Below are 143,401 nucleotides of genomic sequence, written 5' to 3' on the forward strand. Positions count from 1 at the left end.
GGGTGGGGGGGGGGGGGGGTGGGGGGGGGGGGGGGTGGGGGGGGGGGGGGGTGGGGGGGGGGGGGGGTGGGGGGGGGGGGGGGTGGGGGGGGGGGGGGGTGGGGGGGGGGGGGGGTGGGGGGGGGGGGGGGTGGGGGGGGGGGGGGGTGGGGGGGGGGGGGGGTGGGGGGGGGGGGGGGTGGGGGGGGGGGGGGGTGGGGGGGGGGGGGGGTGGGGGGGGGGGGGGGTGGGGGGGGGGGGGGGTGGGGGGGGGGGGGGGTGGGGGGGGGGGGGGGTGGGGGGGGGGGGGGGTGGGGGGGGGGGGGGGTGGGGGGGGGGGGGGGTGGGGGGGGGGGGGGGTGGGGGGGGGGGGGGGTGGGGGGGGGGGGGGGTGGGGGGGGGGGGGGGTGGGGGGGGGGGGGGGTGGGGGGGGGGGGGGGTGGGGGGGGGGGGGGGTGGGGGGGGGGGGGGGTGGGGGGGGGGGGGGGTGGGGGGGGGGGGGGGTGGGGGGGGGGGGGGGTGGGGGGGGGGGGGGGTGGGGGGGGGGGGGGGTGGGGGGGGGGGGGGGTGGGGGGGGGGGGGGGTGGGGGGGGGGGGGGGTGGGGGGGGGGGGGGGTGGGGGGGGGGGGGGGTGGGGGGGGGGGGGGGTGGGGGGGGGGGGGGGTGGGGGGGGGGGGGGGTGGGGGGGGGGGGGGGTGGGGGGGGGGGGGGGTGGGGGGGGGGGGGGGTGGGGGGGGGGGGGGGTGGGGGGGGGGGGGGGTGGGGGGGGGGGGGGGTGGGGGGGGGGGGGGGTGGGGGGGGGGGGGGGTGGGGGGGGGGGGGGGTGGGGGGGGGGGGGGGTGGGGGGGGGGGGGGGTGGGGGGGGGGGGGGGTGGGGGGGGGGGGGGGTGGGGGGGGGGGGGGGTGGGGGGGGGGGGGGGTGGGGGGGGGGGGGGGTGGGGGGGGGGGGGGGTGGGGGGGGGGGGGGGTGGGGGGGGGGGGGGGTGGGGGGGGGGGGGGGTGGGGGGGGGGGGGGGTGGGGGGGGGGGGGGGTGGGGGGGGGGGGGGGTGGGGGGGGGGGGGGGTGGGGGGGGGGGGGGGTGGGGGGGGGGGGGGGTGGGGGGGGGGGGGGGTGGGGGGGGGGGGGGGTGGGGGGGGGGGGGGGTGGGGGGGGGGGGGGGTGGGGGGGGGGGGGGGTGGGGGGGGGGGGGGGTGGGGGGGGGGGGGGGTGGGGGGGGGGGGGGGTGGGGGGGGGGGGGGGTGGGGGGGGGGGGGGGTGGGGGGGGGGGGGGGTGGGGGGGGGGGGGGGTGGGGGGGGGGGGGGGTGGGGGGGGGGGGGGGTGGGGGGGGGGGGGGGTGGGGGGGGGGGGGGGTGGGGGGGGGGGGGGGTGGGGGGGGGGGGGGGTGGGGGGGGGGGGGGGTGGGGGGGGGGGGGGGTGGGGGGGGGGGGGGGTGGGGGGGGGGGGGGGTGGGGGGGGGGGGGGGTGGGGGGGGGGGGGGGTGGGGGGGGGGGGGGGTGGGGGGGGGGGGGGGTGGGGGGGGGGGGGGGTGGGGGGGGGGGGGGGTGGGGGGGGGGGGGGGTGGGGGGGGGGGGGGGTGGGGGGGGGGGGGGGTGGGGGGGGGGGGGGGTGGGGGGGGGGGGGGGTGGGGGGGGGGGGGGGTGGGGGGGGGGGGGGGTGGGGGGGGGGGGGGGTGGGGGGGGGGGGGGGTGGGGGGGGGGGGGGGTGGGGGGGGGGGGGGGTGGGGGGGGGGGGGGGTGGGGGGGGGGGGGGGTGGGGGGGGGGGGGGGTGGGGGGGGGGGGGGGTGGGGGGGGGGGGGGGTGGGGGGGGGGGGGGGTGGGGGGGGGGGGGGGTGGGGGGGGGGGGGGGTGGGGGGGGGGGGGGGTGGGGGGGGGGGGGGGTGGGGGGGGGGGGGGGTGGGGGGGGGGGGGGGTGGGGGGGGGGGGGGGTGGGGGGGGGGGGGGGTGGGGGGGGGGGGGGGTGGGGGGGGGGGGGGGTGGGGGGGGGGGGGGGTGGGGGGGGGGGGGGGTGGGGGGGGGGGGGGGTGGGGGGGGGGGGGGGTGGGGGGGGGGGGGGGTGGGGGGGGGGGGGGGTGGGGGGGGGGGGGGGTGGGGGGGGGGGGGGGTGGGGGGGGGGGGGGGTGGGGGGGGGGGGGGGTGGGGGGGGGGGGGGGTGGGGGGGGGGGGGGGTGGGGGGGGGGGGGGGTGGGGGGGGGGGGGGGTGGGGGGGGGGGGGGGTGGGGGGGGGGGGGGGTGGGGGGGGGGGGGGGTGGGGGGGGGGGGGGGTGGGGGGGGGGGGGGGTGGGGGGGGGGGGGGGTGGGGGGGGGGGGGGGTGGGGGGGGGGGGGGGTGGGGGGGGGGGGGGGTGGGGGGGGGGGGGGGTGGGGGGGGGGGGGGGTGGGGGGGGGGGGGGGTGGGGGGGGGGGGGGGTGGGGGGGGGGGGGGGTGGGGGGGGGGGGGGGTGGGGGGGGGGGGGGGTGGGGGGGGGGGGGGGTGGGGGGGGGGGGGGGTGGGGGGGGGGGGGGGTGGGGGGGGGGGGGGGTGGGGGGGGGGGGGGGTGGGGGGGGGGGGGGGTGGGGGGGGGGGGGGGTGGGGGGGGGGGGGGGTGGGGGGGGGGGGGGGTGGGGGGGGGGGGGGGTGGGGGGGGGGGGGGGTGGGGGGGGGGGGGGGTGGGGGGGGGGGGGGGTGGGGGGGGGGGGGGGTGGGGGGGGGGGGGGGTGGGGGGGGGGGGGGGTGGGGGGGGGGGGGGGTGGGGGGGGGGGGGGGTGGGGGGGGGGGGGGGTGGGGGGGGGGGGGGGTGGGGGGGGGGGGGGGTGGGGGGGGGGGGGGGTGGGGGGGGGGGGGGGTGGGGGGGGGGGGGGGTGGGGGGGGGGGGGGGTGGGGGGGGGGGGGGGTGGGGGGGGGGGGGGGTGGGGGGGGGGGGGGGTGGGGGGGGGGGGGGGTGGGGGGGGGGGGGGGTGGGGGGGGGGGGGGGTGGGGGGGGGGGGGGGTGGGGGGGGGGGGGGGTGGGGGGGGGGGGGGGTGGGGGGGGGGGGGGGTGGGGGGGGGGGGGGGTGGGGGGGGGGGGGGGTGGGGGGGGGGGGGGGTGGGGGGGGGGGGGGGTGGGGGGGGGGGGGGGTGGGGGGGGGGGGGGGTGGGGGGGGGGGGGGGTGGGGGGGGGGGGGGGTGGGGGGGGGGGGGGGTGGGGGGGGGGGGGGGTGGGGGGGGGGGGGGGTGGGGGGGGGGGGGGGTGGGGGGGGGGGGGGGTGGGGGGGGGGGGGGGTGGGGGGGGGGGGGGGTGGGGGGGGGGGGGGGTGGGGGGGGGGGGGGGTGGGGGGGGGGGGGGGTGGGGGGGGGGGGGGGTGGGGGGGGGGGGGGGTGGGGGGGGGGGGGGGTGGAGGGGAGAGGGGGGGGGGGGGGGGGGGGGTGGGAGAGGGGGGGGGGGGGGGGGGGGGGGGGTGGGGGGGTGCGTGGGTGGGGGGGGGGGGGGGGGGGGGGGGGGGGGGGTGGGGGGGGGGGGGGGTGGGGGGGGGGGGGGGTGGTTGGGGGGGTGGGGGGGGGGGGGGTGGGGGTGGGGGGGGGGGGGGGGGGGGGGGGGGGGGGGGGGGGGGGGGTGGGGGGGGTGGGGGGGGGGCCCCCCCCCCCCCCCCCCCCCCACATCTAGGCTGGCCTGGGCCACTGGGCTCAATCTCTATTAGCATTAAAACCTAAGGACCTAGTTTTGGGAAGCAGTGTGGAAGCCAGTAACCCTTGTTAAGCCAGCTTGTTAAACACAATTTCACTTCGGATTTTTTTCATGTGAAGAACTAAGGTGTGATCCTTTACCTGGGAGTAAGCTCAGTTGCTGGCAATGGGGCTTGCTTCTGAGTAAACCCTCCTAGGGTCGTGATTCACCCGTTGGAAGAGTTGCATGATTGCTTCAAAGCAAAGCCAACGACTACCACTAAGCTTACTCCCAAGTAACGCCAACCGTTTAAAACCTCAGTATTCAAGTTAAATTGCTGTGTTGGCACTTTGCAATTAATAAGTGGGTCGTGGTTCACCCACTGCTTCCCCAAAACTAGGTCTTAGGTTTAATGCTAATAATTGAGCCCAGCAGCCCAGGTCAGCCTAGATGTGTGTGGGGGGGGGGGGCACTCTGTTTGCGCGTGCCCACAGAGAGGGCTCTAAGTGCCATCTCTGGCACCCGTGCCATAGGTTCACCACAACTGGCCTATACTTTCCAGAGGTGCACCAGGGGAAAATGGTGCTGGAGGCAAAACCTGGACGTGGGTAATGCTTGTCCCCATTAGCCGTTCGCCACTGAGACTTTCCATTGTGCCCATGAGCCATTAAGTGTTTTTAGAAAGTGGGCAAAGCCGAGTGAAACTTTTGCCCAATAAGACCGTTGAAGGTTTGATCATTCCTACGAATTTTGACAAACGTTGCTTTGGCAGTAGCTTCCACCACATTGCAAGGTTCTTCACCACGTGCCTGATGGTAAGCTGCAGCGGCCATTTTGTGGCAGGTTCCGCCATTTTGTGACCGCACCCTCCACTCTGTTAGGATTCCCTATGTGTCTGCAGGCTCAACAATAGGAAGGATCTCTGCCTTAATATTTGTACAGGGTTTTCCTGAAGCAATCAAAACACTTGCTTGGCTTCTTTCCTGCCTTTCCAACTACCAGTTTGTTTGGGAGCCCGCACTCCCAGATGCCATCACTTTTCTGTCTGCAGAAAGTCAATTATCTAGATTCAGATGCAAGAAAAGATACAAAATAATCGTCTGCGTCAGAGAAACGCCAATCTCCATGATCCATCTAGTCTTCCATTTTGTAAACAGTGATAGAATTAACACAGTGGTGGGATCCAAAAATTTTAGTAACAGGTTCCCATGGTGGTGGGATTCAAACAGTGGCGTAGCGCCAATGGGTCTGGGCAGGGCACAACGGGGGCGTGGCCGGGCATTCCAGGGGCGGGGCATTAATATTTTCTCTGTTACTGTAAAAAACTCTTACTGTAAAAAAAAGTTCCTCATTTCCAGCTGGTATCTTTCTGTCCATCATTTAAACTCATTATAGCAAGTCCTATCGTCTACTGCCAACAGAAACAACTGCTTCTCCTCTAATTGACTGCCTGTCAAATACTTAATACTTTCAAATACTTCATTTTGTTTCTAGAAATCAAAAGAGGGAGACTTTCCTTAAACAAGGAACTTTACCATATTTCTAAAACATGTTTTTAAAACAGCCCAACAGAGAGAATTATCCCGTTTTCTACCTTTGCTAACCAGCCACATAGGAAACAACAGGACTTTATGATTTTTGGACTTAATGGAATTTCTAACGGAAAAGCAGACCCAATTAGTAACCCCCTCTCGGCACACACAAACAATTAGTAACCCACTCTCGGGAACTGGTGAGAACCTGCTGGATCCCACCTCTGAATTAACACCATATAGCCATGGTGGCGAACCTTTGGCACTCCAGATGTTATGGACTACAATTCCCATCAGCCCCTTCCAGCATGGCCAATTGGCCATACTGGAAGGGGCTGATGGCAATTGTAGTCCATAACATCTGGAGTGCCAAAGGTTCGCCACCACTGCCATATAGCAAGAGTAGAACCATGACAGCCCTGAGCCGTGGTGGGGAGGGGGGCGAATCATTAGCAAAGACGTGAATTACCCCCCAGGAGTGTTTCAGAGGACTGTGCAGCACCAAAGTGAAGTCTTTATTTACGGTCAATGACCAAATATGGCACCAAAAAAGGCTGGATACTGGGAGGAATTTAGATCGCAGGGGAGTTAACTCCTGCAGAAACAGTTTTTACGAGGCAATAACTTCTTGAGCAGCCTCAAGTCCAGTGGTTATAGTGGCATTAAGTGGGAACTAAGGTGCTCTGAGAGCTGTTGTGGAGGGGAAGCCGTTCTGAGAAATGAGTTCTGAAAAAAAAAGGAAAGAAAGCAACTATTTTGCTGTTGAACACCTGCTAGCTGAAAGAAAACACTTCTGTTTTTCATCCGCCATGTGTCACCCAGGGCACTGTTAGTCACGCTAACCTTTCACTTCTGTTACCTCATGTAACCTCTCATATATTTAGTGCCATTTTAAAACCTGGGGATGTTTTAACTTCCCCTCCATCTGTTCTCCCCTCCCCACTTTCAAAAACCCATCTTCTCCTTCAATTATTTCACTGCTGTTTGATTGCTTGTCCAAAGGTAGGGAGGGATACTTTTTACATCTTTTTAAAAATAATCTAATCTAAAAATCTCACAATTATCAAGAGGCGTTTTGTTTTCCCAGCATAATTTTTGATTTGAGTGAAGAACACCGTGTCATACCAAAGGTTAATCAGATTCACTTTTGCAAATTCTCCTCTTTTTTAAAAAAATATTGAGAATAGGGGAGTCTAATCCAGATTAAACTATTGGACTGCATGTGTGTTAAGAGACTCATATGCTGATTAGATTTTTTAGATGGAGCAGAGGCATATTATGGATAAACAGCTATTTTCTATATGGCACATTAAGACCTCAAGAACTAAAACAGAGGACGGGTCATGTTGAGATAAACCAGTATGAAGGATCATCTGGTTCTGTGTGAACCAGCGCATGCACTGGGATCTTCTAAAAAGGCTGTTCTCCGGACTTTATTAATTTATATCGAAATTTTCTTTGTTGCCTGTTCAGAAAACCTACTCGAAGACGACTTAAAAGAAAGTCAGTGTGATGTAGTGGTTAGGAGCGGTGGCCTCTAATCTGGAGAAATTGGTTTGATCCTCCACTCTTCCACATGAGCAGCAGACTCTTATCTGGTGAACTGAATTTGTTTCCCCATTCCTACGCATGAAGCCTCACATAATGATGGCCAAGGATCATTTTGAAGGCTGAGTGTGGACATACGTCATGACAAAAGGAGGGGACTGAAAATATTGTCAGAACGTTTTCAGTGATTTGCAGGGTAGGAGTAAGGGGGAATGGCGCCCGAGCACACGGGCGCCCAACACCCCTACCATGCCCCGGAACGCCCCCACACTGGCGCGCGCCTGGTGCATCATGCCCCCTGTCCCCTTGGCGCTACGCCACTGGTGATTTGTGCAGAAAGGGCTACAATGGCTCACTTTTCAAAGAATTGTGCAGGTGGTTTCTGAAGCCCATTGTATCTTTTCACACAACAGGCTTTATTGCAAGTATTTATATAATCTCTGATATCTACAGGACAGGCGTCCCCTGTTGCCACCCCCACCCTACTGTCCGTCGCCCCCCATCGAAAAATTCGCTCCCTTTATAGATGCATCGTGGCTACCTCTTTGTGGTGTTGCAAACACGTGCTATGGTTCTTCTGTGGCCTACAGTAGAGTCGCTAAATCTTCCTATGTTTCTGCAATGATTCAGGACATAAAGTCATACATTTCATACAGTTTTTAAAAGCACTGTTAAACAGCAGATGGAAAGCTACGTTTACTTTAGGGGAAGGAAAAGTGTCTCTTATCCATCACCAAGGTACCGAAAACTAAACTTGGAAACGCAGATGATGTTCAGGCATTCTTCAGACAGAAACTGTGGCTGCTGAATTATCACATGCGAGGTAACTGGGGGGTGATTTAAGGACAACGTCTCTGCCGGCCCATTTCCTCCTTGAAGCCGAGTAGCTTTGCGTTGGGATTCAATGTCGTTTTCAACACAAGGTGGATTTTAGCTGGAGGAAGCTCAGAGTACATGATCCCCGCTGGCTCTCAGTTGTCATATCCCCGTTCGTAAAGAACCTCACTGCTGGGGTGTCGTTGGAACAGCGCCGTACATGCACTGTTGTCTGGAGGTCAGTTGTAATTCCAGGAGATCTCCGGGTCACACTTGGGGGCTCATAATATTACGGCTGAGCCAGGTGGGGTGGGGGGGGGAAGAGTATGGGTTAGAAAAGAGGAGAGTTATTTTTGCCACTTCCAGTTCAGGCTGGAAAAGCGGCCTGTTCAGTTCAGGCTGAAAAAGAGCCCTGCTGGGAACTACACTACCCTTGCGAGCCCAAGGTCTCCTGGGAAGTGTAGTTCCCACCAGGATGCTTTTTCAGCCTGAAGTGAACAGGCCGCTTTTCCAGCCTGAACTAAGGTAAGTGGGAGGGGGAGGGGGCACTGTGTGGGGGGGGCACGGGGGAAAGAAAACCCAGAGTCCGCCCTGGGCACAGTTTGGCCCAGCTATGCCTCTTGTCGAGGGCTTACAAATATGGAGAAAAGCTTGGAAAGGGAATGGGTGGCACCTTGCGTTACCTGCTCTGGGTGGGGAAATACCTGGAGATTTTGAGAAAGGGGCGGGGGTGGGGTGGCACATCTGCTGAAACTGCCCCCAAAGTGGAGCAGTTAGTCCTGTTGAGGGTAAGGAGCAGCAGTGGCGTAGGAGGTTAAGAGCTCGTGTATCTAATCTGGAGGAACCGGGTTTGATTCCCAGCTCTGCCGCCTGAGCTGTGGAGGCTTATCTGGGGAATTCAGATTAGCCTGGGCACTCCCACACACACCAGTTGGGTGACCTTGGAGGCTGATCCAGGGGTCTGCAACCTGCGGCTCTCCAGATCAGTTCATGAACTACAGATTCCCATCCCAGCCCCCTGCCATGCACGACCCAATTGGCCATGCTGACGGAGGCTGATAGTGGATTCATGAGCTGCTCGGAAAACAGATTCTAGCCGCGTTCAGAACCCTGAGTCACAGCTTCTCGGAGCTCTCTCAGCCCCACCTACCTCACAGGGTGTCTGTTGTGAGGGGGGAAGGGCAAGGAGATTGTCAGCCCCTTTGAGTCTCCTGCAGGATATAAAAGGGGGGATATAAATCCAAACTCTTCTTCTTCTTCCTCAGGAAAGGAGGGCTTTGTGGTTAAGTTTGCCAGGTCTCGAGGACTGACTTTATTACCTTTTGGGAAGAAGAGCAAAATATTGGGGGGGAAGGGCGAGTATCTAGGGCAGGGGTCCCCAAACTACGGCCCGGGGGCCAAATGTGGCCCCCTGAAGGCATTTATCTGGCCCACCAGGCATGGCGGCAATGGCTCCATTCATGTGCAGTGGGGGCTCGAGGAAGAGGAGGAACCGGCCCCAACGGCTGTTGATTGCAGTTACATGATGGCACCCCCAAATCTCCATGAATTTTCTGACCCAGAGTTGGAAACCTTACGTGTGGCAACGCCTGCTCCGCCCTTCCCTCTCGGCTACTCCATGTGTTGCTCTCAGGCTTTCTGTTCCACCTCACTCCCATTGGCATCAGCCAGGCTGGCAAATCGCTCGCTGCTAGGGAGGAAGATACCTGATCCTGGGTTAGATGGAATGCTTCATTGGGAAAGTTCTGCTTTTTTTTTTACAGGGGAAGGTATTCCACAGCCTCCCCAACAATATTTGGAACCCACTCTGTACTTGACATACTTTGGTCACTGTTCTAAAAATAGACCATGACAGAAAGGCTGAAAGGTGAAATCAAACATTTTACAATCATTTGTGCATAGGAATTTGTTCATAGTTTTTTTTAGTCCGGCCCTCCAACAGTCTGAGGGACAGTGAACTGGCCCCCTGTTTAAAAAGTTTGGGGACCCCTGATCTAGGGGATCGCATGCCATGCCTACATCGACCAGACCCCATCCCTGAGAAGGCCAAAATAGTCTCTTTGCCACCTAACAACGACATGACGCTCCAACTAGCCACACTTTGGGGCCACCCCATTTTTGTATAATAAATTTTAATTGAAGTTTCGGATAGTATATTTACAATAAACAATCTGTATGGTTTACATTAGTAAAACATACAAAAGACAAACTGGAAGACAAACCAGGACAGATCGGACAAAACATATGCACCAACATAAAAGACCAATAGCGGTTGCGTTGACCTAACTATTAGTCTGTATAATGGGTGTATATCCACCCTTCTATATTCTCTTTCCAAAATCCTAAAGTAGACTTCTTCACCTATAATCAGTCAAAAAATGTTTGACAGAAAGGAATAGTTCACATTCTGATAAGATAGCTGACTTTGAAGTTGTTACATTCTGACTCTGCTTGCATTTAAATATCTATTTACCTCCTTATCTATAGTTGTCACACATTATAAAATGATTTTCTATTGTGGGGCCACCCCATTTCACCAGACTCCTCCCCCAATCATTTAGGCACCGCCCCTTCTCTCTCAAGCTCCACCCCTTTGCATCTTAGCCTGGGGGGTGTTTGTGTGACAGCTCATTTTCCTGCCTTCCCGTCTCCCTGTTTCTTTCCTGGCTTCTTTCTTCCCTTAATTCAGAGTCACTGCTGTTTCTGTCCTTTGCTGTGGCTAGCCCAGTTCCAGGAAGGAGAATCGAATTAAACCAGCTGGGCAGAACGGGTGACCTTCAGATCCAAATGCCACCAGCTGGCAGCCCAAAGACCTTTCTTTTTCAGCTGCTTTCAAAAAAAAGGAGAAGGGGAGAGATTTCAGCCTGGCAGGTCCCAATCTTTAGCCACTGTTACACATTCAGCTTCTTCCAAATTATTTGGCCATTCAGTCCACACATCTGTGCTCCGCCGTGCCATCTGTTTAGTGGTACTTTGGTGGGGGAAGACAGAGGGAATTCTGGGCTTGCATCAGTTCCATAACAGACCCCAGCTTTCTAGCAACTTTCCTGGAAGTAAAAGAGTCTCAAGCTTTTCAACAAGTCCCCCCCAGATTTCTTCCTCGTAGGGTGCTTTAAAAGACACAGAAATGCCATCTGTTGAAAAGGTGTGTGCATGTGAAGTGTCATCAAGCAGCTTCGAACTCACGGCAACCCCATGAATCAATCTCCTCCAAAAATGTCCTCTCCTTAACAGACTTGCTCCAGTGTTGCAAAAGGAAGGCCGTGACTTCTTTTATAGAGTCCATCCATCGCATGTTGGGCGTTCCTCCTTTTCTGCTGTCTTCAACTTTTCCTTGCATTATTGTCTTTTCCAGTGACTCTTGTCTTCTCATTATGTGACCAAAGGACCATCGCCTCGGTTTAGCCATTTTAGTTTCTAGAGAGTGTTCAGGCTTGATTTGATCTAGGAGCTACTGATTTGTCTATCTGGTGGTCCGTGGCAACCAGAAAACTCTCCTCTGGCACCACATTTTGAAGAAATAACTTTTCTTCACTGTTCAATTTTCACACCCATACATAGTAACAGGGAAGAAGAAGAAGAACAAGAAGAGAAGGAGGGAGGAGGAGAGTTTGGATTTATACCCCACCTTATGGAGACTCAAGGTGGCTTGCAAGCTCCTTTCCCTTACCTTCCCCCCAGCAAACTTCTTGTGAAGTAGGTGGGGTTGAGAGAGTTCTGAGAGAACTGTGACTGAGAGAACTGTGAGAGAATGCTGCTAGAACACGGCCATACAGCCCGGAAACCACATAGCACCCCAGTGATTCTGGCCGTGAAAGCCTTCGACAATACAATCCCATCTTCTCCTTCTTGGAAACGACGGCCTTCATCTGCGTTGGCATTATCCTGGAACTGCGATTGTTATCAGTTCCTCCTCAAAATCTAATAATCTCTGGACACTCCCTGGGCTAGAGCCTCATGTTCTCTGGAGGACAAGGGCCACCTTTGTCCAGGAAGATTTAGCTCTCTTAATGTTGCTGGAGGGCCAAATTGTCTTATATATTAGCTGCCCGCTTTGCAGTCAGCATTCAGTACTGTTTCAGGCAACTGTCTAGTTTCGTCATTCTGTTCCATTCAGGGTTGTCTGGGCTGATTCTCTGGTCTAGGCACACTGCTCTGCCCAATGCTTTCTGGATTAACCTTTTGCTTCTGTTGTGTTGACTGCCATCTGCTTTCTACCCCATCTCCTTGGAGCTCAGTGTGGGGGCTGAATTCTGCTTCTCAGAACCATTCTGCTTCTAGAACAGGTTATTATCATCTCCCCTCCCCCCGCCAAACCCTGACCTATTCTAAATCTACAACTCTACCTATAGCCTGTGTGGAGTCTTGATGTACTTTGTATTTGTATCCTTGTGCTTTTATTATTTTATTCCCAAATAAGGCTTGTTAAACTTTTACTTCTGGCTCCTGCAGATTACTAAGGAGAAAGACCTACTGTAAACACTGGTACAAAAGATCTCGTGGTTACCCACCTCTTGCAACCCAGGTCTGCCCACCTTGCTAATCTCTCCTATCTAAAAGGGGACAGACCAGAGCATTTCGGATAACAAAAGCGAGTTTAAAGAGCACAGATGAAAAGAACTTATGTGTACATGCAAATATTGCTGCCTGGTCTTTAGAACCCTAAAGGCGCTATTACAATATGGTCATCAGGCCTTGTTCTTTGGGGATTTACTTATTGGTTGTGGTCAAATTGCAGCTGACATGGTTTTCAAGGCAAGGGGTAAACAGGGGGGTTTGCCCTCACCTCCTTCTGTGTAGCAACCCTGCACTTCTTTGGTGGTCTCTCATCCAACTGTTGACTAGGACTAAACCCTGCTTAGCTTCCAAGACCTAATGAGCTCGAGCTGGCCTCGGCCATCCGGGTCAGGGCCAGAGTTTTATGCAACCTATAAATCTTGCTCTCAGCTGGGTTTGCTGCAGCAAACATGGCAAAAAAGTTTGAAAACCACTGCCCCCATAGACCATTCTAATGTATACGTAGGGCCAGGGTGTCTCTGTGAGGACGTGCGCCTTGTCTCTCCCTGCGTATCCGCAAAACTCTCTGGACCTTTTCATGTGACATCTTTCCTGTCCCTGCAAACAAGCCTAGCCAGGCAGGCATTTGGCAACCCTACAGGAATGTCCGGGTGCGAGCCCCAGCACAGCGCCCGGACTTGTTCCGAGGTTGCGCAAGGCCGCGCCCGCTATCGAGGAGAGGACAGCGCGTCGCCTGGCTGATTCGCCGCCTCCCCACCCTGGAGATCCGCCGGCTCCCTGCCCCGACGGGCCGCCGCCGCCGCTGCCCCGACATGGTGACTCACCAACACCAGAAACAGACGCCATGTCGATATATCGACCCCCGACCCTTCGGCCAGGCGGCCAGCTGATCCGCCGGCTCGAACGCGCCATGTCGAGGGAGTGTGGGGGCGGGGCTCTGAGCCCGGCCGGGCTTGCCTAGCCTCAGCTGAGCCTGATCAGGAGAGGCAACAGCTGGGACGAGGCAGGGAGTTGAGAGAGGGGAAAGGGATATAAGGGGGTGGGAAAGGAAGCTCAGGGGCGTTGGCTGTGAGAAGAGGGTGGAAGGGAGTCCTGCGAGGAGGCAGGGAAAGAGAGCTGCTTAGCAGGGAAAGAGAGCTGGTTAGCCCAGGAGGGCATGGACGGGAAGGGTCCTGCAGCCCAGCTGTGCCAGAGAACAAGCTGGGGGACTGGTGCTGAGCCCCCACCCTGTGAGGGTACAACAGGGGAGTGGGAGTGGTGGGAAGCCTGGGAGGCAGACCCACCCGCGCTCAGTGAGGTAACTGAGCGAGGGGAAGAGTGCAGGAAGGGAGCAGAAAGGGCGTCAGGGCACACCACATGCTGAGGCGCCCTGTGAGCGGGGTTATTTAAGTCATGGTCTGGGGAGGACAACCCCAGGTAAAGGGAGGTGGGACGGCACACTCGCCCCAGGGGGACGGGCGGTCAGGGGAGGCGCCACAAGGAACCAACTTCCTGTCAACCCTATGAAATTCTTGCATGCAACCTTCCTTTGGGCACAGATCTATCATGCACCTTCTAAAGGAGCCTTGCTGACAAGGTTGGGAAATACCTGGGGAAAAAAGGGGGGGAGATGGAGCCTGGGGGACGGGAGGCCCCTCAGCATTCTCCGAAACAGCCATTTCCTGAGGGCTCTGCAACCTTCGGCTCTCCAGATGTTCATGGACTTCAAATCCCATCAGCCCCTGCCAGCATGGGAGGGGCTGATGGGAATTGTAGTCCATGAACTACAATTGGCCATGCTGGCAGGGGCTGATGGGAATTGTAGTCCACGGACATCTGGAGAGCCGCAGGTTGCAGACCCCAAGAACTGAAACAGCGGCGATCTCCAGCTGCCCCCTGGAGATTGGCATCCCCGGGCTGTGCCCCCCTTCATCGCACAGGTGCGTGCGCTTGCATCCACGGCCCGCGTCCGCGGGAGCGCGCCGCCCTCTGTCGGCGTGCGCGCGCCAGTGCGCCTCCCTCTCCCCTCCCGCCTGGCGCATGTGGCTGCAGCCCCTCCCCGGCCGGCCGCCCCCTGGCTCCTGATTGGCCCTCCACCGCCTCCTGCGGGAGATAATCCAGGGGCGGGGCCAGGCAGGGGCGAGAGGCAGCCAGGCAGGCAGCGAGGCGAAGCCCGGGCGCCCCGCGACCCCCATTGGCTGCGCTGCCCCCTTTGTGCGCCCGGGCAGCTGCGAGGCTCCGGCTGGCCCTTTGAATGTCTGGAGGCGTGGGGAGAGGGAGCCTGTCCATGGGCCATCTGGCCGCCCGCAGCCCCCCGCAGCAGCAGCGCCAGCAGCAGCAGCAGCCGCCCCCACCCGCGCCGCTCGACCGCCTGCCGCCCTCCGGGGGCGCCACCCAGGGGTAGCGCCCGCCAACCGGGGGGACCCTCCTCGCCCGCCGCCGGCCAGGATGGTTTTGGTGCACGTCGGCTATCTTGTTCTTCCAGTGTTTGGCTCTGTGCGAAACAGAGGTATCGCTTTCTCCGGGCATTTTTTTTTCCTTGCTGTGGGGGCGGGAAGAGGAAGGGAGGGGGGAGAAAGGGGCAGAGAGAGCACCCCCGCCCCGCCCCGCCCCAATATTTGATTCTGCTTTGGGTCGGGGATCCCCTTTGGACTGCGTTGGGGGACTGTTTGGATAGGACCCCCCCCCCCCACCCACCACCACCTTTTTGTGTTTTGGACCCCTTTGTAGGATCAGAGGAGGCGTGGATGGGAGGTTGGGGGGGGGGAGGGGGTAGCATAGGGCATGCAGAGAAATGTAGCCAGTAAAGGAAAGGGCATTGGCCAAGCTTGCCAGGGGGGGGCTCTCTTGGGAGGAGGGCAGAAGGAAGCCCCCCCCCCTTTGGATTGAATTTGAGGATGGTGTAGATAGGACCCCTCCCCTTTGAAGTTTTTGGACCCCTTTGTGGGATTAGAGAGGAGGCGTGGATGGGAGCGGGGGCGGGCACAGAGCACGCAGTGGAAGAAAGGGCACGGGCCAAGCTTGCTCAAGGGGGGCTCTGTTGGGAGGAGGGCAGATGGAAGACCCCCCCCCCCTCAAAGGAGAGATTGCAAAGAGAGCAAGCCTCGAGCCCTTCGGGGGTGAGGCGGCTTATAAATCTCATAATTAATTAATAAATAAATAAATAAATAAATAAATAAATAAATAAATAAATAAATAAATAAATAAGCAAGCAGGCGTGGAGGCAGATGGGGATAGGGGGAAGAGGGTCCGGGGGGGGGGGCTGTGGGAGAAAAGGGGGGGAATCTGGGGTGAATTGGGAAGAAATGCCAAACAGGGAAGATGGGCGAACCCCAGGAGAGATTAAAACCAGAGAATCTCAGGGATCTCTTGTGGGAATGGAAGGAAGCGTGAAAACTCAAGGCGGAAGGTCTTGGGATTATATTGTAAAGGGTGCCCCCCGGAGAGCTGTTTTCCGCCCTTTTAAAAACGTAGAATAAATGCCTTGCTTGGAAGGAAAAAAACCCCTAAGCTGCCCGTGAAGCTCCATTTTAGGGGTTTTTTTGGGCCGGCCCCTCCCCCTTTCCTTTCCACCTGACATGTATGGACCCCCTGCTAGAAGGGAAAGGTTGCCTCTCTCTGCTCCTTTCAAAATGGGGACGCTCAGTGCGAATCTTGGTTCAAGGGACTGGATTCAGGATTTCTTGTGAGGGTTAGGTTGGCATGCACAGTGTTCCTATGTGAATTGTTAGCCCCCCCTTCCCAAAAAACACACAAATATGATCCGTTCCCACAGCTTCTCCCTTTTAAACCTCTTATCTCCCTCCCTGTGACCCCCTTTTATAATAACTTCTCCAGCTAGTTTTAATCATGTCGAGGGGTTTAGGGGAAATGCTGCTTTTGTTGGCTAGTTTGGGATATTGACGTCCAAGATGGGGTGCATTCCCCCCCCCCGTCCCTCTCCACCCCATTCACCTCTAGAGGGATTGCAACTCTTTACCGCGTCCAGTCCTGATAATCTCCCATTTGCAGCATCTTTTTGAGGCCAAACGGAACCACGAGGGCTCTAGAGAAATCCAAAAGAAATGCCAGTTTTAGCGTGATTTTTTTTGTCCTGAACAATATGGGATGTGTATGGCCATTGCATATTTTTTCTCACATTGCCCTGTTCCCATCCACCCCATCTGCTGCCACAAACAATGGACTCGAACCTACGTGTCTTTCTTTCTTTGATTTTTTTTTTTAGTTTGCCTTTCTCTCATTTCCTTCTCTTTTCTTTCTGTCAGATTTGGGGTGTTATTTAGGTCTCGTGGTTTGCCTTTTTGTGTAGGAATACCCTCCTCGCTTCCCCTCTCCGGGGCCCACGGTCAAAAAATTGCAGTTTGAAAATATTTCTAGGTAAATTTTAGGGGAGATGGGGACCGTTTTGGACTTTGATAAAAAAACAAAAACCTGGGATCTAGGGCGAGAGTCTTAAGTGCTTTGACATACCCAGGATCGAGCCTCCTGGGTTTCAAGCGGGACCCCTCCCCTGGGTAAACAGGTTGCATAATTACATTGGAGAGGGGGCCATGTTTTCATTTTGTCACACACAGGTGAGAAAGGTGGAATTTCTTCAGCATCTGAAGAACTTCCAAGGCTCCCGGGCAAAGCTGTCCCCAGAATACATTTCTGCTTGTCTCGCTTTGATATTCTCCCCCCCCCCCGCCCGCCCCCCCATTCGAGAGCTCTGACTTTTTTTTCCTTTGCCCATATTTTCAGCTCTTCTCCTCTCTCCCTCCCCACCGTACATGTGTAACACACAGCTTAGCTGGCACAGTTGTGGCAGTCTCTTTTCTTCGTTTGCAACCTTTTCTAGTGCATTGATGGGATGACGGACATTTTTTTTTGCATTGTTCGGAAAACCTGTCGATGATCCCCCCCCTGATTTTTTTATTTTGTTAACTCATCTGTGTAGATCGGTGAGTAGCCCCCTCTGCTGCCCCACCCGGTGGCTTCTAGCTCTCTGCCTCTGCATATGGCTCTCATGTTGATACCCCACCCCTCTCTTTAACCATTTCCTGTATCCATCGGAGGAAGGCAGAGACATTTTAAGCCAAGCATCCTCTTTGTGGGGGCGGGGGGGGGGGAGAGGGCGAGGAGTCTTTCTTCTAGCTGAAAGATTTGCTCTGTCTTCACCTGCTCAGGTGTTTTGGCGTGGGTTGAAAAGGCAGAAAACTTTGCTTTTTCAAAAAAATGTGAAAGAAAGTAACAGCCGTACCATTAAAAAGGGGGCCTGGTGAAAATTGACAGTATTGGCGAAGTCATCTTCTCCTTCATCAGGCTTTTAAAGTGTAATCACAGGTGGCATTAAGAAAGGTGAAGGAAGGTGTGGGGGGAACGGGACACCAGGACAATAGACCTTTATGTACGTTCTCTTTGGCTCTGGAACACACCCACTAAGCAGGTCTGGTGCCAAGCAGGTGGCATTTGAGCGATTAAAGGGAGGACTTGAAAGCCCTCCGAGACGTTGCCAGAGAGGATGCTGGTGCTTAAAACTGAAGTCCTAAATCACCAGTCTTTTCATGGAAAGGGGGAGGGGGAAGACCCCCCCCAGAACGGTAGACAGACTGTACACTCAAACCTGTTTTCTCTTTAGCCTTCATTGTAGTAGCTTAGAATAAAAAAAGGGCCATTTTCCAAAATAGTTCTAGTTTTATAACGCCATTTTTGTACCTTCATCCTGTGTAGCTAAGTACATTTGCACTGTAAATCCCTGTTAAGTGGATTCATTTTGCTTTCGTTTTTTTGGCGGATGCAGTATCCTACATTTGACATTTCTCTTTACCAAATCTCCACCCAAGCCCTACAGAGGGGGTCTTGGTTTCCCATGCAAATTGCCTTGGGTGTTAATATTATTTGTTTAAAAAAAATGGCAATTTAAGATTATTTGCCAGAAGGGTGTTGATAATAGTCACCGTATTTCATTGGGGGGCATTAAAGTAATTGGGTCGATGTAATGCCCCCAAACCACCTTGGCTCTTCAAAATTGTGCCAAGGCTTTGCAAGTATGTAAAAAAAAAAAGGATACCGCATCTTTGTGCATTGCATCCATACACACACACACACACACACACACACACACACACACACACATTGTGCCTACACAGATTTTCTCTCTCCTGGCCAAAATTACACCCTTCCCCACAATGGACTCCCATCTGTTTTCATTGAAAACTGAACCAAACCAACATTTACAGTGGCCTGATTTTTAAAAACAAAACAAAAGGCAATTTGAAGCTTCCCTTTTGAATTTGATACACACACACACACACACACACACACACACACACAAATTAAAGCAATTGGTTCTTAAATCCTTCCGGGTGGGGGAAACACACACAAAAAATTAAAAATGACGCGGAAGCGGACGCGTCCTGGCAAAATGGTTTTCCATTCAACAGGGATAACATTTTCCTTCTGCTATGCTGGATTTTTTACTTCCTGTTCTTATTTTGTGGGTAAATTTTTTTCTGTATCGAATATCCTTTGGTTGTGTATTTCTTCACCTTTTTCTTGTACTAAAACTGAAGCATGGTCTGTATTTTTTTACATTACTTAGTTTTTTCTGATGTAAATCTCTCTGTAGAGACATTATCTTGCCAAAATGTAACGTGCTGTAGCTCTTTATACATCTAGCCATTGTATGCCGCTTCCGTTCTGTTTTGCCCTTCCACGGCATGGTGGGCCTTTTTTTTGTATTGTGTGCATGACAACATTGTTACAACACAGTCCCTCTAACACTAATTTTACAATCTCTCAATAAAGAAACTAGATTTCCTATATTAACCTAGTGTGCTTTTTCTATTGCTGTCCCCCCCATTATATTGTTGTATTCCCCGCTGTTTTAGATTAATTTCCCCCTGCTTTCCCCCCCACCCCCATTTTGAATGAATGGATTTTTTTTTGGTGTCACTGATATGGGGGGGGGGGGAGGGATGTTTCAATGTTCTCTATCCCACATCTGCCTGCAAGCATAATGCCTGTGAATGACCGCTCTCTTAGATACACATCCTATATTATCTTTGCTATGCCTAGGTGGAGTGGGCCGCTCTCTTCCCCAGAGTCCTGTTTTGACTGTCGAGAAAGAAAGATAATTTCCAAAATGCATCCTGATATATACACACACTGACAAATGTTCCGAAAACGTTAACTAGAGAACGAAGCTGCAATTTATTCCTACCCCGCCCCGTGCTAAGGTTACATGTCGGTCATCATTCCGGTTTGCTAAAGATGGATGGAGATAGAAAGGAATTTTTGTCCCTTTTCTGTTAAATTGGCTGATTTAGAGCCACGGATTCTTATAAGACTCTCCGATTTCACAGACCCTCCCGTTTGACTGGCCTGAATGTTCTCACACAGTCCTGTAGGTAAACATCCTTTGGTCTTTGTAGCAAACAATGACCTTGGGGAAAAATTGGGGTGGGTACAGTATATGTTGGGCGAGCAGCAACTCGGTCGGATGAGATGCTAAATGTTTCCCTTTCTCTGGGGCCAGTATCCAAAGGCCTGTGACCTTCGAGTATCTGGTAGGTAAAAGGGTTAACCAGGTAAAATAGTTAATCTGGTAGGTAAAAGAGTTAAATTTTATATTCACGTGGTCTTCTCTTGCCAACCCTTTAACCTTAATCAGCTGGGTTTGGCTCTTCGTTTTTATTTGTACAGATTTAGATAGATCTCGAATCTCTCTGCAAAGCTCATTTACAAAACCAGATCTAAGCATGCATTGGAAAAAAAGGGGGTCGTTATATAACACTTTGAGCCCGGCTTGCCTACGTGCAGGAAGAGAGTTAAGAATCCTCTAGGAGGGGGTAGACGCTCCCCCCCCCCCAAAAAAAGAGCACCTTAATAACATTAAAAAATAGGTTAAGCCAAATGGGGAGGGAAAAGGGCAAGGATTTTCTCTCCCTGCATCCTTCAAGGGGGCGAGGGGTGAGATGGCAGAATATGTCAAAATACGGTTGGATCTATAGTCGTTTGGGGGACGAAGAAAGAGAGAGACACACCAATGGGATAAAGGGAAGAGCTTTGTAGGTCGGAGGAGGCGCCCCGTTAAGCAAAGGCACGGGGCTTTGCCCCCCCTTCCCCTCCCCCAGACACATGCTCAGTTATCATCCCCGCTTCATCTATCTTTTCCATGTATCCCGAGTCGATCTGGCCGCTGCCACCCTTCCTTGTTTGACCATGACGCAAAGAAACATGCCTCTTCTTCCTCTTCCTCCTCTTTTGAATGTGGCGAATGCTCTCCAGCCCTTTGTTCTGTGCGCTGTCTTCTGCCGGGGCCCGGCAGCTAAGCTGTTTGCCGTGACACACGCTTATGCCCACACATATGAAAGAGCCAGGCTGTGTTGTCATTAGCTTGCATGGAAGCGGGGAGGGGAAGCTGCATGCCCTGTTTCGAAGGGGCGGGGGGGGGGAGGAGCAGGAAGAGGGCTGAGCCGTCATTTGATGATATGATTTTTTTTCTTTTACCAAATCTCCCCTCCCTCTCTCTGCCCGCCACCCCTCCCATGATAACCATTTTGATTTATTTTTTTCCCTTGGGGGGGGGGCAATGATAAACCATGCTGCAAAGAACCCACCCCCGGACAGGGGGAGCATTTTATTCCCTCTGCCCAAAGGGAAGTATACAACAGGGGGGTTTGGGGGGGTACGGGAGCCTCACCGCTTTTGTTCCGGGGGGTGCATTTGCCACGTCGACGGATAACCATCCACCGGGTCTTGTCCGGCAGTTTGCCGCCCGCATGAATCAAGGCCGTTCATTTGCTGTGCCTCGGAGGTGGCTGCGTGCTCTAATAAGACCCTCCGAAGCTCCTGGGTTAATAGGAACTCATGCGAAACCATTCGTCATCCGGCTACTTGCTTAAGAGCGCATCCTCATGGGGATTGCAGGTTTATCTCTTGCCACGACCATGGGTCTCCATTGCACATAACTCATTCAGTGTTGGCTGCAGACTAGTTTAAGGCGTTCCACTTTGGCAAGCCCCTCTGCATAAAAAGGAGTCCCTCCTCTTATTTTTCTTTTTGGTTGTTGTTTCATTGACATGGGACTGTTCACGGTTTGACACATGCAAACGCCTGTTCGCGCTCAGGGTGGGAACAGTCGCCCAGGGGCGGCAGGGTGGGTGGGTGGGAATAATATGTATTACTGGACTCGACCACCCGTGGGTACAACTGGTGTTGTTGAATATAACGCTGCTGCTTTCCAGGGGAGGACCGAGAGCAATTTGAGAACAAAAGCTGGGTGCCAGCTACAGAATTATGGAATCCTGAAATTTCGTTTTTGAAAATGTACCGGTCCTCTTGGTTCGAGGGCGAAACACGTTAGGCCGCGCCTGGTGGCAGCTCAGAAACCAGTACAAAACTAGAATGGTTGTCCGCTGTCTCTGGACAGGCTGCTTTCTCCCTTGTCGACAAGTCCCTCATCGTCTCGATCCCACCAGAAACCTTTGGGCTCTTTCCAGCAACCAAGTCCTTGCAAAGGTATTCTAAATTCTTCCGCCCACCTGTCCACAGAAAGCTAAACTAATGATGCTAAATGAGTCAGGACAGATTGGTGCAACTGGTTCCCAAGAGAGCTGTCTGGATTTCCCATGTACAAGACTTAGATTCTTAATTCAAATATATATATATGTATATAAATATTGGTGCAGCAATCATCCAATCCTGGGCTAAGGTAAGCTCTGCATGTGTTGTGTTTGGATTCTCTCTCACACACACACAGTTGAAAAGACACGCGAAACAACGTATGTGTCGAGAGTGTGCTTGTAGAAGTGATATTCCTGGTGAACTGTGTCTTGAATTTATTTTTTTTTAAAGGGAATATTTCATGTCATCGGAGTGCCTCCTTTAAAGGGCTAAGAGCCGGAGTGTTCTTAAGTAAAGGGTTGTATTTGACAGAACTGCTAGGTTAACTGGGGGTCTGCATAAAGTGTTTTTTTTGGGGGGGAGGGGGCTTCTGACTTAAGATGTTGCAGGGACATTTCAATGACTTCTTTCCACTCCCAAGATGCGGTATGGTTTTCAGTATATTCAGCGCTGTGAGCAGGATTTCACGGTGTTTTTGTTTTAAAGCAAGCTTTCTAGTCCTTAAGAACGTGACAATAGACCTGGATGGGCAATACTTGGTGACATCATGAAAACGGCAGGGTTGGAAAAGGTTTCGGTGGATTAAGGGGCAGATTCAGTCTATGCGAAACCTCTCCGAATCGCTAGAGGAAAGGTATTTTAAGCAATTGGGTGCTCTTCTCCACCCCTGCAGCTGGACATCTTGTAAAATTATATAGGCAGTGTTTTCTAGGTGTGGAATTTGGGTTATCTTTCTGCAGGTGTGTTGAATCTCCCCCTACCCCCAAGAACAGACCACAAGCTTGGCTGGGGGTTGCATTAAATGCACACATACAGTTTCCTGCAGACTTCTTTGTACTGCCAATGCAGCGTTCCTAACTGTCCTTGCAAACAAAAACCAGGAACAGTACATTTTAACTCCGCTGGGCCATACAGAGTAGCTGATGTGAATTTGATGATCTCATTTCAGTCGTTGCTGATCGTTTTAGTGGCATAAATCATATGCGCTTGTTTGCGGCCTGCATGTAAATGATACAATAACCAGATAGGTGGCAGGTGGCTTCCTTTGAAAGAATGTAGGGGTTAGGGTTGCCAACTCTGGGTTGGGAAATTTGGGGGTGGAGCCTGAGAAGAGCAGTGTATAGGGAAAGGCTTCAGCGGCATATAATGCTGTAGACCCCACCCTCCAAAGCGCCCATTTTTCTTCAGGAGAACCGATCTCTGTCATCTGGGGATCAGTAGTGATTCTCCAGGCACTACCTGGAAATTGGCAAGCCTATCGAAGCATTATCGGAAACACTAGGCCCAGAGGTTCAGGGGGAAATGGGGCAGAAAATGCCCACTCAGGGAAACTGATTTCCAGAATGAGTTGCCAACGTTATGCTGGCGCTTGGCTTCTGAGGGCGATTCCGCACATGAGTAAAATAGGTTCGACCCAGTTCCCTGAGAAGGGTACTGACCTAGGTTGAAGCCATTGTTGTTCCCCACTGCAACCAGCTTGATCCCAGCTCGGAGGGCGGAATCATCCTGTGCCTCTTCGCTGCTCCGTTCCGATTGGCTACTGTTCTACGGGCATGTTCCATCTATCCCCACACACATTATTTAAAAAACTGCCACAGGAATGGAGGGATGAAGGTGGCGTTTTTTGATTGGCCAGCTGTACGCATGCCCGAAACACTCAGCTGTGATTGGCTGAATGGGGGACTCCTGGCACCAGAGATTCCGCACTTTACTGGAATCGAGCTGAGTTCGAGCGTGGTTCCCTGAAAAAGTAGTAGTTCCCAACTGGAGTTGGAAATGTGACCATTACACGGGGCGAAGCTGGTACAAAACCACGTCGATCCCAGTGGTTGTGCGGAGCACTTAGGTCGAACGCAGCTCGAACTTAGGTCGATAACGCAAGTGCGGAATCGTCCTGAGATGACCAGCAGCAATGAACTCTGGGAATGGCTGCCGTAGCCATGGTGACGACTTGGGCCCATTCTGGGTGCAAAGGTGTTCCCGTAAACTGCTTTTGGAGCCTCACCTGGTATTAAAGTCACCAGAAAGAAAAGCAATGCAAAAAAAAAAACCGCTTAGGAAGTCCAGTGCGCATTAACAAAGGACGGAGCTCTGGCAACTGTGTATTTACTTGGAGGGGACATGAGCTCTAGAGAGGGGCTTTAGTTGGGCAGAAGTAGCTGAGGGCTGGCCCCAGATTTTAGAATATTATTTTTATGTAGGGCATTTCCCCCCTCTGTTTTTCACAATAGCACACGCTTTCCTCCACTTTTGTCTCACAACAACCCTGTGTGGTAGGCCAAGAGTGACTTGGCCCTGAGTCTCCCAATCAGCTTTGTGGCCAGGTGAGAGGTGGAACCTGGCCCCTCAGGTCCTAGTCGGCCAGGCGGTTCTTTCATGTTCCTCAGAAACATAGAGCTGGAAGGAACCTAAAGGGCCATCTAGTCCAACCCCTTGCACTATACAGGAAATCCACATCTCCCTTTCCCCCATATGATGCCTGCTGCATGGCCAGAGGCAGGTAAAACAGCTCCAGGATTCCTGACCAATCTAAAGCGACTTACAATGTTCCTCTTTCCTCCAACATATCCTCACAACAACCCAGCAAGGAAGGCTAGCCTGAAAGAGAACGACTTCTCCAAGGTCACCCAGCAAGCTGCCAGGGCGGGGGGGGGGGGGGGGCAATTTGAAACTGGGTGTCCCAAACCCTAGTCAGACACACAAACACATGAAGCTGCCTTGTACGAATCAGACCCTTGGCCCATGAAAGTCAGTATTGTTCACTTTGACCGGCAGCTGTCTCCAGAGTCTCAGGTGGAGATCTTTCAAATCACCTACTACTTGGCCTTTTCAACTGGAGATGCCTGGGGATTGAACTCAGCACATTCTGCTGCTGAGCTCTCCCACATTTCCGCACTACAGAAGGGAGCTAAGGTCAACTCGGTTCCCTTCAGTGGGGGGCGATTCCAGGCTGTCCGCATAGCTACTTGGCCCCCTGGAACCGAGCTAAGTGGCCGGGATCATCTTGGCGCCTGTTTCGCTCCTCGATCGTGATTGGCGCTTGTGTTACCACGGGAAACGGGAGCGTTCTTTTTTTTTTTTTACAGTTTTTACAGTTTACAGTTACATGTGCTTTCTGCCCGCCATGACTCTCCCGTTCTGCGCATGCCACAAAAGCGGCTCCTGATTGGTTGAACGGATGAGGTGACGTTTCGATGAGTCCGCGCTTCGAAGCGGTATCGACCTTGTTCCAGCAGAAAGGTGCAGTTCATAACTGCGACAGGGATGTCGCAGTTCTGAGGGGGGGGGGGGAACTGAGACAAAACAACGTTGAGCTCGGTTGCAGTGCGGATTCACTGAGGCGAACCTAGGTAGAAACCAGTTCAACTCTGTCAGTGCGGAAAGCCCCATAGTGTCTCTCCTTCACCGCTTGCCTTACTACACCGGGGAGGTAATAGAGCAACTCCCGCTCCACCACCTGTCTAAGCCATACCTCACACACTCGCTCCGGACACGTTTCTCCATCAAACCACTGGTATTTTTAGCTTCTTTTTTTTACCACTTATGTTTATTTCCAGGAACAAAGTCCTGCCTAGCAAAAAAACATAACTAAGATGGTGATCTCCAGCCATAGAAGAAAGAGACAGAGCAGAGAACATTTCTGAGATTTCCCTGTGAGATTGGGGGAGAGTGAACGGAGCATCCCACCCACCCCGTGCATATATCTCAGGTTCCCAGTGCTAGGAAGTACCAGGGAGATCTCTCTCTCTTCTTCCCACCCCCTTCCGGAAAAATTCCAGCCATCTGTTTAAGAGCAAGGGCAGATTTCAAGTGTTTTGAATGCAAACGAAGGGGGAAACGCACTCTGAATTTACTCGGTGTAAACGTGTAGATTGAGGACCTCATCAAACCCTTGTGCCAGGGGCTCTGTTGTTGCTGGATTCCGTCAATTTCATTTATTTGTTTGTTGGGGAGATTTCTATGCTTCCTCATCAGGGAGGTTGAGGCGGCTGACAAAGTAATAAGTTATCAGTATAAGAACAAGACTGGATGGCCCTTGTGGTCTCTTCCAACTCTGATTCTATGATTCTAAAGCAGTGATGGCGAACCTATGGCACGGGTGCCAGAGGTGGCACTCAGAGCCCTCTCTGTGGGCACGCACAAACAGAATCACCCCCCCCCCACATCTAGGCTGGCCTGTGTCGCTGGGCTCGATTATTAGCATTAAACCTAAGACCTAGTTTTGGGGAAGCAGTGTAGGTAAGCTCTGTGAAGCGCTGTTAAACCCCACAGATTTTCATGCGAACTAAAGCGCGATTCTTTACCTGGGAGTAAGCTCGGTTCTGGCAACGGAGCTTGCTTCTGAGTAAACCCTCCTAGGGTTGTAATTCACTCGTTGGAAGAGTTGCACGGTTGCTTCAAAGCAAAGCCACCAACAACCGCCAAGCTTACTCCTGAGTCACGCACGCCTCGGAGCCAACCGGTTTTTCTAAACTAAAACCTCAGTATTCAGGTTAAATTGCCGTGTTGGCACTTTGCGATAAATAAATGGGTTTTTGGGTTGCAGTTTGGGCGCTCGGTCTCGAAAAGGTTTGCTATCACTGTTCTAAGGCATTGGAAACAAGGTAAATTATCTCTTAAAAGGCGGAGGCATCCCATAGTACTCCTCTGAATCTGGCAATTTTTTTTCCCACCAGCATTCTCCTGATGCCTTTGGTTCATTCCTGTGTTCCCTAGCCCCTCCCTTTGGGCTCTTCCATTTGCAGACAATAAGGAAATGGGACCAAAGTGCTGTTTGGTAGGGATGCTCTATCTGACACTTTATGTCCTGGAGGTCAGAGGCTGTTACAACAAATCTTTGAACCACCTGAAAGGTAAAGGCATCCCCCTGTCAAATCACTGGATTATTACTGACCCATGGGGCGATATCACATCCTGATGTTTACCCGGCAGACAATATTTCCAGATGGTTTGCCGTTGCCTTCCCCGGTCATCTACACTTTATCCCCAGCAAGCTGGGTATTCATTTTACAGACCTCAGGAGGGTGGAAGGCTGACTAAACCATCCAGCTACCGGAAATTGACTTCCACCGGGATCGAACTCATATTGTGAGCAGAGCTTTTGACTGCAGTACTGCAGCTAACCACTTTGCGCCACGAGGCATCTACGCTAGATTTTTCTTGCCACACTTGGGGTGGACAGGATGAAGTGGGAATCAAAATCGATCTGGCCAATATTACTTAGAAACCGCCTTTATGTATGCCTCTGCTCGACGGTTCTTGGACTGCCAGTTTTTCAGCCGTCCATTGTAGTTGTGTCTTTGGTAGCAGTTTGAGGCACAGATGCTAACCGCTTCAGAAGTAGCTGTGTTGATCTGCATAGTAGAACAGTTAGATTCAAATCCAGGAACGTCTTAAGAGGCCGACAATATTTTCAGGGGATAGTCTTCCAAGAGTCAAAACTCCCTTAGTCAGGTACTAGATTAATCAGGTATCTGATTAAGGGAATGCTGCCTCTTGAAAACATATCCAGAAAATCTTGTTGCTCACTAAAAAGTTACTGAAGAAGAAGAAGAAGAGTTTGGATTTGCAGGAGACTCAAAGGGGCTTACAATCTCCTTGCCCTTCCCCCCTCACAACAAACACCCTGTGAGGTAGGTGGGGCTGAGAGAGCTCCGAGAAGCTGTGACTAGCCCAAGGTCACCCAGCTGGCGTGTGTGGGAGTGCACAGGCTAATCTGAATTCCCCAGATAAGCCTCCACAGCTCAGGCGGCAGAGCGGGGAATCAAACCCGGTTCCTCCAGATTAGATACATGAGCTCTTAACCTCCTACACCACTGCTGCTCCTCCAATGATATAAAATTACTGGACTCAAATGTAGACATTCACAGATGACCGCGATTGCTACCCCACGGTCTGCTCAGTTTGAAGCTGACGTCGTTCAATCGCTCGCTTTTAATGTAATTCACATGATGCTGTCGACAACACACTACATTCCAGTGGTTTCCCTGTGGTCCTCTTGTCTTCCCTCAGATCTGACACGTGGCCATTTTTAAAAAATTGGAATGCGTTCGCAACACTAGCTGACTGGTACACACAACGGTGTTATTTTAGTGATTTTTTTAAAAAAATTCTGATCACTTTGGCCCCTTCCGCACATGCAGAATAATGCACTTTCAATCCACTTTCATCATTGTTTGCACGTGGATTTTGCTATTCCGCACAGTGAAATCCAACTGCAAAGTGGATTGAAAGTGCATTATTCTGCATCTGCGGAAGGGGCCCCTGACTGCAAACAGAAACATATTACTTAACGTCCGTAAGTACCTGCTGATATCTACAGTCTGATTTGAAACGGGCACAGTCATAATCATGATAAATTGTTTCTTTGCTTTGGTTCATAACAGTAAAAAGTAATTTAAAAACGAAATGGCCCACTCATGTAAAAACACGGTAAAACAAAGGGGCAGCGGGAAAATTGTAGAAGGAAGCAGGACGTTTGGTGAGTAAGACTCCAAAGTATACATATAGTAGGCTTTCACCTACCCTGTTTCCCCAAATATAAGACATCCCCGGAAAATAAGACGTAGTAGAGGTTTTGCTGAAGTGTGAAATATAAGGCATCCCCCAAAAGTAAGACGTAGCAAAGTTTTTGTTTGGAAGCATGCCCGACGAACAGAACACAGAAATATAAGACATCCCCTGAAAATAAGACATAGCGCATCTTTGGGAGCAAAAATTAATATAAGACACTGTCTTATATTCGGGGAAACACGGCACTACGGTATTGGATATTGCTGGATTTTTATGGCTAATATTACATTAAGTTGCAATTTCACCTGCAGCTGATGGTAAGAACAGAAATGGCTGAGCAGCGCAGGGTAGAACCCCCGTTCTTTATTTCCGTGTTGTGAAAGTTCCAGATGTCGATTTCTCAGATTGACCTGCTGTTGAAGGCACAGCCGAGACATTTGTCTCCTGACCCGTCAGCAGCTCAACGATGCTCAGTTATACAACAGGACAAAGTTCTTGTGGTTTGACAGTTGCACAAAATGAGGATTTGGTCTCTGCTCTCCCTGGGATGACAAGCTGTACCTGCCGTATTTCACTCTTCCGGGCAGCTATTCATTTCATTCCTTTATTTATTAGCCGTACACGGGCTTAGGGCAGCTTACAACAACCACCAGATTTTAAAACTGGGTAATCACAGTACAAAAATCCTAATGCCTTAGTTTTTTTTCATAAAATCAACCAAAGGGGGGGGGGGGATAAATAACAATGATATAAAATTAATAACAACAAGAAAAGGGAGGGACCAAAAAGGAAGGAGAAAGGGACATGGAAAGGAGGGCACACGGAGGGGATACCGTGAAGGGCAGCATGGTGTAGTGGCTAAGAATGGTGGACTTTCATCTGGAGAACTGTGTTCGATTCCCCACTCCTCCACATAAACGGTGAACGCTTCTCTAGTGGGCTTAATTTGTTTCCCTGCTCTTGCGTGTGAAGCCTGCTTGGGCGTGTCACAGTTTTCTCATAAGAACATAAGAACTAGCCTGCTGGATCAGACCAGAGTCCATCTAGTCCAGCACTCTGCTACTCATAAGCATAAGCATTTTATTGTCATTGTGCACGCACAACGAAATTTACAGCAGCATTCCTCGATGCACACTATTTCAGACTCATACCCCATCCTCACTTTCCCCTTCCTCCACCCATCCCTACACAGCCCCAAACACATCAACACAAAGCCACGGAGTTCAGCATAGCCACAGCTCTAGAGCAGAAGCTGTCTCTAAGCCTCTTTGTCCTAGTTTTGATAGACCTGTATCGTCTGCCGGATGGTAACCGTTCAAAAAGAGAGTGTGCTGGATGAGACGGGTCTCTCAGAATATTTTGGGCTTTCTTTAGGCTTCGGGAATTATAGAGTTCTTCCAAGGAGGGGAGAGGGCAGCCGATAATCCTCTGTGCAGTAGTGATCACCCTTTGGAGCGCCTTCCTATCTGCCACTGTGCAACTGGAGAACCACACACAGATGCAGTAGGTTAAGACACTCTCTATAGCACAGCGGTAAAAGGACACCAGGAGTTTTCCATTCAGTTGTTGTTTCTCACAGTGGCCCACCAGGTGCCATTGGGAGCAATGTGAAAGCAGGATGTGAAAGCAATGGCCTTCTGCTGCTGCTGCTGCTGCTCCTGAGCACCTGGTCTGCTAAGGCATTTGCAATCTCAGATCAAGGACTCTCTCGGTCCCATCAGCCTCACAAGGTGTCTGTTGTGGGAAGGAGAAGGGAAAGGAGTTTGTAAGCTGCCTTGAGTCTCCTTCTGGGAGAGAAAGGAGGTATAAATCCAAACTCTTCTGCTTCCTTCAACCGTATGTTGGTGGGACAGCTCCATGTTACGGGCCCTGTGCAATTATAATAGGTCCCGAAGGGCCCGGGTCTCGCTTGAAAGGGCGTTCCGCAAGGCCGTTGGACTCTCCTGCTTGACTTGCTGTGTTGCAACCTGAAGACTGAATCTGCCCCCGTAAATAACAAGAAATCAGGAGCTGGAGCAGATGCAGTTTCTGATGTGCGTATCTGACCTTTCCTTAATGTCTGCCTCTTCCTCACCTGCTGTAGCAAAGAGTGGAAATGCGTGGGCGGGGGATTCAGCGAATTCTGGAAAGATTCCCGTGGCTCTCGACGCGCTGCTCCTTCGTCGCAGGATAAGAGTATTCCCACAATACTAGAACCAGGGGGCATTCATTGAAAATGCTGGGGGGAAGAATTATTTATATATTTATTTATTTTATTGGTTGCATTTTTATACCGCCCTCCCCCGAGGGGCTCAGGGCGGTGAACAAACAGAATAGGGCACATAAATCAAGCTAAAATCCAATAAATATTTAGATAATTAAAACGCAGCAGTGTTAAAAATCAGCATAAAGATGGCGCCTACTATCAAGTCCCCTAAAACAAAACAAAAGGGGGAAGGGGGACGGCAGAACCCACTGATGTTCTGGGGGGGAGGGGCCCATCAGCAGCCAGCCTCCCCAAAGGCCCAGCAGAACAGCTTGGTCTTAGAGGCCCTGCGGAACTCGTTAAAGTCCCGCAGGACCCTGACAGCTGGAGGGAGAGCGTTCCACCCAGGCCGGGGGCAGGGCTGTAAAGGCTCTGGCCCAGGTGGAGGCTAGCCGCATCATTGAGGGGCCAGGGATCACCAGTAAGTTGGTTAGGACTAATAAAAGGAAACACTTCTTCACGCAACGTGTGATTGGAGTTTGGAATATGCTGCCACAGGAGGTGGTGATGGCCACTAACCCGGATAGCTTTAAAAGGGGCTTGGACAGATTTATGAAGTCGATTTATGGCTAGCAATCTTGATCCTCCTTGATCTGAGACTGCAAATGCCTTAACAGACCAGGTGCTCGGGAGCAGCAGCAGCAGAAGGCCCTTGCTTTCACATCCTGCATGTGAGCTCCCAAAGGCACCTGGTGGGCCACTGCGAGTAGCAGAGAGCTGGACTAGATGGACTCAGGTCTGATCCAGCTGGCTTGTTCTTAGGTTCTTATAAGAGCGTTCATACTTTTTCGGTTTACTGGTAAACCCAAGCTCTTTTAAGGTTTTTTCTTATTTTAAAAACACCAAGGGAACGGCTGATCTTGCCAAATTGATCTTTTGCAAACACGTTACCAAGCAAGCACGATCGTCAGAAAGAGAGAACCACCCGCACTTTCCAGCCTACCCGGCAGCAAACTTGGGTTTATATCCACATGGGAAACTGCACTGAATGGTCCTAGAACCAACCTATGGTTGCCAACATATGTCTGGCCCCATATGTCCCACGTCGGTCTCTGCGTTCGGCAGAGGCCAATTTACTGGAGGTCCCCGCCCCCTCTATGATGCGGCTGGCCTCCACCAGGGCCAGGGCTTTTACGGCCCTGGCCCCTGCCTGGTGGAATGCTCTTCCGCCAGCTGTCCGGGCCCTGCGGGACCTCAGTGAATTCCGCAGGGCCTGTAAGACTGAGTTATTCCGCCGGGCTTTTGGGGAGGCCGGCTGCTGATAGGTGCCCAGTAACAACTGAGATCCGCTGTTCCCCTCTCAGAGTCAGAGGAGTGAAAGGTTGAACGCCATCTGTTTTAAATATTTATGAACTTGGAGCACTGCATTTTAACTGGCATAAATTTTAGCATTTTATTCTATTTATCCACTTGTATGTATTATGTTGTAAACCGCCCTGAGCCCCTTGGGGGAGGGCGGTATAAAAGTGGAACAAACAAACAAACAAACAAACAAACAAACAAACAAACAAACAAACAAACAAACATCCAACAGTGGCCAGGAGGTCTCCAGAAATATGACTGACTTCCAGACATCAGTTCCCTGGGAGACAATGGCCCCTTTGGCAGGTGAACTCCACAGCATTATACCCCCCCCCCTCCTGAGGTCCCTCCCTACGCAGTGGCGTAGTGGTGAAGAGCAGGTGCATTCTAATCTGGAGAACTGGGTTTGATTCCCCGCTCTGCCGCTTGAGCTGCGGAGGCTTATCTGGGGAATTCAGATTAGCCTGTGCACTCCCACACACGCCAGCTGGGTGACCTTGGGCTACTCACGGTTCTTTGGAGCTCTCTCAGCCCCACCCACCTCACAGGGTGTTTGTTGTGGGGGGGGGGGAAGGAGTTTGTAAGCCCCTCTGAGTCTCTTACAGGAGAGAAGGGGGATATAAATCCAACTCTTCTTCTTGTTCTTGTTCTTCTTCTTGTTCTTCTTCTTCTTGTTCTTGTTCTTCTTGTTGTTCTTGTTCTTGTTGTTCTTGTTCTTGTTGTTCTTGTTGTTCTTGTTCTTGTTGTTCTTGTTCTTGTTCTTCTTGTTGTTCTTGTTCTTGTTCTTGTTCTTGTTATTCTTGTTCTTGTTCTTCTTGTTCTTGTTCTTGTTCTTGTTCTTCTTCTTCTTCTTCTTCTTCTTCTTCTTCTTCTTCTTCTTCTTCTTCTTCTTCTTCTTCTTCTTCTGTCTTAGCCAAACAAAACAGGGGACTTTGAGGCCGGTTCTGTCCTTTCGCATTCAGATCTGTCTCATTACACAAAAAGTGGGAAATTTTAGAATCTCCGGGGGAGATCGGCTAAATTTGCCCCTAGGTTACTTGCTGGCCTACTAGGAAGGTGATTTTTGCTTAGAGAAGAAGAAGAAGAGTTTGGATTTACACCCCACCTTTCTCGCCTGTAAGGAGACCCTTTCCCTTACATGCTCCTTTCCCTTCCCCTCCCCACAATGGGCAATCCAGCCCAGTGGTCCACAGTTGCAGCTAACAAATAGGGCATAAAGCTTTCCAAGGGTTGCCAACTGCCAGGCGTGGCCTGGAACTCTGGATTTACGACCGGTCGCTAGACTACCGAGAAAATGGCAGCTTCAGGAGACGAGCTTTATGACATCATTTCCCTCCCGCCGTCCCCAGGTGTCATCTCTGAATCATCAGGAATTTCCCAAGCTCATATTGGCAGCCTAGGTCTCGTCCCAGGTTGGGGAACCAATCAGTAAGTGTTTGGGTGGAACTTGCTGATTGGTTCCCCACCCTGGGACATGGACAATATAAACTCCACGAAACATTCCCTTCTCACTGGAGACAGCTTGTAACACACTTCTCTCTGTGATACACCTCTGAATATGCCAGCCACAGATGCAGGCGAAAGGTTAGGAACAAGATCCACCAGACCACGGCCACACAGCCTAGAAAGCCCACCACAACCAGTTGAATCTAGCCGTGAAAGCCTTCGACAATGCAACACAAATAAACAACAAAACAATCCAGGGGTTCCCACGTTGCCACCAGCTCCCGGCCCATTCCATAGTCTTGTGGCAAGGGCCAGGAAAGAGCTGAAATTGTAACAAGTCTTGACAGGGGCTTAACCCTGCCTTGTGGAAGACCCGGTTACCTTTAAGGTGGGACACTCAGTTATGATCCTGAGCTGGTAACACACGGACACAATGGAACTGATTCATACTATAGGATCTGTCTGAATGGTACATGACCTAGCTTAAGGTTGCCAGGTTTGGGTTGGGAAAGTTTTGGGGGTGTAGTTTGAGGAAGGGTGGATTTGGGGAAGGGAGGGACTTGTTGGGGTAACACCAGAGGTGGGATCCAGCAGGTTCTCACAGGTTCCCGAGAGTAGGTTACTAATTATTTATGTGTGCCGAGAGGGGGTTACTCATTGGTGATTTTGCCACGTGATTTTTGCCTTAGTTACGCCCCTCATCTCAGCAGTAGCGCGCAGAACTTGAAGCAGTCTAGCAGGAGGTGCACCAGTGTGCGTGGCAGCCTGCGCCTGCGTGCATTCGTTTCCCGCCCAAGGACCGGCGCAGCGGCTGCGTCCTTGCCACAGCCCCACCCAGGAATGCCCGGCCACGCCCCCAATGTGCCCCGCCCAGCCCCATTGGCGCTACGCCACAGTTTGAATCCCACCACCATGGGAACCTGTGACTAAAATTTTTGGATCCCACCACTGGGTAACATCTTAGAGTCCATCTTCCAAAGTGGTCGTTTTCTCCAGAGGGACTGCTCTGTGTTGCTTAGAAATCTCTGCAATCGCAGGAGATCGCCAACCAGAAGCAGCAGTGGCATAGTGGTTAAGAGCAGGTGCATTCTAATCAGGAGAACTGGGTTTGATTCCCCCCTCTGCCATGTGAGCTGTGCAGGCGTATCTGGGGAACTAGATTAGCTTGTGCACTCCAACACATGCCAGCTGGGTGACCTTGGGCTAGTCACAGTTCTTAAGAGCTCTCTCAGCCCCACCTACCTCACAAGGCGTCTGTTGTGGGGAGAGGAAGGGAAAGGAGTTTGTAAGCCCCTTTGAGTCGCCTTACAGGAGAGAAAGGGGGGGGATATAAATCCAAACTCTTCTTCTTGTTCTTTTTATCAAACGCTTGAAGGGAACGGAGGAAGGGAAGCAATGTGAGAAAGTGCTTTTCTTGAGGAGAGCTGTCAGCTCTGCCGGGTTTGGGATTCATTAGATGTGCCAGCTTTGTAGAGTCACTCAAACGGGCCGCTGATTTTGATGAGTTCTGCCAGGAGACGTCTGTTTTTGGGGCGGATAAATCCTGACAAAGAGTTTTCTTGCGCAGGATCTAACACTCTGGATTCTTTTAGAGCCGAGGATTTCGAGAGAGAATCTGCCAGTTTCGGGTTTCTAGCTGTCGGTGTTCTGAGGCTGAATGAGGGGTGCCTCATTTTCTGAGCACAAGCAGCCCGTTTGGCGGCATGGTGAGATCGCTAGAAGTGGGTCTGCGTTCGAATTCCCGCTCAGCTTTGAAGATTGCTGGACGACCTTGGGCAAAACATTACTTTTCAGTCTGCCCTGCTTTGCAGATAGTTTGTGATCGTAAAATGGAAGAGGGACTATATATTGAACTAGCGGGCCCGGCCACGCGTTGCTGTGGCTGAGTCTGGTGAAGTGGAAAAGAAAGAAAAGGGGAGGCAAACATGTGTCATTACACAATATTGCAAGGGAGGGGAGGGGCAAGGGGCCCCTTGGTCCCCTCCCTCTCTCCTGTTCCCTTGCATGGCAACCCGGCCGGTCCCTCCCTAACGTTCCCCTTCCTCTGCCAGGGTGGGTGAGCCATGTGCAGGTGGCTGGTCCTGTCCCTTTCACTCCCTTCCCTTGCAGACGAATTATCTAGCATAAAACACGCTGGGAGGCATGAGCTACATTGTGTTCAAATTTCAGAGCGTTTGGTCCAGCAAATCCCCAGACCCTCCCTCACCTTCCCCTTCCTTTGCTAGGGTGGGTGGGCCATGTGCAGATGGCCAGCCCCATCCCTTTCACTCCATAAGGCAGTGGTTTTCAAGGAAGGCATGGTTGGTTCCCTTGTATCAGAGGGTGTTGCTTTGACGGCCAGCAGATGGCGCTTTTGCAGAACAGAACTGTGGTTCCAACTGTCACAGGTGTGGCATGTACACAATAACTGGCACAGTTGTGACATGGACACAACAGGAGGTGTGGAAACAGTATGGAAACCTGGCCGCACACGAATGTGACATTGTGTGAAAATTTCAAAGCGATCGGTCCAGTAGTTTGGGAGCAGAAAAATGCACTGATAGATTTTTATATAGATAGATGAGAAAGGTGGATCAGTGTAATGCGGTGGTTACAATGTCAGACTTTGGCCCCTTCCACACATGCAGAATAATGCACTTTCAATCCACTTCCAGAACTGTTTGCAAGTGGATTTTGCTATTCTGCACAGTAAAATCCAGCTGCAAAGTACATTGAAAATGGATTGAAAGTGGATTATTCTGCATGTGTGGAAGGAGCCCAGGATCTGGAAGACCCGGGTTCAAATTCCCATTCTGCCCTAGAAATTTGCTGGGTGACCTTGGGCTAGTCACACACACTTAACCTAGCTGACATTGAAGGGTTGTTGTGAGTACAGAATGCAGAATGATGTAAGTTGCTTTGGGTTTCAACCGGGGAGAAAGGCAGCGTATACATGAAGTAAATAAAGTGAAGCAAACTTTAAAATCTTGTGCTGAGTTCCTGTCCCCACCAACCATTTTATCATACTCACTTCATTTTGCCCACATTTTAGTGGCTGACAGACTTCTCTCCAGTGGCCGAATGTGTCTGTGTGTGGGGATGTGCCATGAAGAAGAAGAAGAAGAGTTTGGATTTATATCCCCCCTTTCTCTCCTGTAGGAGACTCAAAGGGGCTTACAATCTCCTTGCCCTTCCCCCCTCACAACAAACACCCTGTGAGGTAGGTGGGGCTGAGAGAGCTCCGAGAAGCTGTGACTAGCCCAAGGTCACTCAGCTGGTGTGTGTGGGAGTGTACAGGCTAATCTGAATTCCCCAGAGAAGCCTCCACAGCTCAGGCGGCAGAGCGGGGAATCAAACCCGATTCCTCCAGATTAGATACACGAGCTCTTAACCTCCTATGCCACTGCTGCTCCTAGTGCTCCATGGCTAGTAGGGGCATCATAAAATTACTACTGGGAAACCTTGGAATGACATTACACCTCTCTAGAAATTGCCAGAGTCTCTGTGGTAAAACCATAGCGTTTCTGGCAATTCCTAGAAAGGACTGGTGCCCCTTCCAGGCTTCACACAGAAGTAACCCATTACTTCAGGCTATTAGCCCAATAGCTATTTTTTTGCTCCATGTTAGAAAAAGATGTGGGAGATCGGGTCGAATATGGAAGTTTGCTTGGAGTGGCAGCGGGAAAGGGGATCCCAAATCTGGTCTCAAACCTTCCTACCGGTGTTCTCATGGTTCTTTGTACGGAGAAAGGTTGAAGCCTGGCCCCATTCAGACAGTTGTGGTGATACTGCCATGTGCTTTTGTTATGCTCACAAGAATCATGGCATCTTTGAGCATGAGGGCCTATTTCAGTTCTGCCAACATGTACGATTTGAGCAGCAGCCATTGAGCTGCCTGACAGTCCTATTCCAGTGGCTTACTGCTTCTAGGGCAGGGGTCTGCAACCTGCGGCTCTCCAGATGTTCATGGACTACAATTCTCATCAGCCCCTGCCAGCATGGCCAATTGGCCATGCTGGTAGGGGCTGATGGGACTTGTAGTCCATGAACATCTGGAGAGCCGCAGGTTGCAGACCCCTGTTCTAGGGACTCCCGGCTGTGGCGTAGCTAATGGAGGCGCACGGGGAGCAGAGGACATCCTTGAAAAGGGGCGTCTTTTCAACAATTTTTTAACTGTAGTTGTCCTTTAAGAGTTTGTGAGGGTTAGGGGTGTGGCGCCCCCCAGCCCCCATGATCTGGAAAACTGCCAAAAATCCGCCCCTTCCAGCCCAAGCCCCACCCCTGAGACCGGGATTTTCCTCCCCAGGTTTGACCCCCCCCTTTTTATGTGCTCACTCCCCCTAACCTCAGAACCTGGCTACACTCCTGTCTCCTGGGTCCCTCAGAAGCTCAATGAGATGGTTCTCCAGATTAGAATCCAATGAGATGGTTCTCCAGATTAGAATCTGAGATGGAATAGTACTGTAAAACTAGCAAAGTCACACATGACTGTGAAAAGCATCTTTGCCTTTTGATCTCCTGGAGGGAGGACAGGAAACTATGCAGAGGTGCCAGGATGAAACTTCAAAGGCCTAAGTTACCTTGTGGCCTGAACTGAGTTTTCCTGAGAAAGGGAAAACAAAGGTTTTGGAATTCCATCTTGAGACGTGGTCAGAGAAGCATCTCTGGGCCATGGGTTCCCAGAATGGGGACAAAGAACCAAAAGGAATGTAACCAGCTGAGCAACCTCCATTCCTTTAAGTTTTATTTCTTTGATTTCTGTTTTTCAATAAAAATCGTTGAGACCTCAGCTGGTTGGAGTTATTGGAGAAAAGAACCCAGGTTTTACTGAAACAAGCGTGGCTCTCCCAGGCTTGCTTTCATGATATGGTGGCAGCTTTTTGAGGGATCCTCAATACTCCGGTGTGCAAGCTGGCCCAGATTAGAATCCAATGAGATGGGTCTCCAGATTAGAATCCACCGTTGGTCCCATCTAGTTCAGCATCCTGTTTCACGCAGCAGCCGATTAATTACCCTGGAAGGCAACTTCTTGGCTCTGGGGTCAGGACTACCAAGACCCTGTCCCCATCTGCTCCCTGCCTCTGACCAGCTGGCTGGTGAGGGGGACTTACTGGCAGTGGGGGGAAGGCCTTGCCTGGTGTGGCAGTGGCACCCCTGGCGATGTCATTTCCCCTGCAGGCTGGAAATGACATCAGTGTGTCACTGGTGATGTCAGACAAGGCCTACTCCTGCTGCTGGTATGTCTACCTCAACTTCTGCCAGTTGCTGAGGGAGAAACCCGGAAACCCTAACTGGGGTTCAGAGGTCTGATGCCTGCGAATATGTCAGTTCTCTTTAGTCCCCATGACTAGTAGAGAAGAAGAAGAAGAGTTTGGATTTATATCCCCCCTTTCTTTCCTTCAAGGAGACTCAACGTGGCTTACAAGCTCCTTTCCCTTCCTCTCCTTGTGAGGCAGGTGGGGCTGAGAGAGTTCTGAGAGAACTGTGATTAGCCCAAAGTCACCCAGCAGGAATGCAGGAGTGCAGAAACACATCTGGCTCACCAGATAAGCCTCTGCCATTCAGGTGGAGGAGTGGGGAATCAAACCCGGTTCTCCAGATTAGAATCCACCTGCTCTTAGCCACTACCCCACGCTAGCTCTCAACCTCTATAAATCTGTCCTTTTAAAGCCATCCATGCAGTGGTGGGATCCAAAAATTTTAGTAACAGGTTCCCATGGTGGTGGGATTCAAACATTGGTGTAGCGGCAATGGGGCTGGGCGGGACACGGCAGGGGAGTGGCTGGGCATTCTGGGGCGGGGCATTTTTGGGCGGGGCTGTGGCAAGGATGCAGCCGCTGCGCCAGTCCTTGGGCGGGAAACAAATGCACGCAGGCGCAGGCTGCCATGCACGCCGGTGCACCTCCTGCTAGACTGCTTCAAGTTCTGTGCGCTACTGCTGAGAGGAGGGGCGTAACTAAGGCAAAAATCACGTGGCAAAATCACCAATTAGTAACCCCCTCTCGGCACACACAAATAATTAGTAACCTACTCTCGGGAACCTGTGAGAACCTGCTGGATCCCACCTCTGCATCCATGCCATTGGCCATGTCACCTTGTCCACAGGCAGTAAACCTCACCCCTGAGTTCCTCAGCGAGGCAAGAACTTTTGGCCGGCCCGAACCTAGTGCCCGTCAACTTCGTTGGGATGTAGCCGGGGGTCCCAGTGAGATGCGGACAAGCATCCTTGAAAATGCACTCTGTCTGCTATACAAATCTTGATCTCCCGCGGGGCAGGGAGATGTATCCGGGGTGCCCATCTCCACGGCACGGCTGCCGTCACAGCGAGGTGGCTCTGCCCAGGAGCTCGCTCGAATTCTCCGGCTAATTGGCACTCTCGGTTCACAGCTTTCTGGGCCGAGCCCAGGCGGGGTTCATTCCCTGTGACATCTTCTTTCGCTCCTGACTTCCTCTGTGGATCATTAGCTAAGATGAATCAGCCAAGCAGCTGCTGTCGGCCTCTTTTCTGTCGGAAGGGTTGGGGGAAGCCGCGGCGGCGGCGGCGCTCTCTCAAGCGCACGCAACCAAGAAATGCATGCTGCTCTTGAGTGGGGGAAAAAACGTGCATCATTTTTCAAAGGTTAAATGGAACTGTGCAAGAAAGCACCTGGGGGTTGCTGTCGGGCTTCTGGATTGGTTTCAAGAGAGGCTCGGTAGAAAACGAGGCTGCCAATTTCCTGGTAGGCCCTGGGTTTCTCTGATCTCCAGACTACTACTACTACTACTACTACTACTACTACTACTTCTTCTTCTTCTTCTTCTTCTTCTTCTTCTTCTTCTTTTTATTATTATTATTATTATTATTATTATTATTATTATTATTATTATTATTATTATTATTATTATTATTATTATTATTAGAGCAGCAGTGGCGTAGGAGGTTAAGAGCTCATGTATCTAATCTGGAGGAACCGGGTTTGATTCCCAGCTCTGCCGCTTGAGCTGTGGAGGCTTATCTGGGGAATTCAGATTAGCCTGTGCACTCCCACACACGCCAGCTGGGTGACCTTGGGCTAGTCACAGCTTCTCGGAGCTCTCTCAGCCCCACCTACCTCACAGGGTGTTTGTTGTGAGGGGGGAAGGGCAAGGAGATTGTCAGCCCCTTTGAGTCTCCTGCAGGAGAGAAAGGGGGGATATAAATCCAAACTCTTCTTCTTCTCTTCTATTATTATTATTGTTGTTGTTATTATTGTTATTGTTATTGTTGTTGTTGTTGTTGTTATTATTATTATTATTATTATTATTATTATTATTATTATTATTATTATTACTACTACTACTACTATTAATTCGGCTTGATAGACCGCCCAACCCCCGAAGGGCTCTGGGCGGTGTACAATGAGATATAAAACAAATACAATATAAGATCTCATAAATACAATAGCGATAAAGCATTAAAATTCATTAAAATACATTATAGCAGCAATTCCATAAATTACAGATAAAAATACATGCACAGATGCATGCACAGATGGTGCCCAACCCAAAGGCCAGGAGGGCCAGCACTGCCCAAAAATAGATGGAATCAGCAATCAGCAATCAGGCAATGCTGAAGATGGCAAAATGGGGTTCATTTCCCCTCAGGTTTGCCAGATCCCCCAGAGCCACTGCTGGAATCAAACCAGTGGTGGGATCCAAAAATTTCAGTAACAGGTTCCCATGGTGGTGGGATTCAAACTGTGGTGTAGCGCCAATGGGGCTGGGAGGGGTATGACGGGGGCGTGGCCAGGCATTCTGGGGCAGGGCATTGCTGGGCGGAACTGTGGCAAGGACGCAGTGCACGCAGGCGCAGGCTGCCACGAGTGCACGCAGGCGCAGGCTGCCACACACGCCGGTGCACCTCCTGCTGGACTGCTTCAAGTTCTGCATGCTACTGCTGAGAGGAGGGGCGTAACTAAGGCAAAAATCACATGGCAAAATCACCAATTAGTAACCCCCTCTCGGCACACACAAATGATGAGTAACCTACTCTCGGGAGCCTGTGAGAACCTTCTGGATCCCACCTCTGAATCAAACCCAGCTCACCAGATTAAAGTCTGCTGCTCCTGTGGAGGAGGAGGGGGGAATCAAACCGCTCTTAGCCGCTGCACCAGGCTGGCCAAGGTGGGGCAGCCGTTGAGGACTGCAAGGGGTAGGGTTGCCAGATCCAGGTTGGGAAACTCCCAGAGATTTGGAGATGCAGCCAGGGATCTCAGTGGGGTTACAGGGCCACAGACACCACCCGCCAAAGCATCCGTTTTCTCCAGGGAAACTGTTTGGAGACAAGTTGTAATTCTGAGGGATCCCCAGATCTCACCTGGAGGATGGCATCCCTAGTTCTGGAGAAAATGACTGCTCTGGAGGAAGGGCTTTATGGCATCAGAGAGCTGCTCAGCTTCCTGCCCTCCCCAAACTCCCCCCCCCCCGAGTTTTCCAGAGGTGGGATCCAGCAGGTTCTCACAGGTTCCTGAGAGTAGGTTACTAATTATTTGTGTGTGCCAAGAGGGGGTTACTAATTGGTGATTTTGCCACGTGACTTTTGCCTTAGTTACGCCCCTCCTCTCAGCAGTAGCGCGCAGAACTTGAAGCAGTCTAGCAGGAGGTGCACCAGCACGCGTGGCAGCCTGCGCCTGCGTGCATCCGTTTCCCGCCCAAGAACCAGCACAGCAGCTGCATCCTTGCCACAGCTCCGCCCAGGAATGCCCGGCCCCCAGAATGCCCGGTCACGCCCCCGTCGTGCCCCGCCCTGCCCCGTTGGTGCTATGCCACAGTTTGAATCCCACCACCATGGGAACCTGTTACTAAAATTTTTGGATCCCACCACTGTCTAACCTCACGTCTTCAGCACTGTACTCAGCCCAGATATGGGAGACCCGCGTTCAAATCTTCTTCATTTTACATTCATGGCAACCCTGTCAAGTAAGAAGGTGAGTGGTTTATGTTCAGACAATGAACTTTATGGCTTAGCAGGGAACCTGGGCCCTCTCCAGTGCTAGGAATCTTCTGCGTTCTCATTTCCTTCACTTGAAAGTTCCCATTTCTTCTGGGCTTTCCTCCCTGTTCTGCACACATTTTGCTTCCTCTGATGATCGAGTTGGTATTACATTGTTTTGTGTCCGGCAGAACAGCCTGTAGTTTAAATCTGCAGGGAGGCAAGCCAGATATAAACTCATGTAATAGCTAATCGACCACTAGAGGGAGCAAAACACATGTGGAACCGGGGGGAAAATCCAAAGAAACTGGAATTTACAAGCAAGGAAAATGAGAATGTGAAAAATTCTCTAGTCCAGTGGTGGTGAACCTTTGGCACTCCAGATGTTATGGACTACAATTCCCATCAGCCCCTGCCAGCATGGCCAATTGACCATGCTGGCAGGGGCTGATGGGAATTGTAGTCCATAACATCTGGAGTGCCAAAGGTTCACCACCATGGCTCTAGTCCAACACTCTAACCGTAACACGTTGGCTTGAACTGTTTCATATCTGTGTGGAAAGGGATCATCCCAGCCATGGTTCACGCATCCAACTAGAGACAGCGCTGCAAGCGTGCAAAGGCTGGCCATTTGTTGTAAGCACCCAGTCAAGTGCAAATGTATTTCCTGTGATCATTCCTTATCAATAATGCAATGCAAAATGATGATGAAGAAGAAGAGTTTGGATTTATACCCCCCCCCCATTATTTCCTGTAAGGAGACTCAAAAGGGCTTACAATCTCCTTTCCCTTCCCCTCCCCCCACAACAAACACCCTGTGAGGTGGGTGGGACTGAGAGAGCGCCGAAGAACTGTGACTAGCCCAAGGTCACCCAACTGGTATGTGTTGGAGTGCACAAGCTAATCTGGTTCACCAGATAAGCCTCCACAGCTCAAGCGGCAGAGCGGGTAATCAAACCCGGTTCTCCAGATCAGAGTGCACCTGCTCTTAACCACTGCGCCATTCCGGAGCAGGAATAGTGACTGAGAACCAAACTGTGGGATGTGATAATTCTCATACGTTTATAGTTAGCCAGCAGCTGCGGGAAAGTAAGTTCTTGAACTCTGTGGGGGCCAAATCTGGATTATTACGAGACCCAAGGAGAGGAGGGGGCTCCCCTTTGTGCTGTTGTCTGTCTCCAAAACAGCTTTACCACATGTAGTTGCTGTGATCATTCCTTATCAATAATGCGATGCAAAATGATGGTGATGCAGAAGAAGAGCTTGGATTTATATCCCCCCTTTCTCTCCTGTAAGCAAACTCAAAGGGGTTTACAATCTCATTCTCCCCCCCCCCCCACACACACACACAACAAACACCCTGGGTGGTGGGTGGGGCTGCTCTTAAGCACTACACCACGCTGACTCTCTGGGTGATTGGACACTCTGGGCCAGTGATGGCGAATCTTTTCAAGACCGAGTGCCCAAATTGCAACCCAAAACCCACTTATTTATCGCAAAGTGCCAACGCAGCAATTTAACCTGAATACTGAGGTTTTAGTTTAGAAAAAACAGTTGGCTCCGGGCATGCGCTACTCTGGAGTAAGCTTGGTGGTAGTCGGTGGCTTTGCTTTGAAGCAACTGTGCAACTCTTCCAACGGGTGAATCACGACCCTAGGAGGGTTTACTCAGAAGCAAGCCCCATTGCCAGTAACCGAGCTTACTCCCAGGTAAAGGATCACACCTTAGTTCTTCGCATGAAAATCAGTGGGGTTGAACAGCACTTAACAGGGTTACCTACACTGCTTCCCCAAAACCAGGTCTTAGGTTTAATGCTAATAATCGAGCCCAGCGGCCCAGGCCAGCCTAGATGTGGGAGGGGGGGGGCGACTCTGTTTACGTGTGCCCACAGAAAGGGCTCTGAGTGCCACCTCTGGCACCTGTGCCATAGGTTCGCCACCACTGCTCTGAGCGATTGGACACAAAGAACTATGGTTCATAGTGCTGTCTATCTGTGAGGAAGGCAAGGCTGACCTAAGGATTTTGGGTGGTGAAGGCCAGATTGGGACAGAATTGGGGTGGGGTGGAGCTCCCAGACGGGAGGGCTTGGGAAAGAGAATGAACAATGCGAGTTACAGTGCCCTTCAAAGCAGCCATTTTCTCCAGTGAAACCGATCATTATAGTCCGGAGAGTCGTTCTAATTCCAGGAAAGCGCCAGGTCCTTTCTGGAGACGGTCAACCCTTGATTTCTGCTTCCTTAGGGCAGTGTTGCAAAAAAGCCAAGAAGACAAAACAGTTCAGTGAGGCTCTTAAAGCCTCAACACCCACCCAACTCTGCCTCTCTCTGGCTCTGATCACAAATCCAGCACCAATCTCATAAGAACAGAAGAACAAAAGAACAAGCCAGCTGGATCAGACCAGAGTCCATCTAGTCCAGCTCTCTGCTACTCGCAGTGGCCCACCAGGTGCCTTTGGGAGCTCACGTGCAGGAGGTGAAAGCAAGGGCCTTCTGCTGCTGCTGCTCCTGAGCACCTGGTCTGCTAAGGCATTTGCAACCTCAGATCAAAGAGGATCAAGATTGGTAGCCATACATCGACTTCTCCTCCATAAATCTGTCCAAGCCCCTTTTAAAGCTATCCAGGTGAGTGGCCATCACCACCTCCTGTGGCAGCATATTCCAAACACCAATCCCACGTTGCGTGAAGAAGCGTTTCCTTTGATTAGTCCTAATTCTTCCCCCCAGCATTTTCAATGGATGCCCCCTGGTTCTAGTATTGTGAGAAAGAGAGGAAAATGTCTCTCTGTCCACATTTTCTACCCCATGCATAATTTTATAGACTTCAATCATATCCCCCCTCAGACGTCTCCTCTCCAAACTGAAGAATCTCTGGGAATGCAGTTAGCTATTTCAGTTAGTTATTGTCAGTTAGGGGAAACGCGAGGAAACCAAATTAAAGGGGAAACCCTTTCACCTTTTGCCACCCAATTTTTATCTAGATGAGCTGACTCAAACTTTCCCCTCCGACACATGAACATCCATGAAGCTGCCTGACACCTAATCAAACGGTCGGTCTCGCAAGGTCGGTATCATCTGCTTAAATTGGCAGCAACTCTCCAGGGTCCCAGGTGGACGTTCTTCACGTCACCTAATACAGTGATGGTGAACCTTTTCGAGACCGAGTGCCCAAATTGCAACCCAAAACCCACTTATTTATCGCAAAGTGCCAACACAGCAATTTAACCTGAATACTGAGGTTTTAGTTTAGAAAAAACAGTTGGCTCCAAGGCATGCGTTACTCAGGAGTAAGCTTGGTGGTAGTCAGCGGCTTTGCTTTGAAGCAACTGTGCAACTCTTCCAACGGGTGAATCACGACCCTAGGAGGGTTTACTCAGAAGCAAGCCCCATTGCCAGCAACTGAGCTTACTCCCAGGTAAAGGATTGCGCTTTAGTTCTTCACATGAAAATCAGTGGGGTTTAAGAGCGCTTAACGGGGTTACCGACACTACTTCCCCAAAACTAGATCTTAGGTTTAATGCTGATAATCAAGCCCAGTGGCCAAGGCCAGCCTAGATGTGTGTGGGTGGGGCCGACTCTGTTTGCGCGTGCCCACAGAGAGGGCTCTGAGTGCCACCTCTGGCACCCATGCCATAGGTTCGCCACCACTGACCTAATACTTGCTCCTTTTATCTGGAGAGGCCGGGGCTGGAATCTGGGGTCTTCCACTGAGTTGCAGCCACGCCCTTTCTCATCCAAAAAGCTTTTCAGGTTCAGCAGGGCCATATTATCGATAAGGCTTACTAGGCTGAAGCTTAGGAGCCCCGCAGGGATTAGAGCCCTGTTTATTGTTGCAAACTTCTCCACTTAGCTGTGGAATGCTAGCAGGGGTGTACCGCCCATGGGGACATGGGGTAAACCATGTCCCCGGGTGCACACCATTTTGTCATGTTGGGGACGCCAGGCAGGGGCCAGGTCCCCGCACCCTGCCTCTCCTGCAGCATGGTGACCCGGCTGTGGTCCAGCAGTTCTCTCTATGCTGGGGCACTGCTCACCGGCCGAGCTGCCTGCTGTGACCACAGGCTGGCTCCTGCCCCCCAGGAATGCCAGGGAGGGCAGGAGCCAGCCCACGGGGCCCACCCAAACTGCCAGCCAGTGAGCCCTGCCCCCTGGTCTTCCTGCAGGCCTGCTCCTGCCCTCCAGGAAGAAGAGTTTGAAGAAGAAGAGTTTGGATTTATATCCCCCCTTTCTCTCCTGCAGGAGACTCAAAGGGGCTGACAATCTCCTTGCCCTCCCCCCTCACAACAAACACCCTGTGAGGTAGGTGGGGCTGAGAGAGCTCCGAGAAGCTGTGACTAGCCCAAGGTCACCCAGCTGGCATGTGTGGGAGTGTACAGGCTAACTTGAATTCCCCAGATAAACCTCCACAGCTCAGGCGGCAGAGCGGGGAATCAAACCCGGTTCCTCCAGATTAGATACACGAGCTCTTAACCTCCTACGCCACTGCTGCTCCTGCAGACCTGCAAGGGGGGGCTTGGCAGTGGGCGGCCCGGGCGGGCACTGCAGTGGCAGGCCAACACTGAGAGGTCACCTGCCGCCAAGCCCTGTCCCCCCCAGCCTCCCTGCTAGCTGCCATAAGTGGGGTGCGGGGAGCCGGGGGGGGGGCACAGGGAGCTGGGCGCCATTTAGGTCCGGTATGCCTCTGAATGCTATGGAATCCCTACAATCCCTTTTCATACAGCCATGAGCTGAACAAGCAGTCTTTATGTTAAAAACCTGAGAATTTGCAAGGCACACTCGTACTCAGCCAGGGTTTGTTTCGAGTTAACGAGGAGACAGCGCTCTAGCCTCAGGGTTGTGATGCCACGCCACTTCCTCCCTTATTACACCTCCACGTGCAGCACCGTCTAGTCGTGACCTTGATGGCGTGTCCGCGAACATTCCCACGACCAGCCAAAGCAGTTATTATTTATACATTTTTTTAAGAAGAGCAAAACGGCAGCCAAGATGTGCAAACACCAGTCAGGATTTCCAAAGAGAAAAGGAAAGGAAAAAAGACTGCACTGTAAGAAAAGAGGTCAGCAGAGTTTATTTCAGCTGGATATCAGTGTCCGGGCGAATACTGAAAGCGTGAATGATGGCACAAGCGTAAGCTCTGCTCCCCGAAGTACCTGAAAGGCGTGGGTCCCGGCTGTGGCTTAATACGGCACTGAGCTTCCGTGGCTGTACAAATTAGCTGAAGAAAAAACGTAAAGCTACTTCAAGCTTCGAAATGGGGAGATCCTGGTTTCAAGCCGCCGTGGTGAGCTATGGTCCCGTGTGACATTTGAACGAGGGTCGAGGAGGCCCGGATTAAAATCTCAGCTTCGCCGTGAAGCTTGCTATACCTTGTCTCAGAAAAAGATGTTAGCATGGTCAGTTGAATTGCAGCAGCTGAGAACATTGTATGCAGAGGTGGGATCCAGCAGGTTCTCACAGGTTCCCGAGAGTAGGTTACTCATTATTTGTGTGTGCTGAGAGGGGGTTACTAATTGGTGATTTTGCCCCGTGATTTTTGCCTTAGTTACGCCCCTTCTCTCAGCAGTAGCGAGCAGAACTTGAAGCAGTCTAGCAGGAGGCACACGAGGCGATCGCGTGGCAACCTGCGCTAAGCCTCGCGTGCACATTCATTTCCAGGCATCAAGAACCGAGAGCAGCGGCGGTGACGCGTCCTTGCCACAGCCCCACCCAGGAATGCCCCGCCCCCATAATGCCCAGGCACATCCCCAGCATGCCCCGCCACGCCCCATTGGCGCTACACCACAGTTTGAATCCCACCACCATGGGAACCTGTTACTAAAATTTTTGAATCCCACCACTGGGGACCAGAGAACAAGACACACCTTTCTGACGAATAATAAATAAATAGGATAAATATACATTTGAAAGATGCTGGCGAAGTTTTAAAATCCATCCAGGAGCACAGAACATACCCTAACCTGGATGGTTCAAACCCATCAGATCTTGGAAGCTAAGCAGGGCTTAGTTTGGATTTATCCCCCACCTTTCTCTCCTGCAAGAAGACTCAAGGTGGCTTCCATGCTCCTTTCCTCTCCCTACAACAGACACCTTGTGAGGCAGGTGGGGCTGAGAGAATCCTGAGAGAACTGTGACTGACCCAAGGCCACCCAGCAGGAATGTAGGAGTGCAGAAACACATCTGGTTCACCAGATAAGCCTCCGCCACTCAGGTCGAGGAGTGGGGAATCAAACCCGGTTCTCCAGATTAGAATCCACCTGCTCTTAACCACTATACCACGCTGGCTTTCAACGCTGGGGTTGCCGTTAGGGGAGGGATGGTGGCTGAATGGTAAAACATCTTCTTGGCATGCAGAAGGCCCGGGTTCAATCCCTCCCGCCCCCCGAGGATCAGGCAATAGGTGATGTGAAAAACCTTGGAGAATGGCTGCCCGCCTGAGTTGGCAATACTGATTCTGATGGACAAACGGTCTGGTTCAATCTAAGGCTGCGTTCAACATCCAGCATTACATGTTTTGCAGTTAGCCCACCCGGAAGGGACTCGTAATTCTCTCAAATCCTTCCCTCTCCGCTCATTAAATCCACATGACATTCTTCGCCTTTAACACGCGGCGTCTCTTCGGCTCGTGTCTTAATTCCCCCATAAGAAGCGTTGATTCCTCATCCCTTCAAACAGTTCCCGGCAAGAAAGTTCATTTCACGGGATTGAGTGTAGGACGAAGCTGCGGCTTTGTGGGTGGGGGTGGGAGGGGAAGCGGCCTTCTGACAGTAATTTGACTTTTGCCCCGACGAGGGCTGAGGCGATGTCAAAACATCCTACCATTCCGGGGGCGTGCAAACACAGAATATATTTAGCCGGGAAATCAAAGCGGTGCTTAATCGTGAATGGCGTTATCTTTCCCTTGCAAAGTCTGCATTATTATGAATCACTAAGTCTAAGCTTCGAGCTGCTTTAACTATCCCAAAAACCCACCCCACCCGACTCCTGTCCTTCTCGTCTCCTTTTACATTGCTGGTAAATACCGAACGGCTGTCTCCAAGCAGACAACTTCGGCCCATGAGTAGTCCCCATAAATTCTTTAATGGGGAAAAGTTTTATTCAGAGGAATTAAGGGCACTTGGCGCTTGCGATTTATGGTTCTTCGATAATGCCCAAAAGGGTGATGCATATATTTGCTGTCCCCACAAGAAACAGTTAGGTTTAAAAAAAACCCCGCACAGTGTATTTTCTGGGAAACTGCAAAGTCACTGGCGATTATGACTTATACAAATTCCTTCTGGGTTGCTGTATTTTTTTTAAAGGTAGCCACTAAATTAACCATATTGTTTGGAATATGCTGCCACAGGAGGTGGTGATGGCCACTAACCTGGATAGCTTTAAAAGGGGCTTGGACAGATTTATGGAGGAGAAGTCGATTTATGGCTACCAATCTTGATCCTCCTTGATCTGAGATTGCAAATGCCTTAGCAGACCAGGTGCTCGGGAGCAACAGCCGCAGAAGGCCATTGCGTTCACATCCTGCAGGTGAGCTCCCAAAGGCACCTGGTGGGCCACTGCGAGTAGCAGAGAGCTGGACTAGATGGACTCTGGTCTGATCCAGCTGGCTTGTTCTTATGTTCTTATGTTCTTAACCCAATATGGGGCCTTTCCCCACTTACCTTAAGCCCCGCGCTACTCTCCGAAAGTGGCCTTGGGGTCCCTAACACTCCCGACAGAGGCGGCTGACAAGCGCCAGCCCCCCCCTCAGCCATCTTGGCATCCCTGGCGCTCTTTTAAACGGCGCCTTGTGATGATCCCGCACAGAGCGTGGGGTCGTGGGGAGACAGCTCCAGGGTTGCCCAGCGCCAGGGATGCAGCTTGGGCGGCTGCTAAAGAAGGCAGCAGTATTGTGGCATTAGGGGGGATTAAGGTAAGTGGAGAAAGGCCCATGGTGATGGCTGAGGAAACAGAATGGAACTGGCTAAGGTTTGTGCACTTTGCCAGAATCAATAATAATGTCTTGTCAAATTCACCGTGCTGAGAAAAAGGCCCATTTGTTCAGTTGTGTCTCTGCCGCCTTCAATCATGACAAAGAAAAGGGGGTCGACATCTAAGATCTTTGGGTCAAAACATCCCCCATCTGGTTGCTTTTCTTCAAGAGATACTAGCGTTGCCTCTTCAATAGCCTGCTTTTGTATTTTCAGATGGGTTTCAGGACACTGCTCGCTAGGGCCCACCAGACCTTTAGGCAAACCTATTCATTGTCCACAGAAAGATGATAGTAGGATTTAGTGGTGGGATCCAAACAGTGGTGTTTAATGGCGCCAATGCGAGGGCTGGCCCAGGCAGAGGCTGGCACAACAGAGGCGTGTGGCGGGCATTCGAGTGAGGGGCATTAATGAGATTTCTCTGTTACTGTAAAAAACTCTTACTGTAAAAAAAAGTTCCTAATTTCCAGCTGGTATCTTTCTGTCCATAATTTAAACTCATTATAGCAAGTCCTATCGTCTACTGCCAACAGAAACAACTACTTCTCCTCTAATTGACTGCCTGTCAAAATACGCTTCATACTTTCAAATGCACTTGAATTTTTGTTTCCTAGAAATCCAAAAGAAGGATACTTTCCTTAAACAAGGGAGACTTTTACCATATGGCTTCCTAAAACATGTTTTAAAACAGCCCAACAGGGAGAATGATCCCGTTTTCTACCTTCGCTAACCAGCCACATAGGAAACAACAGGACTTTAGGATTTTTGGACCTAATGGAATTTCTAACGGAAAAGCAGACCCAATTAGTAACCCCCTCTCGGCACACGCAAATAATTAGTAACCCACTCTCGGGAACTGGTGAGAACCTGCTGGATCCCACCTCTGGTAGGATTGTATATTCCTCCGCCACAGAACAAAGCATGCCGGACCTTCTTTGTTGTAAAATTCTCCTCCTGGGTCCTAGTGCCTACCTAGCCCTGCTCCCTTTATCCAGAGGTGGGATCCAGCAGGTTCTCACAGGTTTCCTAGAGTAGGTTACTAATTATTTGTGTGTGCTGAGAGGGGTTTACTAATTGGTGATTTTGCCACGTGAATTTTTGCCTTAGTTACGCCCCTCCTCTCAGCAGTAGCGTGCAGAACTTGAAGCAGTCTAGCAGGAGGTGCACCGGCGTGCGTGGCAGCCTGCGCCTGCGTGCATTCGTTTCCTGCCCAAGGACCGGCGCAGCGGCTGCGTCCTTGCCACAGCCCTGCCCAGCAATGCCCTGCCCCCATAATGCTCGGCCACGCCCCCGTCATGCCCCACCCAGCCCCATTGGCGCTATGCCACAGTTTGAATCCCACCACCATGGGGACCTGTTACTAAAATCTTTGGATCCCACCACTGCCTTTATCCATTTGAAAGTAATCCAATGAACTATAAATGCTCTGATATCAAAATACCATGTTCGATAATGCACAAAATATTGGCTGTGATAAAGGCAGTGCACAAAAATGAATGATAATTCTCGTATTCGTTCTGGACTAAATTCTAATGTGAAAGCACACAATGTTCTTGGCCACTGCACCTCAACTGACCATATTATCATCTTTCTGTGGAACAGAGTATAGACAGTCGTTTAGAGTGGAACCTCCCCTACTTGCATGAAGGGAAAATTGTGTTAACCGCCTTCTGGAATCTTCACATCCGTTCACTTTGGTCTTCTACAGCTGCTATTATATAACATGGAAGAAGAAGAGAAGAAGAGTTTTGGATTTATATCCCCCCTTTCTCTCCTGCAGGAGACTCAAAGGGGCTTACAATCCCCTTGCCCTTCCCCCCTCACAACAAACACCCTGTGAGGTAGGTGGGGCTGAGAGAGCTCCGAGAAACTGTGACTAGCCCAAGGTCATCCAGCTGGCGTGTGTGGGAGTGTACAGGCTAATCTGAATCCCCCAGATAAGCCTCCACAACTCAGGCGGCAGAGCTGGGAATCAAACCCGGTTCCTCCAGATTAGATACACGAGCTCTTAACCTCCTACGCCACTGCTGCTCCTAAAGGCTTCTAAAGAGCTTGCATATTTTCATTTTTATGTTCTTTTTCAATGACCAGTAAGTAAAACAGTCATCCTAGACTTCTCACTTGTCTCTCTATGGAATTGGGGAAGAAGGAAAGTCAAGGCCTGACCTGTTGCTCAAACTCTTTGAACTTCAGGTGGCCTTGATAGTATGTTAGCATCTTTATGGATCACGGAAGCTTATTCCCAGGTAGTTTTCTATCATTTAAGTAGTACACTGAATGTTGGAGAACAAGGGCATCCAGCAAGCCCCCTTGCCTTTAGCTAAAATCCAGCTAGAGCTGAGGATTTCAGACCACGAGGTTGATCATGGCTCTCTGTTTAGAGCAGCCATTCTCTCAACCAGGGTACCGTGGTACCCTGGGATGCCGTGAGCACGTCCCAGGGGTACCGCGGCAACACTACCGCCCCCCCTCATTTTTGTGGTGTCTCCCACCGGCACCAGCAAGGACATGGAGCTGGCTCATGGGGCAGGGCCTGCCACAAGGTCAGCAGCCACCACCACCCCCAGTGCTTCCCTTCACCCTGGGAGGGGAAGGTGGGGGGTGTGGCAAGCAGGGGCAATGGGAGGGGAAGGTGGAGGGTGGCGGCAGGGGTACCGTGAAATATGAAGAGTGAGATATGAAGAGAAAAGGTTGGGAAACACTGGTTTAGAGAAACAGCAATGACATATAAGTCCAGACTGATAGTTTTCACAGCGGAGGAAAGTAGGCAGGGAGTTCCAACAAGGAACATTTTGGGCGTTAGGGACTGGCCTGCCGGTGCCAGTATCAATTCTGGCAAAAACGGGAAGTGACCTCATGAGACACTCTAGGATTTGCAAAAAGCTTTGTGGTAAATCCAAACAACAGGTGGGGCCTGGAGATCCCTGGAATCCAACAGGTCTCCAGACTATTGAGGTCAGTTCCTCTGAAGGAATGCCACCCTTCCTGGTTCTTCGCCGTGCTGTCCACACTTTCCTTCCATGTTGCCGGATCTTTCCTGCTTCTCCAAATGTCCAAATATTGATATCTCAGTATAATAATAACAACAGAGAGGGCTTTCCCAAGGAGCAGCACAAGCAGGGCCTCTTTTTGGCTCCGCCCCACCTCCCCTACTCTACTTTTGCCCTCCCCGATGACCAGGAGAGCTTTAAAAACTTTATTTCAAACACTCCTTTAATTTAAAAGAAGCCTCTCTGTTCTGTGGCAGCAGTGGCAGGAAGAGAGAGAGAGAGTGTGTGTGTGTATGTGTGTGTGTGGAGAGGAGGGGAGGGGAGGGGAGGGGAGGGGAAGGGAAGGGAAGGGAGACGAGGGGAAGAGAATATCAGCTCTACACATGGTCCCCTTCTTCAGCAGTGTGTGTTCCAGGGAATTGCTTTGCCTCTTTCATTTTTTTTGGAGGGCGGGAGGAAATTATTCTTGGAAAGGGCTATAATATCGATATATTGATATGACAGTAGTTAAAAGACTTTCACAAAGCCAGAAATCTTGAGACTAGTGGATGTGGTGAGATCTGTGCCTTTAAGAATGACTTGATGGGCAAAGTTAAGAGAACCAGGAAAAGAAGGAGAGTTCTCAGCAGGCCTGGGAGAGTTCTCTGCGGGGAAACTGCACGGCAGGAGTGCCTCCTTGCATGTAAACAGAGAAACACAAGGAGAGAAGCCCATTATGCAATGGAAAACCCTGAGGTAAGTGTTTGCCCTACGTTAGCAGTGGACTCTAATCTGGAGAACCAGGTTGGGTTATCCACTCCTCCACCTGCAGCCTGCTGGGCCAGTCAAAGTTCTCTCAGGTCAATTCCGCACTTGCGTTATCGACCTAAGTTCGAGCTGCGTTCAACCTAAGTGCTCCGCACAACCACTGGGATCGATGTGGTTTTGTACCAGCTTCGCCCCGTGTAACGGTCAAATTTCCAACTCCAGTTGGGAACTACTACTTTTTCAGGGAACCACGCTCGGACTCAGCTCGATTCCAGTAAAGTGCGGAATCTCTGGTGCCAGGAGTCCCTCATTCAGCCAATCACAGCTGAGTGTTTCGGGCATGCGTACAGCTGGCCAATCAAAAAACGCCCCCTTCGTCCCTCCATTCCTGTGGCAGTTTTTTTATAACGTGTGTGGGGATAGACGGAACATGGCCGTAGAACAGTAGCCAATCGGAACGGAGCGGCGAAGAGGCACAGGATGATCCCGCCCTCCGAGCTGGGATTAAGCTGGTTGCAGTGGGGAACAACAATGGCTTCGACCTAGGTCAGTACCCTTCTCAGGGAACTGGGTCGAACCTATTTTACTCATGTGCGGAATCGCCCTCAGAGACTCCTATGGAGGAGTAGGGAATCAAAACCAATTCCCCAGAGTCGAGTCCACTGCTTTTGACCCTTACCATGATGGTGTTGTAAATTGAGTCTTGGGCTACATTCAGTGTCATGCAGTTGAATCCATGAACCATATTAAGTTCTGCAGACCATCAAATCTAACCAGAGTCTGCTCAGACATCTTGTTTTGTCTTTGCCAGTAAGGACTGCCTACAGCTGTCACGGCAAGACTTTATTCTCATCTGCAGTTGCGGCTTTAGTTGTGGCCATCAGCCGTGGGCAGCGAAACTAGAGGGTTGTAGCAGTTACCGTGAACAAAGAAAGCACAGACAAGTGTCGAGAGCCCGACTGGAAACTGAACATTGATTGATGGACTACGAAGAAGCCACGGCATGTTTCGCTGTAGCTTCATCAGGGGATCTGAAACATGATGGAAAAGGAACACAGATAAAATCATATTAAGCACAGTAAAAATACAAGAACTTAAAAACCCCACTAGAAGAAGAATTTGGATTTACACACTACCTTTCTCTTCGGCAAGGAGTCTCAAGGTGGCTTACAAGCTCCTTTCCCTTCCTCTCCCCGCAACAGACACCTTGTGCGGTAGGTGGGGCGGAGAGAGTTCCGAAGAACTATGACTAACCCAGGGTCACCCAGCAGGCTTCATGTGTAGGAGTGGGGAAATAAACGTTGTTCACCAAACTAGCATCCGCCACCCATGTGGAAGAGTGGGGAATCAAACCCAGTTCTCCAGATTACAGTCCACATCTCCTACCCACTACACCAGACTGGTGAGAGTGAGAAAATTGTGTACATGGGGAGAAAAAATCCCACGAACTGTAAATGTTATCAGATCACAGGCAAAACAAATATAGACTCTAGCACAGTGATGGCGAACCTTTTCAAGACCGAGTGCCCAAATTGCAACCCCAAATCCACTTATTTATTGCAAAGTGCCAACATGGCAATTTAACCTGAATACTGAGGTTTTCGTTTAGAAAAAACAGTTGGCTCCAAGGCGGGCGTTACTCAGGAGTAAGCTTGGTGAAGCAACCGTGCAACGCTTCAAATGGGTGAATCACGATCCTAGGAGAGTACTCAGAAGCAAGCCCCATTGCCAGCAACCGAGCTTACTCCCAGGTAAAGGATCATGCCCAGATCTGCCTAGATGTGTGTGTGCGGGGGTGTGTGTGTGATTTTCCACCTCCCTCCCACATGATGAACTCTGTGCGTGAGTGCCCATAGAGAGGGCTCTGAGTGCCACCTCTGGCACCCGTGCCATAGGTTCGCCACCACTGCTCTAGCAAAACAATACATGTTGACCAGGGTTACTGCAAAACAGGTTTCATAAACTGGGAAGTGATTCTGATTAAGAATCCCAGTTTGTTGCCCTCTGGCTTTCCGGAGTCATAAGAACATAAGAACATAAGAACTAGCCTGCTGGATCAGACCAGAGTCCATCTAGTCCAGCTCTCTGCTACTTGCAATGGCCCACCAGGTGCCTTTGGGAGCTCACGTGCAGGAAGTGAAAGCAATGGCCGCCTGCTGCTGCTGCTGCTGCTCCTGAGCACCTGGTCTGCTAAGGCATTTGCAATCTCAGATCAAGGAGGATCAAGATTGGTAGCCATAGATCGACTTCTCCTCCATAAACCTGTCCAAGCCCCTTTTAAAGCTATCCAAGTTAGTGGCCATCACCACCTCCTGTGGCAGCATATTCCAAACACCAATCACACATTGCGTGAAGAAGTGTTTCCTTTGATTAGTCCTAATTCTTCCCCCCAGCATTTTCAATGGATGCCCCCTGGTTCTAGTATTGTCAACTGGAGTCAACTGGAACTAGCAAGACAGGGAGCAGGACGGCACACAAAAAGAATAACATTATGCCACCACTTCTGGTGAATAACTGGAAACAATATCGTGTTTTGTTTCATTCATTCATTCATTCATTCATTCATTCATTCATTCATTCATTCATTCATTCATTCATTCAGTGTTCCACACTCCCCAGCCTGAGCTGGGCTCAGGGCAGTTAACGCACAAAATTAGAGTCACATCATAAAGCCAATAACTTACATGATTGATAATTAAAATTAATCAAGCATATAAAATTTGTCCCGTACGGCAATGTAAATCAAAGTTATTTGCCCATAAACAAACCTTACAGCATAGGTGTCCAGCTAATCGACTAAAGCCCCTCCAGAAGCATGGACTACAGTTTCCCATCATCCCCTGCCAGCACACTTTGCTAGTAGGGATTATGCGAGAACTGTGAATCCATAACTTTTATCTGGAGGCTGCCACAGTTTGACACACCTGTGCCTTACAGTGATCTCCAGAGAGAGGCAATAGAGATCTTGGGGAACCCGGCGGCGTGATTACAATGCGGTCCACATACGCCAACTGGTTAGTTGGGCTGGCGAAACACCCTCGGTTTTTACAGCTCTGTGGAACTGTTTGACATTTTGCAGAGTTGTGATGTCTGCCGGTAATGAGCTTCACCATGTCAGAGCCAAGACTGAAAAAGTCCTGGCTCTAGTGAAAGCTTTCAGCTGTAGTCCTTGGGGAGGGCGACAGCCAGAGAATTGCTGTCAGAGGACCGAGAAGGAGTCCCTCCAAGGAACAGCCGAGCGGGATATGCTATCCTAAGCTATGGTTGTTCTCAGATTGCCCTGAAGGCCTCAAAGTTAACACCTAAAACGTTGAAATACTCCAGTCCAGAATCCAACTGGTAAACCAGTACAGCTGTTAGGGTATGTAGGTCTCTGTAGGAGCCAGTGCTTGGTATAGTGGATTTAAGAGCAGGTGGATTCTCTAATCTGGAGAACTGGGTTTGGATTCCCCACTCCTCCACCTTGAGTGGCAGAGTATGCATCTGGTAGAACCAGATGTGTTTCCCACCCACAGTTCCCCAAGTAGACTCCTCTCAGCCCCACCTATCTCACAAGGTGTCTGTTGTGGGAGAGGGAAGGGTGCTGGAGCTTGTAAGCCACCTTTGAGTCTCCTTTTTTGCAGGAGAGAAAGGGGGGTGGCAAATCCCTCTTCTTCTCTTTCTTCTTCTTCTTCTTCTTCTTCTTCTTCCTGGCCTCCTCCTTCTTTCTTCTTCTTCTTCTCTTCTCTCTCTTCTTTCTTCTTTCTTCTTCTTCTTCTCTTCTTCTTCTTCTTCCTCCTCCTCCTCCTCCTCCTCCTCCTCCTCCTCATCCTCCTCCTTTCTTCTTCTTCTCTTCTCTTCTTCTTCTTCTTCTTCTCTTCTTCTTCTCTTCTCTTCTTTTTCTTCTTCTCTTCTTCTTCTTCCTCCTCTTCTTCCTCCTCCTCCTCCTCTTCTTCTTCTTCTTCTCCACCCCCTCACTGGGGTCCCGGTGAACACTTTCCCCCTGCGTTCTGGAGCAATCTCATGGGCAGGTCAGTGTAAAGTCAGTTGCAGTAATCCTTGTCAGTGTAACATTGACAAGACGCTCTAGGATTCAGGCACAACTCTATGACAAAGCCACAGAGTTTTACCTGGATGCTGCTGCAGCACTGTGTCAGCATCACGCCAATGACATGGTGTCACTTCTGGTATTTGCTGGAAGTGAAGCATTGTTGGAATGAGACCCCTTTAAAAATGTCTCTTACGGTGCTCAGCAAGGTGATGGTCAACAAGACGGAGACTCCGACCTCCCTAGGCAGCCAGCAGTCAGGCATAATGCTGGACCCAGTGGTGGGATCCAAACATTTTAGTAACAGGTTCCCATGGTGGTGGGATTCAAACTGTGGCGTAGCTACCAATGGGAGCTGAATTGGTTGGGCATTCCGTATGGGCGAGGCATTCCAGGGGTTAGGGGCATTCCTCAAGTGGGCTGTGGCAAAGAGACGCAGCCACTGTGCCGATCCTTGGACAGGAAGCGAATGCACGCCTTAGGCGCTTAGGCTGCCACGCACGCCGGGTGCACCTCCTGCTAGACTGCTTCAAGTTCCCAATGCGCTACTGCTGAGGAGGAGAGCGACTCAAGAGCAAAAAAATCAAGTGGCTTAAAATCACCACCAGCTAACCCCCCCTCTCGGCACACACAAATAATTAGTAACCTACTCTCGGGAACCTGTGAGAACCTGCTGGATCCCACCTCTGGCTGGACCCATGTTTAATCCCAGATTGAGAAACGACAGCAAAAAAGTTTGGAAGTCTTCGTGAATCTTTTTTTAAAAATCATGTGTTCACACAGCATGGAAAAAAAATAAAGACAGTAAAAAATAAGAAAGGAAACAAATATTTCCTTAACTGCAACACTAAACACTGGAAAGCTTTATGCCTATTAAAGGTTAATAAAGATAAAGATAAAGACACTGGAAAGCTGGCATGTTTATATAAATAATATTCTCAAAAACGATAAATACATTTTAGTAAAATATATTATTAAGAAGAAAATGAGGATCTGAAAGAGTTCTCTATCCCAAGTGCAGTGGTTTAGCTCTTCGACAAATATGTACATTTACACAATAAATGCCAAATTCGGCTTTGTTTCTTAGTCAGATTCGCTTCCCTTAGGGCACAGCTCTTCTCTCTCTTCCTCTCTCTCTCTCAGGTGCAGAAGACCAGCAGACGCGGCTGTGCGTGACAGGGTGCTCAGTTCATTCAGAGCTGAAATTGCTTTAAATGTGTCACTTCTGTTGCATTCCAGGGCCGGTGCAGAAGGGTTGTTATCTTGTACCGCAGGTTCTTCTACAATATCCCAGAAATCTCCAGAGGCTGAGATAAGAAATGGGCTTATTTGCTGAGGAGCTATAGAGAGAAAATGTGACATGTAATGATGGGGCGGGGGGGGGGGATAGAAAAGAGCTGCTGGAAACGGAATAGTGCTCTCAGGACTCTGTACACACACACACATATTGTTCATGGGTGTGTGTGTGTATACACACATACACATACATGAACTACACACACACACATACACATACACATACACATATACATATATATGTATCGTTCATGTATGTGTATGTGTGTATACACATCTATATATGTGTGTGTGTGTGTACACACATAGACACTCATGAACAATATATATGTACACACATAGACACCCATGAACAATATATATGTACACACACACACATATATGTATGTAATGTGTGTGTGTGTGTGTACACAGACACCCATGAACAATATATATGTACACACACATATGTATGTAATGTGTGTGTGTGTGTGTGTGTGTGTGTGTGTGTGTGCTGGATTAAAGAGCTCTGCCTGGCAGAATCCAATGGCTCATGGATAGGGAGACAATGTAATGTTTTGGTTGGAGCACTGGGCTAGGACCTGGCAGTCCCAAATTCAAATCCCAACTCTACCATGAAGCTTGTGGATAGGGCAGTCCTAAGAGTCAGGTTCCTCGAAGTCTACAAAAGTCAAGTGTAACTCTACCTAAGATTGCCCTCAGTTCCTTTTTCTTCACCTAATCTTCCTTGCAGGGTTGCTGTTAGGATCAAACTAAAGAAGGGATTGCTGGGTGTGCTTCCCTGAGTGTGGGGGTGGGGGTGGGGGTGGGAAGGGAGCAATGGGATGCACTGTGGGCAGGACCCAGATTGTCACCTTTTAAAACCAGGGACAAGGTTTCAAGGGCAAGACAAGCAAGCACCCACAGAAGCGCACTGCCTTTTGGGGTGCTTCATGGCGTCACAGGGAGAGCCAGCCAGATTGCTTTTTTTTTTTTTTTTTTTTTTTCACCTTCTCAGGGCGCCTTCCTGTTTCGCCCTGTGACAGGGGGGCAGGAAAAGGAGCCGCCCAGAAGGCAACATCGAGACACTTAAAAAAACTCGCTGGAATTGCTTGAGAGACAGATTGGTTTGTTGAGGGAATCACTGTCCCAATGCCAAAGCCCAGGACGTCTGGCCACCTTAATGTACTAGAGAGCTGAAAAAAACTGTTGTTGGGGCCTTATGACTGGTGAGTGTGGAAAAGATGGTGTTGTCTTCTGCTTGGTACAGATACAGAGTGTAGAGAGGTTATGGAGGACGATGCGAATGCTTAGATCTGGCCAACCTTCAGGTGAGGCCTGGAAATCCCCCAGAATTACTGATCTCCAGACGACCAAGATGAGTTCCCCCAGAGAAAATGGCTGCTTTGGAGGAATAACGAAGTAGAGTTGCCAACACTGGATTGGGAAATGCCTTCTCGTATCCTTGCTCGTATTTCTGCTTATACCAGAAGTTGGGCTTTATTTATTTAATATCTAGGAAGAAGCACGCTCTTTGTTGCACAAGCGGAACTGCACAAAGTCCATTTATGTTTGCAGATCGCTTCACGCAAGCCGTTTGGTTCGTGTGTAACAGACACGGTTTGGGAGATGCCGTGAATGGAATTGCTTCTGCTGCTCACCTTTACTTAAGTACCTTCCTGCCTTCCTCAAACAATTTTGGCAGCCAGCCTGAAGGACGGTTTTTTTTCACATACGCACAAAACAAATTCTGGCAGCCATCCCAGAGGTTAAAAAAATATCTGACCACTTGGGAACTCCATCCAGAAATCAATGACTCTTACTGGTCAAGCGAGCCAGGAAATCCTGATTTGAGATCAGACAGTCCTTGGAAACTACTGGAACAGAATCACTTGATCCAGCTATATCCAGGACTGTAGAACAGTCACTTTTTAATAATAACATTTTTTCACTTATACACTGCTTTCTCCTCAGAGCTCAGAGTATTTCACACACATTTATAGTGGCAATTGTTACAACTACCCTGTAGGGAAGATCAGTATAACTAGCCCCATGTTGCGCAGCGGGGTAGATGGGAGAGAAAGAGAGAGAGAATGATTTGCTTAAGGATAACTATTAAGTGGTGGCTAGGGATTTCCTACCCCAAGATCCCTTTGCCCACCACATCTCTATGGTTTTACCATAGAGTTTCTGGTGATTCCACCACCACGTCTGGGTTTTCACAGGAAGTGACATCATCACATTGTCTACGCCATACTATGTCCTCGCCCCAACCCTCCCACTCAGTCTGTCTATCCGAATACCTATTGATTCTTTTATTAACATATAAATTTTATCAACAGGAGCCCTGTTGGGTCAGACCAAGGGTCGTTTCTAGCTGGTCATCCTGCTTCTTGCAGGAGCCAGCCACATGCTTCCCAGGAATGCACACACAACAGCCTTGTCCTCTGAACATAGCACCCGTGTACGAAGCTTCAATTCAGCCATTGTGTCTCAAAGCCACCGTTGGGACATCTCTTCCATGAATTTGCCTGTACCTCCATTAAAAAAACTCCCGGGGCCACACTAGACTGGCTGTATTATTTTTACAGACTGTTGGGATGTCAAGGATCAAATCAATTTCCCCAAGTGCACTGGGGCCTGATCAGGAGGTGCATGGGGTGGGGAAATGGTCTCGGAGACAACACCTGCCTAAAGTACTCTACTCCCACAATGCCCCTCCCGTGCACCCCCAGCCCACTCAACATTTAAGCCATGCGGGACGTCACAGTACAATTCTCGTCAATGCGGTGGAATCCAAAATTTTAGTAACAGGTTCCCATGGTGGTAGAGGATTCAAAGCTGTAAATGCCAAGCCAGTATTAGGGCTGGGCGGGCGTGACAGAGCGGCTGGCCAGACATTCCGGGGCCGGGCAGACATGGCTGCGTGAAGGTGCACCCAGCCGCCAAGGGCTTTCGGTAGTCCTTAAGTGGGGAAAGCCAAATGCACGCAGGCATGGAGGCTGCCACCCTTGCACCGGGTGCCCCTCCCCCCTAGACTGTTTCCAGTTCTGCCAGCTACTGCTGAGAGGAGGGGCGTAATTCAAGGCAAAAAATCACGTGGCAAAAAATCACTGATTAGGTAACCCCCCCTCTAAGCACACACAAATAATTAGGAACCTACTCTTGGGAACCTGTGAGAACCTGCTGGATCCCACCTCTGATTTAGCATCCCCTCGCCATATTGCAAAAAAGGAGAAAAAGAATCTTGCATCTGACAGCTCCTCCCAATTTATAATTCTATCATCCTCTATCATGCTCTCTTGGTCACCTTTTATCTAAACTAAAAAATCCCAAGCCTTTAGTGTTTCCTGTCTCCAAGCACGTAATGCAGGCCTTTAATAATTTGGATCAGCTGGCAAATATAAGAAGTGAAAGAGTATCGATTTGCCCTGCTATGAGAAGCTAAAACAGATTCGGCAAAGCTGTTTTTTTGGATTGGGACAACATAATGCACAAAGGATCCCTCCTCCTCTCCTTGCATCCTACGTAATAAATCCAGATTTGCTTGGCACCCATGAGCTCAGGGCACCCCAGAACTTGCACTTTCTGCAGTTGCCACAACAAGGGTCGCTTTCCCCACTTACCTGTTAAGCCATGCTGCTACTCTCCCAAGTAGCACGGGGTCCCTCTCGGGCACTCCTCACTACAGGGCTATTAACGCACGCTCTCGATGTTGCTGCTGTCGCTACTCTCAGCATCACGCCATTTTCCTGCGGCGCCTCAAAAGCTGGCAGCTCCCTCAAAAGGAGCAGCAGTGGCGAGGGAGAGTTAAGAGCTCGCGTGTATCTAATCTGGAGGAACCAGGTTTGATTCCCCAGCTCTGCCGCCTGAGCTGTGGAGGCTTATCTGGGGAATTCAGATTAGCCTGCATACCCCTACACACTTGCACGCCAAGTGGGTGACCTTTGGGCTAGTCACAGCTTTTTGGAGTTTTCTTAGTCCTCCCACCCTCACAGGAGTGTTTTGCTGTGAGGGGGGAAGGGCAAGGAGATATGTAAGCTCCCTTTGAGTCTCCTGCAGAGAGAAAGGGGATATAAATCCAAACTTTTCTTCTTCTGATGACCCCGCAGCAGAGCTAGCTGGGTCGGGGCTCCAGGAGCCTTAAAATGACGAGCGCTGGGAGTAGAGCGCAGCAAATAGTGGTCGAGGTAAGTGGGGAAACGACCTATAATGTATGAGAATTATCACGTCCCACAGTTGGGTTCTCAGTCACTATCCCTGCTCCAGAATGGCATAGTGGTTAATCTGAAGAACCAGGTTTGATTCCCCACTCTTCAGCTTGAGTCAGTGGATTTATCTGGCTAACCAGGGATTAGCTCTGTGTGCTCCAAACACACGCCGAAGCTAAGTGACAACTGGGCTAGTCACAGTTCTTCGGAGTTCTCTCAGCCCCGCCCACCTCACAGGATGCTTGTTGTGGGGGAGGGAGTGGGCAGAAGGGAAAGGAGATTGTAAGCCTCTTTGAGTCTCGTTACAGGAGAGAAGGGGGGATATAAATCCAAACTCTTCTTCTTCTCGAAACATTAAGACGCGACACTCTTTCCTACCAAGTCAACCCGATGGGCTACCTGTCCTGGCTCTTCACAATCTCAGATGGAGGCTGTTCATATCCCATATGAGCTGATTCTTTTAAGGACAAGGAACGCCCCTTGGTAATACAAAGCAGATGCTCCACCATGAAATGTTGGGGCACCAAAGTCTCATTAAAAAGTGGAAACTGCCTCCACAGATGGAGGAAGAAGATATGTTCCACTAAGGTGGGATCCAGAGGTGGGATCCAGAGGTGGGATCCAGAGGTGGGATCCAGCAGATTCTCACAGGTTCCCGAGAGTAGGTTATTAATTATTTCTGTGTGCCGAGAGGGGGTGACTAATTGGTGATTTTGCCACGTGATTTTTGCCTTAGTTACGCCCCTCCTCTCAGCAGTAGCACACAGAACTTGAAGCAGTCTAGCAGGAGGTGCACCGGCATGCGTGGCAGCTCATGCCTGCGCATTTGTTTCCCACTCAAGGACCGGGCGCAGGGCTGGGCGCTCCTTGCCAGCCGCCCCACCCAGCAATGATACCCTCACTCGAATGCTCCGGCCACTGTCAGTGCTCCCCACCCAGCCCCATTGGCGCTACGCCACAGTTTGAATCCCACCACCATGGGAACCTGTTACTAAAATTTTTGGATCCCACCACTGGATGAAGAGGTTTTCATTTGTAATGAGGCTGCTGAATAGGGTCGACTGCTCTGGTCTGGGAACTTCCTGGAGGGTTCTTAGGGAAGGTGGAACTTCTGCAGGTAAGGCAATTTAGTGTAGATGTGATGTCACTCAAGGCCAGTTGAAGGTACGGCTAACCCATGGCACACAGGTGCTGGGAGAGTGGCACTCAGAGCCTTCTTTGTGGGCACGTGCAAACAGAGTCCCACCCCTCCCCCACATCTAGGCTGGCCTGGGCTGCTGGGCTCGATTATTAGCATTAAACCTAAGACCTGGTTTTGGGGAAGCAGTGTAGGTAACCCTGTTAAGTGCTGTTAAGCCCCACTGATTTTCATGCGAAGAATTAAAGCCTGATTCTTTACCTGGGAATAAGCTCGGTTGCTGGCAATGGGGCTTGTTTCTGAGTAAACCCTCCTAGGGTCGTGATTCACCAATTGGAAGAGTTGCACGGTTGCTTCAAAGCAAAGCTACCCACTACCACCAAGCTTACTCCCGAGTAACGCATGCCTCGGAGCCAACCATTTTTTCTAAACTAAAACCTCAGCATTCAGGTTAAATTGCCATGTTGGCACTTTGCGATAAATAAGTGGGTTTCGGGTTGCAATTTGGGTACTCGGTCTTGAAAAGGTTCGCCATCACTGCTCTAGGCTTTCAGTCTGTATGCCGGCTGTAGATGCGGGCGAAAGGTTAGGAGCAAAACCTACCAGACCATGACCACACAGCCTGGAAAACCCACAACGGCCTTCAGTTTCTCCTAACCTCTATGGTATACCATAGAGCAGTGGTGGCGAACCTTTGGCACTCCAGATGTTATGGACTACAATTCCCATCAGCCCCTGCCAGCATGGCCAATTGACCATGCTGGCAAGGGCTGATGGGAATTGTAGTCCATAACATCTGGAGTGCCAAAGGTTCGCCACCACGGCCATAGAGTCTGCTCCCCGAGTTGGACTTTTGCTCAAGGGAAACTGATCTTGGCGGGCTGGAAGGAAGTTGTAACTACCGGAGAATGCCAGGTTCTATCTGGTGGCGGCTGACGCTCCAATTCTCCATGGGGAATTGATCTCTGTAGGCTGGGAATCAGTTGTAATTCTGGAAAACCTTCCAACCTCACCCGGAGGATGGCAATCCTAAAATGGTGGATTTTGGGAGGGACCTTTTGCAGTTATCTCTAGAACTGGGCTATTTGAAAAGGCCCTCTGAAACCTCCAGGATACCTGCCAAAAAAAGAGATTTTATGTAGGTGAATAATCAATACACAGTGGCGTAGTGGTTAAGAGCAGGTGTTCTCTAATCTGGAGGAACCGGGTTTGATTCCTCACTCTGCCGCCTGAGCTGTGGAGGCTTTTCTGGGGAACTCAGATTAGCCTGTGCACTCCCACACACGCCAGCTGGGTGACCTTGGGCTAGTCACAGCTTCTCGGAGCTCTCTCAGCCCCACCTTGCAGGGTGCTTGTTGTGAGGGGGGGAAGGGAAAGGAGTTTGTAAGCCCCTTTGAGTCTCCTACAGGGGAGAAAGGGGGGATATAAATCCAACTCCTCCTCCTCCTCCTCCTCCTCCTCCTCTTCTTCTTCTTCTTCTTCTTCTTCTTCTTCTTCTTCTTCTTCTTCTTCTTCTTCCTCCTCCTCCTCTTCCTCCTCCTCCCTCCTCCTCCTCCTCCTCCTCCTCCTTCCTCCTCCTCCCCTCCTCCTCCCTTCTTCTTGCTTTCCATCCCTCCTCCTCCTCCTCCTCCTCCCTCCTCCTCCTCCTCCCCCTCCTTCTTCTTCTTCTTCCTCTTCTCTTCCTCCTCCCTCCTCCTTCCTTTCTTCTTCCTCCCTCCTCCCTCCTCCCCTCCTCCTCCTCCCTCCTCCTCCTCCCTCCTCCTCCCTCCCTCCCTCCTTCCTCCTCCTCCTCCTCCCTCCCCCCCCCCCTCCCTCCCTCCCTCCCTCCTCCTCCTCCTCCTTCTTCTTCTTCTTCCTCCTCCTCCTCCTCCTCCCCCTCCTCCTCCTCCTCCTTCTTCTTCCTCCTCCTCCTCCTCCTCCCCCCCTCCTCCTCCTCCTCCTCCTCCTCCTCCTTCTTCTTCTAAATCGATGTTTCTGATCACTGCCAGTTGCCAAAGTTCTGGACTTCTTAGGCACTGCAAAACTTTTCCCAACATCAGCGGGAGGAGAAAAGAGACAGGCCTGGCAGAGATCCAACACACAGATGCCTGCGAGGGTGAATTAGAGTTCAGCTCACGCTAAACGACAACGCAACGGATAAGACAGGCTGCTGCCGGGCTGCTCTTTCGCTGGCACAGGTATCGCGAGCGGTGTCTTATCTCCTGTTTCCAAATATTTCTCAGGCTCGCCTCTGACCTTAGAGTGAGATCACCCTTTTTTATATAGGCTTGGGATAATCACCATTTCTTCTCCCCTTCACAAAATGATAAAACGTAGTCATAACACGACGGGATCGAGGGGATGCTCGAGTACTTTTGGTTTCTTGCTGAATAATGCGCTGTCAGTGCGCTTTGCAAGTGCATCGGAAGTGGATAATTCGTGAAAATGCCAGTATTGGGCAGGAGAAGTCTTGTTACTCTGGAAAATCTGAGTTGTGTTAGCTAGCCTTCACCTCTTGCTATTCAGTGCAAAAGGGAATAGAAGAAGAAGAAGAAGAGGAGGAGGAGGAGGAGGAGGAGGAGTTTGGATTTATATCCCCCCTTTCTCTCCTGTAGGAGACTCAAAGGGGCTGACAATCTCCTTGCCCTTCCCCCCTCACAACAAACACCCTGTGAGGTGGGTGGGGCTGAGAGCCAGGAATCTGTGGCTAAGCCACAAGGTCACCCCAGCTGGGTGTGTAGGAGTGTAGGCTAATCTAGATTCCCCAGATAAAGCCTCCACGAAGAAATCCAGGTGGCAGAGCTGGGAATCAAAGCCAGTTCCTCTAGATTAGATACACTTGAGCTCTCTCCCCTCACAACAAACACCCTGTGAGGTGGGTGGGGCTGAGAGAGCTCCGAGAATCTGTGACTAGCCCAAGGTCACCCAGCTGGCGTGTGTGGGAGTGTACAGGCTAATCTGAATTCCCCAGATAAGCCTCCACAGCTCAGGTGGCAGAGCTGGGAATCAAACCCAGTTCCTCCAGATTAGATACATGAGCTCTTAACCTCCTACGCCAAGAGAAGAAGAAGAAGAAGAAGAAGAAGAAGTAGAAGAAGAAGAAGAAGAAGAAGAAGAAGAAGAAGAGGAGGAGGAGGAGGAGGAGGAGGAGGAGGAGGAGGAGGAAAGTGGATTTGCCTCTCTCCTTCTGTAGGAGACTCAAGGCTGACAATCCTTGCCCTAAAGGGCTGATAATCTCGCCCTTCCCAGTAGGTGGGCTGAGAGAGTCTGGCAAACAGCCCATGAGGTGGGAGTGGGACTGAGAATCCAAAGAGAATCTGCTTGACTAGCCACCAGCCCAAGGTCACCCAGCTGGCGTGTGTGTAGGAGTGTGTGCCAGGCTAATCTAGATTCCCACAGATAAGCCTCCACAGCTCAAGGTAAGCAGGAGGCTGCAGGAATCAAACCTGGGTTCCCTCCAGATTAGATGCATGGGCCTTAACCCTCCTACCAAGAGGAGAAGAAGAAGAAGAAGAAGAAGAAGAAGAAGAAGAAGAAGAAGAAGAAGAAGAAGAAGAAGAAGAAGAAGAAGAAGAAGAAGAAGAAGAAGAAGAAGAAGAAGAAGAAGAAGAAGAAGAAGAAGAAGAAGAAGAAGAAGAAGAAGAAGAAGAAGAAGAAGAAGAAGAAGAAGAAGAAGAAGAAGAAGAGGAGTTTGGATTTATATCCCCCCTTTCTCTCCTATAGGAGACTCAAAGGGGCTGACAATCTCCTTGCCCTTCCCCTCTCACAACAAACACCCCATGAGGTAGGTGGGGCTGAGAGAGCTGCGTAGAGCTGTGACTAGCCCAAGGTCACCCAGCTGGCATGTGTGGGAGTGTACAGGCTAATCTGAATTCCCCAGATAAGCCTCCACAGCTCAGGTGGCAGAGCTGGGAATCAAACCTGGTTCCTCCAGATTAGATACAAGAGCTCTTAACCTCCTACGCCACTGCTGCTCCATATAGATAGAATAGATGGGTTTTATGCAGAAAATTCCCTTCCAAGGAAGTCCACGCTGGGGCAACGGTATGGTGGTGATGCATCACCACAGAACAGAGCTATAGAAACTCGTATCTTCAACTGCCAGTAACCACAAAATGAGTTCCACTGGACAGGGGATTGTCTGTTTTCCTGCAGTTAACCTCAACCCTAGGGGTTAGACCGAAGCAGTTTTTCCGGTGGTGAGAATCATAGAGATGGAAGAAACCTCAAGGGCCGTCAAGTCCAACCGCCTGCCATGCAGGAATTGACAGATGGCCATCCAGCCTCTTTTTCAAAACCTACAATGAAGGAGACTCCACCACACTCCGAGGCAGTGCATTCCACTGTTGAACAGCCCTGACGGTCAGGAGGTTTTTCTAATGTTTAGGTGGAATCTCTTTTCCTGCACCTTGAACCCATGACTCCTGGTCCAAGTCTCTGGAGCAGCGGAAAACAAGCTTGCTCCCTCACCAACATGACATCCTTTCAAATATCTAAACGTGGCTATCATGGAACCTCTTAACCTTCTCTTCACCAAACTAAACATCCTCATCTCCCTCAGTCTTTCCTCATAGGGCATGGATTCCAGACCTTTGATGATTTTGGTCGCCCTCCTCTGGACCCATTCCAGCTTGTCAATATCCAACTTGAATTGTGGTGCCCAGAACTGAACACAGTACTCTAGGTGAGGCCTGACCAATGCAGGGTAGAGTGGTACAATTACTGCCCTTGATCCCAGAATTCCACTGGCTTTCTTGGCTGCCATATCACACCAGTCTGGACCATTTTCCACCCAGGGTTCTCTGCGTCTCAAAAGCAGCTTCTGTAGATACAGCTGTGGCCTTTTCTGTTTTCCTTTCCCTATTGATAAATCCAAGAGAGGATCCACATCTCACCCCGACTATTATGGGCTTTAGATGAGACCCACACATTAAACACGTCACCCACTAGGCAGCCAATTTAGATTTGGTATTTCTTATATATTAAGGAACAATGCTCATCACGTACAATTGTAATCATATATCTATCTCATATCAACAGAATTTCATCATTCACTGTTGTATCATCACATAAATTATTTTTCTCTTTTTTTTATTCAATAATCTAAACGTAAACAGTCCCTTCAAAGGTGTTTTCACATTCATTCAAATTGATCTCGTTAGATGGGACCCGCCTAGAATTGCCAAGTTTACCGTAATGGTGTGAGACCCCCTATTGGCAATTCATCTGCTTGCCGCTGCTACTGTCAGCCGAGCAGGGAGAATTATAAACAAAAATAATCTTCATTGGTCTGATGGTGTTATGTCCCGCCTGTCAAAATCCTGGAAGTGACATCATGCCACCTTAGGAATTGCCAGAAAGGCTATGGTTTTACCATAGATGTTCTTGTGATTCCTAGAGAGGCATGAAGTCACTTCTGGAATTTTCTGGGAAGTGATGTAATGCCGTCACTAACTATGCCCCCCCCCCCATGTCCGCCGACTTCTGTCAGCTTCCTGCTGCTGGCAAACAAACTTGGGTCTTGCCCTTTCCACCTGAAGAGCCAGCATAGTGTAGTGGTTAAGACCAGGTGGATTCTAATCCAGAGAACCGGGTTTGATTCCCCACTCCTCCACCTGAGTGGCAGAAGTTTATCTGGTGAACCAGATGTGTTTCTGCACTCCTACATTGCTGCTGGGCTAGTCACAGTTCTTCAGATCTCTCTCAGCCTCACCTAACTCACAAGCTGTCTATTGTGGGAGGAGGAAGGGAAAGGAGCCTGAAAGCCACCTTGAGTCTCCTTACAGGAGAGAAAAATACTACTACTACTACTACTACTACTACTACTACTACTACTACTTCTTCTTCTTCTTCTTCTTCTTCTTCTTCTTCTTCTTCTTCTTCTTCTTCTTCTTCTTCTTCTTCTTCTTCTTCTTCTTCTTCTCTTCTTCTTCTTCTTCTTCTTGCCTTCCCTTCCAAGGCTTGGCAACTTTACTTACAGATTTAATCCAACTAAAAGATCAGTAAAGGAAATCTAAAGCCAGAGAATTGCTGCCAGCGGCTGCTCATCTCCTCCTTGAAGACCTCCACAGAGGAAAGCCCAGTACCTCCTCATCCAGGGAATTGGCTCTATTGTCAGATCATTCATACTGCTAGAAATGTTCAGCCCCAATCTTTAGCTTAAGCTTATTCGATCTAATCTTGCCCTTGGGAGTTTCAAAAGCCCTTCCTAGCACAGACAGGGGGGAAATGCTCAGAGAAAAATAGTCAAGAGCCTGTTGAATGCAGGCAAGCTTGGTTGTGTAGTGCAGTAGCTCAGGACACAGGCTGGGGACAGGGTGGCCATGGGTTCAAATCCTGTCCCCGTCATGAGCTAATCACATGGTGCTGAGCCACCTCCTTCAAACACTGCCCAGCTGCAAAGCAGAGATAATATTGCCTGCTGTAATGATTATAGAAACGACGTATGGGAAGCTCTCATAATGCTCGGAATTTACTGCCCATCATTCATGACTCTCTGCCAATTATTCATTACTTCAGAGCCAGTGCGGTGCAGCGTTAAGAGCAGGTGGATTCTAATCTGGAGAACCGGGTTTGATTCCCCACTCCTCTCCCTGAGTGGCGGAGGCTTATCTGGTGAACCAGATGTGTGGCTGCACTCCCACATTCCTGCTGGGTGACCTTGGGCTAGTCACAGTTCTCTCAGAACTCTCTCAGCCCCACCTACCTTACAAGGTGTCTGCTGTGGAGAGAGGAAGAAGAAAAGTTTGGATTTATATCTCCCCTTTCTCTCCTGCAGGAGACTCAAAGGGGCTGACAATCTCCTTGCCCTTCCCCCCTCACAACAAACACCCTGTGAGGTGGGTGGGGCTGAGAGAGCTCCGAGAAGCTGTGACTAGCCCAAGGTCACCCAGCTGGCGTGTGTGGGAGTGTACAGGCTAATCTGAATTCCCCAGGTAAGCCTCCACCGCTCAGGCGGCAGAGCTGGGAATCAAACCCGGTTCCTCCAGATTAGATACACGAGCTCTTAACCTCCTACGCCACTGCTTGTAAGCCACCTTGAGTCTCCTTACAGGAGAGAAAGGTGGGGTATCCATCCAAACTCTTCTTCTTCTACTCTCTGTCATCAGTTGTAAATGCAGGAGATCCCCAGCCAGGAGATTGGCGACCCTGTTGTGTGGGTCTGAGGATTGGGTGGGCTGGCCAACACTTGGTTGAGAAAAGATTGTGGGTCAAAGGTTCTACTGCAGGTAGCCAACTCTCTGTGGGGAACTCCCTGGTGATTTGGGCAGTGGTGGGATCCAAAAATTTTAGTAACAGGTTCCCATCGTGGTGGGATTCAAACAGTGGCGCAGCGCCAATGGGGCTGGGCGGGGCACGATGGGGGCGTGGCCGGGCATTCCAGGCACAGGGCATTGCTGGGTGGGGGTTTGGCAAGGATGCAGCCACTGCCATTGCTGGGTGGGAAACGAATGCACGCAGGCGCAGGCTGCCACGCACGCTGGTGCACCTCCTGCTAGACTGCTTCAAGTTCTGCACGCTACTGCTGAGAGGAGGGGCGCAACTAAGGCAAAAATCACGTGGCAAAATCACCCATTAGTCACCCCCTCTCGGCACACACAAATAATGAGTAACCTACTCTCGGGAACCTGTGAGAACCTGCTGGATCCCACCTCTGGATTTGGGCAGGGGGAGCCCTTGGGAAAGCAAATTAGAAGTAGACCCACAATGTGGAATGAAGCCATGAAGTCCACCCTCCAAAACAGCCATTAGCTCCAGGGAAAGTTGGTCTTTGTAGTCTCGAGATCAGCTACCAGTGCAGAAGAACTCCCGAGCCCCACCTGGCAACCCCAACTCCACTGCATGGTGATCGTAATGTTCTGTGACAGTGAAATAGTTCTTTAAAATCCCAGCCCATGGCTTGGGGGGAAAATGAGTTTGCTGCCCAGAATGCAAAGGCGTTTTGCTCGTCTGATTGCTATTGACGCAGCCCGTAAAGGCATATTAGACCCTTTCTGATGAAACCATTTTTCATAGTTATGTTTTAGATCATAAGTGAAAGTTAAATAGAATTCAGCCTGCAGCGGGCTCCTTGCCCAGTTCAGAAAGCCTTGTTTCGGCGTGGAAACCCATTGGTGATGCATGAATTTACGCTGCTGCTCCCAGTTGGGTTGCCAAGCTCCAGGCGGGGCCTGGAGACCTCCTGGAATTGCTACAGATCTGCAGACAATAGAGATCAGTTCGCCAGAAAAAAATGGCTGCTATGGAGCAGGATCTTTAAGCAGGGCTGGAGCAAGAGAGAAATGTGCCTGGGGCACATGTGCAGCCTATGCCCCCTGCCACGCCCCCTGCCACGCCCCCTGCCACGCCCCCTCCACTCCCTTGCCGTGCCCTTGCACCGACACGTGCCCGGTGCATTGCACCCCCTGTCCCCTTGGCATTACGCCACTGCCTTTAAGGCACTATGGATCACTGAGACTTCTCCCTTCCCAAATGCTACCAACAGGAAATCTATCTGGAATTTCTGTCTGCTGCATATTGAGTTGATGCAAACTCGTTGCTGTCTGTAGAATTATTATACTCCCAAGTGTTCCTTGGTGATCAGTTGCACCTTATGAAATTTTTTGAGAATTTTTCATTTATTTTACACATCTAAATAACAGGTTCCCATGGTGGTGGGATTCAAACAATGGCATAGCGCCAGTGAGGCTGGGCGGGGCACGACAGGGGCGTGGCTGGGGATTCCGGGGGCGGGGCATTAATACTTTCTCTGTTACTGTAAAAAACTCTTATTGTAAAAAAAAGTTCCTAATTTCCAGATGGTATCTTTCTATCTATAATTTAAACTCATTATAGCAAGTCCTATCGTCTACTGCCAACAGAAACAACTACTTCTCCTCTAATTGACTGCCTGTCAAATACGTAATACTTTCAAATACTTAATTTTGTTTCCAGAAATCAAAAGAAGGAGACTTTCCTTAAACAAGGAACTTTACCATATTTCTAAAACATGTTTTTAAAACAGCCCAACAGGGAGAATGATCCCGTTTTCTACCTTCGCTAACCAGCCACATAGGAAACAACAGGACTTCATGATTTTTGGACCTAATGGAATTTCTAATGGAAAAGCAGACCCAATTAGTAACCCCCTCTTGGCACACACCAATAATTAGTGACCCACTCTCAGGAACTGGTAAGAACCTGCTGGATCCCACCTCTGGATCTCTCCTCTCCACAATCTCTAGCCTCCCCTGGCTTCCCCGCCCCCAAATCTCCGGGTATTTCCCACATAGAAATTGGGAACCCTAGCTACTGCCACAGCTTGCAAACACTATTTTTCATAAACATGGAACTCCCTGCCCCCCATGAGAGACCCCCCTGGATGTAGAAATTGCTCCAGCTGTTACCCGGAAGTAGGCAGACTCCACTTTAATTGAGGGAATTAGCTGGAGACAGAGAGCAAGAGGTTGTAACTGGGATGGATAACCTACGTATGCCAGGATAGTCCTGGATGAAAACTCTCAAATGAGCAGGTGTTCCCAAGAGCAGAGGAAAGAAGAAGAAGAGTTTGGATTTATATCCCCCCTTTCTCTCCTGCAGGAGACTCAAAGGGGCTGACAATCTCCTTGCCTTTTCCCCCTCACAACAAACACCCTGTGAGGTAGGTGGGGCTGAGAGAGCTCCGAAAAGCTGTGACTAGCCCAAGGTCACCCGGCTGGCGTGTGTGGGAGTGTACAGGCTAATCTAAATTCCCCAGATAAGTCTCCACAGCTCAGGTGGTAGAGCTGGGAATCACACCCGGTTCCTCCAGATTAGATACATGAGCTCTTAACCTCCTACGCCACTGCTGGGAGATCAGGCATAGATCCAGAACACACACACTATGGATGGCCAAAAGACCAATATTTATACTGAGGCAGTATGAGGAATGCTGACAGGGAAATCAGAGAACAAGAAATGATTTCTTTTCCGAGGTTTGAACACAAAGATAGGAGAGGGTTGATGAGTCCTCAGGATCTAAGAGACAGCCTGGACTATTTTCTGGAATACCGATTGATTGCCGGAATGGGTGCAGATAGGGTAAGTAATGGTCTGCTCCGAGCACTGTTTCAATCACCTCAGGGTGACACCACAAAGATACGCTGGCCCCGTTGTCCAGACAGACACACACGCCTTCGGGCCAGGGGAAAAGTTCCAGCTGCCAACTGCCTTCCTGGCCTGGCTTGAGACACAAAATGGATTCCAAAACTCTCTAAGAGGCATCCATTTTGTGGGGGACGAATGTCTCGCTCTGATGCCAGTCGTTGGTCCCTGTGCCTTAGTGGCACCCTTTAGCAGGAGAAGAAGAAGAAGAGTTGGATTTATATCGCCCCCTTTCTCTCCTGTAAGGAGACTCAAACTCCTTTCCCTTCCCCCCTCACAACAAACATTCTGTGGGGTGTGTGTGTGGCTGAGAGAGCTCCAAAGAACTGTGACTAGCTGGCGTGTGTTGGAGTATACAAGCTAATCTGGTTCACCAGATAAGCCTCTGCAGCTCCAGTGGCAGAGCGGGGAATTAAACCTGGTTCTCCAGATTAGAGTGCACCTGCTGTTAACCACTACACCACGCTGGCTCTTCAGGAGGAGGGATCTGACTGCTTACACAGCCTGTGTTAAGAACATGAGGCGAGCCCAGTTGAGATTGGATATTAGCTTCATGCGGACATCCAGCCACTGTGGGAACTGAGCAAGCTAGTGGGGAGGGAGTGGGGGGCCTTTACCCCCGACTAAGTTTGGCAGCCTCCAGGAGGGGGAGATAGAAAAAGTGCAGAGAAGGGCAACAAGGATGATTGAGGGACTGGAGCACCTTCCTTATGAGGAGAGGCTGCAGCGTTTGGGACTCTTTAGTTTGGAGAGGAGGCGGCTGAGGGGGGATATGATTGAAGTCTATCAAATTATGCATGGGGTAGAAAATGTTGACAGAGAGAAATTTTTCTCTCTTTCTCACAATACTAGAACCAGGGGGCATCCATTGAAAATGCTGGGGGGAAGAATTAGGACTGATAAAAGGAAACACTTCTTCACACAACATGTGATTGGTGTTTGGAATATGCTGCCACAGGAGGTGGTGATGGCCACTCACCTGGATAGCTTTAAAAAGGGCTTGGACAGATTTATGGAGAAGTCGCTCTATGGCTACCAATCTTGATCCTCCTTGATCCTGAGCTTGCAAATGCCTTAGCAGACCAGGTGCTCAGGAGCAGCAGCAGCAGAAGGCCATTGCTTTCACATCCTGCACGGGAGCTCCCAAAGGCACCTGGTGGGCCACTGCGAGTAGCAGAGTGCTGGACTAGATGGACTCTGGTCTGATCCAGCAGGCTCGTTCTTAAGTTCTTATGTTCTTATGAGATGTATGAAGATCCCCTGGAATTAGAACTGATTACCAGTTTAGAGAGATCAGTCCCACTGGAGAAAATGGCTGCCTTGGAGACTGGAGTTGATGGTCTTATACCACACCGAGGGTTCTTCCTCTCCCAAAAACTTTCCCTCCTAGGCTCCACCCCCAAAAATTTTAGGGCTTTCCCAACCTGGATCAGGTAACCGGTGGTGGGATTCAAAGGATTTAGCAACCGGTTCCTGTGGTGGGATTCAAATCATTTAACAGCTGGTTGTTTACAATCACCATTTTAACAACCGGTTCTGCCGAAGTGGTGCGAACCGGCTGAATCCCACCACTGCTGGTAACCCTACCCCCATGTTCCTCCAATGGTCACAGGAGACCTCCAAGGGACCTCGACAGTGGTGGGATTCAGCCGGTTCGCACCACTTCGGCAGAACCGGTTGTTAGAATGCTGCTTGTAAACAACCAGTTGTTAAACGATTTGAATCCCACCACTGGACCTCAGCCAGGTATCATGGCCTAGAGCCCGCTTCTCCATAAAAGCCATTTTCTCCAGGAGAACAGACATCTGATGTTTGGAGATCAGCTGTCATTCTGGAAGACCCCCAGGCTTCACTTGGGTAGGTGCACCTGTAAGGTAAAACCGATGCCTTACTGCACCAAATGCATAAATGGTACGATACACCTGTGATTCCTTATCAGAGATAATCTTTTAAATAACTCTGACCCTATTTTTTTTCTCTCTAGCAGGCGATAAACCAAGAAAACTTTGCAAAGGAGACTGAACCGGAGAATATTTCATTTGTTTTGTTTATTGGCAAACATCTCCACAGTCTTCACTTTGTTTATTGGAAAACGTTAATACAATCTCCTTCGCAAAGATTGGCAGCCCTTCCTTTTGGCTTTCCTCAGCTGTAATGTGCAGCGGAGCCGAATCAAACCACAAGGTATCGTGGTTAAGAGCGGCAGACTCATTCAGGGAGCGGATTTGATACGCCACTCCTCCACATCTAGCGAACCAGGTTTGATCCAGTGATTGTCAGTATAAGGCTTTTACGGCTGCAGGAATCACCTAGGATGTCGTGGGAGTTTCCGGGAAGTAGTGGCACGTTGTTCCACCTAGCAGTATTTTTCTCCTTGACGTTTCAGGCTTCGCCTCTGTGGCTGGCATCTTCAGAGGATCTGATGGTAGTAAAGCAAGTGAAGTCTATATGTACCTGTCCAGCATGGGAGAAAGCACCATTTGCATTGGTTAACAAGTATAAAGGATGCAATTAGCAAGTGTGAAGAAACGTCAGGAGAAAATGCTACTGGAACACGGCCATACAGCCCGGAAACCCGACAACACTCCAGAACCAGGCTTGTTTTCCCCACTTCCTACATGTGAAGCCTGCCGAGTGACCTTGGACCAGTCATAGTTCTCTCTGAACTCTCTCAGCTCCACCCCCCTCACAAGGTCTCTATTGTGGGGAGAGGAAGGGAAAGGAGCTTGTAAGCCACCTTGAGCCTCCTTACAGGAGAGAAAGGTGGGGTACAAATCCAAACTCCTCCTCCTCCTCCTCCTCCTCCTCCTCCTCCTCCTCCTCCTCCTCCTCCTCTTCTTCTTCTTCTTCTTCTTCTTCTTCTTCTTCTTCTTCTTCTTCTTCTGCCTTCTTTCCTTCCTTCCTTCTTTTCTGGGCTTTGGGGTCGAGTTGCACGGCAGTCATCTCACAACTCTTTTGCAAAGGGAATCACTCGGCTTGTTGTCACCTGCGCACCTCAGCCACGCACCAGATATTTCTCTTCCCTTCCCTGCCGCCACCTTGCTAAGGCACTCCGACAGCGGAGTCACTAGCAGAGTTCAAATCGTTTGGAGGCCACGCTTCTGTCATCCGTCACACGCTAAGCAGGAGCTGTTTTGGTGGCTGTCAGAGGAGGCCACGGCGGATCTGTTAGAACTCATTAGCATTCCACGTGGCGCGCATCGGGAGTTGGGGAGGTCACTGGCAGCTGTGCAAAGCGGCAGGGGAAAATTCCACACCTGTGGAAGGCTCTTCGTTTGAAGGGGAAAAGCCATTCGGATCTAAGCTGCAAGAAAGATAATATCACGTCCAATGCAAGGGTGGGAGGGAAAGAGTGTTACACCTGTCTGATTTCTGCCTGTTGCAGCTATGCCATAGAGCCTCTGGAAACATGGATAAAATCTATGCTGGGGATAATTAGGAAAGGAATTGATAATAAAACTGCAAAGATTGTCATCCTCATGCCTCCTTTATATAAAAGCGAGACGCGGATGCGACCGCACTTGGAGCACTGTGTTTCAGTTCTGGAAGTCAGCCACATCCTCAAAAAAAGGATATCGAAGAGATAGAAAAAGTGCAGAGAAGGGCAACGAGGATGATTGAGGGACTGGAGCACCTTCCCTATGAGGAGAGGCTGCAGCATTTGGGACTCTTTAGCTTAGGAGAGGAGACATCCCTGAGAGGATACCAGTTGGGAGTCTATAAAACCATGCCATTGGTGGAGTAGAAAATGTTGACAGAGAGAAATTGGCTTCTCTCTTTCTCACAATACTAGAAACCTCAGGGGGCATCCACGTTGCAAGAAATGCTGGGGAGAATTAGGACTAATAAAAGGAAACACTTCTTCACACAACATGTGATTGGTGTTTGGAATATGCTGCCACAGGAGGTGGTGATGGCCACTAACCTGGATAGCTTCAAAAGGGACTTGGACAGATTTATGGAGGAGAAGTCGATTTATGGCTACCAATCTTGATCCTCTTTGATCTGAGATTGCAAATGCCTTAACAGACCAGGTGCTCGGGAGCAACAGGAGCAGAAGGCCATTGCTTTCACCTCCTGCATGTGAGCTCCCAAAGGTACCTGGTGGGCCACTGCAAGTAGCAGAGAGCTGGCTTGTTATGTTCTTATGTTCTTAAAATCATTACCAGTGCAAGGGTGGAAGGGAAAGAGTGTTACATCTGTCTGATTTCTGCCTGTTGCAGCTATGCCATAGAGCCTCTGCTAAGAGAATGGTTGGAATCAGAAGTTTGCATAGTACCCAGTTTTCCTATATATGACTTTCCTGCAGAGTCAGTCTGCTTATACAACGCAGTATCAGAAGTGTCCAGGGTAGCTTGATCTTGTCAGTGCGGTGTAGTGGTTAAGAGCAGGTGGATTCTAATCTGGAGAACTGGGTTTGATTCCCCACTCCTCCATCTGAGTGGCAGAGGCTTATCTGGTGAACCAGATGGGTTTCCGCACTCCTACAGCCTCTCTCCTCAGGACTGTCTCAGCCCCACCTACTCACAAGGTGTCTGTTGTGGGGAGAGGAAGGGAAAGGAATCTCCTTACAGGAGAGAAAGGTGGGGTATAAATCCAAACTACTACTCCTCCTTCTTCTACGCAGCAGTGGTGTAGGGGTTAAGAGCAAGTGAATTCTAATCTGGAGAAGCATGTTTGATTCCCCACTTCTCCACCTGCGTGACAGAGGCTTATCTGGGGAACCAGATGTGTTTCCGCACACCTACATTCCTGCTGGGTGCCATTGGGCTAGTGACAGTCCTCTCAGGACTCTCTCAGCCCCACCTACCTCCCAAGGTGTCTGTTGTGGGGAGAGGAAGGGAAAGGAGTTTGTAAACCACCTTGAGTCTCCTCACAGGAGAGAAAAGCAGGGTACAAATCCGAACTCTTCTTCATCATCATCTCAGAAGCTAAACAAGGTCAGCCCTGGTTAGCGCTTGGATAGGGGACCATCAAGGAAGTCCAGGGGAGCTACACAGGGGCAGTCAGTGGCAAACCACCTCTGAATGTCCCAGCCCTATAGGGTTGCCATAAGCCAGCTGCACCTTGACTGCACGTTGCACACACAAGTCAGAACTGCCTTGAAAGAGCTCTGGTGGATCAGACCAAACAGCCTGAAGTGACCAACAAGAGGGTTCTCATTAAGGTTGCCAATCTCCAGGTGGAGCCTGAAGAAGAAGAAGAAGAGTTTGGATTGATATCCCCCCTTTCTCTCCTGCAGGAGACTCAAAGGGGCTGACAATCTCCTTTCTCTTCCCCCCTCACACCCTGTGAGGTAGGTGGGGCTGAGAGAGCTCCAAGAAGCTGTGATTAGCCCAAGGTCACCCAGCTGGCGTGTGAGGGAGTGTACAGGCTAATCTGAATTCCCCAGATAAGCCTCCACAGCTCAGGCGGCAGAGCTGGGAATCAAACCCGGTTCCTCCAGATTAGATACACGAGCTCTTAACCTCCTACGCCACTGCTGCTCCTAGGGACCTGCTCCTAGGGACAAGGGACCTGACTTCAATTGATTGGTGAAAATGAGTAGCTGAAGGGGAGCGCTTATGAACATCCCAACAGTTTAAGAAAATACCAGCATGTGAGGTAGGTCTGTGGGTGGAAGACGATTCCAAGACCGTAAAAGTCTCAAAGCAGGCTTGGCTGAATCGCTGGCATTCAAGCAGTCGAAGCTTAGGGTAAGTAGTGAGGGCACAACAAATTCCTGGTACATACAGTCTCCGTACGATGGTTGAAAGGCGTTCTCACATATAGCAAACAAGCAGGTCGATCCAAAGGAACACGTAGACAGGGAACTCGAGATCACCCTCATTTTGCTGACAAACTGCTTTGTCAGTAATGATTTATTTTCAATGAAATCAGCTCTACGGCAAAACTGTGGTCCATTCTGCACAGCACAAATAAGACATTCTGACAACACACACACACATACACAAAAAGGCTGTTTGGGGGGGAGGAACATACAAACTTAAGCCTGTGGCTTTGTTGATGGATCAATTCATCTCATATTGGCTCTTCCTCTTTTCTAGCTCCCTTCCACTTTTCCTAGCATTATTGTCTTTTCCAGTGAGAGGGTATTTCAGAAGTAAACTCATCTGAAGATCACACCTACTAAAGTCTTATCACGGATTTCCCATAGAGCAAGGAAGGGGCAGGGGTAAGGGTCAGGTGCAGTGGTGGGATCCAAAAATTTTAGTAACAGGTTCCCATGGTGGTGGGATTCAAACAGTGGCGTAGCGCCAATGGGGATGGGCGGGGCATGATGGGGGCGTGGCCAGGCATTCCGGGGGCGAGGCATTCCTGGGCGGGGCTGTGGCAAGGATGCAGCCGCTGCGCCGGTCCTTGGGTGGGAAACGAATGCACGCAGGCGCAGGCTGCCACGCACGCCGGTGCACCTCCTGCTAGACTGCTTCAAGTTCTGCGCACTACTGCTGAGAGGAGGGGTGTAACTAAGGCAACAATCACGTGGCAAAATCACCCATGAGTAACCCCCTCTCGGCACACACAAATAATTAGTAACCTACTCTCGGGAACCTGTGAGAACCTGCTGGATCCCACCTCTGGTCAGGTGTGGTTTATTTACGCACCTTGATATCTGCTTCATGCACCCCAGCCACAAGCTGGATTTTTTTAAATTATTCTTGTGTGACTGCAAGAAAGGGATTGATAATTCAGCCTGGATCTTTTCCTTTCAGCCTTCATACCTTCAGTGGAATGATGAGACATGAACCCATTTTTGCAGGATGGGGCGTATTTTCTCCACACGATTCCTGGCTCATCAGATTGTCCAACCAATTTCTAAGGTGTGGGAGTGAAATTGCTTTTTCCCATGATCTTTGGGCTAAAACGCAAGTTGCTGTGTTTTCGGCACTGGCCTAGAGGAGAAACTCCTTAGAATTCTTTATCAATATAATATTTTTTAAAAATAACTGCTCTTCCTTCAAGGAGCTCAGAGTGGCACCCTGCATGTTTTCCCCTTCTCCATTTGATCCCGTGAAGTAGGTTAAGCAGAGAATATGAGATGGCTCACAGTCAGCCGGCAAACCTCTGTGGCAGTGTAGTAGGGAAATGAACCTGGGCATTCGTGTTCTGCCACTGTGCTATTCTGGAAGACAATCATGAAATAGAAAAAAACATGGCATTTTTATGGATCAGAGCAGCGGTCCATCTAGTTAAGTTTCCTGCCTCACACATAAGAACATAAGAACATAAGAACTAGCCTGCTGGATCAGACCAGAGTCCATCTAGTCCAGCACTCTGCTACTTGCAGTGGCCCACCAGGTGCCTTTGGGAGCTCACATGCAGGATGTGAAAGCAATGGCCTTCTGCTGCTGCTGCTCCTGAGCACCTGGTGTGCTAAGGCATTTGCAATCTCAGATCAAGGAGGATCAAGATTGGTAGCCATTGGTAGTTTGGATTTATATTCCCCCTTTCTCTTTTGTAGGAGACTCAAAGGGGCTTACAATCTCCTTGCCCTTCCCCCCTCACAACAAACACCCTGTGAGGTAGGTGGGGCTGAGAGAGCTCCAAGAAGCTGTGACTAGCCCAAGGTCACCCAGCTGGCGTGTGTAGGAGTTCACAGGCTAATCTGAATTCCCCAGATCAGCCTCCACAGCTCAATTGGCAGAGCAGGGAATCAAACCCGGTTCTCCAGATTAGAATGCACCTGCTTTAAACCACTACGCCACTGCTGCTCCTTTGCATATCTTTTCCTGATTAAAAAAAATCCCAACTGTTCCAAAGGAGAGAACAAAAAAAGAAAGGACGATCATAAAGAAACACTGTTTTCTGTTAAGCAAACTCCTTTTCGCAGGGATTCTGATATGAATTTCTCTTCCAGGGAGGAAGATTTGTACTTTGCTAAACATAACCTGCAGTCATCCACCACACTTTCTAGAATAAAGACTTTGAGTCTACATTCTTTATTTGGGTAGCGAGCTCTCTTCATTGGAGTTTAAATTTCCTCCATCATAATAAATTCTCTAACACATTTCCATCTTACTGGAATACTGGCGGATTCCACATAGCACAAATATAACGTCTGAACGATGTTATAAATAGCGAGGAAGAACTTTGCACAGCTCTTGTCCCCAAAACGAGTACAGCCCGTGATATTCCTCTCAACCCGGGTTTTTCAAAAATGGCTAGACTAGCAATCTTTTCTCCCCAACCCGGGTTGAAGGTGATTCCTGCTGACTGAGCAAATGCTTTATTTCTCCCGCCCAAATCTCTTTCACGCCCGCCATTTTGTGTGCCGCAGGAGATTCTCTGCGGAGATTCCCCACAGAGGTTTCCTCTGCTTGCAGCTCATCCGTTAGCTATTCCACTGTAAAAAGTAGATGGATAAAGTTTGTTTAGCCTCGCGGTCCCATGCCTGTGTCGTTTTTCCTTTTTTGTTTTGTTTTGAGGGGGATGTCTGCAAAGCTACGACAATATGGTTAGAGAAGCTGCAATATGCGCATAGTTGCATCGCCATAGCTTTGCAGACATCCCACTCAAAACAAAAAAAAGGGAAATGACACATGCACGGGATCACTGAGCTAAACAAACATTAGTCATCTATTTTTTACAGTGAAATAGCCGACGAATGAGATGCAAAGGAAACCTCCATGGGAAAACTTCATGGAGAATCTACTGTAGCACACAAAATGGTGGCCTTGCTGTGAAACTGACAAGAACTCAATGAGGCAGGAAAAAAGATCTGTTTTGGCTGGCAGTGCTGGTGTTCTCCCGCTCTGTGGGGACACAAAATCCAAAAAGGATCTTTTTATAACATGCGAAAGGCATTATATTTGTGCTGTGCGGAACCCACCACTGACAGCTTGAGCTTGCAAGAGCCTTCGTTTTATGAGAGCCAACCTTTCCCTTGCTCTTCTCCCTTCCAACATTCGTGACTCTCATCATGCCTTGGAGTTTATTAAAGTCCATCTTCCTAGCATACGTGCCTGGCTCTCATCAAGAAAAGGTTTTCTTGGAGGGATTCATAGGTAAGGAAATGGGTAAGGAAATACAAAAGTGAAACTATTCATTAATAGTGCATAGAGGACAGCACAATTTATTCTGTCACTGAAAAGAGTAATTGATATATACTGATTTATATGCCATTACAGGTTAAAAGATATACACTGATTATATATGTACACATAAGAAAGAAAAAAAAGAGCTGTTTTTTATAGCCAGCTTTTCTCTAGAGTTTCAAAGGCGGCTTATGATCACTTCCCCTTGCCCTGGCCATAACAGACCTTTGTGAGGTAATGGTGAGGTGGGGCTGAGAGAGTTCTGAGAGAACTGTGACACACCCAAGGTCACCTCTGCAGGCTTCATATGGAGGAGTGGGGAATCAAACCTGGTTCTCCAGATTCAAGGCCACCACTCATGTGGAAGAGTGGGGAATCAAACCCGGTTCTCCAGGTTAGAGTCCACTTCTACATCACCCTGGCTCTCAATATGTATATAATATACGTACATTAAATGTGGGGGACACTGATATCCATATAATATATTGGGGATGGTGCTTTCTCCTGCTGCACCCCTTAAAAATAAGTGCCGTTCCATTCCCACCCAGGTGCCATTTCCCACATACCCGCAGGAGTTGCCGGGCAGGGTTGGCCACCTGGTTCATGATTTATGAGCAGCAGTGGCATAAGAGGTTAAGAGCTCGTGTATCTAATCTGGAGGAACCGGGTTTGATTCCCAGCTCTGCCGCCTGAGCTGTGAAGGCTTATCTGGGGAATTCAGATTAGCCTGTATGCTCCCACACACACCAGCTGGGTGACCTTGGGCTAGTCACAGCTTCTCAGAGCTCTCTCAGCCCCACCCACCTCACAGGGTATTTGTTGTGAGGGGGGAAGAGGAAGGAGATTGTAAGTCCCTTTGAGTCTCCTACAAAAGAGAAAGGGGGGATATAAATCCAAACTCTTCTTCTTATCCTGGTATGATTGGCCAAAGTTCCTGCCCTGAAGTCACAACCAGGTGGGCCACAGCCTAACCCTAGGGTTAGTCTGCTACCCTCCTGCAGCAAGTACATTTGAAGGTAAGAAAAGCAAGCAAAAGGCCGCAGTTGTTCTATCTGCCTCTTTCCTACGGTGACATCTCCCTCCTCCCCCCTCCAAGAGCACTGCTTTTGGAAAAAGTTATTCTTGCTGGCTCTTGCAACGCACATGTCACTGTTATCTGAGCATTTTTTTTTGAAGAGGAGCGCAGAGGGAGGCACGGAGGGGGCTCTTAAGTGTGAAGTCTGAAACAATTGCATCTTGTCGACTTTGTGATAAGCACCGGAGTGATTTGGAGCGGCCGGGTCCCAGTGGACCGGCTCAGCCTCCCATTGGAACAGATAGCGGAAAGACAAATGAAGATCTCTTGGCAGTGACTTACTGAGTCAATCTGCAGCTACCTCTTCGGCAGCCAGAAGTTGCTGGCAGAACTCTGCGACTGGAAATAGATGGTAGGAAGAGAGCCAGGCTGTTCCCACGCATACACACAAACACACACTCGCACAGCACTCAGAAGCAGGAACATAATGAAGAAAGGAAGGACGGAGGAACCGATTAGTTCTAGACTTCCAGCTAAAAAGTATACCCAAAGCAGAATTCCGATTGGCTTCAGACCTGGGACAGTCCTCATCTTGGAAAACAGCTTCAAAATGTTAAGAGAAGCCAAGGCTACCTGCATATTTCATATCTTTCAACTTGCAGTGCGAATTATTTATTTGTCGGTACATTTATACCCTACTTTGCCCTTGTAGCCTAAGGTGACTTACCATTCCAAGATACAGTTCTAAACACAATTTTGAAAAAGCCATAATGCACCCCACCCAAGAAAATGCCCGTATTTTAAACTATATTTCCTTGCAAACAAAACAACCTTATGGTACCACCTACCCTGTTTTCCCGAATATAAGACATCCCCAGAAAATAAGATGTAGTAGAGGTTTTGCTGAAGTGTGAAATATAAGGCATCCCCCGAAAGTAAGACGTAGCAAAGTTTTTGTTTGGAAGCATGCCCGACGAACAGAACACAGGAAAATAAGACATCCCCTGAAAATAAGACATAGCGCCTCTTTGGGAGCAAAAATTAAAATAAGACTGTGTCTTATTTTCGGGGAAACACGGTAATAACTGCTATAGACAATGTGCCCCTTCCCTTTCTCAGCGACACTGTCTTGCAAAGCTAGAACCATTATACAGAAGGAATGGCCCCAAGAAGATGCCAAATGCAGCACCTCGAACAGGGGAACAGCTAGAAGCAGTGGTGGGGTTCAAATAATTTAACAACCGGTTCCGGTGGTGGGATTCAAATAATTTAACAACAGGTTGTTTACAAGCACCGTTTTAACAACCGGTTCTGCCGAAGTGGTGCGAACCGGCTGAATCCCACCACTGGAGAAGGTGGTGATGAGAAACTGCAGTTGGCGCATGGGGACATATGGGGACAGGTTGAAGAAAACCCTCTGCGTATGCTCAGATGAATTCTGATTTTTGAACTCTGATTTCACACATCCACCTAAAATATTCCAGACATATCAAGAGATGTGAATGCTTTCCGAATCAAGAGGCCTGGATCAAAACATGGATACACAGATCAAAACATGAAATATACAAGAAGACAATAAACACACGTGTGCACACCAACCAGCAAGCACAGAAACATCCCTGAAGTTAACAATTAACCCAATTAATTGTTAACAATTAACCCAATTTGAGAACCTAATAAATTTGAGAACCTAATAAAGTCCTGGTACAATAGTCTCAGAGCAGGACATGCTTGGGCATTCTCACATGCGGAGTAGAAGCAGGTAAGTCACAGGTAAGTAGAAGGGAAAAGCCGGAGCTCACCTGTTTCCCTGTCAAACAACTTCATCAGTAACAACTGACAAGAAGACTTTATTACACTTTGGGGGGAAATTACAAGCTGCATTTTATCTGCTTGATTCTATTATCCCTATATGGGACAAACCCATTGGGACAAACCCATTTGGGACAAACCCATTACTGATGAGAACGCCCAAGTGTGACCTGCTATGGGACTATCATACCGGGACTTTGTTACATTCTCAAACCTTCAAGGACTTTTCTGTGCTTGCCAGTTGGCTGGCACGTGTTTGTTCATAGAGCCAACGGGGTGTAGTGGTTGGAAGCAGGTGGATTCTAACCTGGAGAACCGGGTTTGATTCTTCACTCCTCCACCTGAGTGGCAGAGGCTTATCTGGTGAACCGGATGTGTTTCCGCACTCCTATATTCCTGCCAGGTGACCTTGGGCTATTCAAAGTTCTCTCTTAATTCTCTCAGCTGCACCTACCTCACAAGGGGTCTGTTGTGGGGAAAGGAAGGGAAAGAAGCTTGTAAGCCACCTTGAGTCTCCTTACAGAATAGAAAGGTGGGATATAAATCTAACTCCTGCTCCTGCTCTTCTTCTTCTTCTTCTTCTTCTTCTTCTTCTTCTTCTTCTTCTTCTTCTTCTTCTTCTTCTTCTTCTTCTTCTTCTTCTTCTTCTTCTTCTTCTTCTTCTTCTTCTTCTTCTTCTTCTTCTTCTTCTTCTTCTTCTTCTTCTTCTTCTTCTTCTTCTTCTTCTTCTTCTTCTTCTTCTTCTTCTTCACCCAGCTGATGTGTGTGGAGTGCACAGGCTAATCTAGTTCTCCAGAGAAGCCTCCACAGCTCAAGTAGCAGAGCAGGGAATCAAACCCAGTTCTCCAGATTAGAGTGCACCTGCTCTTAACCACTATGCCACTGCTGCTCCCTTCCTTTTTGAAGGAAAGTGGATTCCGTTACTAGGAAAATGACCTTAAAAACAGACAAGAGGATCAATTCTCGTACAGAAAGGTCGGTGACCGATCAAGGAGTCTGCCATTAAGTTGCAACCTTGCCAATTAAAACTGGCTTGTCCATCAATTAATGTTAAATCACTTAAAACTTACAGCCAGGGCAGACTGATGCAAGAAAAGGTCTGCTGAGCACTTTGGAAGGAGGGAAATGCAAGCATTAACTCCTGATTGGGAGGTCATGATTTTGGCCTGATCGAGACTTAATGGAGGTTGTGTCGAGGTTATCGAAAGGTGGAATGAGATTAGGACCGCCCAGAAGGAACGGGTCAACCTGGGAGACATTCCAGATAAGGGCAGCTTGAGGATAAGGCAACGCAATAGAATCTGGATATCTGAGACTGTGGATATCTGAATCCTTTTGAATGTCAAATAGGAGTAAAGCCGAATCACCGAAAAAAACACACAAAAGCTTATTTTTCAAGTTTCCTTTTTACCGAAAAAGCAGGCTATTCGGCAGAGCCGAATGAGCCTGGTGCCAAAAAAGCCAGGTTGATGCCAGCTTTTCCAGCTTTTGATTGCGGCGAGCGGAGCTTTCTGTTCTCTGCAAGCGATCTCCTCCTCCTCAATTGTAAAGTTGGCTGCCAACTTTGCAATGGGGTAGGGAGCGGGGTTGCTTGGAAAGAGCGGCGCGCTTTGCTCTCTGCAAGGGACTCCCACCCACTGCCACCCCAATCCCAAATCTGGTCATTGGCTTTGGGATTGGAGTGCAAGCTGGGCTGCTTGCAGAGAGCGGAGTGCTCTGTTCTCTGCAAGCAATGTCACTTCCAGAAAATACATGGAAGTGATATCATCATTTGACCCCGGAGGAGGGGAGTTATTTCCGCCACCCCTTCTCAGTAATGGTGCTTTATTCAGCTTCATTCTGCTTTAGCGACAACATTTGGTTTTTAAAAACCCAACATTTACCGAGTACAGTTGTTTATTATTCTTGTGGGAAAGCATCATGATCAGGCTGACCAGATGTCCCGCTTTTGACGGGACAGTCCTGCCTTCAAACTATTTGTCCCACGTCCCGCGGGTTATTTCAATTGTCCCGATTTTGGGGAGGCTGCCACACTGCCTTCTGGTGCGCAAGGCAGTGCAGCAGTCTCTCGTGTGCGCGGCCGCAGGAGCACGGCCTTCTGGGGCTTGCCATTTCCCGCCCTATCACAGGGCAGGAAACAGCAGCGCCCCAGAAGGCAGTGCGCTCCTGCAGCTGCGCGCTCACAGCCGCCTACCCCCGTCCCGGTTCACAAAGGTGACCATCTGGTCACCTTAATCATGATGGCCTAGAGCCAATTGGCCATGCTGGCAGTGGCTGATGGGAATTGTAGTCCATGAGCATCTGAAGAGCCACAGGTTGCAGACGCCTGGCCTAGAGTTTCCAACTCTGGGTTGGGAAAGTCCTGGGGATTTGGAGGTGGATTCCAGGGAGCGTGCGATTTGGGGAGGGAGGGGAGCTCAGTCAGGTATAATGACATAGAACCCACCCTCTGAATCTGCTATTTTCTCCAGGAGAACAGGTCTCAATTGCCTGGAGATCAGCCATAATTCTGGGAGATCTCCTGGCCACAACTGGAGGGTGGCAACCCTATGACGGGATCATGCGTCACCCAGAAAGCTGTCGATTTGCATGCATTTGCAAGTCAAGCAGTGTTCAACATATGTGTTTCATTTCCTTTGGCAGTAAGAAAATAGGATTTTGAATGCTGCTTGAAGGCTGATGTCTTTGCATATCACTCACTGCGGGGCTGTGACATCAGGCATACGTGAATGAGTCTCTGCAACGTATTCAGTATAACAGAGGAGCATTTGTGTCTCATCACATGATCTCAGCCCAAACGTTTTTCAGCACAGTTCTGGCATGTTTTTCGTCAGGCATGAAGCAAGCAAAGAGTGTCTTACTTGCATGTGTGAACACATCTCCCGGTTCTACTTCCATTGACATGTTACTGGAGCAGTGGGTGGCTTTCTGTACGCAGGACAAACACAAGCCCTGTTCACGTTACAGTGGGTACACACACATCCTGCATTTGTGCATTTGCATTTGTTTATTTATGTCCCGCTTTGTTCCCTGTTTGGGCATCAAAGGAATTTAGAACAGCCTTCTCTTCTTCCTCCATTTTCTCAGAACAACGCTGTGAGCTAGGCCAGGCTGACAGTTTGTGATTAGCACTGGGTCTCCCAGGCAGGTTAGGGTTGTCTGCTCAGGGTTGGAAAACACCTGGAGATTTTGGGGGAGGAGCCTGAGGAAGATGGGGTTTGGGGCGGGGCCTAAGCAGGTTATAATGCCATACAATCCATGCTCCAAAGCGGTCCTTTCTTCCAGGGGAACTCATTTTGGTTGTCTGGAAATCAATTGTAATAGTGGGAGGCAGTGGTGTACCGCCCACGGGGGCAAAGAGAGTCAAATGTCCCTGGGCTGTTTAGTCGGGGGTGTGTGTAGAAAATCACCCCCACACCCCTCCTCCTTCTCCCTGGGTCCATACACTGACTTCAACACCAGGTGCAAAAAAAATTGTTTGGTTGTGGTGGGGGAGGGCGGCCACCCATACGGGGGAGGGGGGTGCAGAAAACTCAGATGTTTCACCGGGCTACATTTTCCCTAGATACACTTCTGGTGGGAGGTGCCACCTGGATTGGCAACCCAATTCCATGGTAGAACCCAAGATTTTTCCAGATGCTAGTCCAGCAACCTATCCACTATGCCCTGCCAATTCTAACATGTATGTGTATACACCTGTTTATAAGGATCACTCAAAATGTATTCAGTTTACAAATGAAATGGGGACCTATACTTGGATAAATATGGGATCTGAAGACCACATTCACCTGTATCTGGGCTTAATGCAGTGGTGGCGAACCTTTGGCACTCCAGATGTTATGGACTACAATTCCCATCAGCCCCTGCCAGCATGGCCAATTGGCCATGCTTTTCCAGCTGCCAAGTGGCCATGCTGGCAGTGGCTGATGGGAATTGTAGTCCATAACATCTGGAGTGCCAAAGGTTCGCCACCACGGCTTTAATGTAACATGCACACAGAGTGAATGAGCATTCACTGTAACTTGTGAATTGTGTTACACTTTTCTAATGTCAAAAAAGCCAACTGGTGGTCGGGACCTACATGCTCCCTGCCCTAGTTGGGGACAGCCCCGATCAGGTGGGCCAGCAATGCTTCGTGTGCCCTCATTGGTCAGACACAGCTAGGGTTACCAGCAGCGGCTTGGGAAATTCCTGCAGATCTGGAAGTGGAGATTTGGAGGTGGAGTCTGGAAAGGGCAGGTTTGGAAACTGATCACATATTACGCCCGTGTTGCACCGCTTGCACTGGCTCCCAGTGGAATTCCGAATCGTCTTCAAGGTATTGGTGCTAACCTTTAAGGCCTTGCAGCGGTCCTGGGACCGTTACCTTAGGGACGATCTGGCCCCATATGTCCCCGCGTCGGTCTCTCTTTCGGCAGAGGCCAATCTACTAAGAGGTCCCGCCCCCTCTAATGAAAACGGCCTCCACCAGGGCCAGAAGACACCTACGTACTGCTTCAGCCAGCTGTCGAACCCTCGCGGGACCTCGTGAATTCCGCAGGGCCTGTAAGACCGAGTTATTCCGCCGGGCTTTTGGGGAGGCCGGCTGCTGATAGGTGCCCATTAACAACTGTGATCCGCTGTTCCCCTCTCAGAGTCAGGGGAGTGAAAGGCTGTACGCCATCTATTTTAAATATTTATATACTTGGAGCGCTGCATTTTAACTAATATATAAATTTTAGCATTTTATTCTATTTATCCACTTGTATTATGTTGTAAACCGCCCTGAGCCCTTGGGGGGAGGGCGGTATAAAAGTGGAACCAATAAATAAATAAATAAACAAACTGTAGCCTGGAGATCAACGGGGAGGGCATGCTGGGACATTGGCAGCCCTTGTTGCCGGTGCAGTGACATCACTTCCAGGGTTTCCCCAGCAGCTGTAGGAATTTTCCAACAGTAGCTCTAGGAATCACCAGAAACTCTTTAAGAACATAAGAACATAAGAACATAAGAACAAGCCAGCTGGATCAGACCAAAGTCCATCTAGTCCAGCTCTCTGCTACTCGCAGTGGCCCACCAGGTGCCTTTGGGCACCTGGTGGAAATCTTTGATTTCCTTGAATCTTTGATTTCCTTGATCTTTGATCTTGAATCTTTGATTCCCTTGAATCTTTGATTTCCTTGATCTTGATCTTGAATCTTTGATTTCCTTGATCTTTGATTTCCTTGAAGTTGCTATGTGCAGTGGCCCATTGGGTCGTAACAGGATGTTGAGTTATTTTGCCTTCCTCTTCCAGCTCCTCTCTGACCAGCAGTTCTTTCCCTTGCAGGCGCTCCTTTTCAAAGGTCTCAGCATCCTCATGCTACCTCCTGCCGGCACTTCCACCTGGGCCCCCAGCCTCAAATGTCCGCTGACTTCCCCCTGCCTCACGCTGTCCAGCCTCATGTGGCAACTGCTCACCAGCACAGTGGCCCGCTCCACCAGCCCCTGCCGCCTCTGCCTGCCCTGCCATTCCAGGATGTGACGGGACCCTCTTTCCTACCTCAGGCCCTACACCAGCAATACCTCCTCCAGCAGCAGCTCCTCGAGGCCCAGCACCGCAGAATCATGCCTCATCCCAGGTGAGTCCAGGAACCATCCAGGCACCACAGCAACCTCAGGTAGGGATTAAAGCCATCTGACCAATTGTCGAGCCAGCGTGGTGTAGTGGTTGAGAGCAGGTGCACTCTAATCTGGAGAACCGGGTTTGATTCCCTGCTCTGCTGCTTGAGCTGTGGAGGCTTATCTGGGGAACTAGATTAGCTTGTGCACTCCAACACATGCCAACTGGGTGACTTTGGGCTAGTCACAGTTCTTCGGCGCTCTCTCAGCCCCACCCACCTCACAGGGTGTTTGTTGTGGGGGTGGGCGGGCAAGGAGATTGTAAGCCCCTTTGAGTCTCCTTACAGGAGAGAAAGGGAGGATATAAATCCAAACTCCTCTTCTTCTTCTTCTTCTTCTTCTTCTTCTTCTTCTTCTTCTTCTTCTTCTTCTTCTTCTTCTTCTTCTTCTTCTTCTTCTTCTTCTTCTTCTTCTTCTTCTTCTTCTTCTTCTTCTTCGTCTTCTTCGTCTTCTCCTTCTTCTTCTTCTTCTTCTTCCTCTTCCTCTTCCTCTTCCTCTTTCTCTTCCTCTTCCTCTTCATTGGGAACATGAATCCTTTGTGCATGATTTCAGGAAGAAGAAGAAGAAGAGTTTGGATTTATATCCCCCTTTCTCTCCTGCAGGAGGCTCAAAGGGGCTGACAATCTCCTTGCCCTTCTCCTAAACAAACACCTGTAGAAGTGGGTGGGAGACTGAGAGAGCTCGAAAAGCTGTGACAGCAAGATCACTCCCAGCTGGCGTTTATTGTCGCGGGGAGAGGACAGGCTAATCTGAATTCCCCAGATAAGCCTCCACAGCTCAGGCGGCAGAGCTGGGAATCAAACCCGGTTCCTCCAGATTAGATACACAAGCTCTTAACCTCCTACGCCACTGCTGCTAGAATGGTGCTAGAATTGCTAGGTACCCCACAGCAATTGGCAGGGGATGGGGGTGGGAATTATCTGCAGAAAACTGAAGCATAGGACGCTATCATCAGTGATACTTTGACATCACTTCCAGGATGCACTGGAAGTGATATCATCTCGTTGCCGACTCAACTTCTGATTCAAAGTTCTTATGTCATTGCTTAACAGACATGAGGTCTCTGCAGCACATAAAGAGGCGAGCAATCAGAGGGAGGTGGTGGGGAAAGGTAAATCTGTCAGCAACATGACATCACTTCCGGTGGCTACCAGAAAGTGACATCACCACCAAACAACACCCTAGGGTTTTTTTTGGTGAGTCCTAGAGTGTTATGTACAGCATGCTGATATCACTTCCATGTATTTGCTGCACTATTAGCATGATCCCAAATTGGGGGTGGGGTACTTTCCCCCCACCATCCTGCTGAGTGGTGGCAGACAGAGGACAGGCAGTCTGGGAAGTATCTCCCTGAAGTGGGAGACCAGGTCTGCCTTAAAGAGGCCCCTAGATATAGCTTCAGAAAGAGGGGCTAGTTAAATAGATCAGGGAGGAAACATTTAAATACCTTCTTCATTACTAAGTGCTACCAAGATAGAAAACAGCAGCCTGGAGCTGCTAAACAGCCTAATGATGGATTGCTGACATCCTGTGAGAACAGAAATTAGGGAGGCCGACTCTGAGTTCAGAAATTCCTGGAGCAATTGTGATAAAACCACGGGAGGACAGAGTTTGGGGCAGACAGGGACCTCAGCAGGATCTAATTCCATAGACTCCACCCTCCAAAGCAGAGGTGGGATCCAGCAGGTTCTCACCAGTTCCCGAGAGTGGGTTACTAATTATTTGCGTGTGCCGAGAGGGGGTTACTAATTGGGTCTGCTTTTCCGTTAGAAATTCCATTAGGTCCAAAAATCATAAAGTCCTGTTGTTTCCTATGTGGCTGGTTAGCGAAGGTAGAAAACAGGATAATTCCTTGTTTAAGGAAAAGTTCCTTGTTTAAGGAAAGTATCCTTCTTTTGATTTCTAGAAACAAAATTAAATATTTGAAAGTATTAAGTATTTGACAGGCAGTCAATTAGAGGAGAAGTAGTTGTTTCTGTTGGCAGTAGATGATAGGACTTGCTGTAATGAGTTTAAATTATGGACAGAAAGATACCAGCTGGAAATTAGGAACTTTTTTTACAGTAAGAGTTTTTTACAGTAACAGAGAAATTATTAATGCCCCGCCCCCAGAATGCCCGGCCACGTCCCCGTCGTGCCCCGCCCAGCTCCATTGGCGCTATGCCACTGTTTGAATCCCACCACCATGGGAACCTGTTACTAAAATTTTTGGAGCCTACCACTGCTCCAAAGCAATCATTTTTTCGAGGGGGAACTGATCTTTGGAAATATTAGCTGTAAATAAGGTTACCAGCTCCCAGCTGGGAAATAATTGGAGATTTGGGTGGCAGAGCTTGAAGAGGGTGGGGTTTGGGGAGGGGAAGGACTTTAGTCAGGTATAATATTGAATAATAGATGAACATAAATTTTAGTTTAGTTACAAACACAGATATTATTGAGCTCAATCTTGGCCATCTGAAGGGCAAATAAAGGCCTCTCAGGATGTCAGAGAGGAAAGACTGCCTCTCATGCAGACGGAAGCTTCTAGAATACATTTACCACACTAAAGTCCATAACTCTGATCCAGTCAGAGAGAAATGTGTGCAGAGAGGCAATGATCTATCTCCACAGTATATTTTCCTCCCCTCAGTATACACGCCTCCTCCCCTCCTTCATTTTGTTCTGAAACAGCCCTGCGAAGGAGGTTATTCAGGGCCTTTCCCCACTTACCTTAAGCCCCGCGCTACTCTCCTCAAGTAGTGCGGGGTCCCCCGGCACTCCCCACGACAGGGGCGGCAACAGCACAGCTGTCGCGCCCCCCTCAGCGCATGGCATCCCTGGCGCTCTTGTAAACAGCGCCTTGTGATGACCCCACGTAGAGCGCGGGGTCGTGGGGACGCCCAGGCGCGCGCCAGGGATGCCAGCGCGCGGCATAGGGGGGATCACGGAGAGTGGGGAAACGCCCTCAGACAGAGAGTGACTGGCCCCAGCAATTTTCAGGGCAAGGATTAGAACCCAGGACCCCCTGATCTCAGTCTGACAGACTACACACTACATGTCACTGGAAGATTTCCTGGCTGAACTCACATGCGGTCCTCATTCACAAGAGACAGAGGAGGGTGGGTATGCCCACTCCTGCACATGTTGTAATGTCCAACCTCTAAAACAGACATTTTCTCCTGGGAAAGTGATCTAGGTCACCTAAAGATCGGTTGTAATCCCAGGAGATCTCTCGCTGCTGTCTGGAGGTTGGCAACTCTAGCTGTAATTCTGTGAGGCGCACATATCGAAACAAATCCCATCATATAGAAAACTTGGATACCAGGAGAAAGGGCTGAAGGACAGCCTTCTTCTTGGTTTGCTAGTGGAGGGAGTTTGTGTTTGATTTATTTTGTGTAGAGGAAATTTCCCGCTCTCAGGGGAGGGGTCACAATTCAGATCAGGAGTGTCATGTCAGGAAGAACTGAGTCTATATAACTTTATGCATCTCGTAAAGTAGACCAAGGTTGTCAAACCAAGGTGTTTTGCCCCATCACTTTGAGTGGAAATGACATCAGCCTTCTCTGAGAAGTGACATCAATCCTGATAAATTGCTGAAAAAAATGTTTTGCTGTGTTTTGCCTGGTTTGGGATGTATTTGAAGGGCAGAAGAGAAATCTACTAAAGAGAAAGAGAGACCATTTGGGGCAATGCCTACAGAGGTATGGCCAGAGGTGGGATCCAGCAGGTTCTCACCAGTTCCCGAGAGTGGGTTACTAATTATTTGCGTGTGCCGAGAGGGGGTTACTAACTGGGTCTGCTTTTCCGTTAGAAATTCCATTAGGTCCAAAAATCATAACGTCCTGTTGTTTCCTATGTGGCTGGTAAGTGAAGGTAGAAAACGGGATCATTCTCCCTGTTGGGCTGTTTTAGAAACCTGTTTTAGAAATATGGTAAAGTTCCTTGTTTAAGGAAAGTATCCTTCTTTTGATTTCAAGAAACAAAATTAAGTATTTGAAAGTATTAAGTATTTGACAGGCAGTCAATTAGAGGAGAAGTAGTTGTTTCTGTTGGCAGTAGATGATAGGACTTGCTATAATGAGTTTAAATTATGGACAGAAAGATACCAGCTGGAAATTAGGAACTTTTTTTACAGTAAGAGTTTTTTACAGTAACAGAGAAATTATTAATGCCCCACCCCCAGAATGCCCGGTTACGCCCCCGTCGTGCCCCCCCACTCCCATTAGCGCTAGCTACCCCACTGTTTGAATCCCACCACCATGGGAACCTGTTACTAATATTTTTGGATCCCACCACTGGGTATGGCATCACTTCCAGGTTTCCCTGGAAATGATGTCATGCTTTCAGTCACTGGCCATCCCCATTTCCCCACCCCCCTAGTCATCTGCTGTTTGCAAGACTAGGGCCCCTTCCGCACAGCACAGGCAGAGTGAGTTGCAGTCAGGATAAAGTAACCGGCAGTGGAAGCAGAGTTACACCTTTCTAAGCTCACTGAGTTCGGTGGATTTTGAAGGGTACAGCTCTGTTTAGGACTGCGCTGACAATCTCCTAGACTTCATGCTAAAAAAGCATCTGTTGTTTTCTTTCGTAGAGGAAGACTCACAAGGTTTCCTCTCTGGGGTAGATGCGAAGCAAGTACTCCTGCATAAACATGATCAATCTGCATAGTGTTTATTACTCTATTATTCAGGGGTTCTCTGAAAAGAACTGTGATTTTCTTGACAGTTCCAAGGCCTACACACCCCTCCCAAAGTGAGATGTGAAAATGCAAATTTCATATCTTTTTACTGTCCTTGGATGTCCTTCATGAACGATATGTTCACAGTTCTTTATATATGTTATATAGTTACAGTTTTTATACCAGACCTGTAAGATAGGCGTGATTTATTATCCCCCTACCGTAGATGTAGACCAGGGGTCCGAGGTCGCCCAAGGGGCATATCTAGGCTCCTCTAGTAAGACCATTCATCCGCATGGCCAAAATATCATGCCATGGAGCAAGCGCAATATTCCCCTCCCCTTTTCCTTCAAGCTTTCCCCACCGCTCCCGGAGCTAAAGCGGGCCACAGAGTCCCTAACTGCACTCTGAGGTATCCATTTTCTTCAGGAGAGCTAACCTCCACAGCTGTAATTTGGGACCTTCAGCTCCCCTGAGCTTGGTCGACCAACCAATGCTCTCGCATGCGTGGATGCACTTTCAGTGTAAATACAAAACACAGCCTCAAACACGGGCGACTCGCTGCTCATTCCAAGCGGCTGGAGGGAACTGTACCAATGCAGCAAGGGGGGGGGGGTGAGAGAAAGGCAGCGGAGCTGCATTCAGGCTCGGCAGCCCGCTTTTTCAGGATTGTTTCCAGATTACTGGCTACAACCCATTTTAAAAGGGAGAAAAATTTCTTCAGCACATTAGTGCTCAGTGCTTTAAAGTGCTCCAGGCAGCCCCTGGAGCTTGGCACCCCGACCCCCAGGTTTACAAACACAGCCTCAAACGCGGGCGACTCGCTGCTCATTCCAAGCGGCCGGAGGGAACTGTACCAATGCAACAAGGGGGGGGGGGTAGAGAGAAAGGCTGCTGAGCTGGGAGCTGGAGACCCTTTGCTGGGAAAGGGGCTTAGGCGGAGCCTCGGATCCTGCGGCTGTTATGCTGCAATCCTGCTCTGAGTTTCTCCGGTCCGAGCCCATTGGAATGAAAGGGTTCGCCCACCATAATTCTCTTTAGGATTGCGCTGTGCACCACGTTGGGCTACTGAAACCATCATAACTCTGTTTGGGATTGCGCTTCAAAATAAAATATGTGCAGTGTGCATGGGAATTTGTTCATAGTTTTTTTGAGTCCGGCCCTCCAACAGTCTGAGGGACAGTGAACTGGCCCCCTGTTTAAAAAGTTTGGGGACCCCTGATGTAGACCGAGGCTAGAAAAAGAAGGGGCATGTCTAAGCTCCTCTAGTAAGGCCATTTCCGCATGGTCAAAATATCATGCATTGAGCAAGAGAAATATCCCTTTGCAGTCAAGCTTTCCGCATGGTTCCCGGTGCTAAAGCGGGCCTGTCCCTAACCCCACTGCCATGCAAACACCATGGGAGTAGAAACGGTTTATTTTTCCCACCTCGCTGCTCTCGGTCGACCAACCAATGTTCGCGCATGCGGGGATGCACTTTCAGTGTAAATACAAAAGAAAGAAAGAAAGAAAGAAAGAAAGAAAGAAAGAAAGAAAGAAAGAAAGAAAGAAAGAAAGAAAGAAAGAAAGAAAGAAAGAAAGAAAGAAATGGACAGCTGTGCTGAGGGAGAAACTGGGATAAAATAGACCCAGGTTTAAAAAATCTGGTGGTAGACAGGTACAATTTTACCATGTGGAAACGGCCTAAGCAGAGGTGGGATCCAGCAGGTTCTCACAGGTTCCTGAGAGTAGGTTACAATTATTTGTGTGTGTCAAGAGGGGGTTACTAATTAGTGATTTTGCCACGTGATTTTTGCCTTAGTTACGCCCCTCCATTCAGCAGTAGTGCGCAGAACTTGAAGCAGTCTAGCAGGAGGTGCACCGGCGTGCGTGGCAGCCTGCGCCTGCGTGCACTCGTTTCCTGCCCAAGGACTGGCGCAGCAGCTGCGTCCTTGCCACAGCCCCGCCCAGGAATGCCCCGCCCCCGGAATGCCCGGCCACACCCCTGTCATGCCCCACCCAGCCCCATTGGCACTACGCCACTGTTTGAATCCCGCCACCATGGGAACCTGTTACTAAAATTTTTGGATCCCACCACTGGGCCTAAGCCCATGGTGTCAACATTGCTGCTGCTGGAATTAGGGTTGTTAGGTTCCCCCTAATGGGGGTGGGCGGGGAAATGTGGCCAGATCCAGGTTGGGGAACTCCTGGAGATTTGGAGTGTGGACGACAGGGATCCCAGCTAGGTACACTGCCATGGAGTCCACCTTTCAAAGCATCCGTTTTTTCCAGGGGAATTGGTCTCTGAAGTCTTGAGCGGAGCCATAATTTGGGAGAATCCCCAGGTCCCACCTGAAAAATGGCATTCTTAGCTGGCCAAAGGTGAGATTACAGTACCCAACTCAGGATGGCCAACACCCACGGGGGTCTGGACATCTCCTGGAATCACCGTTTGTTTTCCAGACTACCGAGATCAGCTGCGCTGGAGAAAATGGCTGCTCTGGAGGGTGAACTCTTTGACATCATGCTTGGCCTGAGGCCCCTCCCCCACCAAACCCGCCCCTCTCTAGGTTCCAATCCCAAATTTCCAGGCATTTTCCAACCCAGAATAAAACAAACCCAGGAAAAAACCTATATCAATTCAAAATTTTCCACCTTTGCTTCCCTCTCGGATCCTGCAGGCGGACTCAGGAGCGTATGTCTGTCCAACCTCATCGGTTACATCCAGGCTTCGAATTTGGCCATCAACTCCAGACGCCTCAACCAATGGGGCCGCAGCCCAGATACTTAGCGGAAGGAACGGACTGGTAAGCCATTCCTTGATTTTTAGCTAAAAGACAACATCCTCTGGGGCTTCTATTGCCTAGGGTTGCCTGAACCCCCTGTCCTCCGGTGGGAAATTGTGGGAACACTCTGGTATTTGGGCAAAAACTCTATGGTAGTAGCTGTTTTTACCATTGAGCTTTTGTCCAAATGCCGGAGTGTCCCCACAGTGCCAGCGATGTGATGATGTGATGATGTCACTTCCAGTGAGAACCAGAAGTGATCTCAGCACATCAATGGCGCCACAGTCTTAGTTTTCAGTTTGCTGGTTGGCTGAACTGTACTGAGGGGAGGGATCTGGTAGTCCTACTTTAGTCCCATTCACAAGTTATAGTGCAGTGATGGTGAACCTTTTCAAGACCGAGTGCCCAAATTGCATCCCAAAACCCAAAATCGCAAAGTGCCAACACGGCAATTTAACCTGAATACTGAGGTTTTAGTTTAGAAAAAATGGCTGGCTCCGAGGCGTGCATTACTCAGGAGTAAGCTTGGTGGTAGTTGGTGGCTTTGCTTTGAAGCAACCGTGCAACTCTTCCAATGGGTGAATCATGACCCTAGGAGGGTTTACTCAGAAGCAAGCCCCATTGCCAGCAACCGAGCTTACTCCCAGGTAAAGGATCGCTTTACTCCCAGGTAAAGGATTTAGTTCTTCGCATAAAAATCAGTGGGTTTTAACAGGGTTACCTTCACTGCTTCCCCAAAACTAGGTCTTAGGTTTAATGCTAATAATCGAGCCCAGCGGCCCAGGCCAGCCTAGATGGGGGCGGGGGGGACTCTGTTTGCACGTGCCCACAGAGAGGGCTCTGAGTGCCACCTCTGGCACCCGTGCCATAGGTTCGCCATCACTGTTATAGTGAATGCATGTTCAATCCATGGACAGTATAACTGATTGTTCTTTGTGTTTTGCATAATTCTCATGCCACAATCAATGTATTATAGCAATCCATAGGATATGGAATTGGGAAAGGAAGGTGAATCCCAATTCTTACCAAAAAGGAATGATAACTTCACTCAGTGTGTTCATCTTTGTCCAAAAAACAAGATGGAAGGTTATGCTCAGTTTGGTTTTCTTCCTTCCAGGGACCTCAGTGTTGACGCTGGTTTGACCCACAATCAGTTCCAAGTGAGACCCGTTCCACAGCATTATCAGCATTACCTAGCTACTCAAAGGATACACCATTTCCCCCGAAACACATCCTCAACGCAAATGGTAAGCGAAAGAGCATCACATTCGAGGCCTTTTGGTCACATGGTAAAACCGTTCCAGTTAAGATTACCAGGCAGTGGTGTAGTGCCAAGGGGAATGGGGTGTGATGCACTGGGTGTGCGCCAATGTGGGGTGTGATGGGGGCGTGGCATTTCAGGGGCATTCCGCGGGCAGTTCCCCCTCACTCGCTGATGGCAGTCAAACACCTGGTCATTGTTTCTGATGCATGCCAATGCTCATCTGGTTGGCGAGCGGAAGCAGGCTGGCAAAATGGGGGGCGGTGGCTAGCTTTGTTGCTACACAATCATGCTATAGAACTTGTGATGCTGGCACTTCTGGGTGAAGCCGGAAGTGACATCATCATGGGATGACAAAGATCACCTCCCCAGCTGCTGGTCACAACCATGTCCAACAGGAGGTGTTTGAGTTCATCCTGACATGTGAGTCTTCTGCCGCCCTCTGAAATGGTATAGATCAGTGATGGCGAACCTTTTCGAGACCGAGTGCCCAAATTGCAACCCAAAGCCCACTTATTTATCGCAAAGTGCCAACGCGGCAATTTAACCTGAACAACCCCCTCGACCAGGGGCTAGCCTGCTGTAGCCTCCAGCAAGTCATACATATGCTGCTCTGGGCCTCTCTAGCATCTCTGCTGCCTGCCCCCGCTCCCCCCGGGCAGCAGCCACCTGGAGCACAGGCACCAGGCCCGCCAGCCGAGTCCTCCCTGCTCACTGAGGTGCACGCATATCAAGTCCAGTGGCCCAGGCCAGCCTAGATGTGGGGGGGGGGCAATTCCCCCCCCCACATGATGAACTCTGTGCGCGCATGCCCACAGAGAGGGCTCTGAGTGCCACCTCTGGCACCTGTGCCATCGGTTCGCCATCACTGGTATAGATCATTTTACTGTCTGTTGGTTTGGATTTTTTAATCTTATTCTTCTTAGTTATCTTCAGGTCAAAAATCCTGATGGGTTTTAAAAATAAATAAATATATATATATATTAAAATAAAAATGTTCCTTCAGTAATGTCTTTTTTCATGTAATGCAAATCCAAGTAACAGGACACACACACACACACACGCGCGCAGACACACACACATATACATACATACATACATACATTCATATATGTATACACACACACACACACACACACACACACACACACATACATACATACATACATACATACATACATACATACATACATACATACATACATGTATATGTATATATATATGTATGTGTATATATATTTGTGTGTATATGTGTGTGTGTGTGTGTGTGTATATGTATATGTATATGTATATATATATGTATATGTATATGTATATGTATATGTATATGTATATGTATGTATGTAGAAAACTGACTAAATTGGATTCCGCACTGCATATTTATAATGAGTTGCAATCTGTTTTTATAAAGGGGAAATGAGTTCATTTATAAAGACTGCAACTTATTATAAATATGCAGTGTGGAATCACTCAAGGAGAAAGGGAAAAGGAGAATATAAAATGGAAAGGGGGAGGGGAGGCCACTTCTAAAAAGCTCATGGCTCCCACAGACTTGCTGATCCTAGATTTTCACACAACTAGTGGCTCTGCATTAAGGCCTTCTAGCCCACCTGTTGCATTTGATTCCCATTGTCTGGGGAGGCGAGAGCTGAGAAAAAAAACTCAGTTTATAAGCCATCAAAATCGATCCTTTCATCAAGCTCCTGAAGGCTCCACTGATACGAAATGCCGGTTCCCCCTGCAGGCGGGGCAAGAGAAAACATGCCCCAACTTGCTTCCCCTCTCGGCACTCTGCAGGGAGGAAGGAAGCGCGTTGCGACAAGATTTCTTGCCCATATGTGTTCCAGATTCCAGCGTGTGGCAGTTCTATAAACTTTCTATCAGAAATACGCTGCACAAAATCTGAGCCAGTAGCTGACTTGGTCTTGCTCAGCTTCCAAATTTGTTTTTCAGTTACAAGCCCAAATTAAAAACAAGGGTCAGGGGAGCATCGTGGGGGAAAATGTGGGGTAGACACGGCGGTGGGATTCAGCAGGTTCGCACCATTTCGGCAGAACCGGTTGTTAAAATGGTGCTCGTGAACCACCAGTTGTTAAATTATTTGAATCCCACCACTGGTTAGACCCAAAGATGGCGGTGGTGGAAAGGGCTGTAAAGTTGCAGTGTACTTGTGGTGACCCCATGGAGTTTTCAACACGAGAGACCAACTTTGAAGTGGTTTGCCATTGCCTCCACTTATTTGGTGGTCCACCACTCAAGTACTAACAAGTGCCCACCTTGCAGCAGTGGCATAGGAAGTTAAGAGCTCGTGTATGTAATCTGGAGGAACCGGGTTTGATTCCCAGCTCTGTCGCCTGAGCTGTGGAGGCTTCTCTGGGGAATTCAGATTAGCCTGTGCGCTCCCACACACGCCGGCTGGGTGACCTTGGGCTAGTCACAGCTTCTCGGAGCTCTCTCAACTCCACCCACCTTGCAGGGTGTTTGTTGTGAGGGGGGAAGGGCAAGGAGATTGTCAGCCCCTTTGAGTCTCCTACAGGAGAGAAAGGAAGGATATAAATCCAAACTCTTCTTCTTCTTCTTCTTCTTCTTCTTCTTCTTCTTCTTCTTCTTCTTCTTCTTCTTCTTCTTCTTCTTCTTCTTCTTCTTCTTCTTCTTCTTCAAGTTGCAGTGTACTTGTGGTGACCCCATGGAGTTTTCAACACGAGAGACCAACTTTGAGGTGGTTTGCCATTGCCTCCACTTACTTGGTGGTCCACTACTCAAATACTAACCAGTGCCCACCTTGCTTACCTCCCAAGATCAGACAAGATAGAGCTACTGGGGTTCCCTGAAAATAAGACAGTGTCTTATATTAATTTTTGCTCCCAAAGATGCGCTATGTCTTATTTTCAGGGGATGTCTTATTTTTCTGTGTTCTGTTCGTTGGGCATGCTTCCAAACAGAAACTTTGCTACGTCTTGCTTTCAGGGGATGCCTTATATTTCTCACTTCAGCAAAATCTCTACTATGTCTTATTTTCAGGGGATGTCTTATATTCGGGGAAACAGGGCAGCTCTCACCATCCAGTCAGATCCAAAGAACAGGAGACTCCCAGCTTTCCTCAAGTGCATGACACATTCTGGTGTGTTTGGTATTCAAAAGTCAATGTTTCTCCACCTTGCAGGTCATCCATGATATCAGAAACTACCCATATCCTCAACTTCAGCTTCTCACTCTTCAGGGATTGAATCCAAACAGACACACATCTGCCGTGAGGGAAAGTTATGAAGTAAGTCCTCTTGTGTCAAACAAGACCCTTAGTTAGTTCAGCCTTTGTTAGTTCAGCCTTTGTGAGTGTTAGTTCAGCCTTTGTGAGTGCTTAGCATTGAATGATGTGAAATAACAAACTAAGATGTTGGTCACTTGCAGATTATCAAAGTATCACAGTGGGGCCAGCCATAGAGAAGAGGGGAGTTTATGCTAGGGTTGCCAAACTCCAGGTGAAAGGAAGGAAGGAAGGAAGGAAGGAAGGAAGGAAGGAAGGAAGGAAGGAAGGAAGGAAGGAAGGAAGGAAGGAAGGAAGGAAGGAAGGAAGGAAGGAAGGAAGGAAGGAAGGAAGGCAGGCAGGCAGGCAGGCAGGCAGGCAGGCAGGCAGGCAGGCAGGCAGGCAGGCAGGCAGGCAGGCAGGCAGGCAGGCAGGCAGGCAGGCAGGCAGGCAGGCAGGCAGAAATTGTCAGTGGAGATATAGTAATGAATAGCAAAGGACTGAATTGGGGCGGGGGGGATAGGGGGAGGGGAGAGTTCAGCTACAAGTTTAGTTGAACGTACCATGGGAGTATCTCAAACTTGAATTGTCAGGGATTCAACCAGGGATCTCCAATGTGTAGTAAATAACTTCTACACCAGGAGTAGGCAGTCATTGACTACCCTTGCAAATTGGGACCTTTGCTCACTGGTGCTGGTAAGCAGGCAGAAACGAGGGTCAGAGTCATTTCTGGGTCAGTGTTAGAGCATCACCTTGAGTAAAATAATTCTAGCACTTCCGAGTTGTGCCAGAAGTGACATCATCACATGCCTTTGGAGATGGCCTCCCATCATATTGCTGGCCTACTTCTGCCCACCATGCAGATAGTGTTGGTGGGCATCATAAAGAATGACCAGGGCCGTTTCCCTCGCGACTTCGCCATGTTGCCAGAGGGTTGGGTCGGCGTACATGGATGGGTCGCAATTCAACCCCCCCCCCCGGATCAAGCTCGCATCGAACTTCTGTCCTGGTTGCAGTGGGGAAAACGGTGCAGCCTCCACGCAGGCTGTGCCGTCCCCCAAACACCTTACTGTGTCCTCCGGCCTCCAGCGCGTCGCACAGGCCAGGGGACATGCCTCCCCTGCCCTGCGCGACAGCTTGGAAGTCGCAGGGCAGGGGGGCGTGTCCCCTGGCCTGTGCGATGCACCGGAGGCCAGAAGACACGGTAAGGCGTTTGGGAAAGGGGGGAATGGCACCTTCCAGCCGCTGCCATTTGCACGGCTGCAGTTGGAAGCTGCTGTTTCCCAAAAGGGAAACAGCGGCTTCACGCCGCTGGGGGGGAGCGAGGGCGACGCGGCTGCGATGCAGCTGGGCCCCCCATGCGAACAGTTCCCTAGGGACGGCGTTTTTGCCATCCCTAGGGCGCTGTTATTGGCCAGTGCAGAAAGGGCCCAGGAGTTTGCCCACTGTTAGCAGGCACCTGATAAGACTGGCTGCTGCCAATACAACCATTTTAACTGAGACTAGCAACGAAAAATGGCCCCAAGGAAGAACGATCCCTCTGACTTGTGTCCTGTTCTCCTTGAAATTTACTCCTTTGCCTGGAGACATGCGAAAGAGGCTAAAATCCTGATGCTTAAAGTCAGATCTTGAAGATAGACATTGCCACCATTGCCAGCTGAGGGGTAAAATCTTCACACCATATCAAAAACAAGCATGCCAGCCAGATTGTAAAATCGGAGCTCTTCTTCTTAATGGTTTCTTATGTAGCAGGAAATATTTTAAAAGGAGGAGCAGTCAAAGCAATCGTGGTACAGCCCAGACATAATTTTACTGTGAAAAAAAAGGTAAATGAAAACTAGGTCTAAGCTAGGCCTAAGCATGCTTTGGGGATAAAAAGCCTCCGAGCCATGAGGCGGGAATCAACATTAATCTGGAAGATCTATTTTTGGAGTTCCATCTGATGAATTACAGGAAGGGAGATAATTAATTTTCTTGAATTAATTGTTGTCGAGGGACAGTTGCTTGCATCTGGGAGATCCAAATACGTCGCCGGAAGCCCACCTGAAGAATTGGTGGAATGGGATTCATGAAATTTCTCGAATTAATTCTGGTTAGGAGGATGGTCGCTGTCAGCTGCTTCTGGATGGGATGGATCTCAGAGAAACACTAGAATACATCTAAAATTTGGTTCATATGGTTATTTGTTTTTATTATCACAAGGCACACCCTTCCCTCAGATACAATTATTTGAGGGATATGTGTAAATACGGTTGTCAGATTTTCCATGGCTACAAGAGGAGGAAGGGGGAGGGGGGTTCCCAGTTCCATGTTGGAAAACATTGAGTTTGTGGGATGCAGTCTGGGGAGGACACAAACTCAGAGGGTACAACGCCTCACAGTTTGCCCTCCAAAGCATTCGTTTTCTCCATGCAGCAGTGGCGTAGTGGTTAAGAGCAGGTGCACTCTAATCTGGAGAACCGGGTTTGATTCCCTGCTCTGCTACATGAGCCGTGGAGGCTTATCTGGGGAACTAGATTAGTTTGTGCACTCCAACACAGGCCAGCTGGGTGACCTTGGGTTAGTCACAGCTTTTCGGAGCTCTCTGTAGTCAATCAGATTGTAGTCAATCAGAGGAGACGGCGGGAGGTAAGCACTGCAGGGAGACAGCGATTTTCACCACTGTCTGATGACGTCACATCTAGCGCAACCCAGAAGTGCTGGAATTGCCCAGAAACTCTGGCCCTTTCCGCACAAGTCATTGAAAATGTTTTGCAAAAGTTTGCAAAATGTTTTCAATAGACCCTGCCTGTTTGCACTCACCCCCTCGAAATGATTTGCAAAACCATTCTGTGGTTGTTCTGGTTTTTTAAAAAAGAGCTGTGGAGCCAATGCTGTGCAGCTTCAAATCCTCATGCTGTGATTCTGTAGCGGTCCTGTCTTTGAAGCTGTGGAGACGTGACCCGCCCCCCCCCCCAAATAAAAAAGAAACTGACAGGAAAACAGCACGGGACAGCCAGTGCAAGCTCAGAAAATTGCGTCGATGGGGAAGTCTGGGAGGCTCAGGAAACCTCTGAAAAACCTACGCACAGCAAGTGAAAATGTCTTCAAAACATTTTCCGAAAAAGAATCGCTGGGGAACAGGATGCAAATAAATCCTTTTGAGGCAGGAAATAAAACATTTTGGGCTAAAAATTACGTGGAACTCTTCAAAGGAAATGTTTCATTTCTGGGCGAGAGCTAGTGTCACCCCAGTGTAAAGCAGCACTTCCAGGCAGTGGTGTAGCACCAAGGGGACAGGGGGCATGATGCACCGGGCACCTGCCAGTGCGGGAATGGGGAGGGGGCGTTCCAGGGCGGAAGCGGGCCAGGGTGTGGAAGGGCACAGGGTGCATGTATGCCCCGGGCGCAGTTCCCCTTTGCTCCAGCCCTGCTTCCAGGTCAAACCAGAACCGACATCATCGCTTGGTGATGACGATCGCCGTCCCTTTTCCCCGTTTTGCTGGCCTCTTTCTGCCCAAAGACCAGATGAACGTCTCTGGGCATCAGCAGCAATTGCCATAAATTTGTCTGCCGTTATCAGGCATCTGATAAGCTTACCCGTGGGCTGATTGTCACATGTCCAAGAAGGGAGTACAGAAATGATAAACTACAACAATACGCTATAGAATCTCTTGCACACACATCTTTTGAAAACATCTTTTATTAGAAAATTTGCAGGTTTGCTTCTTTTAAAAAAGCACACTAAAATCATGGTTTAAATTTGTTTGGTTTCCCAATGGCCAAATCCAGATAATCCAGCTGCGGCTGCTTCGCTGTCCTCATTCTGGCAGCTGATCTTGGAGAAGGTCCCTCGTTCACCGCTTGGTGTTTTTCATTTCAGGAGCTGTTGCAACTGGAAGACAGGCTAGGAAGCGTAAACAGGGGGGCCGTACAGAACACCATCGAACGGTTTACTTTCCCGCACAAGTACAAGAAGGTAAATGGTTGGGAAAGCACACCTCTAAGTTTTTGCAACCCCCCCATGAGCTCCTGTGCCGCCGCTGCCCCCCCCCACTTACATTAGCGGCCTCTGCCTGGTGGGGTGGGGTGAGAGGGAAGGAGGAGGGGCATGGGGGTGATTTTCTGCCCCTATGTGACCCCAATGGTATCCCCCTGGGCCGCCTGTCCCCACCCAGTACCATGGTAGCTACGCCACTGTTTTCAGCACTTGCTGGGTCCTGCTGGAGACAGAGTTGGGAACAGAGGAACTCATTCCTATCTATGCATAATTCCGGATTCAGTTTGATGGAGATGGCATTCCAGGCCTGATTAAAGTCCAATAGACCCACTGGATCCAAATCTCCACTCTGACATGAAGCTCCCCGAGGGGGCTTGGGCCAGTCTCACTCAGCCTAGCCTACCTTGCAGGGTTGTTCTGAAGGTAGTGAAGAAGAGGGAATTGCGTGTGCTGCACTGAGCACCTTGAGAAAGGACACCATAAAAATGCATCCAATTGATATATAACTGTTCATAACAGAGCAGCGCCAGCATCCATTCATGGGAACTCACTGGCACACAAATTCAATTCTCAAGCACTGAGACAGTCATCCTAAACAATAAAACACTATGAGATCAAATGTCCCGACAACGAACCCTTGTGAGTCCTGCTCTGCCATTGGTGTCACTGTCAAAACGTTCGAGCTCGATGCACCCTCAGAAGCCCTCTCTCCACCACCTGCCTTCCCCTCCCCCAAGCAGCACTGAGCTGCAGAAGGCCTGGCAGACCCTCCCCCACCCCACCCCACCCCACCTCCTCTTCCCTTCCCTTCAAGCAGCAAAGGTAAGTGCCCTGAGAGGGGAAGGGCAGCAACACTTCAGCCTATTGCAGGGGGAGGGGTGCTTGCTAGAACCCATTGCATCCCCCCCCTCAGCAATGGGGTTTTTCTGCTAGTAGAATCATAGAGTTGGAAGAGACCAGAAGGGCCATTCAGTCCAACCCCCTGCCATGCAGGAATACACAATCAAAGCACGCCTGACAGATGGCCATCCAGCCTCTCTTTAAAAACCTCCAAAGAAGGAGACTACGCCACTCTCTGAGACAGTGCATTCCACTGTTGAACAGCCCTTACTGTCAGGAAGTTCTTCCTCATGTTTAGCTAGAATCTTTTTTCCTGTCCCTTGAATCCATTACTCCTGGTCCTAGTCTCTGGAGCAGCAGAAAACAACCATGCTCCATCTTCAACATGACATTCTTTCAAATATTTAAACATGGCTATCATGTCGCTTGTTAACTTTTTTTTTGCTCTGGACTAGGCTTGGAGATTCGGGTGCAAAAAATACTGGATTAGGCCCGAATCTGGGCAAATTCAGGCATATTTGGGAGAAAATTGGCTGAATATGTCCTTCCCACATATGAACGAATCCGAATGCAAGGTATTCAGGCCCTTTTGGATATTTTTTGGTGTTTTTCGTGTTTTTAAAGCTAGCGGCACCAAAACTTCAGGGTATTGTCCAGAGACTGTCCTGATGACACCACCCAAGTTTGGTGAAGTTTGGTTCAAGGGGGACAATGTTATGGACCCCCTAAGGGGGTGGCCCCATCCCCCATTGTTTCCAATGGGAGCTAACAGGAGATGGGGGCTACACCTTTGAAGATCCATAACTTTGGCCCCCCTGAACCAAACTTCACCAAACTTGGACAGTCTCCAGATTACCCTGAAATTTTGGTGCCACTAGCTTTAAAACTGTACCCCTGACAGGCACCCCACAAATTTGCCCAGATTCTTTGCTTTGTAGCCAATTGGGAATTTCTGAGTGTGTAAGCAGGCTGCACATATTTGAAGGTAGAGGCACCAGACTTTCAAGGTGGCTCCAGGAGGCCCTCCTGGTAATAGCATCCAGTCTTGGTGAACTTTGCTTCTGGTGGTTCAATTTTATGGGCCCCCAAAAGGCTTATTTTGTTTCCCCACTCCTGCATGTGAAGCCTGCTGACTGAGTTATCTCAGAACTCTATCAACCTGCCCCCCCTAGCACCCAGAAGCAAAGTTTGCTAAGCCTGGATGCTACAATGCAGCCACTGCAAAGCACAGCAAATGCTGTGGGCATAAGGTTCACCTCCAACTGGATGACCACAGCATTTGCCCCTCCCAAGCAAACATTTTGGTGCCACTAGCTTTAAAAATGCACCCCCTGCAGGCCAAAACTGAAAAAACACCAATAAATACAAAAAAAAATCAGACAGACCCGAATTTTTCAGATATACCTGAATATTCGGGTATATCCGAATATGTTATTTTTCTTATTGGGGCATATAGATAATTTTATGCTCGAATAAATCCGAATCTGAATTTTACCAAACTTCCAGAGTATTGACCAAGCCTTCTTAAATTGCAGTACCCAGAACAGGACACAGTATTCCAGGTGGGGTCTAACCAATGTAGAATAGAGACATACTATTCTGTCCCTTGATCTAGACCAGGGGTCTGCAACCTGCGGCTTTCCAATTGGCCATGGGATTTGTAGTCCATGAACATCTGGAGAGCCACAGGTTGCAGACCTCTGATCTAGACACCATACTCCTACTGATGTAGCCCAGAATGGCATTGGCTTTCTTGGCTGCCGCATCACACTGCTGACTCATGTTCAGTTTGTGGTCTACTAAGACTCCCAGATCCCTTTCGCATGTAGTGTGGTCAAGCCAGATGTCACCCATTCCATATCTATTTGTAACCTCTATCTGTGGGTTCTGTGGGACAGAACTTGGAAGGAGTTGCAAAGAACTAAATTTAAAACAAAGTGGTTTACTTCCTTAACAAATAACACTTTTAACATTAACATTTAACATTAACAATTTACAGTCCTTTTAGGTTGCATTTCAAGTCCTTATATTTACAATCTACTGATAAATGCCAAGTCCAATTCTTCCTGCTGGTGGTTGGCTTATGAAGACTTCAGAGGCTTGGTGAACGGGATCCAAGATGATGAAGGTCCCCAAAAGAACTCCCATCAACCACATACATAGCAAGCCCTGAAACAATAAATTCTAACATTTACAATATAGCAAAAATAAACAACTCCCTTCCCACTAGTTCCCAACAACTTTGCAGTTACCTTAAACAAGGTGTTAAGAGCTTATAAAGAATTAAATCAAGGTCCCAGCCTGGTAGCCTCAGAGCTTCCTCCAACTTCACCAGTTTTGGCAGCCTTCTGCTGCTTTGAGTCTCCACCCCTTTCTGGGTCAACCCATTCTGAACAGAGGGGTTACATATGGATTTCATTTTTTCTGCCTAAGTGGAGTATCTTAGTTTTGCTAATCTTTCTCCTTTCCTCGACCAAGGCACCCTCCACTATTCCAAATGCAGGACCTTCCAATGCCGTGTCTTCCCTCTTCCCTCTCCCTTTTCATGAGCCACACATTGACAGTGGTCGAGGTAGACATTGGGCATATGAAACTTTTTTGGGGGGGACTGAGGGCATGTTATAAACATGGGGACAAGAATTTTGAAGACTGGTGACCATTAACAGTTTACAATGCCTGATGTACCCGTCTTCCTCATTCCCATGCCTAGTACTGTGCTGATGTGAAGTCCTTCTGTCTCAGTCTAACCTACACTGCAGGGTTGTTGTGAGGTTAAAACAGACAAGGGGAGATCCATGGATACTGCCTGAAACTCCACCCAGAAATGATACTGTGTTTCCCCGAATATAAGACAGGGTTGGATTCCCCGCTCTGCCACTTGAGCTGTGAAGGTTTTATCTGGTGAACTAGATTAGCTTGTGCACTCCAACAGTGTCTTATATTAATTTTTGCTCCCCAAGATGCACTATGTCTTATTTTCAGGGGATGTCTTATTTTTCCGCTCCACAGCTGCATGCCCTGGTGTTCTGTTCGACGGGCATGCTTCCAAACAAAAACTTTGCTATGTCTTACTTTCGGGGGGATGCTTTATATTTAGCACTTCAGCAAAACCTCTACTACGTCTTATTCTCAGGGGATGTCTTATTTTGGGGGAAACAGGGTATGAAGAGAATGAGAGACAGAGAAATAAAATAACCTTTGGGGAGTTGTGTGGTTTCGGGGCTGTATGGCCGTGTTCTAGTAGCATTTTCTCCTGATGTTTCGCCTGCATCTGTGGCTGGCATCTTCAGAGGATCCAGCCACAGATGCAGGTTCGAAAACCGCACAACACCCCAGGGATTCCGGCCATGAAAGCCTTCGACAATACAAAATAACCTTTCCTTCTAACAAGGATCACTAGCTGTTTGATAGTCATCTTGTGAATGATCTACTCTTTCTTCCTTACTTTTAAAAGGCCTGTAAATTGAGCTTTTGGTAATGTACACATTGTTCATTATCTACAATTGCACATTGAGCATACTAATTGCTTAAAATGCAGGTCGCTAATCAATTTTGAAAGAATTAATTGGTTGAGAGCCCTCAGATGTAAATGTGTAGGATTTTGGCAGATTGCGGTTCTTAAAAAAAGTACCCTCAGAGCCAAACATCCATGAGAGGATTTTTAGCAAGCCAGGACTGGAAATTTGTTTTCCCCACAACTGCAAAGCATCTGTGGGGAATAGCTCTATCATCTGAGAATCAGTTGTAATCCCAGGAGATCTGCAGCATGGTGTAGTGGTTAAGGGCAGGGGCACTCTAATCCGGAGAACCAGGTTTGATTCCCCGCTCTGCCACTTGAGCTGTGAAGGCTTTATCTGGTGAACTAGATTAGATTGTGCACTCCAACACACGCCAGCAGGGTGACCTTGGGCTAGTCACAGTTCTTCAGAGCTCTCTCAGTCCCACCCACCTCACAGGGTGTTTGTTGTGGAGGGGTGGGGAAGAAAAAGATATTGTAAAGACCCTTTGAGAGAAAGGGGGGATATAAATCCAAACTCCTCCTCCTCCTCCTCCTCCTCTTCTTCTTCTTCTTGTTCTTCTTGTTGTTCTTCTTGTTCTTGTTCTTGTTCTTCTTGTTCTTCCTGTTCTTGTTCTTGTTCTTCTTGTTCTTCTTGTTCTTCTTGTTCTTGTTCTTGTTCTTCTTGTTCTTGTTCTTGTTCTTCTTGTTCTTCTTCTTCTTCTTCTTCTTCTTCTTCTTCTTCTTCTTCTTCTTCTTCTTGTTCTTGTTCTTGTTCTTGTTCTTCTTGTTCTTGTTCTTGTTCTTCTTGTTCTTGTTCTTCTTCTTCTTCTTCTTCTTCTTCTTCTTCTTCTTCTTCTTCTTCTTCTTCTTCTTCTTCTTCTTCTTCTACCAGGAGGTTGGCAACTCTAAGTATCCCCTGTCAATGGAAACCTGAATTACTTGGGAGGGGAAATTTGAAGGTTTTTCTCTGAATAGTCACACAAGCTCCCACAGTCACAGAGGTCTCATTGAGAGAAAATATGCTTTCGTGGGTGGGGAGGAGGGTTGTGGGTTTTCCAGTAAACCAATCTAGTCTCTGAAATAGCTTCCACGGCCGTGAAATGTTTCCCTGCCACCGAGAGGTTGACGGGTATCCATCACCCTCTCCTCTCCTGCCTCACGTTGACAGGCAGGGCACTAATGAGGCTTGGCGTCCCTCCCGTGCGGAATTTTATTTAGCTGGGCAGGTTTCCCTGACCCGCTGCGCCTGCACAGGGGTTGGCAGAGGTCTCGCCCATTTCCATTTTCCATGCTGCTGTCAGGCTTCGCCTTGGCTAATGCGATGATTCCTTTTCGCTCTTGCCCACAGAGGAGACCGCAGGAGAGCAAAGCGGAAAAGGAAGAGGGGGAAGAGTCGGACACCGACGAGAAATGCACAATCTGTCTCTCCATGCTGGAAGACGGCGAGGACGTGAGGTATAATTGCTCTCCCAGGGAACCTGGCAAGGTCGTTTTCCACTGTCCTACCTCGCCACTGTTTGTGGCGAGATGGGCTGGTAACTCGGGCTGCCAGATTCCAAGTGGGGCCTGGATTCCTCCCAGAATCACAACAGATCTTCAGATTACAAAGATCGGTTCCTAGGACTGTGGCAGGAATGGCGTCTGGCGACTGAGGGCTGTTCGTGACTTTAAATGGTTGTATGAGCAGCAGTGGCGTGGTGGTTCAGAGCAGGTGTACTCTGATCTGGAGGAACCGGGTTTGATTCCCTGCTCTGCCGCTTGAGCTGCGGAGGCTTATCTGGGGCATTCAGATTAGCCTGTGCACTCCCAACACACACCAGCTGGGTGACCTTGGGCTAGTCACAGTTCTTCGGAGCTCTCTCAGCCACACCAACCTCACAGGGTGTTTGTTATGGGGGAGATAGGGAAAAGGAGATTGTAAGCCCCTTACAGTGAGTCTCCGTACGGGAGAGAAAAGGGGATATAAATCCAATTCTTCTTCTTCTATGTTGTAAAGTGTTAAGGATGGTATTTAGGTGAGGAAAATATATATTTATTTTGTCATTATTTGGTTATTATAATTAAATGTGTGATATATTAATAGATTTTTATTGATTTTTAAAAGATACGTTTATATGTAGATAATTAGGTTGATTTTGTGAGTTCATTTTCTGGGGAAATAGGAAATATTTTGGTTTTGTGGGGGGTAGGTTGTTAGGTGGTGATATTTTTTTTGTGCATTGGCCATCTCCGGATTGTGAAATACTTGGAGATTTGGGGAGGGGGTGGAGCCTGGGGAAAGTGAAGTTTGGGGGGTGAGGCTCCTCCCCTCCCCAAGCTCCACCCTCCCCAAGCTATGCCCCAATTGCCAGGAAATGTCCAACCAGGGCCCCTTTCGCACATGCGGAATAATGTACTTTCAATCCACTTTCACAATTGGTTGCAAGTGGATTTTATTTTTTTAAAATTTATTTATTAGTCTTGATAGACCGCCCAACCCCCGAAGGGCTCTGGGTGGTGTACAGTGAGACATAAAACAAATACAATATAAGATCTCATAAATACGACATAGCAATAAAACATTAAAATTCATGAAAATACATTATTGCAGCAATTCCAAAAATTACAGATAAAAATACATGCACAGATGCATGCACAGATTTGCTATTCCGCGCAGCTGCAAACTTCATTGAAAGTGCATTATTCTGCATCTGCGGAACTGGCCTATTTGTAGCCTATCCCAAAGTCCCCATTATCACCTAGATATTCAGCCTTGCTGGACCAATCAAAGGCTAAGTCTTTTTGAACTGACGAGACGGAGCCGTGCTGGGAGGAGTTCCTTTCTCATCTTTCCCCTCCTACTTACTATAGTAAAATCACTGTAGGATTTGAGTTGGGTTTTAATGCATTTTATTGTATTCATTGTTAAATACTGCATGCCGCCCTGTGAGGGGAAGGGCAGCACATACTACTAATTAAATAAAATAAATAGCCTAGTAGTAAGGTCTGGCTTTCCCTTCCTTTCTTTGCACCATGCAGAGACGTATCGGGAAGAAATGGTGCCCGGGGACAACACCTGCTCCGGGCACCCCACACATACCCCGCGCTCAGGGACGGGGCTCAGAGACGGGAGCAGCTCAGGCAGGCACCACAGAAGCAGGCTGGCAGCACCCCTGAGCCCCGCCCCCGAGGGCCTAGGGATGGAAGGAAGCAGCTTGGACGGGTACCACAGCAACAGGCCAGTTCCTGGCAGCAGGCCAGCTCTGTCTTTAGACGCCTTTCCTGTGCCGACCCAGCTCTTCCAAGTTGTTGTTGTTGTTGTTTGTTTGTTTGTTTGTTTAATATACCGCCCCATCCCTGGAGGGCTCTGGGCAGTGTACAACATAAAACCGTATATAAAATCATCATAATAGAACTTCCATAAATATAATAAAAACAGCAGTTGTGTCCTAAGATAGCGTCCCATCTAAACCTAATCCTCCTAGAAGGAGGGGGGAGAGGTAGTGGGTCCTGATGGTATTAGGACCTATAGGTCTCAGTAATGGGTCCCGATGATATTGGGGACCTATGAACTGGGGGGGGGCCCACACTCAGCGGCTGGTTTCTCCAAAGGCCCGGTGGAACAACTCAGTCTTACAGGCCCTGCGGAAATCACCCAAGTCCCACAGGGCCCAGACAGCTGGAGGGAGAGTGTTCCACCAGGCAGGGGCCAGAGCCATAAAGGCCCTGGCCCGAGTGGAGGCCAGCCGCATCATTGAGGGGCCAGGGATCTCCAGTAAGTTGGCCTCTGCCGGGACATATGGGGTAATGTGGTCCTGAAGGTATGAGGGTCCCAGGCCGCGTAAGACCTTAAAGGTCAAAACCCACACCTTGAAGATGATTCGGAATTCAACTGGGAGCCAATGCAGACAGCACAGCACAGGTTGTATATGGTCTTGGAAGGTGCCCTCTATGAGCAGGCGGGCCACTGCATGCTGGACCAGTTTCAGTTTCCGGATCAAACGCAAGAGAAGGCCCACGTAGAGCGAGTTACAATAGTCTAACCTGGAGGTGACCATTGCATGGATCACCGTGGTTAGGTTGGCGTGGGGGAAGGAGGGGGGTTGGAGGCAATTTAGAACCTGGGGTCATTTGTCCCCACCTGTCCCCATGGGCGGTATACCACTGGCACCATGTATAAGATAGGACCATGTAGAAGCCCTGGGTTTAGTCCATGCTTCTGGGGAGGGGCTGTGGCTCAGTGGTAGAGCATCTGGTTGGCATGCAGAAGGTCCCAGGTTCAATCCCCAACATCTCACATTAAAAGAACCAGGTAATAGGTGAATGTAAAAAGAAAGCCCAACCTGAGACCTCGTGGAACCACTGCCAATCTGAGTAGACAGTACTGTTGCTTATGGACCAAGGGTATCATTCAACATAAGACAGCTTCATGTATTCATGTATTTTCCTTCATAGACAAGCTTCATAGAGAAGCTACAAGGGCCAGAAGCATTGGTCACAGACCAGAAAGGGATTTAGCCTGATACATAGTTCCATGGGAATGTCAACTCAATGCATGGCAGCTGTGAAAAAAAGGCAAACTCTATGCTGGGGATTATTAGGAAAGGAGTTGATAATAAACTGCAAAGATTGTCATGCCCTTATATAGCACATGGAAGCACTCACACTTGGAGTACTGTGTTCAGTTCTGGTCGCCACATCCAAAAAAGGATACCCAATATAGAAAAAAGTGCAGAGAAGGGCAACGGTGATGATTGAAGGATTGGAGCACCTTCCTATGAGGAGAGGCTACGCGCTTTGGGGACTCTTTAGTTTGGAGAGGAGACGCCTGAGGGGGATAGGATTGAAGCTCCATATAAAAAATTCATGCATGGGGTAGAAATTCGTTGACAGAGAGAAATTTCTCTTCTCACAATACTAGAACCAGGGGCATACATTGAAAATGCTGGGGAAGAATTAGGACTACTAATAAGGAAACACTTCTTCACGAACGTGATTGGTGTTTGGAATATGCCACAGTGAGGTGGTGATGTACGCTTAACCTGGATAGCTTCTTTAAAAGGGTCAATGATTTATGGAGGAGAAGCTCCATTTATGGCTACCAATCTTGCATCCTCTTTGATCTGAGACGCAATGCCTTAACAGACCAGGGTGGATCGAGCAACAGCCACAGAAGGCCATTGCTTTCCCATCCTGCATGTAAGCTCCCAAAGGCACCTGGTGGGCCACTGCGAGTAGCAGAGTGCTGGATAGGGTTGGAGATTCGGACAGTCCAAATCCGAATTTTTTACCGACCCGGCATCGGATTCGACGGATTCGGACGAGCAGGAGCCGAATCTGAGCTGTCCGGTCCTAACAGATCCGAATCCATGGGATTCGATTACCAGTCAATTGGTGTTTTTTTATTTTTTGGTGTTTTTTCACATTTCGCCTGCAGGGAGACATTTTTAAACATTAAAATTTAGATTTTTGAGAGATATTTGAGATTCATTCCGATATTCTTCGGTGCTTGTTATTTGTTTAGGCTAAAGTTATGGACTCCCCCCAAAAGTGGTGTCCCTATCCCCCCATTCTTCCAATGGGAAATCCAAGGAGATGAGGGTTACCCTTTCAGGTCCATAACTTTGGCCCCCCCTGAACTGCACTGAACTTGAGGGTATCATCAGGACAGTCTCCTGATGATACTGAATATTGGTACCGATACATCTGTTACCCCTGCAGGCACCCCTGAATGTGACAAGATTCTTGTTCTGTAGTGACTTAGCTGCATTGCTGTCAATAGGAATTTCTGAGGGGGCCAGGAGCGCACATTTTCATGAACTCAATAAATAGGTATTCAGGGAGAGTTCGATGATACCATCTTGCCTGGGGAACTTTACTTCAGGTGGGAAGCGGGAGATGGGCCCTACCCTTTGGGTCCCATAGAATTAAACCCCTGGAAGAATTCCCTAAACCTGGATGGTGTCATCCAGAGACTCTCCTGAAGATACCCTGAAAGTTTTGTGACCATACTCAGAAATGTGCACCTTCACAGCCCTCCACCAGAAATTCCCCATTGACAGCAATACAGCTAAGTCACTGCAGAACAAAGAATCTTGGGCAAATTTCTGGGGTGCTCTGCAGGGGACGATTTGAGATGTATCGCACCAAATTATCAGAGTATCATCAGGTGACTGTCCTGATAGTTAAGTACCACCAAGTTTGGTGTACTGTTCAGGTATGACCCTCAAAGGTGTAACCATTCCCCACTGTTTCCAAAGGAGCCATAGATGTAGCTACACCTTTGAGTCCATACCTTTTGGCTCCCTGAATCAAACTGCACCAACTTGGGGTATCATCAGACAGTCTCCTGATGTTACCCCTGAAGTTTCGGTGTCACTAGCTTTAAAATGCTGGTTTCATGGTTTCACCGGGCCACTCACCCAGCAGGCTTCATGTGCAGGATGTGTGAAACATGAAAAACGGAATTTTTAGTTAGTGGCACTGAATTTCAGGGTATCATCAGGAGATCGTCCTGATGACACTCCCCAAGTTTGCGCAGTTTGGTTCAGGGGGGCCAAAGTTATGGACCCTCAAAGGGGGGCCTCTATCCCCCATTGTTTCCAATGAGAGCTAAGGAGATGGTGGCTACCATTTTGAGGGTCCATAACTTTGGCCCCCCTAAACCAAACTGCACTGCGTGGGGGGTGTCATCAGGACAGTCTCCTGATGATACCCTGATATTTTGGTGCTGATATGTCTAAAAATGTGCCCCTGCAGGCACCCCCAAAAATTTGCCTGCTGTTCTTTTTTCTGCAGTGACTTCTGCATTGCTGTCACTGGGGAATTTCTGGTGGAGGGTTGTGTGGTGCACATTTATCAAGGTACAGTCATTAGTCGTTCAGGGTATCTTCAGGAGAATCTCTGAATGACACCATCCAGGTTTGAGGAACTTTGCTTATGGGGGCAGTGTGGGGAGATGGACCCTACCCATAACATTGAACCCCTTGAAGCGGGTCACCAAACCTGGATGGCCAAGAAGAGACTCTCCTGAAGACACCCTGAAAAGTTTTGTGGGTTTGAATATGAGAAATGTGCACTCCACAGCCCTCCCACAGAAATTTCCTATTGGCTGCAAATGGTTTCAGCCAGCCACTGGCAGAGCACACAGAATCTGGGGAAATTTCTTTGGGTGACTGTGAGGGGTGTAGTTTTACAGCTACTGTCACCAAAATTCCGGGGTATCATACAATGTACTGTTCCCTATGATACTCCCCAAGTTTGGTGAAGTTTGGTTCAGGGGTCCAACGTTATGGACCTTCAAAAGTGTAGCCCCCATCTCCTTCTGTTAGCTTCCATTGGAAACAATGGGGGATGGGGCACCCCTTTTGAGTGTCAATAACTTTGGCCCCCCTGAACCAAACTGCACCAAACTTGGGGAGAATCATCAGGACAGTCTCCAGATGATATCCTGAAATTTTGGTGCCGCTAGCTTTAAAATTGCGTCCCCTGCAGGCCAAAACGTGTAAAAACACCCAAAATTCAAAAAAAATAATAAAACGGACCCGAATTTTTCGGATTTACCCGAATTTTCGGGTATATCCGAATTGGCTATGATTCGGATTCGGGCATACAAATCATTTTATGCCCCAAAATACCCAAATCCGAATTTTACCGAATTTTTTTAGTATTGACCAACCCTAGTGCTGGACTAGATGCTGGACTCCGGTCTGATCCAGCAGGCTCTTTCTTATGTTCTTAAGGCCCTTGCTTTCACCTCCTGCATGTGAGCTCCCAAAGGCACCTGGTGGGCCACTGCGAGTAGCAGAGTGCTGGACTAGATGGACTCTGGTCTGATCCAGCTGGCTTGTTCTTATGTTCTTATGTTCTTATGTTCTCCTCCTCCATGAATTTCCTTTCATCCTCTTTTTGAAACCGGCTAAACTCACGGTCCTCATTCCCTCCCTCTTGCAAAGAGTTCCACATGCAAATGTCTCTTTGGGTGAAGAATTAACGCCCACCGTCCATTTCTCTCTTCCAGACGGTTGCCGTGTATGCATCTTTTCCACCAAGTGTGCGTGGATCAGTGGCTAGCGACCAGCAAGAAATGCCCCATCTGCCGCGTGGACATTGAAACCCAACTGGGGTCTGACAGCTGAAATCGGCCCGGTGCAAAGGCGTCCTTTCTTTTTCCGGTCCTCGCCGAGGCGCGCGACGTCCCTCACAGCGGAATTTTGCCTTCTGAGCCATTTGATCTTTTTTGTTTGTTTTTTTTTGAAGAAAGCCTGCGAGCTCATTTGAAGCTCATTTAAAAAGAGCGAGACAAGAAGAACAAAAATTACAGAAAGGAAAAGAAGAAGAAGATGATGATGATTTGGTGGTTATGATGTCTAGAGGTAGGAAGAGATCCCAGCAGCCCCGTGGGCTGAGAGATGCGTGCGAACACAGCTAGAACGCCCCGTGGGAGAGTCAGTTGTGCAAAAGTGGGGCGCATAGTGTTCTAGTATCGGCTTCTCAATCCTGCATCTCACGAGGATTGTATATATATACCTCTCAAAAATAAGTAGAAATGTATTAGGGTTCTTTAGCTATTTCGATGGATGGCTATCGGAGCATGTGCGCTTAGAAATGTCGTCTTGGTGCCCCGTCATCTTGTGGTGGATTTGTGGCTGTTAACCTAATCTGCACCAAACATTTAGTTGGGTTTTTTCTAAAAAAAAAGTTGTTTTTTTCCTGCATAAGATTCCTTGCTTTGGTGCCTGGCTGAAAACATTACGAGAGATAGAGAGAAAGAGGAAAAGAGAGAGAGAGAGAGAAAGAGAATAAATTCTTCCCTTGCTTAAGTGAAAAGCGAAAAATCCTGTTTACATTGCGATGGGGAAAATGATTTTTTTGTCCTTTTCCCTCAACAAACGTTTATTCACTTGGAATCAAGGTTGCAGAGAGATAATTTAGGAAAGAAAGAAATGCGGGGAATTAGAGAATTGGAAATAATTGGGGAAGAGGGAACGGTTACAGGTAGCTTTTTCTTCCTTATCTGCTGTGCGGAATGTGTTACCAAGGGTACAGTTTTTGACTGATGTTTACTTCCTTCTCCTATGTCTGAAAGGTGGAACTCCGAGAAACAGGCTAGGTGGTGTGTTCACTAACAGCTTTCACACCCTCTGGGCTCAATTCTTCCTGAAGCTCATGAGTCCCAGTTTTGTTAGGTTGAGGAACTTTTCTGCAATTGGACCAAAATCTACAGCAGGGATGCCCAACCTTTTTTGAACTTGCAGACATCGTTACAATTCTGACAGGGGCATGGCGGCCTGCCACAAAATGGCTACCACAGGGGGTGGAGCCTGCCACAAAATGGCCTGCAGCTTGCCTCCAAGTTGCACAGCAAAAATGCTTGGGCGGTGGTGGCAGCTGCTGCCGGACTAACATTTTTTTTTAAAAAAAAATGTGCAGCCAATCAAACCTCCCGTGGCCAATTAGAAGCTTTGCTGGTCCGGCCCGCTTTCTTAAAACACTTGGTGGGCACCAAGGAAAGGCACTGGCTCAAGTGATGATCTACAGCAGGGATCTTCAAACTATGGCCCTCCAGATGTTCATGGACTACAATTCCCATCAGCCCCTGCCAGCATGGCCAAGTGGCAGGGCTGATGGGAATTGTAGTTCATGAACATCTGGGGGGGCCATAGTTTGAAGACCCCTGATCTACAGAAAAGGAGACATAAATTGGCCATGGTGACCGTCTCCTCATTAGATCTTTGGCTGGAGGTTGACTTCTAAAACTAGATGGCCTTTTTTTTGGCCAGAGACACCTAGGAACTGGGAGGAGGAAGCAAGCAAGTATTCTGGACTTGTGGAAGAGTCAGGGTGGATTTGAGAGGTCTCCCCGTTGTCCTTGCAGAAGGCGCCGCACACTCCCAGTCTTTGCTCAAGGATAACTGGTCAGAAGATGGGTCGGATAGGCTACAAGAGATTGATTCTGCCTTCTCCTGAAACCACAAAAAGCACAAGTCCCATTCGCTCAAAAAAAAAATGTCCAGAGTGGGACCCCAAAGACCGCCTCTTGCCTGTTCTTCTTTCTACTTTAAATTCCTAAATTTGCGCAAAAGCAAAGTAGGAAATGAACCATCGGATCCCATCCACTCCTCTTTCCCATCTCAGCCTCCCGAGGAGCGAAGAAGGGACAGAGATCCATTCCCCACTCCTGGTTTTCCTCCAGTTCTTTGTACTTTTTTTTTTCTTCAAATGATGAACTCTGTAGTTTTCAGGATGGTTTTAAAAAGAGTATGCATGATGCCGGGGGGGGGGGGGGGGGAAATGTGGCTTGAACACCACCCTGAAATTTTGTAAAGCTGCTTGTAAAAAACGAGCTATGGCCCCTTCCGCACACGCAAAAGAATGCGTTTTCAAACCACTTTCACAACTATTTGCAAGTGGATTTTGCTATTCCGCACAGCTTTAAAAAGCACTGAAAGCAGTTTGAAAGTGCATTATTCTGCATGGGCGGAATGAGCCTATGTTTCTGATAGCGCCCCATAGGTGGAGTGGACTTGTGATACAACAGAGCAGACACCTGGGTCCAAAAGGCAAGATACACGAGGATGGCTTTTTCTGCACAAGTTACCTAAAACATTTTTGAAATGTTGAAGATCCCCCCAAACAACAAAACTTTTGTTCACCCCCCTTGAAACGATTCCTGGCCGCCATTTTCTGTTTTTTCCCCTGTTTTTCCCTGTGCTTCTGGGTTTTGCAGAGTCTTCTGTAGTCAATACTGTTAAGATTAAGCCCCCCAAATTACAAAAAATGCTCCAAAATGCTCCAAAAACAGAGCAAGGGGCTTCTGTAGGCAAGGAGTAAGCTCACAGAGAGCAACAGCCGGGAGCAACAGCCACAGAAGGCCATTGCGTTCACCTCCTGCATGTGACCTCCCAAAGGCACCTGGTGGGCCACTGCGAGTAGCAGAGAGCTGGACTAGATGGACTCTGGTCTGATCCAGCTGGCTTGTTCTTATGTTCTTATGTTCACAAAACGGCACCTTAAAGGGACATCAAATAAAACCTTTTTAAAAAACATTTCAGCCAGAGAATCGTTTTAAAAGGGGATTCGTTTAAAACGCTCTGAGGCTGCAAATAAAACGTTTTGAAGTTAAAAACAACGTGAAACTCCTGGGAAGAAATGTTTTATTTCCTGCCTCAAAACGTTTTAAAGTGTCTGTGCAGAAAGGGTCAGTCTTGACATTTTGGACACAGGAGAAGTCTGGAATGTATTACAGTCGCACCCTATTTTGGGAGGTGGGGAATCCAACCGACGACAAGTCAAACCATTGTCCCGGATCTACCCCCTACGCAGTCAATCTGAACCAAACATTTTAATAGGTATAAAAAATTTTGAACTGGATTTCAAAACCCACCAAGTGCATTAATAGTTGAGGGCGAGGGAAGTATCTGCCTGAATATCTCCATCAAAGTAGTTAGGGTTTTCCCTTCTGTGGCCCAGTCCAACAAGTGCGCAGACTTTCATGCATGGATCATGCACAGAATTCCTTCCCCTGCTCAGTAACTGGATCTGCCCATGGCAAAGGCTCATTCCGCACATGCAGAATAATGCACTTTCAAACTGCTTTCAGTGCTCTTTGAAGCTGTGCGGAATGGCAAAATCCACTTGCAAACAGTTGTGAAAGTGGTTTGAAAACGCATTATTTTGCGTGTGCGGAAGGGGCCTAATAAAACTTGGCATCCAGTTGGGAAGGGAAAAGCGAAATACAGGTTTCCACTTGTCCTGCCAAACTGCCGATTGGCATGGGGAGGGGGTAAATTTCAGCTCATTTTACTGGCATGCGTGCAAAGCTTCCTTTCGTGCCCATGCGCTGTTGGACTGGGGCTTAGGAATTTCAACTGGTTGGTGTGTGTTTTTGCAGGCTGAGAATTCTTGGTAAGAGATTGTTCTGGTTCTTTCCTGGAACTACAGATTGTTGGGTATTCTGCTGGATTATTATGATAGGATGGGCTTGGAGTGGGCATGGATTCCTAGTGAAAGCACAGTAGCGTTGCGCTGCGGCAGATATCATCCAAGTGTTTTGCTTTGCGTGTTTAGTTGCAGGAGCAGGCCAAGTTATGAGACATAGAGTCATAGAAACAAACAGTTGGAAGAGGCCATAAGGACTGTCCAGTCCAACCCCCTGCCATGCAAGAAGACACAATCAAAGCACTCCTGACAGATGGCCATCCAACCTCTGTTTTAAAAACCTGCAAAATGAAAGACTCCACCACATGCTGAGGCAGGGCATTCCACTGTCAAACAGCCCTTACCATCAGGAAGTTCTTCCTAATGTTGGGTGGAATCTCTTTTCCTGTACCTTAAACCCATTACTCCTTGTTCTAGGAGTAATAGGTTCTAGGAGCAGCAGTGTTCTAGGAGCAGCAGTGGCGTAGGAGGTTAAGAGCTCGTGTATCTAATCTGGAGGAACCGGGTTTGATTCCCCGCTCTGCCGCCTGAGCTGTGGAGGCTTATCTGGGGAATTCAGATTAGCCTGTACACACCCACACACGCCAGCTGGGTGACCTTGGGCTAGTCACAGCTTCTTGGAGCTCTCTCAGCCCCACCTACCTCACAGGGTTTTTGTTGTGAGGGAGGAAGGGCAAGGAGATTGTAAGCCCCTTTGAGTCTCCTGCAGGAGAGAAAGGGGGGATATAAATCCAAACTCTCTTCTTCTTCTTCTTCTTCTTCTTCTTCTTCTTCTTCTTCTTCTTCTTCTTCTTCTTCTTCTTCTTCTTCTTCTTCTTCTTCTTCTTCTTCTTCTTCTTCTTCTTCTTCTAGACTAGTGGTGTCAAACTCGCGGCCCTCCAGATGTTATGGACTACAATTCCTGGCAGGGGACATCATGCTGGCAGGGGATGATGGGAACTGTAGTCCATAACATCTGGAGGGTCGCGAGTTTGACACCTGTGTTTCTAGACTCTGGAGCAGCAGAAAACAAGCTTGCTCTCTCTTCAACATGACATTCCTACAAATATTTAAACATGGCTAGGATGTCATCCCTTAACCTTCTCTTTCTGTAGGCACCATTTTCTGAGCTTCTTGTGCTGTATTTATGTCAATTTTTTTTTCTGGGGGATCATCTCTATGTAACTACGACCCTTAAAGAATCACAGCACAGGGCTTTGAAGACTCGCATCATCGGATCTAAGTTTTAAAAAACCAGAAAGACCACAAAATGGCTCCCGGGAAGCATTTTCGAGGGGGTGAGTGCGGACAAATGGAGAGTTTTGAAAACATTTGCAAACTGTTTTCAGGGTTTTGGGCAGAAAGGGCCATTGTCTGTCCTACAATGTCTGCTTCCTCCTCTGCTAAAATTTCCAGTGGCACAAAGGCCTACTTCCAGTGATGGCAGGAGAAAAAGAAAAGCAAGGCCTTATTTACTTTCCTCCCGGGCGTTCTTATCAGAGGCTTTTCAGGCACTTCGGTGAGCTACTCAAGTGGTTTACTCTCCAGGTAGCTCTGATAATGGAATACGAGGCGGTTCTGCTTGGCGAAAGTATCTCTAAATCGACAAGTCCTTATTTTTCTGAGAGATAACAGCGGGTGCCATAATCTCTGAGAGGCAGCAGAAGGCTTCCGAAGGTGAGCTCTGTTTCAGGTGGGGGGGTTAGCCTTAAAACCATCTCTTTACCTGTTTGTGTTTTTGAGGGCCTGGGAAAGCTTTTGTTTGTGTGTGTTTGTGTGTGTGTGTGGGGGGGGGTTCCTTGTTTTTTGGGGCATGTGTTTGCCTCAGACTTCTGAGAGGGGGGACTTCTGGTGAGTCACCAGCATCATTGAACTGCCATCCAGCTCTTTTGAGAAATCTCTGAGAGGCAGCATCATGCGCCTAGCGGTGCATGTGGTTTTCATCACCAAGAACCAATCTTTGGGGAGAGAGCAGAAGTTGAGTTAAAGACTCGACTAGGGGTAGAGGCTTCCTGGAACAGATGGCCAAACTTTCACAAAGTACCAGTAACGGGGGGTATCAATTATCCCGATAGTTGCCGGGAGTCAAATTCTGCCTAGACCCGTGGTGGCGAACCTTTGGCACTCCAGATGTTATGGACTGCAATTCCCATCAGCCCCTGCCAGCATGGCCAATTGACCACGCTGGCAGGGGCTGATGGGAATTGTAGTCCATAACATCTGGAGTGCCAAAGGTTCGCCACCACTGGCCTAGACTATAAGGACCGACAAATTCATGGTGCGGAAGGTGGAGGAAACGACAAAGGGATCGACACATTTAGATCCGCTTTAGATCAATGTTAGAGGAGGGCGACCAAATTGGTAAAAGGTCTGGAAGCTGAGAATGTTTAGTCTGGAGAAGAGAAGGTTAAGGGGTGACATGATAGCCATGTTCAAGTATTTGAAGGGACGTCATGTTGAAGAGGGAGCAAGCTTCTGCTGCTCCAGGGACTTGGACAAGGATTAATGGATTCAAGGTACAGGAAAAGAGATTCTGCCTTCACATTAGGAAGAACTTCCTGATAGTGCGGGCTGCTTGACAGTGGAATATGCAGCCTCTGAGGGTGGTGGAGTCTCCTTCTTTGGAGGTTTTTGGACAGAGGCTGGATGGCCATCTCTCAGGAGTGCTTTGATTGTGTATTGCTGCATGGCAGGGGGTTGGACTAGATGGCCCTTGTTGTCTCTTCCAACTCTACTATTCTGGCCCTTTCCCCACTTACCCTTGTTGGAGGGTTGCTGCGCACAATTCACAGCGCGCGCAATTCCTGGCGCGCGCCGCGGCTTCCCCACCACCCCGCGCTCTGCACGGGGTCATCAAAAGGCACCATTTGAAAAGGCGCCAGAAATTACGTGCACTGAGGGGGCGTGAGAGAGGCAGCGTCGGGGCGGCTGCGTTCTCACCGCCCCTGAAGTGGGGAGTGCAGCTGGACCCCGCGCTACTTTAGGAGAGTAGCGCGGGGCTTAAGGTAAGTGGGGAAAGGGCCTCTGTCATTCTAATTTTTTCCCCTGGGACTCTGTCCCTCTCACAGAAAGGGGCCGTTGTCCACGGCTTGCCGGCAGCCCTAGTTGTATCACCTGTGATAACCTTCATCTTCCCAGTCTCTGAAACATGGCCAGCAGCATCGTTTGGTGAGATTTTGGTGGGTTTGACAACTTCCCAGAGCACAGTTCCCTTAAGAGTCCATCCAGAGCTGCCATTTCACTTTTTACCAGGGATCTGGCTAGTGTCTGATTTTGAGTGCCCATTAATTCTGTGGGCCAAAACATGGTTTCAGACGTGTCCATGTCAGTATTTCTGAGACGTCTTCGTCTCAGTGGAGGTGCCTCGGCCTCCCTTAGACAGTTGTACAGCGAGGGGCCATTTTTTTGCATAATTTGCCCACAAAAACATAGGCTTCATTCTTACAAACATGAAGCGAGGTGATAAAACTGATCACAGTGAGATCTTGTGGATTAATTTTGCTCCTTGACAGCAGCTTCCAGATGAGGCCTGGGGAGCTCCCAGTATTACGCCCAGTATACCCACCCAATAAGTCTTTTGATGCTATTATTTCAACCAAAATAGCTGGAAGAGGACTCAATGTAGACTCAATAGTTGGAAGAGGGCCCAGCATCTGGACATTCAGCAGTGGCGTAGTGGTTAAGAGCAGGTGCATTCTAATCTGGAGGAACCGGGCTTGATTCCCCGCTCTGCCACTTGAGCTGCGGAGGCTTATCTGGGGGATTCAGATTAGCCTGTGCACTCCCACACACGCCAGCTGGGTGACCTTGGGCTAGTCACAGTTCTTTGGAGCTCTCTCAGCCCCACCTACCTCACAGGGTGTTTGTTGTGAGGGGGGAAGGGCAAGGAGATTGTAAGCCCCTTTGAGTCTCCTTTGGGGGAAAAAGGGGGGTTATAAATCCAAACTACTACGGCTACTTCTCTTCCTCCTCCTCCTCCTCTTCTTCTTTTTCTTCTTTTTCTTTTTCTTCTTTTTCTTTTTCTTCTTTTTCTTTTTCTTCTTTTTCTTTTTCTTCTTTTTCTTTTTCTTTTTCTTCTTTTTTCTTTTTCTTCTTCTTTTTCTTCTTCTTCTTCTTCTTCTTCTTTTTCTTCTTTTTATTTTTATTTTTCTTCTTCTTTTTTATTTTTTTCTTCTTCTTCTTCTTCTTCTTCTTCTTCTTCTTCTTCTTCTTCTTCTTCTTCTTCTTCTTCTTCTTCTTCTTCTTCTTCTTCATTACAGCTCATCTCCAGAGATTAACTCCCCTGGAGAAAATGGATGCTTTGAAGGGTGGACTCTGTGTCATTGTATCCCGCTGAGGTCCCTACCCTCCTCAAGTTCCATCCCCAAATTTCCAGGAGCTTCTCAACCTGGATTTGGACACCTTGCCCATGATCCAAGACTTCCTACATTAATAATATACCTATCTGGATGGAATTCTGCCTTCTCGTTCCAAAGTACAAGAGGCTTGGTAGCCTTAAGCAACATGCCCTCCCTGTTAGATGTGCTACCTTGAAGTGTGAATATTTCCATATCTTCATGCTGGAGGTGGAAGTGGGAGGTTGCCACATCTGTGCATGCAACCCTAGATAGTTTGGAGGCTGGAGCATGGGGAAGGGAGTGTCGCAGCACACGACAGTGTCACTTCAGGGTGAACACCAGGACACGACTTCCTTGCGTCATGCAACACTCTAGGAATGCTTCCGATCTCTATGGAAAAGACCACGGAGATTGGGGGAATGCTTAGAACAACATGGGGCATCACTTCTGGGTCTTCCGCTGGATGTGATATCACCATGTAGTACTCCAATGGGGCCCCATTTCCCTCCTGCCTCTCCATTGAGCACCAAGAGGGGGAAAGGGACCTTGGTAGGAGGTTGCCTGCCCTCAGCAGATGACAACCCCAAATGGAACACAACTCTTGTTGATACATTTTCCTCTGAGAATCTCAGGGCAGCATACATAGGTGTTTCTCCCCCAGCAACCCTGTGGAGCAGATCACAGAGTGACTTGCCCAAGGCTATCTTGTTTGAGCCTGGATCTCTCAGGTCTTTGACTAATCAACTCTGACCACTGCATGAAAAGGAAGTTGACAAAGGACGGTCTCCCATTCCTGGTGGGAACAGATGAGCCAGGCCTTCTTCTGGACCTCAGCCCTCAGTAGATGCTCCGCCATGTTGACTATCGGCACTGAGCCCAACATGGGAGCCTGTCGTGAAAATTCCAATCTAGACAGCCCCCAGCCAATGGAAACTTGTGGGAGGTACTTAGAACCTGGCAAGGCCAGGAAAGAACTATTTTCAAAGATGGCGGGGAGGCTGTAGCAGCCATGTCTTGGAAGAAACCATTCTTTGGGGAGGAAGGCCGAACTTCCGACTCAAAGTGCTTAAAGCCTATGTGAAAGTATTAATATATAGCTATATAATATTATTTGCCTAAAGAATAATAAGCACAGTTTTTTTAAAAAAGAAAACATGGTGAAGCGAAGCACCAAATTTGAGTTGATTTTTTGAGCATGAGTGGGGTCCGCTTGCATTTAGCGAAGGTGTGCCTGCCTTCAGCGCTCCATTAGGCATCTTCGCGGTTAACGCATCTTGTGTGAGTGAGACAGAGTGACCTTTAACAAAAACAAATAAACAAACAAATCTTTAGAACAACAACAACAAAAATTAATAGTTTACAGGGTTTTGTGAGTTTAAAAATGCCTTATATTTAACAATCATAATTTATGAGTAACTTGTAGATATTTTGTGGGTTCTTATTTAATTATTTTTATAGTTGGGTTCCTTTTTCGCCTTTTTAATTATAATTTATTTATTTAGAAATGAATACTAATTTTTTTAATTGCTCCTCTATTACCTCATGATATTTTTTTGGCATAATTTCTGGGAATGGAATGCTTTGCATGTATCGGTACTTTTCAAAGAGTTTAAAAATTAAAAAAAAAACCCAGGATCCGTGGGATAGGGCACATTTATCGTTTCAAAAACAAAACAAAACAAAAAAAATATTCAGGGTGTGTGACAAACTGTATTACTCGTGGTGCTGTTACCTTGGAGACATTCCATTAAAAAAATGCAAACCTTTGATTCTGTATGCTGTGACATAGTGAAAAAAAACCCTGCAATATAGTGGCTGTGTTTTAGCGCACACACTCACATACACACACACACACAAACGTATCTATGAATATGAATATTATTTGCACTCATTATCAAAACTAGGACGATCCACCCACTGCTGCCTTTTTTACGCTGAGGGAAACATCGTGGTAATCCTCCAAACCAAAACAGAAGGAACGGATCTCCTCCCGAAAGCTTTGGACGAAATTCCCCAAAGGGTCGTTCCTTCCCCTGAGGATTGGTGCCAAAGAGAGGAAGATTGGAAATGATCAAACCTGACTCGAGGGAGGGGAGTGTCCCCGTCATCCTGGGATGGAGCCTCAGAACTGCCCTGCCTCTTTCATCGTGCACGGAACTTTTAATGGAAACCAAAGCTAACACGCTTCGAGAGACTAGCAGAGATGGTTTGCCATTAACGTCCTCTTCAGAGAGACCCCGGACTTCCTGGTTGGTAAACCAAGCCAAACCCTGCTTGACATCCAAGAATTGATGAGATTGGGCTAGCCTGAGTCAACCGGGCCTTCAAAAATGGGATCTTCAGTGGTTGAAGAAGATCTATTATGCGGATGGGGTCTACTCGCGCAAGTGTTCATTCTGAAGGATCCGTGCAAGTTGAGAGAGGAGGACCTCCCCTCCCCTGTGTGTGCCGCCCCGCGAAAATAGTGGGGCAATTTTGCGAGCTAAGTAGGTGAGTGCTTTGACACAAGAATTTTCTGGAGAGGCAAATTCCTTTCATCCCAGGTGGGTGCTTCTGGGGCCCTTTTCATGTGCTTGTTAATGAATAACCTAGAAATTAGCAGGTCACTCAATAAGTCATGCTGACCAGGTGAGTTCATTAAGATCCGTGCTTTGCCATTGGATGCCTGTTCTGGGTTCATCAATGGGTTTTGGAACCTAACCCAGATAATAGAAGGCTCGTGGGCTGCGTAGTGTGGCCTTTCTCCTAGCATTAGCCGTTTGAGTACTACTGTGGCTGGGAATAGTAGGAAGCCTGTTTTCTATCTGTTAATCCTAGCAGAAAGCCCCTCAGAACTGTGGGGGAGCCAGAAGTCTAGACCCAAGGAACGTTCTCTTAGTTCTGGAATATTCAGGATTGGGCCAGACACCATTTCTGATCAAAGCCTGCCAACGCTTTTGAGTAGGTCTGGAAACATTGCCCCATGTATCCAGGAAAATGCAAGATGGAGGAACTCCTTCCACCTTGTGCAATTGAAATCCGGGACACTCAAGAAAGAAGGTGGCAAGTCATGAGTGATGTTTAAAGGGACTTTTTTGGCCCCCAACCAGACATCAAAACCTGCATCTTAGAGCCATCTGTTCACAGAGTTCCATTTCGGTAGTCATTTGTCTCCCTGCCCTAGAGTGGACTGTTTCCACCAAACATCTGTGCATACATTAGGAAGAGTAGGAAAACACGACTGTGCTTGATACAGTGGCGTAGGAGCAGCAGTGGCGTAGGAGGTTAAGAGCTCGTGTATCTACTCTGGAGGAACCGGGTTTGATTCCCAGCTCTGCCGCCTGAGCTGTGGAGGCTTATCTGGGGAATTCAGATTAGCCTGTACACTCCCACACACGCCAGCTGGGTGACCTTGGGCTAGTCACAGCTTCTTGGGCTCTCTCAGCCCCACCTACCTCACAGGGTGTGGGTGGAAGGGCAAGGAGATTATAAGCCCCTTTGAGTCTCCTGCAGGAGAGAAAGGGGGGATATAAATCCAAACTCCTCCTGCTCTTCTTCTTCTTCTTCTTCTTCTTCTTCTTCTTCTTCTTCTTCTTCTTCTTCTTCTTCTTCTTCTTCTTCTTCTTCTTCTTCTTCTTCTTCTTCTTCTTCTTCTCTGAGATTACTTTCTCTTCTAGATTTCAGAGTTGGGGGAAGGTTGGTAGGAACCCTTAGCCCAGTTCACAAGATACACTGAATGTACGAACATCTGTAAGAAAAGGCTGATGTCGTTCACTGGCCAGTGAAAACAGGTACCAGTACCTGAATAAATGTGGGGTTTGTATCACACACATTCAGTTGTACAGGTATTGCATGTAATGTGGGAATTACTCAGTGCATGTACAAAGAACAAGCAAGTGTACGCTGTACATACACTGTATTTGCATTCACTGCGACTTGTGAACAGTTGTGCTGTGTGTAACCAGAAGTAAAATATCAGTCATGGGTTCCCTGTCAGTGGAGAATAGGACTCCCCTCCCACTCTTTAAAGTCATAGAATCATAGAGTTGGAAGAGACCCCAAGGGCCATCAAGTCCAACCCCCTGCCATGCAGGAACACACAATCAAAGCACTCCTGTCAGATGGCCTCTCTTGGCCATCTGACCGAAGTCTCTCTTTTTGTTCTGCGAAAATACCATCCACACATCCCACCGGTCCAGATTTTTCGAGGCATGTATGGCAATCAGTTGTTTATAAGACAAAAAGTAAGAAAGATGCGATTAAGGAAAAATATCGGACAATTGGCTGCACCAATCAATGCCCTTCATGAACCTTGAATATCGCAAAGGGCAGTTTTTGCCTCGACTGTATCCTGAATTGTGACCCATTGACCTTGGCCCCAAGAATTCAGTGGAAGCCACCGAGAACCAAACCAGCTCATCTCTTCCCAGCTCCGCCCCTCCAGTCTGCATATCCGCACCCTTTTGTGGCCAAAAGGTAACATTATTTGGGTGTTTTGAGTTGACCAGAGAGACAGAGACAGATAATTTTGGCACGGGTGCTGTGTGGTTTCCGGGCTGTATGGCAGTGTTCTAGCAGCATTCTCTCCTGACGTTTCGCCTGCATCTGTGGCTGGCATCTTCAGAGGATCCTCCGAAGATGCCAGCCACAGATGCAGGCGAAACGTCAGGAGAGAATGCTGCTCGAACACGGCCATGCAGCCCGGAAACCACGCAGCACCCAGTGATTCCGGCCGTGAAAGCCTTCGACAATACATAATTTTGACAATTTGATTCTATAACAGTGATGGCTTAACCTGAGACCGAGTGCCCAAATCTGCAAACCCAAAACCCCCCTTTACCTCTATTTATCGCAGCGCCAACCTGGAATTAACCTGAATGCTGAGGTTTTAGTTTAGAAAAAAATGGTTGGCTCTCTCTTCCTCCATCCCACCAAGCAGGCCAGCCTGCTCTACGCCTCCAGCAAGTCCTTCCACGCGACCTTCTGTGCTTCTTCTAGCCTCTGCCTCCTGCTCTTGGCAGAAATAACCGACAAGGCAATTCAAGCTCGCCAGCCGAGTCCTCCCTGCTCACTACAGTGCGCACATGTAGTGCTCAGTGGCCCAGGCCACTGTGTGTGTGTGTGGAGTGGTGGTGATTTTCTGCCCCCCCCACATGATGAACTCTGGTGTGCGTGCCCTCAGAAAGGGCTTTGAGTGCCACCTCTGGCACCCATGCCATAGGTTCGCCATCACTGTTCTATAATGTCCGTAAGCAAACTACAGTTCTGCGTTACAAATAGTGAACTGTCTTCTCCAGAATTTTTTTTTAAAAGCAGGCACCTACCCTAATGGGGAATGTTTGTTTTCATCAAACTGATGAAGAAGGCACTAAAGACCTATGATTGCACAACCCACCGCTCTTCACGCAGAGGAACATGAATGGATCGCCCACATTTTTTTTTTGTATTCCTACTGCTGTTCTGTTGTGCTGTGCAAACATTTTGCTACATAGACTATTTTATAGGCGAAAGCTAGAAAAAAAAATATTTATTATTAATATTAAAGCAATAGCGCATTTTGGGGAAGGGGGTCGAAGAGACATTAGAAATTGTGTAAATGCTTAGATTCACTTTTGGTGGATTTTTTTGTACTTTATTTATAACTAATAAAACGAATTGCATTGCTAACTAGTTCCTCGGAGTACTTGTGGTGGTGTTGGGGGAAGGTCGGTGGCGGGACGGCGGGTTTTGTGGAAACTGGAGTTCACGGTAAGTGTTGTTTTATCATATCCAGGTCAGCCAGTCAGGGCGGCATTAACAATAGAAAACTTTTGTAACTTTATTTTATTTTATTTCATTTATTGGTTGATTTATAGGCCACCTCATCCCCGGCGGGGCTCGAGATGCTCACAACATACTACACACCAGCAATCCATAAAATGCATAATAACAATCTCATTAAAACAAATCATTAAAATAATCAGTTAATTTAAGAGCAGCAACCATTTACCTTAAAACTAAATAATAAGATCAAGGCAAGCAACTTTACTTGCAACAGGATCTGAGGGAAACACGCAAATTCAAATTCACATTATTCCAGGCTCCGCCCATGACTTACCAGAGACTCTGTCTTGGAAAACAGCATGTGTGTTCCTTCATAGACCTGTTCTCTTCCATGAACTGCCTTTCATCCTCTTTTAAAGCCAGCTGCCTCACTACTTCCTGTGGCAAAGGTGAATGTCTCTTTGAGGTAAGACATAATCGAGACTTTGATGGACCAATGATCTGATTCAGCATAAGGCCACATGTATGTTGTGTACTACAAATGTATATTGGTTTTATACCAGTGTAAGGGTTATGGGTTCCTCCCTAAGAATCTCGGGCCGCTTCATTACGGCCAAAAACAGCCCCAGGGTGGAAAACGGTCCCTGGGTGCTGTTCGCATTGTGAGGCGCTTGTTGCATTGCAGCAGCCTCCCCGTCTCTGGTTCTCCCCAGGTGGCGCTGGTATGCTAAAGTGAACCTCGCCGGTGAGTTTTAGGTTTTTGTGCGGTGGTGTCTTTCACAGTGCAGTAGCGAAATGTATTCTCCCTCCCCTCACCTCTCTTTCCAGCGTCTCTTTGGAGGGTCGGAGGGTAGCATGGGCGTGTCTTTCCAGAGCGACGCTGGCGAGAGGTATGAGGGACCGGCTGAGAGGCAGCCTGCAGAGCCGCCCGGCTGGGAGGTTAGCTGCTCGCACGCTACCGTGCAAGCAGTCCCCGAGCCTCCACCAGCATAGTTCATTATAATTTATGCCGGTGGAAGTTTGTTTCCGCTGCTGTGCAGAAAAGGCCTCCGGAACTGTGACTACTTTTTTGTGTCTGTGCATGCATTGAGTGCCATCAAGTTGCTTCTGACTCATGGTGACCCTATGAATTGACCGTCCAAAACGTCCTGTCATTAACAGCCTTGCTCAGGGCTTCCAAACTGAGGTCTGTGGCTTCCTTCCCAAACGGTCTGGGACCAACATACCTAGAGGACCATCTTTCCTGTTCTGTCTCTTGACAGGCACTTCAGTCATCCAATGAAACCATGCTTTTGGTCCCTGGTGTTGGGTCTCGGACTTTTAGTCAATAAGCAGACTCTGGATTCTTGATCAGAAGCGTTCATTGAAAGTCAACAAAGTACCCAGCTTGTGAAAGCAAGTTCTTTAACCCTGATCTGTCCCCCATTCCTGTTTTTCCAGAGAAAGTGTGAAAAGAGTTACTTTGGAGTTAGGCGCCCCAAGGTCATGGTGGGGATAGATACAGCCATCTGGCTTGCCTACCACCACAGGGCAACAGGCACATCCTGTTTCTCCGGGTAGTAACTCACCATTCTCTTCCCACCGTTCTCTGCCTTAGTCTAATTCCAAAGCCTAGTTATCTACGATCTGTGTAGATAAGCCATAAAGATCAAGAGAGAGAGGAAAGGCCCTTAACATATAGCAGGCAGGTTACACATATCTTGCAACAATTACATTGAAGTGAAAGTACCCCTCTGTCACCCAGATACTATCTCAAGCAATATGAATTGCTGCAATGCAATAAGGAGGAATGCCCTCTCAATCACCAGGCACCGTTCCTCACACCTGGCCTGAAGGTAATCTGGATGGCCTCAAGACTTGTTCATCCAGAGGTGGGATCCAGCAGGTTCTCACCAGTTCCCGAGAGTGGGTTACTAATTATTTGTGTGTGCCGAGAGGGGGTTACTAATTGGGTCCGATTTTCCGTTAGACATTCCATTAGGTCCAAAAATCATAAAGTCCCGTTGTTTCCTCCTTTGCGTGGCTGGTTAGCTTACGTAAAACGGATCATTCCCCATATTGTTTTAAAAACAGGTTATAGAAATATGGTCAAGTTCCTGTTGCTGAAAGTATCCTTCTTTGATTTCTAGAAACAAAATTATTTGAGTATTGGCATTTGACAGGCAGTCAATTAGAGGAGAAGTAGTTGTTTCTTGCTGGCAGTAGACGCATAGGACTTGCTAGAATGAGTTTAAATTATGGACAGAAAGAGACCAGCTACCAGGAACTTTTTTTACAGTGCTTTTTTTTTTTTACAGTAACAGAGAAATTATTAATGCCCCGCCCCAGAATGCCCGGCCACGCCCCCATCATGCCCCGCCCAGCCCCATTGGCACTACACCACAGTTTGAATCCCACCACCCTGGGAACCTGTTACTAAATTTTTTGGATCCCACCACTGTGTTCATCCCTGACCACATCCTGGTGGAACGCTCTGCCCAATGATACCAGGGCCCTGCAGGATTTAATGCAGACTTGCAAGACAGAGCTGTCCCACCAGGCATAAAGTTTGGAGGCCTAACAGTTACTACAAGCACCTCAGAGCAAAGATGGAGTGGTGTCGAAAGTAACAAATCGGGAGCAGCGAGAAGAACATCTAATTTTGGCGTGTTCGGTCGACGCTAGCAACCTCGAGTCCTCCTTGCAATTTTCGGCTTCTCGGGTCACGCCAATTTAATTTACGTTTCTGGCGTTCTGTCAGGAGGGGGGGGAGGGGGAACCAGCAAATGAAGAAGTCACTGCTGCAAACAAGATCTCCACGCCTGGCAGCTCCACAGCTTCCCGCCTGCCTTTGCCAAGAACGCATTCATTTTAGAGAAATATATGTAAATCCTCCTCCTGGAAAAGTTCCATGGGAATCTTATTCGGCAGGCAGCCTCAGTTGTTGTAGCAACGGAACAGCTCTGTGAGGGATGCTTAATGCAGCAGAAAGGAGGATGGAGTGACACATTTTCTGTTTTTGTAAGAATCCAGACTCTTGCCCTTTGCACTTATTAGACAGCAGCTACCTGGAGTGTTCCTGGGAGTCGGGCGTATGAGCGTTACAGGACACTCTAATCTGAGAACCGGGTTTGATTCCCACTCTGCCACTCTGAGCTGGAAGGAATTTGAACATTGGCGTCAACTGGGTAAGGTGACCAGATGTCTCCGCTTTGGCGGACAGTCCCACCTTAAACTAATTTGTCCTGTCCCACGGGTTTTTTTATTGTCCTATTTAAGGTTTGATCGTTTGGGCGCCTCTTTTCCCGCTTCGTCACAGGGCGGAAACAGGAGGCACTTCGAGAAGGTAGGCAAGTGAAGCCTTATACGGTTTGACTGCTTCTGGGCGCTCCCCATTCTGTTCCTGTGACAGGGCGGAAACCGGGAGCGCTTCTCAAAGGCAGTAACCCTGCGTTTTATCACGCATTACCACCTGGTCTCGATTTCAAACGGTGACAATTTGGTCACCTTACAACTGGGTGACCTTGGGTTAGTCACCATTCTTTGGAGCTCTCTCAGCTACCCGTGTATTTCCCCAGTCACCATTTCCCAAGGCAATTTCAGGTCAGGAAAACATCATGACAGGCAAATGCTTCAATCCCCCCCTCTGTGCCAGGGTCACATGAACGAATGAAGCTTCCTTATATGGGATCAGTCCTTTTTGGTCCGCTATGATCAATATTGCCTGCTCAGATGAGTAGCCGCTCTCCAAAGCCTCAGGGTCTTTCCCCACTTACCTTAAGCCCTGCGCTACTCGCCTGAAGTAGTGTGGGGTCCCCCGGCACTCCCCACTACAGGGGCGGCGACAATGCAGCCGCCCCGACGCTGCTGCTGTCGTGCCCCCTCAGTGCGCGTCATTCCTGGCGCTCTTGTAAACAGCGCCCTTTGATGACCCCACGCAGAGCGCGGGGTCGTGGGGACGCCCGGGCGCATGCCGCTCTCAGCGCACAACATAGGGGGGGTCGTGGTGAGTGGGGAAACGCCGTCAGAGAGAGAGAGAGAGAGAGAGATTTCCCATCTTCTCCTACCTGGTCGCTTTAATCAGCGACATCATGACTTGAACTTAGGACTTTCACATACCTAGTAGTTGCATTACCGCTGAGACAGTCTCTTTCCTGTTCTGAAACATGCCTGGAAATGAAGAAGAAGAAGAAGAAGAAGAAGAAGAAGAAGAAGAAGAAGAAGAAGAAGAAGAAGAAGAAGAAGAAGAAGAGGAGGAGGAGGAGGAGGAGGAGGAGGAGGAGGAGGAGGAGGAGGAGGAGGAGGAGGAGGAGGAGGAGGAGGAGGAGGAGGAGGAGTTTGGATTTATACCCTGCTTTTCTCTCCTGTAAGGAGGCTGAAGGTGGCTTATAAGCTCCTTTCCCTTCCTCTCCCCACAACAGGCACCTTATGACATAGGTGGGGATGAGAAAGTTCTGAGAGAACTGTGACTAGCCCAAGGTCACCCAGTAGGAATATAGGAGTGCAGAAACACATCTGGTTCACTCAGGTGGAGGAGTGGGGGATCAAACCTGGTTCTCCAGATTAGAATCCACCTGCTCTTAACCACTACACCACGCTGGCTCTCTTAAATTCTGAGCACAGCCCTTCCAGGGAATGTTTAACTCACAGGTCCCCAACATGGTACCTTGTGGGTGCCATGGTGCCTGCTGACACCATTTTTGGTTCCTGCCAAGTGTTTTTTTGAAAGCAGGTGGGGTCAGGTAGATCTTTTGCCCAGCAAGGTTTCTGATTGATGACAGAAGATTTGATTGACTGCGCAGAATTTTTTAAATGGCAGCTGCTGCCATGGCCCAAAGATCTGCTCTGTTACCGAAGATAAGCTGCGGCAATCATTTTGTGGCTGACTCTTTCACATTGCTTTCACCTCCTGCATGTGAGCTCCCAAAGGCACCTGGTGGGCCACTGCGAGTAGCAGAGTGCTGGACTGGATGGACTCTGGTCTGATCCAGCAGGCTCCTTCTTATGTTCTGCCTCCTGAAACAGCCATTTTGTGGCAGCCGTGTTGCTGCTGCACCCACCAGGCTATGCCAGAGGGCGTTTCCCCACTCTAAAAATAACGTGGAGACTTACCGGTTTCGTCTGCTGCGGGACCTTTTCAGTGCGGGGTCATGTTCCCCACCGCAGCTTCCGCCCCTTCCTGAAATGAGCGCTGGCAGCCACGCAGCAACCAGGCAGGACTCCCCACGATCTGTTCAGGGGGTCTCCTGATTGGCTGCTGCGTTCACGATTTTCCCGCCGCCTGATGACGTGGACCCTCCCGTCCAATCAGGGCATGGCGGGGCATTCGCGATGCGGCGGGAATTTTTTTAAAATTTTCAACTGGACGAATCCACGACTATTTGTGGACACATCTTGTGTCCACAAATAGTCGAGGATTCGTCCAGTTGAAAATTAAAAAAAATTCCCACCGCATCATGAACGCCCCGCCATGCCCTGATTGGATGAGAGAGTCCACGTCATCAGGCGGCGGGAAAATGGAAACCTGGGGTAACCACCCGGCCTTCCCCACTGCCGCACACTCCTTGTGGGTTCATTCAAAAGGCGCTGTTCCAAACAGTGCCAGAAATGACCCGCGCTGAGGGGGCGTGAGAGCGGCAGAGTCGGGGCGGCTGAGTTGTTGCCACCCCTGTCGTGGGGAGTGCCGCTAGACCCCGCGTCATTCAGCGCGAGTAGCGCGCAACCATCAGTAAGTGGGGAAAGGGCCAGAATTCCCAGTGTGCCCACAGACTCAAAAAGGTTGGGGCCTCCTGATAATGTGTAGTGTGTGAATTGGCCCCAGATCAGCCCATCGTGACCATGACTATTCTGAAAGCAATGGCTCGGTGACAGGAGCAGATGGTACTGTTTCTTGAATCTTCAAGAGTACAAAACTTACGCACACAGAGCTTATTCAATGTAAAAACTTACAAATGATTATAAGAATGTGTTGTCAAAGGCTTTCACAGCCGGAATCACTGGGGTGCTGTGTGGTTTCCGGGCTGTATGGCCGTGTTCTAGCAGCATTCTCTCCTGACGTTTCGCCTGCATCTGTGGCTGGCATCTTCAGAGGATCTGATCCAGCCACAGATGCCAGCCACAGATGCAGGCGAAACGTCAGGAGAGAATGCTGCTAGAACATAAGAACGTAAGAACAAGCCAGCTGGATCAGACCAGTGTCCATCCAGTCCAGCTCTCTGCTACTCGCAGTGGCCCACCAGATGCCTATGGGAGCTCACGTGCAGGATGTGAAAGCAATGGCCTTCTGCGGCTGTTGCTCCCAACCACCTGGTCTGCTAAGGCATTTGCAATCTCAGATCAAAGAGGATCCTCAGATCTCAGATCAAAGAACACGGCCATACAGCCCGGAAACCACACAGCACCCCAGATTATAAGAATTATTATGTTTTGTGATTATACCGGACTACATCTGATGTGAATGCTTTTGTATACTTTTAAATGATCATTCCAGTATTAATTAAAATACAGAAACATGAATAAACGATCTTATAAACTCCATTTCTCCTCTCACCTCTGACCTCTCCATTCCTCCTTAGTACACCTATTTAATCACATAGCCCATCTGTCTAACTTACGCAGGCTTTTAACTGAATATAAGATCCCCAAGGCTGATGATTAATAATGTATATAAGCTAAAGCTATAACTTTTAATAAGATACCAAATCCATATCTTCATTCCTTCTCTTGCTTTGGCTGAAAGAAGCAGCTGTAACCTCTGATCCTGTACCTGGACGTACAACATTCCAATCTTAGCTGTTTTTCTGCTCCTGCTTGCTGCTTGGAATGGAGAAAGGATCCATTTTGAATTTAATTATATTGGTTATACAGATTTCCTTATACATTTCACATCACATTTAACTTTCATGCATAATCTCCTGTCCCAAAGCTCTTTGGTGGCAAGAACGTTTCCTGCTTTGCCCCTTAAGATTCAGTTAGCGGGTCAGCATGGGGTGCATACAGTGGTGGGATTCAGCCGGTTCGCACCACTTTGGTAGAACCGGTTGTTAAAATGAAGAAGAAGAAGACGACAACTTTGGATTTATATCCCCCCTTCCTCTCCTGCAGCAGACTCAGAGGGGCTTACAATCTCCTTGCCCTTCCCCCCCTCACAACAAACACCCTGTGAGGTGGGTGGGGCTGAGAGAGCTCCGAGAAGCTGTGACTAGCCCAAGGTCACCCAGCTGGCGTGTGTGGGAGTGTACCGGCTAATCTGAATTCCCCAGATAAGCCTCCACAGCTCAGGCTGCAGAGCTGGGAATCAAACCCGGTTCCTCCAGATTAGATACACGAGCTCTTAACCTCCTACGCCACTGCTGGTGCTCTTAAACAACCAGTTGTTAAATTATTTGAATCCCACCACTGGATGTACACCTGAGATCATCAGCACACCAGATAAGCACCCAAAGCTAAAAGCCCTCCTTGTGCTATTCTGTTGCCTTTGCAGAAGCGTACTGAGGGTGGGGCAATTGGGCATGTGCCCTGGGCACCCCTTGAAGAAGGTGTCCTCAGTTGTGGGCCCACTCCCCACCCCTTGTATATGGTATTCTCCACTTTGAGGAGTTCTAAATTTCGGAAGTCTTGTGGATTCTCTGAGGGTGGGGCCTGTAGCATAAAGCTGGACCCAGCCTGGCCAAACCCACAGTTCAATGCAGGGCGAGGTCAAGTTTTTAACTGTGGGGTCTGTTTAATGGTGAACTTTAGAGTCAGTGTGCACGGTTTAATGCTGAACCCAACCAGGCACAGTCAGGAGGAGGGGTTTTCTGTGCTTGCCCTAAGCACTGTTTCCCATAGATATAGCCTTGTTTCTTTCTAGAGTAGTGGTTAAGAGCAGGTGCACTCTAATCTGGGGAACCGGGTTTGATTCCCCACCCTGCCGCCTGAGCTGTGGAGGCTTATCTGGGGAACTAGATTAGTTCTAGTCTAGATTAGAACTTGTGCACTCCAACACATGCCAGCTGGGGGACCTTGGGCTAGTCACTGTTCTTTGGAGCTCTCTCAGCCCCACCCACCTCACAGGGTGTGTGTTGTGAAGGGGGAAGGGAAAGGAAAATTGAGTCTCCTTATAGAAGAAAAGCGGGGGGGGGGGGAAATATCAGTCCAACTCTTCTTCTTTACAATTATTTCCTGTACTTATAAGGGGAAAACATTGTGGGCATGAGAGACAAGCTATACAATATTCAGGTAAGAAGCGCAGGTGGAAAAATACTGAGCTACACTTGCGCTGTAAGTAGGGGAGAGGGGGTTGGTAACCTTTGGGGAGGGCCTTGAAATCTCCTGGATCTACAACTGATATTCAGATCAGGGGCATCAGTTCCTCCAGAGATAATGGCTGCTTTGGGCGGGTGGGCAGTACGCTTCTGCAAAGACAACCTTCCTTATGAGGAGAGGCTGCAGCGTTTGGGGCTCTTTAGTTTGGAGAGGAGACGTCCGAGGAGGGATATGATCGAAGTCTATAAAAATTATGCCTGGGGTAGAAAATGTCGGCAGAGAGAAATTTTTCTCTTTTCCTCACCATACTAGAACCAGGGGGCATCCATTGAAAATGTGCTGGGGGGAAGAATTGGGACTAATCAAAGGAAACCCTTCTTCACGCCACGGGTGATGGGTGTTTGGCATATGCTGCCGCAGGAGGTGGTGATGGCCACTCACCTGGATAGCTTTAAAAGGGGCTTGGACAGATTGATGGAGGAGAAGTCGATCTCTGGCTACCAATCTTGATCCTCTTTGATCTGAGATTGCAAATGCCTTAGCAGACCAGATGATCGGGAGCAACAGCCACAGAAGGCCATTGCTTTCACATCCTGCATGTGAGCTCCCAAAGGCACCTGGTGGGCCACTGCGAGTAGCAGAGAGCTGGATTAGATGGACTCTGGTCTGATCCAGCTGGCTTGTTCTTATGTTCTTATGTTCTTATGTGGGCGATGTTATAACCCCCTGCAGTCCTTCCCCTTCCCAAAGCAAACTCTCCAAGGCACCCGCCCTCCAAATCTCCGGGGATTTTCCACCCTGGAGTTGGCCACTCTAGAGGGCGAGTCCTATTTTTGCAATTCCGCTACGTTAAAAAAAGGTCTCGCTGTAGCAAATTGGCACTCAAGGGAGAGAGCCGCGCCAGCTCCATTCCCGATGCCCTAGTTTTGCACAAACAAGAAAATATATTCTGTTTTTAAAATGCAGC

General features: G+C 49.4%; 1 protein-coding gene across 1 annotated transcript; it reads left to right on the forward strand.

Moving 5' to 3' along the window:
- Window positions 1-14,152: 14,152 nt before the first annotated feature.
- RNF165 (ring finger protein 165) lies at window positions 14,153-120,979 on the forward strand. Its single transcript, XM_048503913.1, has 8 exons — window positions 14,153-14,502; window positions 91,655-91,946; window positions 99,304-99,429; window positions 100,526-100,655; window positions 103,833-103,937; window positions 107,776-107,871; window positions 113,580-113,686; window positions 120,231-120,979. The coding sequence occupies exons 1-8, from the start codon at window positions 14,442-14,444 to the stop codon at window positions 120,346-120,348; spliced, it is 1,035 nt and encodes a 344-aa protein (XP_048359870.1). The 5' UTR covers window positions 14,153-14,441; the 3' UTR covers window positions 120,349-120,979.
- Window positions 120,980-143,401: the final 22,422 nt, after the last annotated feature.

The sequence above is a fragment of the Sphaerodactylus townsendi genome, linkage group LG07 (assembly GCF_021028975.2).
Source record: "Sphaerodactylus townsendi isolate TG3544 linkage group LG07, MPM_Stown_v2.3, whole genome shotgun sequence".
Taxonomy (NCBI): Eukaryota; Metazoa; Chordata; class Lepidosauria; order Squamata; family Sphaerodactylidae; genus Sphaerodactylus; species Sphaerodactylus townsendi.

Coding starts and splice junctions, on each gene's coding strand:
- RNF165 (XM_048503913.1), top strand. CDS start 14,442: ATGGTTTTGGTGCACGTCGGCTATCTTGTTCTTCCAGTGTTTGGCTCT. Junction 107,872..113,579: donor TCCCGCACAAGTACAAGAAG/GTAAATGGTTGG, acceptor TCTTGCCCACAG/AGGAGACCGCAGGAGAGCAA. Junction 113,687..120,230: donor GAAGACGGCGAGGACGTGAG/GTATAATTGCTC, acceptor TCTCTCTTCCAG/ACGGTTGCCGTGTATGCATC.